This window comes from Notothenia rossii, assembly GCF_949606895.1.
Source record: "Notothenia rossii genome assembly, chromosome: 4".
NCBI lineage: Eukaryota > Metazoa > Chordata > Actinopteri > Perciformes > Nototheniidae > Notothenia > Notothenia rossii.
Genome location: NC_136902.1, coordinates 38,968,004 through 39,089,899, shown reverse-complemented (window position 1 = coordinate 39,089,899; position 121,896 = coordinate 38,968,004). Strand labels below are relative to the sequence as shown.

The 121,896-nt window shown below is 42.1% G+C and overlaps 6 protein-coding genes across 12 annotated transcripts; 3 read left to right on the top strand and 3 right to left on the bottom strand.

Moving 5' to 3' along the window:
- The first annotated feature begins 3,638 nt into the window (after positions 1–3,638).
- On the top strand, positions 3,639–15,501 carry rhoaa (ras homolog gene family, member Aa). Its single transcript, XM_079674151.1, has 5 exons — positions 3,639–3,739; positions 6,117–6,272; positions 10,202–10,322; positions 10,410–10,540; positions 13,140–15,501. Exons 1-5 carry the CDS (start codon positions 3,644–3,646, stop codon positions 13,311–13,313), a joined length of 678 nt encoding a protein of 225 aa, XP_079530277.1. The 5' UTR covers positions 3,639–3,643; the 3' UTR covers positions 13,314–15,501.
- Positions 15,502–16,507: 1,006 nt separating this feature from the next.
- tpk2 (thiamin pyrophosphokinase 2) lies at positions 16,508–31,529 on the bottom strand. 2 transcript variants are annotated; one of them, XM_079674149.1, is made up of 8 exons: positions 30,409–31,529; positions 30,083–30,324; positions 22,112–22,175; positions 21,904–22,034; positions 21,650–21,759; positions 20,868–21,000; positions 20,672–20,768; positions 16,508–18,028 (listed from the first exon to the last, which is right to left on the bottom strand). In XM_079674149.1, exons 1-8 carry the CDS (start codon positions 30,476–30,478, stop codon positions 17,979–17,981), a joined length of 897 nt encoding a protein of 298 aa, XP_079530275.1. In that variant the 5' UTR covers positions 30,479–31,529; the 3' UTR covers positions 16,508–17,978. The 2 variants fall into 2 exon arrangements, with proteins under 2 accessions (XP_079530275.1, XP_079530274.1); XM_079674148.1 differs by having other exon boundaries at positions 21,645–21,763; positions 30,409–31,211.
- An 8,200-nt stretch (positions 31,530–39,729) lies between these two features.
- On the top strand, positions 39,730–57,449 carry gmeb2 (glucocorticoid modulatory element binding protein 2). 3 transcript variants are annotated; one of them, XM_079674131.1, is made up of 10 exons: positions 39,730–40,297; positions 41,581–41,713; positions 41,805–41,890; positions 44,866–44,990; positions 45,115–45,218; positions 46,661–46,818; positions 50,716–50,784; positions 52,793–52,930; positions 53,328–53,450; positions 56,312–57,449. In XM_079674131.1, exons 2-10 carry the CDS (start codon positions 41,589–41,591, stop codon positions 56,872–56,874), a joined length of 1,491 nt encoding a protein of 496 aa, XP_079530257.1. In that variant the 5' UTR covers positions 39,730–40,297; positions 41,581–41,588; the 3' UTR covers positions 56,875–57,449. The 3 variants fall into 3 exon arrangements, with proteins under 3 accessions (XP_079530257.1, XP_079530256.1, XP_079530255.1); XM_079674130.1 differs by having other exon boundaries at positions 41,553–41,713; XM_079674129.1 differs by having other exon boundaries at positions 41,499–41,713.
- A 156-nt stretch (positions 57,450–57,605) lies between these two features.
- Positions 57,606–90,318, bottom strand: pdyn (prodynorphin). Its single transcript, XM_079674152.1, has 4 exons — positions 90,191–90,318; positions 61,092–61,241; positions 60,669–60,802; positions 57,606–59,960 (listed from the first exon to the last, which is right to left on the bottom strand). The coding sequence occupies exons 3-4, from the start codon at positions 60,786–60,788 to the stop codon at positions 59,418–59,420; spliced, it is 663 nt and encodes a 220-aa protein (XP_079530278.1). The 5' UTR covers positions 60,789–60,802; positions 61,092–61,241; positions 90,191–90,318; the 3' UTR covers positions 57,606–59,417.
- Positions 74,621–81,324, top strand: LOC307036082 (uncharacterized protein). Of its 4 annotated transcripts, none has more exons than XM_079676088.1 (6): positions 74,621–74,872; positions 75,173–75,268; positions 78,301–78,513; positions 78,653–79,729; positions 80,451–80,619; positions 80,821–81,324. In XM_079676088.1, the coding sequence occupies exons 3-6, from the start codon at positions 78,303–78,305 to the stop codon at positions 80,948–80,950; spliced, it is 1,587 nt and encodes a 528-aa protein (XP_079532214.1). In that variant the 5' UTR covers positions 74,621–74,872; positions 75,173–75,268; positions 78,301–78,302; the 3' UTR covers positions 80,951–81,324. The 4 variants fall into 4 exon arrangements, with proteins under 4 accessions (XP_079532214.1, XP_079532213.1, XP_079532215.1 ...); XM_079676087.1 differs by having other exon boundaries at positions 78,279–78,513; XM_079676089.1 differs by lacking the exon at positions 78,301–78,513 and having other exon boundaries at positions 74,625–74,872.
- A 19,480-nt stretch (positions 90,319–109,798) lies between the features above and the next one.
- LOC307034647 (uncharacterized protein) lies at positions 109,799–112,605 on the bottom strand. Its single transcript, XM_079673473.1, has 5 exons — positions 112,583–112,605; positions 112,001–112,240; positions 111,498–111,567; positions 110,577–110,739; positions 109,799–110,127 (listed from the first exon to the last, which is right to left on the bottom strand). Exons 2-5 carry the CDS (start codon positions 112,046–112,048, stop codon positions 110,013–110,015), a joined length of 396 nt encoding a protein of 131 aa, XP_079529599.1. The 5' UTR covers positions 112,049–112,240; positions 112,583–112,605; the 3' UTR covers positions 109,799–110,012.
- Between the last annotated feature and the right edge of the window lie 9,291 nt (positions 112,606–121,896).

The following is a 121,896-nucleotide window of genomic DNA, read 5'->3' as shown; positions in this document are numbered from 1 at the left end:
CACATTTAGCTGTAGCTTTTATAAACAACAAAAAAGACATATTGACGAGTCGTTGAACCAGGGACCCTACGGTCGTGAGTCAACTGCTTTCCAGCTGAGCCACAGCATACACACTGAATCTCCATGAAAACACTGTAACATATTTATTCCTGTATTTATTCATTCATTTTTTTATTCCTACATTTATTTATGCTTGTATCTATTTATACTTATGAAATGTTCCGACCTCTATATAAGTGAGGTTTTGAGCTCTTTTAATTCCATCGTGTCACCAGCGGGCCCGGGTACAGGAGGGGTAATATGGTTCTTATTATACATCCATGGGTATTATGAGCGTTGCAGTTCAACGGTTCAACTGATCTGAATCGCTTTCTGAAGCAGTCACGTGGTATCGACAGACAGCGAGGCTTCGTTTGTCATCAATGACGTCACTGGCCCAAAACTATACAAGCCTCGATACATGCTTCACAAAAAGCTTCGGTAATTACTCGACACACGCTCCGAAGCCTCGGTGCAATACGTAACATCACTAGTTGATCGCAACTGCGCAGGTCTCGCTTGTCTCAAACAAGCCTATGTATTGAAGTCAATGGAGAGAGAAAGATTATCTTTCGATCCCGTTCGAATTGTGCCACGAATTACACATATGATGTTTTTCAATTTAAAAGAGTCAAAAAAATAAAAATGTGTCGTAAAACTGTGAAGTAACACATTTGTTTGTGTGAAACGCTTAATGAACTACATCTCTGGTCTTGCACTCTCATAACAACACACCAAGATGGCCGTCACTAGTGTTTTGCCAAACAAGGGATTGACTATCCTCACTATCACCACAATGAAACACGTCCAGGAGAATGTCATGCAAAGCTGCCTGCCTGCCTTCCTTTGATTCTCTCTGAACTGCCTGATCTTTTTAATGTTTAATGTCAACCATTTGTGCAGATAGCATGAAGTAGAAAAGATCGCAGATGCTAATGTAGCGTTAGCGTTAGCATTTCTCCCCCGGGATTAAATTGTGTATTATAGAATGATCACACCCCGGTGTGACAGTACTCTTCAAAGGGTTCACGAAATATGACTACTCTTACTGTTTAACATTGTGGGTTACTTAATGTTACTTCATGTTAAGGCTAATAAAAATGACAAGGCTAAGACTATAATGCTAACAAAGTAACTCAAATAAGTGTAGTGGAGTAAAAATACCTGGCTAACCTCTGAATTGTAGTGGAGTAGAATTACAAGGTAACAATGAGCTGTCATGTGGGTATATATTAATGCTGCGCATTATGGACACAAGCGATTTTCACCCATTTATTAATTATATGTTTTACATTTGATAACACCAATGTGTTTAATACTGGCAACTTCTAATTGTGGGGAAAACGAAAACGTTCAGTAGAGACGTCCCATAGAACATTTTGCGAAACACAATAGCCAGCGTGTAGTTCTGGGGGGGCGTTCGATTCCAGTTTTGGATAGTCTGGCGTGGTTTCGTTCAATTTCAAAAAGCTGTTTGACGCTCGGCGTAATCTTGGCGCACTGCCACTCCAACATCCAATCCCATAGCTTGAAGATTAATCATGGGGACTGTAGTCCTAAACGATAGCTGGGGATTATGGGTAGTGTAGTGTCTTCGGCCATCCTAAACTCCTAGAGGCCTACGTCTGTTTCCGGTTATTTTATTTTGAAATTCAGTTCCTGACGGAGGGCAAAAAAGCCAGAGATTATGGAATCAAACCAATAAATAAAAGCAAGGATAATTGTGTGTTATTGCTGAGTAAATAACAGTGTGTTATTTGAAAAGAATAACAAATTAGAAGGAAAAAAAGATTTCAAAAAATACAGATTTCAGTATTCTGAGGCTCTGATCCCCATTTATTTTCCTCATAGACGGCAACAAAAGGCCGAAATTATATGATTTAAAATAACAGCAATAATTGTGGCTTGATATTGAGTAAGAACATGTTTTTATGAACCACACAGCTTCCGGTCTTCCACGACCCGACTGGAGAAAAAGACGTGCTGTAGGCACGAAACACATTACCAGTAGAAATACATTGCTTTTAAAATCGTGCTGTGCAACACGAAAAAAAGGGGGAAATCGTTTTGGTGAACACGAATCAATAGATTAAAAATCGTGTTGGTGAATGCAAAATGCCATGAGACTGGGTTGCGTATTGAGCCGTGGCTCACTCATAACGCGCATGGCACAAGGGATTTTTGCTATTGGGACTCGGGTTTGAGTCCAGCATGAACTTTTTTGTTGTTTTCCCGTCGATGGACACTGAATAATATTTTTGAATAGCGGATTCATAATATTGTTTGCCGAGAACAAAATTAACGATCAAGCAGCATTTTAAATTCTAAATATCCCTTTAAATGTAGCAATGACATTTCTGCTTCTATCTTTGCAAAACGAGTAAACAGTCAAATTTGATCTGGATAAGTGCGGCAAAGTGCAGAATACCGTTTTGATAAGGGATACATGTGTGTAGTCTTTAATATTAAACATGATCGCTGGTTGATAACCACAGAACTCGTATCACAGTTTAATCTGAGCAGATCACTGTTTACCACAGCTCTCTACGCTGCGTTGGAGATGGGTGTAAACAACTCAGACAGACTGTATGTTTCACCAACAGACGGTATGACAGTATAAACGGGTCTCAAATCAACTCAACCTCATATTAATAACGATATATGATACACATATAAAACTGACAACAAGAACAAGCCACAGAAGTCGTATCACAGTTTATCCTGGGCGGATCACAGCTCCACAGCTGAAGACTTCTCCACGCTGCTTTCAAACTGTGAGTAAACAACGTGTGCTTCACTTGTAGGCTGTCTGAAGGTACACAGGTCTCAGATGGACTTGGTATCACATTAAGAATGATATTCAGTAATAAGTCTGGCAAAAATAAATGGTTTAAATGATTTATTCAAGCTTGCAATGTTTTGAACACACATCCCCAGTCACCTCATGTGTCTTTTTGTAGTCCTCGCTGTACGCGTCCGCATATCGGCATCGCAACCACAACCTTACACACTGGGACTGAATGTGCATCAAAGTGTTCCTATGGAGCCAAATATACCAAAAGATGTATGTAAATGACAGAAGAAGCGGTCGAAATGTGTATTTCCTGGTTATTCGACAAAGGCCACGCCCCTGATACATCTGCCTATACCTTTATAGAATATCACCAGTTGTTCGGACCACATCTTATTCGGTAACACCTGCACTGTACAATCGCTGGAGGACTGTGCTGTAACTCAAAAACTGAATAGCCAATGAGGACGCACCCCTGAAAGTCCCGCCCACCTGGGATGTTTGTGTCAGAATCTCAAACAAAAAGTGAAGGAGCGCAAATGAGAGTGCTGCAGCGAGAGCAAAAGTCTGATCATTGAGAAAGAAGAAACAAGAACTGCAAACAAAAACTTATGTTAAAACAAAGAAAAAATACTTATAGTTTACATGATTACACAAATGATTTGTTTGCAACTTTTATTTTTGAAATTTATTTTATTTTGCTTGACTCAGTTTTTTTTTTCTTTTAAAGTCATAGTTTTTTATTCTGAGAAAGTGTTGCTTTATCTTTATGATACAAAACTAATCCCATAGAATGTCCCATTGGCAGAAAGTATGCAATGTGGGCGGACCCAATCTTCGTGGCACTGGGGGCGGGACTGTAAGGTCCGACAGGAAAACCGAAGAAAGGCGAGGATCTCCAATAAAACGGTACAATTACGTTAACCTGACTCACGTTACTTATAATATGTCTACTTTTACTTGCTTTATATGTCACGATGTGTGCTAAAACCAATAGTACGGTATCAAATCTCATGTATCCATCTCAACAAGCTACCAGCTGTCTCGAAAAACTAAGCAAAGTTAGCATGCTAGTAGTTAGCTTTATAGCTGCAATGGAAACTGCTGGTAGCTAGAAGTTAGCTGACACTGTAACGGATTCAGATAAACATAGGCCAAAAATGATATTATTGACGATTATGTGCCATTAGGATTGTAAATCATCTGTAATGCGACGAGATTAATCTGAGGTTAAATTGGCAGATACATGTTCTCCTTACATTTGAGGCAAACAGCAGTGAGGAAGTGAAGTGATAATGCAACGTAAACTTGCCAAATCCACTTCAAGTTAACGCCGTATTAGGATATTATAACTATAACATTTGCCGAAGGTGTGTTAACGTTATTCACTCGATGTCATTCTCTTAAGCTTGTAGTATTTAATTTATAGCAAAGGGTTATAAGGCAGGCTCTATATAATTTAATCTGAATGCGTTTAGTACTAGATCCATCCACTAAAATGTATATTAGGGTTGGCTGAATTTTAAATCAGGCACTATTCTCGTGGTGAGGACCATACCGATATGACATATAGCTGTTTTGGATCAACGGCCACAATAATAATTTAGACTGTTGATAAGGTCATTTTTGGAATAAGAATGATTATCTCTATTATAATGTTCTGTTACTATTTGTAATAACCCAAATTAAACAGAATAATGCCCCATATGTTTGCTCTCAAGCAAGATGGGAAGGAGATGGTTAGTATTTTGCTGGTTCTGTGTAGTTAATAGATTCAATATTTAAAGGCTTTATTGTCTTATGCACAGTAGCTACAGTGTTGTTATGGAAATGAACAACTTAAATCCCAGGCTCTTCCAACAATGCATATAAGACATAAAACACATTGATAGAAGAAACTGAGCAGAAATAAAATACTGCAAGATTATGTTGCAAGAACATAATTTATATGTAAATACTTTACGCTGGAATAAATGCTGATTATTATAGAAATATATACATTTGTGAGATGCAGATAGTGCCTATAGTTGTTGACTATTGACTTGTTGATGGGGCAGATAAAGGCCATTTTGAGATAATCAACCTGCCAATTTGTATTACTTCTTTTTTAATTGTACTTTTTCACTTAAACAACACCAGGGAATACCACTACACTATTGACATTATTTATTTATTCTTATTTAAACCAACAGACTCAGGAACAGTTTCATCCCACAGGCAATAAGACTGTTAAACACCTTAACTGTTGAAACAACATCCACAATATTCATCTGGCTGCTACTTAAAAATGATTAATCTATTTACCTAATAAATCATATTTCAATGACTTGTATATACTCTTATTGCACTATTTCAAACTATTTTCTTCTTGTATTTACTATTTATTTGCACTATATATTTCTGTTTATCAGTGTTTTGCGTTGCACTGTTGGAGAATCCTGTGACACATGATTTTCATAGACATAACTGCACTGTAGCTATGTTCGTTTGGCAAATAAAGAACCTTGAACCTTATATAGGTTTAAAAATGATAGTTGTCTATCAGCAAAAGGAGGTGCTGCTATATACTGATAACTTAAGATATTTGGTGACCTTGGATCCTTTATTTAGTTGGTACATTTCTGTTTATTTAGAAGAAGTGCACTGCAGACGGAGTGCAAATCGGCTCAAGCGAACAGAGTCAATGTGAGAATTACTAGAGGTTAATAGACTCAAATTCAGCAAGTTAGTGCCTCACTTGTTATTTAATTGCTGTATTTTCTCAGATGCAACAAACAGAACATCAACAATCTGTCAACATTATCATTAACGGCCGCCCACTCTCTAAATATGGGCATCGGCCATTTAATAAAACCACATTGCTTAACCACTAGTGCCGAGTCAGTAAGGCTTTCTGTTGCCACACTGAGAGGTGTTACTCTGGGAAAGGGAAGTCGATGCAGGAGGTGCAATATTGTAAAAGGATACAATGTGTCAAAATAACATTCTGCATGAAGTATTGGGGTGCTTTAGAAATGTACTAGCCTGCAAAAATGTGGGTTGACAGATTTATGAAAAAAATATTTGTTCCTTGCAAATAATTATACCTTTTTTTCCCTTCAATGTCATACTGCCGTTGCTATATCAGTCAAAAAAGTGCAGTGATATACGTATTTTCCAAATCATTCAGCCCGTGTTAAAAGCAAGTCATCACCGTCTCATTTAAATGACATGTCTCTACTTGCCTTTAGACTTCCCGATCTTGTATGCTGATAAAAATATCTTCTTTCTTTAATTTTCATTTCAGATGGCTGCAATCAGAAAGAAGCTGGTGATCGTGGGTGATGGAGCCTGTGGGAAGACCTGCCTCCTCATAGTGTTCAGCAAAGACCAGTTCCCTGAAGTGTATGTGCCCACAGTGTTTGAAAACTATGTGGCAGACATCGAGGTGGATGGGAAACAGGTAAGCTGTTTATTACAGACTTGTTATCTTTTTTTACATTTGAACCGTTATCTGTGTCTTCTGGGTCACCAAGTTGGTTACAATGATTGGGGCATTATAGGGAGAAGTGAGACAATTCAAACCAGGCTGAAGGGGTAAGGCAGTAGAGTGGTGCAGCAATAAGTCCTTTACATGGAAATGAGTTGGCATGTGGGCACTTTGGGGCTCCCTCATCATGAAGTCAATGTTTTTTTTTAAATTCATTTTTGGTTAGATTCTAAAATGTAAGCTTTTTGTTAATGCCATAAAAAGCCAGTAAATACCCGACTGGTGAATGCCATAAGCTTTTACGTCTCATAATTATAGCGGTTGCTATCAAGTAACCAAATGAGACTACTATACGTCAAATATTAGCTGCCGATAGCATAACGGTGTTAACGTGAAGTCATGTGACCAATATGTCATTTGTTTATATCCTAATGTTAGCTTGTCACTTCTTGCAATTGCATTTATGCTTTAAATATCATAACAGTGTTGTTAATATGGAGAGCAAAAGGTGTAAGTACCGTAATTTTCGGACTATAAGCCGTGCCTTTTTCCCCATTTTTCGACCCTGCGGCTTATATAACGGTGCGGCTAATCTATGGATTTTTACAGCTAACGGCCACTAGGGGACCTCCTAAATCTATGGATTTTACAGGTTACAGTCCAACACCTTTAACTCTATGGGCTCTATGGCCGGTCCGCGCCCCCCACCTTTAAGCGGCGGGCTCCAGCAGGAAAAGCTGGAGGCCGGAAAAGAGTGAGACAGGTAGCGCGCAAAAGTAAAAGTGGAACCGAGAGTGGTACGAGAGACAGAACGAGAGCAAGACAGACAGACATTACGAGAGCGAGACAGTTTGTGCAAAAGTGTTAAACGTGCGCTGGGAGCGCACCGTTTAAGTTTGAAAGTTGAAAAGTTTGTGTGTCTGAAACGCTATGTGATACAGTACAGTTTACACAGCACAGTACCTGGTCTGTAGCTACTATTGCACTAAATGGTAACACTTGAATACGTTATGCAAATATGCAACTTGTTTGTTGAAAGGTTAATAAATGGGAGCTTCCTCAAACAGCCATCTCTTTCCCGACAATCCCCTCTGTGCACGAACCCTTACATATGGTAATTAAACATTAAAACACCTGCGGCTTATAGTCCAGTGCGGCTTATATATGTACACATCATTCAATTTAGCTTCTGCGGCTTATATTCAGGTGCGCCTTATAGTCCGAAAATTACGGTATCATAAATTGCTAAAAAAAACTTCTCAGTGCTGTCTGGGGGGCAAAGTGTACTTCAGTTTATAGTAATCAAATGTATCGGGGACATGTATATGAAGAGCAATTCATCTACACTAAGGTTATATTTGGCGATATATCGTCATGTCCTTAACTCAAAAGAGGTTTCTCAATACTCTAATTTCCCCTCCTCGACTCCTATCCTCAATACTTAGTCCCGCCCACAGGAGATGCGAGCGGAGGACTGAGGAGGGGAGCCGAGGAGAGAGGAGGGGAAGCAGCAGTTGGTTAGAGAAATGAGAACTCCTCTCCTCTGAGCGGTCATATTAAAGCAACGTCCATTAATGATGACAGGAGGCACAGCAGCCTTCTGTCTGATGAACAGATGTGTTCATGACGACTTATATATTTACTTTGATTCATTCACAGTGCGTTATAATGAGACAATAACAGGCTACAGATGCGGACACACACACACACACACACACACACACACACACACACACACACACACACACACACACATATATTTATATAAATATATAACATTTCAGAATCAAACAAGTATGAGAGCACTCTCATAATAACGTAACACAATCAGAGACTGGAAATATTCCCCCCCCCCCCCCCCCCCTCTCTGATCGCTGAAATGGGGAATTGAAATTACGGGCTAAAAGTTGTATTTACAAGTATTAAAAGTAAGCAGAGGACACCAAACCAACTGAGACCCGTCTGTCCCCCGCATCTACGCACTGTACAACACACACACATCTACACACTGTACCACACACACCTACACACTGTACCACACACACATATACACACTGTACCACACAGACCTACACACTGTACCACACACACACATCTACACACTGTACAACACACACACATCTACACACTGTACCACACACACCTACACACTGTACCACACACACATATACACACTGTACCACACACACCTACACACTGTACCACCCACACACACCTACACACTGTACCACACACACTTACAGCTCCTAAAGTATAATCAGGCTACAGCCGTTGTGTATTTTATTATGTGAAGCACTAAATGGTCTTAGAAAAATATCAACTCTTTGTTTGTAGATATCTACTAAACTACAGCAAATAAAGAGAGTAGGTCTGTTATACTGAGTGATATATATTATACACACTGCTCTGCTTTCTGCACGGACCTCACATCTGTTCTCACTGGAAACATCGCGTCGCGATGAAAGCAGTTACTAAAATAATATCCAGGGGATGCATGCAGAGCTGTCATTGGCTGAGATAAGTCCGGTCGTGCGTCACGCCTCCACCATTCCCGGAAATGCATCCGTGGAGGACCCATCAGTGTATCCACGGTTAGAGCTTCTCCAGAGAGCCTCCTCGACGCTCGATGCTCGGTCCTCGATGTGCATTTAGAGAAATGAGATGTCCTTCAACATGGCGCGCCGAAAACCATTTCCGGGTCACTACCGGAGGACCGAGGAGTCGAGGAGTCGAGGAGGGGAAATTAGAGTATTGAGAAACCTCTAAAGTTTCTCCCTCACCCCATCGCCATCTGATTGGTCATCTGGATAATGACAGCTGAATGCAGGCCTTTTCATGTCACATGGTTGCCTGGAAACCAGCGAATCTCAAGACTTTGAGAAGTCAGAAATCTGGCCTCAGTCAAGTTCCAGCATGTCTTTTAAATCACAAATTGGAGATTTTGAATATAATACTATGGACAGAGTCAGGCTAACTGTCTTCCCCTGTTGCCAGTCTTTATGCTAAGCTAGGCTACTTAGGAAAACACACACCACTTTTATCATATGAACCCAACATTTAAAGAGTAATCGCTCTGTGAAAGACATTCCATTTGTCATTCTAAATGGGTCAATATTTTCTAATCATTCATAAAATGGCCAATGTAGAGTTAATAAAAGTTTTACAAACATATAACATTCACATAGAACCCATTTTTGAATTTGTTTTCCTTACATGATGCATATATAATAGAGAGATCTCTTAATGTAAATCACAGTAAAGATCTGGGGAATAAATTGTAAATCATATTCTCTGCATGCCTCTGAGCTCATGTCATATTCGATTTAAATTAAGATATAAAGAATATTAAGTTTGGGATTATGTTGTCTTGTGAGAATGGTAAGGTTTAAAGCCTCTTACACACCAAACTGATAACAAAGAACACATCCCGACGGAACATCGCCTCACGTCACCTCACGCAGTTCGTACGTGCAACTTGGCCGTCGGCTGAAGTCTTTGCGGTGTGTTCCAGTGCATGGCCAAAACATGGCCAAGACGCAGGAGACGTGAGGCGACGTGAGCCGACATTCCGTCGGGACTTGTCTTTGGTGTGTAAGGAGCTTAAGGAGTTTAAGGATAAAGTCAATGCACTGTTTTTACAGATTATCACAAGCAGGAGTTCCTGATCAATCTTTTATCTTTTATTTTTAGAGGTAAAACATAACAAATCTAATGAGTTTACACATAATAGTTTGAATTCAGATATACCAGCAAAGGCATTCATCTTAAACATCATAACTATAAGCATAAGAATGTAGAAAAAGTAAGTATATAAACTACTAAAGCTGCTTTTATAGATTGATATATTCCTTGGCCCCGCCCCTCGCAGTGATTTCCCTGGCAGTAATGCAGTGGTGTTGCAGGTGGAGCTGGCCCTCTGGGACACGGCGGGTCAGGAGGACTACGACCGGCTGAGGCCCCTCTCCTACCCCGACACTGATGTCATCCTCATGTGTTTCTCCGTGGACAGCCCCGACAGCTTGGGTGAGACTTCCTCCTCTCCTCCTTAGTTTCACACACATTCTGTGCATCTGCTCCATGTTCAACTTGTACCTCTTGTGCTTGTTGCAGAGAACATCCCGGAGAAGTGGACTCCTGAGGTGAAGCACTTCTGTCCCAATGTGCCCATCATTCTGGTGGGGAACAAGAAAGACCTGCGTAATGACGATCACACACGCCGAGAGCTGGCTAAGATGAAACAGGTCAGTCCTGTATGGAGCTCAATCCCATGCCTCTGGAGTTTTCTGTATACATCAATAATATCTACCTAAGTATGTACTACAAGCTATCCCGCATGTACAGTAACGTTACTGTCAGATCAAACTTCTTTATAAATGTGCCCAATATCAGATTTCTGTGTGAACCGGTCGTAGTCCTGAACTGAAAAAACACAGCACAGGGCTGTAAAAAATAAAACAATAAGAGTTTAGTTTCATGAATAAATAGGTGCTCAGTTGGCAGTGGTGACTGGTCATTGGGGGCACAGCCCCACCTAGTGTCAGCAGAAAGTATTAAAATAATAATTACAAAAAAATGCAAAAAATATTCTTCTTAAAATATATTTTACGATCATGTTTAATCATCTGATTCCTCTGTACATTACTGTTTTAGTCTTTGTTCTTCTAATTAGTGTCTATAGTGTGTGCCTATTGAGCCGTTTTGAGCGACGTGGGTCAAGCCACGATCATGCCCCTCCCTCTCACTGTCTAAGTGAACGGTGACTGTAAAAACTACACTGCGCATGCTCAGTCTTTTTCTATTCAATGTGTGTGGCAAAAAAATAATGACCATAGGGGCACTGAGCTGCCATCCCCACCATACGTCATCTCACATAATTCAGAGCTGATTGGCTGTAAGTACGTGTGCCGCGAAAAGTGTAGTGTGTGTGAAGAGGAGACGAGAGAGGTGCAGTGACGCATCCTAAAACCCAGAAGTAAGCTGCGCATGGCTTCCCTCGACAAAAAAGCAATGAGATTTCTCCATAGGATTTTAGAAAATAGCTCGAAATAAGATCTGTGGGAAACGTAACTGTTAGATAAATGCACGTTTTGTTCAGCCGGATAATATCCACATGTCTACCCTACTTTTATAATTTTCGAATCATAAATCTATCGATTAGATTTAAGATTCAACTTTTGAAACTACAAGAAGATAAGGAGGACTTTTACAAAAAAGTAATAGAGATTTTTGTCCAGAAGGATAGGCAAATGGACTTCATCTTCAAGTCAAGGTAAGAACACCATTTTATTGAAAATGGGATCTTACTAAGAGAGAACAATTAAATATTTAAATGATAACATTTAAAATGTTGGCATCCTTTTGTTGAACTGTCTGTTTAAAATTAATCGAAGCATCAGACTAAAAAAGCTTTTGAAAATAATATTATATTTTGATTTAGGTCAAAATATAATATTTGTAAACCTGAAGAGTCAGTGCCATGAACCTCACTGCCCGTCAGACGCTTATATATAAACATTAAAAAAACGGCACTGTCAGTTGGAAGCCAGTGGGTTTGTAAGCAGATGATAATGGAGAGAAGCAGCTTTTTTTTGGAGCAATCGCTGCTACTCCTGGACAGATTGAGAGAAAAGTCCAATTAACTCTGTTCGTTTGATCATTTATTAAATTCAAATAGAAAAAGGCAAAAATACAATACATCCCAATAGAAGTAAGTAAGAGTGTGATACGGTGGAAAATGTAGATGAAAGATGCGGTCAACAGAAATCTTCGACTCCAAACTAACCCCCAAAACCACAAGTGAGCAGGTGAATGCAGCAGGTTAACCCTCCCCCCCAAAAAAAGCTACACTCAGGTGCCGTTTACACGAGAACAAAACGGGCTCGATCCGCATAGTTTCTCTTGCGTATAGCCCTTTCATTTACACGAGGCCGTAACAAAACGATAGAAACGGACCCCACAAACGATAACGGGTCCCAAGTTGGATAGATTTGCAAACGAAATGCTCTGGGGGGTTCAACGGCTCTGTGTAATCGCCTCTATACGATCATTTCCCGATAGATGAAGCCATAGCCCCGCCTCTCCCCACCTCTGCTGCTCACTGCTGTAGCATGGTCAGTAGCTACTGCTAGTGCTACTGCTACTGACCATGCTACAGATGTAGTACAACATCTACAGCTCGACCATGCTACAGATGTTAGTGCAAAATCTACAGCTCCTCTACCACAACCATCAGCAACAAGTGGACATGGAGAATTACATGAACTACTACATGTTGCTAAATCCACTGCGGGGCATAAACAGAAGGGCAACCATGGCAACCATGCTCCGGGGTCTTCTTCGCTGCTTTTGGTGTATTTTGTGGCGGAAGTTACAGCGCCAGTTACTGGCCCGGCATATGTACTACAGCGTGTCCAGCGCTTTCGAGCGGTCTCGTGTGGAAGTACAGCGCCACTTACAGTCCCGGCATATGTACTACAGCGTTTCCAGCGTTCTCGTGTGAACAGACACGTCAAATGAAACAAATACGTGTGAACGGAATACTTTTTTGAAAACGCATACTGTGCATAAATGCAAACGTTCCCGTGTGAGCGGCACCCCAGATATAGGTGGCATTGCAAAAAATCAGACCTGGATCTATATTATGAACATAATAGAAAGTGGACTAAATGATATTGGCCCAAATCCGACATTTGGATTTGTGCTGTTTAGTTATGGGAAAACCAAATATCTCATTCACACATGCACAAAAAATCTGATTTGAGTCACTAAGTATTTAAAATAGTTTTTCATAATTTCTATGACTTCATGATTTTTCTTAATGACTATGGTTCATCCCAACAGGAGCCGGTGAAGTCAGAAGAGGCAAGGGACATGGCGAACCGCATCAACGCCTTCGGGTACCTGGAGTGCTCGGCCAAGACCAAGGACGGAGTGAGGGAGGTGTTTGAGATGGCCACCAGGGCGGCGCTGCAGGCCAAGAGGCGAGGCAAGAAGGGCGGCTGCACTGTGCTATAGAGCGTCAGGGCACACAGGGCTGGGTGGGGGAGGGGGGGGGGGGGACAGACCAGGCCAAATAACACACCCTCTCTGTGTCCTCTGGGGCACCAAGCTGGGCACAATTGATTGGGGCATTATAGGGAGAAGCTAAGAAAGTCCAACATGGCTAAAGGGGTAACAAAGAAAGATCGAATGCAGTAGAGTGGTGCAGGAATGAGTCCTTAACCCGGAAATGAGTTAGAATTTAGACACTTCCTGGTTCCATCATCTCTAATGTTTTTTTTTCTTCCAGAAATAAAGTATTTGGGTAATGCAAGCTTTTGAGATTTTCACGTTTTAGTTGTACGAAAGGAAATATGTAAGTAAATACCCCACTAACAGCGGTTGCTTAAAAGTTACACATTTGACTACATAACGCCAACACGCAAAATATTAGCCACCTTTAGATTAGCGATGTTGACATGTTTTTTTTTTAGATCATTATGTTGGCTTTTTACTTCTGACAGTTGCATTTAAGTATCATAAAAGTGGTGTTAATATGTGGAGATTATCCTGCTGAGCAAAACGTGCACGTATCATAAACGTCTGTTCCAAAATCCAATACAAATAATCCCATTGCTTTTAGCCGAGGGAACCCTTGTGCTAACTTCCGGGTCTGCCTACAAGATCACATCATCACTGCACCGCTCTGTAGACAAAGTCAGTGTATAGATTATAGTACATAGTTAAAGCTTTCAAATCAAACTGCTATGATCTTCTTTTTTATTTTATTTTGATATACTTTATTAATCCCCGTGGGGAAATTGTTTCTCTGCATTTGACCCATCCTAGTGTTTATGATTAGGATACATGAAATCATGGAGAGAGCATGAATCACTCATGCCTTTTTAGTGTGGAGGGTTTGTAGTTTTTTCTGGTCTCCTCTGTCCTGAATTCACTGCTTCAGTGCCCCCCCGATGTATGCCTGCCTTTCTAAGTGTTGGGAGAGTTCCATGGCCTGCTGTGTGACTGTTCTCTTCTTTCTTTCTCCTATATTACCCATGGGCAATATAAACTGTATATGGCCTTTCTGTTCCATTACGCTGATTATTGGCATTCGAGTCATATGTGATGGTATGAGACCAACTTGTTTGAGTGTTTTATACAAGCCTGTTAATGAATGCAACATTAACAAAGATTTAGCCAAGCTTAACTTGGCTTTCAAGTCAGAATACTGTTTGTGATTCAATGGATCAGGACTGTCAAACACTGTCAACAGTTGAGTATTAAAAGGTTAACAAAATTAAAGAAGCTGTAATTTTTCAAAGAGTATTGGGGCCTTAATGTTCCTCCTCTACAGAGAGGGCCACACATTGATGTAAAACAGGTTTATATTAGAGGAACGCCTTTATTTTAATTTCCCATGAGTATATTTTATATCCTATTTTAGTAATGCGCCTCCATGTTTTCTTATCTTTTTTCATTTGTTAATGCAAGCTCAACTCGTCCTCCACGTTACGGGTCTCTCTAGAAACATTCTGTATAATGTGCATTTCCACAGCATTATTTAGGTCGCTTCAAAGCCATGTCCATTTCTTTTTAACAGCTTTTTTAAAAGTCTGTTTTTTATTGTATTGCTGTTAAGCTACCATCAAGGACATGCACACACTACTGAGTTTATATTTAAAACTTACCGCAGGTCATTAGATTTTCCCAGTTTCAGTGAGGCTGCTGTGGAAATGTACATTATACTGACATTAAGGAGAAATGATCTCAAGTAATAGCAGCCTGTTTTTAACTCAGCCATCATTTGTTGTTCAGTTGTTCGACACTCCCTTTTTGAAAGCATTGGTTTTTATTTGGAAGTGTTTGGTGTACCTGTCTTCCAGGGCCTTATTGGAAGTGTTTGGTGCACCTGTCTTCCAGGGGCCTTTTTGGAAGTGTGTTTGCAACTCTTCTTTGTTCTGCTTCTTATTCTTTTGTATGTTATTTTAACTACATGATATTCCACTGGCTTATGTTGTATTATTTGCACACCGCTTAAAAAAAACCCTCAGTGTGTGGTATACACGCTTTGAAAAAAAAGTCAAATTATGAAATGCTAAACGCAAGCAACCTCTGGTTATTTGTTAGAGGAATGTTGTTTTGTAACGTATCCTCACATTTCTCCAGTTGTCTTTTTGTAATGTATTCTAAAGGAAATAAATTGTAACTGAGAATGACCAAATTCTGAGTCAAGCTTTGTCAGTTAATGAGTCATGCTTTTTCTACCATTCACCATTGTGTCAGTATTTACTAGGTTATGCAGTGTTGCCAAATTAAATAATAGTTTTTAATTGTTCTAACATTTGAATGCATACTAGTTTATAAACAATCCCAAAAACCGAAGAACCTACAAAGACTTCAGGTTGGCAAACCAGACACATTTTATAATAATTTGGGCTTTTTCCACAATTTCCTGAATTACAAACGAAGGCATTACCTCATTCTCTGTTCCCCCTGTTTTTTGCCACATTTATTTGCTGACTTGTTTGTGATTTGAGTGCATTGGAATGGTCCACATTGTAGGAACATGTGTACTTTATCCTCATTCTTTGCTAAGTAATTGTCTTCCTTACTACCTAGGGTAGAGTCTATACCCATGAGGTAACTCAATGTAACCAGCCTCTCATCTTGTTCTTTGAATACTGTTAATATATCTCTCATTATATCAAGTCTGACCATTTTACTCCTCATATTGAAGGTAATGCTGATACTGGTTAGCTGAACTTCTTCACTCAGAGACCATCCCAGAGCAAGGCGAGCCAACAGGCTTGAGGTTGACATGCTAGGAGTTTGCAGCATTAGAAAAAGTGCTCCCTACATCTGAGGTAACAGCAACCAACGCCTGGTTTTATGAGATTTAAAGGGTGCATAGTACCTTAGTAGCCACAGTTTAGATGAAAAACGTAAGTCCCGAGCTCCTTCAACAATGCAACATAGTTATATAGGAAATAAAACAATTATAAAATAAAAATAGTGCAATAAGAAACAGAGTAGAATAGATTAGAATAAAATAGTGCAGATGTTGTTGCAAGACCAATGTGTAAGTGATGCAGATGAAGTAAACTATACATTTCAGAAAAATAAACAAGATAAATAATGCAGAGAATGTTGTAAGTGACCAAGTAGATGCGGGAGTCTATATACATGTAAATACAATCAGATATACAAGAACAGAATGTCAAATTAAATATTGTACAGTGAAATAAAATACTGTTTATTGTAGTGATTAACATTAAGATACAGTATATCAATTGTAAGATGCAACCAGATGAATGCTGATGGAGGCACTTAACAGAGCTCAGGTGTTTAACAGTCTTATTGCCTGTGGGATGAAACTGTCCCTAGTCTGGTGGTTTTAGTCCGGATGCTGTGGTAACGCCTGCCAGACGTCAGCAGACAGAACAGTTTGTGGCTGGGGTGATGGGGGTCTTTTATAATCCTGAGGGATTTCTTCCTGAGGCGCTGGGAGTAAAGGTCCTCCATGGATGGCAGCTTTGTCCTGGTGATGTTCTGTGCAGTTTTCACCACCCTCTGTAAAGCCTTACGATTGAGGGCGGTGCAGCTGCCGTACCAGGCCGTGATGCAGTATAAGCTACTTACAGGACACAGAGGTTTCCCCTGCTAGCAGCAATTGGGAGGAAAACACACAAACAGAACCCCAGGGGCCTCATCTATAAAGCTTTGCGTGGGATTCACATGAAAAGATGGCGTAGGTGTGCCAGATGCACAGGATAACTCAGATGTAATGTAATGTTTTTACAAAGTGCAATCAAGCTGGGTTTGCACATGTATGTACAAACAGTCGAGCATTGTTTACAAAAAAAATATTTATTTTGTGGTTTGTGTTCCGGCTGTCAATCAGCGGTGAGAAGTGTCTCCACTGCAGCCTGTGCGTCTCAACCCTCCAGCAGCAAATATATCCAACAGTGAAAGGAAATAAAACAAATGTGTTGTGTGTGTCAGCTGTACAAATGACCAAATACATGGTGTTCTTTGTTTCTATACCTCCTGTGTTTTTACGAGCAACCCATCAAGTCTGTATTTGTAAAAGACCGTTTAGAAACAAAGCTCTAAAATGCTTAACAATTTAAACACATTAAAAAAATTGTCTATACAGCCAATAGAAAACCGTCAGTTTAAGCGTAACTCTGTCCTGTTTAGCATATAAGTTAACAGAATACATTGTATGCCATGCAAGTATTATAACATATCAGCATTCATTTATTTCTCCAAATTATATTTTTGTGTGCACTTGTCTCTTATCCATTTTTGCTAATTAACTCTTCAAACATGGGAGGTAATATTTAGATTTATGGTATTATTATACATGTTTCTCTCCATTCTTCCTTCTGCCAATGGTGTCGCAGTTTCTCATCTCTCCCGTTTTTGTGCGTAGACATGGGTCAAAGTGTATGTGGAGGACCGCACATTTTCCCGTCAAGTTTACTTTTCATAAATCGCAAACATTGCTTGGAACATTTTCGTAGGCCATGTTTTGAGCGTACGCAACGTTTATGAACGAGGCCCCTGGCCCTCCTACTGGAAGAGTTAATGGAGTACCCTCAGACGGCTGAAGAGAGGGTGTATGGTCCGTACAAACCACAGAGGAGACGTTGTTGTTATCACCATGGTAATGTATCTCTGCCTCAGTCCTCAGCTTCACTCCAGTGTCTGATGGAGTCCTGCCCCAAATTCCTGATAGCATGTCTCTGAAATAAAAGACATTTATACGGTTTTATTCGGACTACTTTAGATTTGCATTTATCGTGTTGTAGTGAATTTCCAGAAATGTTTGTGTACTCGACATGGGAGGGACCTTATCTGTTTGCAAGATCACATTATAGAGGAACATCTTCTAGATAATTATTCAATAATAAATGAAATATTTGAGGTAGGATGGAAACCGTTGTTATTTGTATCAAAACATAACTTTTTTATTTTCTTAGTTCCATATATTTGGTCAAAATGGACAGACAAGGCGAAGGCCATGACCTCAACAGAAATCGTAAGTACATGGTTCATTATTTTACACAGCCTTTCTGATGTGCAGTCTTTCCCAAAGCTATTTAAAGGAGATGATTTAGGCTGGAGCCACACGAGAACGGTAACGGTCGTATCCGCTATAGTTCTCTATCAGATACGGTTCGGCCAAACGAGGCCGACATGGAAACGCAGATAACGATAACGGGTCCAAAGGTGGGTAGATCGGACGAAACGCTTTGGGGGGCCAAACGGCTCCATGTCTACGCCCTATACGATCATTTTCTGATAACGATGACACAATAGCCCCGCCTCTCCCTACCTCTCCTGCTCACCCCCGTGTCACCCGCTTCATTGCTGATGTGTTTCGCCAACAACAACAGTTTTCAGAGTGTTTCGAGCCAGGTCCCGGGCCCTTTCTCATTTCATCAAATCCCCCTCCTCGACTCCTCGGTCCTCCGGTAGTGACCCGGAAATGAATTTTAGCGTGCCATGTTGAAGGACATCTCATTTCTCTAAATGCACTTCGAGGACCGAGGATCGAGCGTCGAGGAGGCTCTCTGGAGGAGCTATAACCGAGGAGACACTGATGGGTCCTTCGCGGATGCATTTCCGGGAACAGAGATGTTTCAAAGAGTCGTGACGCACGGCCGGACTTATCTCAGCCAATGACAGCTCTGCATGCATCCCCTGGATATTATTTTATTAACTGCCTTCATCGCGACGCGATGTTTACAGAGAGAACAGCTGTGAGGTCCGTGCAGAAAGCAGAGCAGTGTGTAAAATATATATCACTCAGTATAACAGGCCTACTCTCTGTATTTGCTGTAGTTTAGTAGATATCTACAAACAAAGAGTCGATAATTTTCTAAAACCATTTAGTGCTTCACATAATAAAATACACAACGGCTGTAGCCTGATTATATGCTTTAGGAGCTGGAGGTGTGTGTGTTGTACAGTGCGTAGATGCGGCAGACAGACGGGTCTCAGTTGGTTTGGTGTCCTCTGCTTACTTTTAATACTTGTAAATACAATTTTTGGCCCGTAATTTCAATTCCCCATTTCAGCGACCAGAGAGGGGGGGGGGGATATATCCAGTCACTGATAGTGTTGCGTTATTATGAGAGTGCTCTTTTTGATTCTGAAATTGTATATATTTATATAAATATAGACATATATATGTGTGTCCGCATCTGTAGCCTGTTATTGAGTCGTCATGAACACATCTGTCCATCAGACAGAGGGCTGCTGTGCCTCCAGTCATCATTAATGGGCGTCTCTTTAAAATGACGGCTCAGAGGAGTGGAGTTCTCATTTCTCTAACCGCCTGCTGCTTCCCCTCCTCTCTCCTCGGCTCTCCTCCTCGGCTCCTCCGCTCGCATCTCCTGTGGGCGGGACTAAGTCTCGAGGATAGGAGTCGAGGATAGGAGTTGAGGAGGGGAGTCGAGGAGGGGAGTTAAAGAAATGAGAAAGGGCCCCGGTATCTCACAGGACAGTGCACCCAGCAGGTGCCTCCAGCAGACCCCCCCCCCCCCCCCCCCAGCACGGCAGAGTTTCCGTTAGCCGAAATCTAAAATCCTCCGGTCAAAATGTCGCATATTGTTCTGGTGTCAGGCAGTCCTATCATTAGCTAGAACTAGCTAGATCTGATCGATATGGAAATAAACGCGAGTGAAGTCTAATCGGACAGAGAGAGATCAGAGATCAGCTGCTGCTGACGGAGAGTCCTGCCTCTCCCTACCTCTGCTGCTAAATCCACCGCGGAGAATAAACACAAGGGCAACCATGGAAACCATGCTCGGATGTCTTCTTCGCTGCTTTTGGTCTATTTTGTGGCGGAAGTACAGCGCCACTTACAGGCTCGGCATATGTACTACAGCGTCTCCAGCAGGTCGAGCGGTCTCGTGTGGAAGGACACGTTTTTGGTGCCTATTGCGTGTGGATGGAAGACTTTTTTGATAACGATTTCGGTTAGTTTGCGTTACCGTTCTCGTGTTGCTCCAGCCTTACAGTTTAATGGTAGTTGTAGCATGCGTCTTTACAGGCCCCTATCAACAGAAGCATTTCCTTCGACACCTGCATTTTCTCCTGAATCTCCGAAGGGACAGGACTGGCTTAGTGCCTGCCTGAAACCACAGTCTGCTCTGAGTGGTTAGCTGGCCGTGATTTGTCAACAGCTTAGCGATGTCCCGCCCCTTATTCTATTAAAACAACGTGTGGGAGGGCTAGGCAGAACATGTGTTACAGTGATGTAGTGATGATTTGCAACCTACTGTATCTAAGACTACAAGAAGGGAAACACCCCAAAATGCACAACAGGCCCCCTTTAAATCAATTATTCAAATGTATAGTGGTCTATGCGTGTCACAAACCTGTGTCTGGATCAATGAACGAGTGTCTAATGAGGAAGTCCAAGACCACCATGGCACAGTTGGGTTTGAAGTCATCAGTGGCCATGAGCTCCTTCACCTGAAACCAAGACAATAACCAAACACCCCTGTGGTATTTCTGTCTCCCCTCAGATTGTTGTTATCTCACAGGATTCATATTCAGAACAGCAGTACTAACCTTCTCCATGGGCAGGAGGTAGAACTCTTGCACCTCTCCATCCCCTACTTTAGGCTTGAACCCCACAGGAAGTTCTAAATCAAAGACAAACTGATTCTCTGGATATACCCCGTCTTCATCCTCATAGGTATAGCTAGAAATGCACAGGAGTAGTGAGTTATGAAATAGTTTTTTGTTATATTAAAGTATTTCCTTTTGTTAATGACTAAATTGTGTCCTCACAAAATCTTGTGTTACCCATTTTATCAACTAATTCCATGTGCAGACCCAACATTTAGCTTGGTCACAAATGTTTTGTTTTACTTTTTGTCTGTGGTTCCTACTGAAGACATAAATATTACATAAACACCTCATAAATGTCGATTACTCTTTATTTCAGTTGGGAACTATTTTCGGCAGCAGATTAATTTATGCCGGTGTGTGTTTGTTCATGTTAATGAAGGATCATTTCACCCACTGCAACAGTGTGGCTCATTAATACGTATTTAACCAACAACACACACACACACACACACACACACACACACACACACACACACACACACACACACACACACACACACACACACACACACACACACACACACACACACACACACACACACACACACACACACACACACACACACACACACACACACACACACACACACACACACACACACACACACACACACACACACACACAACTGACTGGTCGGTTTGACTGATAATAAATCATAAGATTGTTTATCATTAAACAACTATTCAAGTTAATGGAAGAAATATCAAGCTTACCTTACTGTACTAACAGGACGAGCCTTCTCTGCAATGGCTGCTGGGATACATGCTTCCTCCTCACATTCTTTGACCACAGTTTGTTTGATGTCAAGCCCAGCAGCCAGACCACCTGCTGCCTTCGGAGACATAAAATCGACTCATTCATTCATTTGTGGAAATCTGAATTGGAAGAACTCTGTATTTAAGACTTATCCTTTGTGTACATCAAGTATCTACTATGGCAGTATGTAGACACTGTCAGACAGTCTTCACTCACCACATGGTCCAGTAGTCCAGGGTACGTCTGCTTAGTAGGGGAGCGACGTGCCAGCCACATGCTGACTTCCCCCCCGTCACTGACAGTGTAGCCATTGATGTGGACTCCACTCCTCTTCACACCAAACAGGCCTGCGTGTGAAGCATCACAATAAGCTCATACAACACGAACACTGGTGTAACATGGCGCTGTGTGTGCCAAAACTGACTTGTAGCTGATCTCTCCATCAACATCAGAGGAGCCTCAGAAAATTGTGACATCACACTGTATTTCTGAAAGACAGGAATGTTTCAGAATTACAGTGATGCATAGGAAGTTATTGATAACTTCTAGGCTAACTGTAGGTATTCACATGCTTTTACAGTTTTCGAACTTATACAGTCCGTGGTCAAGTCCAGTGTATAAGATGGAAGAAACTGCCATCCCTTTTATCCATGAATGTCCACATTATATCTCATGGAAGTCATTAAAGAGGCCGTATTCTGCTTTTTGGGGTTTTTCCCTTTCGTATAGTATGTAATATATGTTTGTGTGCATGTAAATGGTCTGCAAAGGCTAACATCCCTGTGTTAACACCAGCGGGGCTCCTTTGTTTGCTTCCGTAACATGATAGTGGCGTCGTATATGACGACGCTGAAGTTGGCTTCCGATTCAGAGCATCCGATTCGGCAGTTAAGGGGAAAGTTAAGGGACATTTAATTTACAGCGCTGAGCGAACAATCCTCCGTGTCTGTACCTCTTAAATCGCTGCATAGCTGATTTATTTGGACTGGATTATCCCAGAGAGTCTAAAGATTATTTATAACCCAGTTTGAGATTTGTGAAACCTTTATTCTATTTGTGAAAATACAAAAAAGGGAGATTTCAGTGCTTTTTTTACATGTAGACCATATTAGACCAGGTCCTGATCTAAAACCACTAGACCTAGACTCATAAAATCTGGACTGGATTATCCCAGAAAGTATAAGATTCTTTATAACACCGTTTCAGATTTGCGAAACCTTTATTCTATTTTGTGAAAATACAAACAAGGGAGATTTTGCAGCTTTTTAAAAATCTAGACCACATTGGACCAGGTCCTGATCTAAAACCACTAGACCTAGACTCATCAAATCTGGACTGTATTATCCCAGAGGGTCTAAACATTCTTTATAACACCGTTTCAGATTTGTGAAACCTTTATTCTATTTGTGAAAATACAAACAAGGGAGATTTCAGTGCTTTTTTTGCATCCTGGCCACATTAGACCAGGTCCTGATCTGAAAACACTAGACCTAGTCTCATCAAATCTGGACTGGATTATCCCAGAGAGGCTAAAGATTCTTTATAACACAGTTTCAGATTTGTGAAACCTTTATTATATAAAACCTTATACCTTATACCTTATTATACCTTATCTTAATTCCAAGGGCAGCGGTCAGTGCAGCTGACAGTAATACACCTCTGTGCTGCTCACATGCTGAAGTTGATCAGTATGAAGTTGTCCATGGTTCAGTGCAGAAAGGAGACAAAACTATTTTTTGTACTGTTTTGCCCTCTTTTAAAATGCTACTGTATTTGGCCAGGTATTATCAATTTCAAGGTGTATGGTACATGTTTTTTCATCAAAGACTGAAACTAATGGGTGCAAGAAACATCTCTCTGCACTGCAGGAGGCCATACGGACACAGAAGTCAGAAAATATAAATTCCAAAAATGAAGATGAAGACCACACACCTTCTGTTTTTGGAGACATGCACAGATCTCTCACAAAATCATCCCCTTTCTTTGCTCCTATCAAAGAGGTGGTCACACAAGCACAGGAGGAAGCAGGGAAGGAGGATGACGCAAACGGAGCATGCCAGCCAAATCCTCATTATTGTGAGACACTTGTGGAAATAATTCTCCATTACGCTGGTACTGTGCCTCTTTGGACAGGTCTGATGCTAAAAGATCTTGGCAAAACCTGTGACAGTAATGCTGTTGTAGAGAACTGGTTCCGCACAACAACAAAAAGTGATCCTTTCATCAAAATTGCACAGAAGAGCAGGAGACTTTCTCCAGCTACAGCAAGAGTTTGTGGTTGGAAGACTCAAGGGCGTTGCAATAATGAAAAAACAGGTGCATCCTTCAAAAACATACGCTGAAGACAAAAGACAATCTGAGGGACCAGAGACACTTCCTCTGTCACAAGAGAAGACATGGAAGAAGCGAAGTAAAACGCAGAAAAGAAAGTCGAAGTACTTCAGCCACCCTACTCCAACTGCTCAGAGAAAAAAGTATAAACTGTCTGAAACAGATGCAAGGGAAAAGCAAAAGGGATGCTGTCCACATTGGGGAGGAGAGGGAACAATTGGACAGCAAACTGTGTCAATGACAAACACTTGCACAGTGGACAACCTCCTGTACACCCTGCATCTCGCAATAAAAAGGAGACATTACATTTAGCTGACACTTTTATCCAAAGCGGCTTACAATAAGTACATTCGACCCGGAAGATACAACCTTGAAGAAAACAGAATCATATAAGTACATCAGGTTTCATAGAGCTAAAACATTTCAAGTGCTACTCAACTGGCTTTAGATAAGCCAGTCCTTTGTTAGTATATAAGTGATTTATTAGTAATTCTATCGCTCGAAGTGGAGTCAAAAGAGATGAGTTTTCAGTCTGCGCCGGAAGATGTGCAAGCTATCTGCTGTCCTGATTTCAATGGGGAGCTCATTCCACCATTTTGGAGCCAGGATAGCAAACCCATGTGTTTTTGCTGATGGGAACTTGGGTCCCCCTCGCAGTGCGGGTGCAGCGAGCTGTTTGGCTGATGCAGAGCGGAGTGCACGTGCTGGGGTGTACGGTTTAACCATGTCCTGGATGTAGGAAGGGCCAGATCCATTCGCAGCATGGTACGCAAGTACCAGTGTTTTGAAGTGGATTCTAGCAGTTACCGGAAGCCAGTGAAGGGAGCGGAGGAGCGGCGTGGTGTGGGAAAACTTTGGAAGGTTGAAGACCAGACGAGCCGCTGCATTCTGGATGAGCTGCAGAGGTCGGATGGCACATGCAGGCAGACCAGCCAGGAGGGAGTTGCAGTAGTCTAGGCGTGAGATGACGAGAGCCTGGACCAGAACCTGCGCTGTTTTCTGGGTCAGCTGGGGACGTATCCTCCTGATGTTGTAAAGAGTGTATCTGCAGCAGCGGGTTGTTGCAGCAATGTTTGCAGTGAAGGACAGTTTGTTATCTAGGGTCACACCTAGATTCCTTGCAGTCTGAGTCGGTGAAACAACAGAGGTGCCGATGTTGATTGTTAGGTCAAGAGTGGGACAATCTTTTCCCGGAAGGAAAAGCAATTCAGTCTTGTCAAGGTTGAGCTTGAGGTGATGAGCAGACATCCACTGAGAGATGTCTGCTAGACAAGCAGAGATGCGTGCGACGACCTGGGTCTCTGAGCGGGGAAAGGACAGAATTAGTTGGGTGTCGTCAGCGTAGCAGTGGTATGAAAAACCATGCGGGCTAATGACAGATCCGAGCGAGTTTGTGTACAAGGAGAAGAGGAGGGGACCAAGAACAGAGCCCTGAGGGACCCCTGTAGTTAATTGACAAGGGTCGGACTCGGACCCTGTCCAAGTTACCCTGTAGGTGCGGTCTTTGAGGTATGAGGTGAGGAGGGAAAGTGCAGAGCCTGAAACTCAAGTTCTTGGAGGGTGCGAAGGAGGATCTGATGGTTCACCGTGTCGAATGCAGCAGACAGGTCCAGAAGGATGATGACAGAGGAGAGGGAGGCTGCTTTAGCCGTGTGCTTTTCCTCAGTGACAGCAAGGAGAGCAGTTTCTGTTGAGTGACCTGCCTTGAAACCAGACTGGTGCGGATCCAGAAGGTTGTTCTGATGGAGATAACAGGAGAGTTGTTTAAAGACAGCGCGTTCAAGTGTTTTAGACAGGAACGGGAGGAGAGAGACAGGCCTGTAGTTTATAACATCAGATGGGTTGAGAGTGGGTTACTTTAGGAGAGGGTTTACTCTTGCCTCCTTGAGACTGTTTGGAAAGTGACCAGAAGTTAGAGAAGTGTTGATGAAATGGGTGAGAAACGGTAGAATATAAGGAGCGATAGTCTGAAGGAGGTTAGATGGGATAGGGTCCAGAGGGCAGGTCGTAGGACGGGAAGAGGTAATGAGGGTAAGAACCTCACTTGGAGAGAGAGGGGAGAAGGAGGTTAGTGTGTGGGTGAAAGGAGGTTCTGGTGACCCAGCGGTGAGTAAAGGTGAGTCAGAAAAAGAAGAGCGAATATCATCAACCTTTTTTTCAAAGTAGTTAACAAAGTCGCTTGACAGAAGGGAGGAGGGGGAAGGGGCTTTGGGGGGTTCCAAGAGGGTGGAAAAGATTGAAAATAGTTTTTGGGGATTGGAATAGGAAGATTAGATCTTATCTTGAAATAAAGTGCTTTTTGCCTGAGAGATCGAAGCAGAGAAAGAGGAGAGGAGAACCTGATAGGTTAGGAGGTCGTCATGGTGTTTGGATTTCCACCATTTCCGCTCTGCTGCCCGAAGGATGGTTCTTTTAGCACGCAGTGCTTCATTTAGCCAGGGAGCCGGAGGGGACTGACGAGCCTGCCGAGATGTGAGAGGACAGAGAGAGTCCAGAGAGGATGAGAGAGTAGAGAGGAGAGTTTCTGCAGCAGAGTTTGGAGGCAGGAGTTGGAACGAGTGAGAGGAAGGGAGGGCTGAGAGCACCGATGAGGCAAAGGTAGAGGGGGAGAGGGAACAGAGGTTACGGTGGACAGGTGCAGGATGAGAAGAGATTAGTTTGTTATGTTTGGAAAGGGGTAGAGAGAATGAAATGAAGAAGTGATCGGATGTGTGAAGCGGGTTTACAGAGAGGTTAGAAGTAGTGCAGTTCCTTGAGAATATGAGATCAAGGACATTGCCAGCGTTATGAGTTGGTGGGGATGGAGACAGTGAAAAAGCAAAGGTGGTTAACAGAGATGTTAGTTTGTCTATCTTCCCTGTCTGGAGGTTGAAGGTATCGCGGTTTTAGATCAGGACCTGGTCTAATGTGGTCTAGATCAGCGGTTTTCAAAGTGTGAGGCGCGCCTCCCCTGGGGGGCGCCAGAGAGCTTCAGGGGAGGCGCAGCATGAGACACAAAAGAACGAGAAAAAGACGAGTAAAGTGACACTTGCCCACTTGTGGCTGTCTGTGGAGACCGAGTTCCCCCACCTCGCCAAAAAGGCTTTAAAAGTGCTCATTCCCTTCACCTCCACCTACCTGTTTGAGTGCAGGTTTTCCGCATTGACTTTGATCAAAAGCGAGTACCGGTAAAGGCTGCAGCCAGAGTATGATCTGCGTTTATTCCTGTGTGCATCAAAGACGCAGACTCATTGTTCCCACTAAAGTAGGGGTGAGTGTAATAAGGAGGCAAAGTTGACGTTCAGTGTGTTGCCGGGAGCATATAAGGATTTATCCACCATGTTGAAAATGTTAAAAAAAATATGTCTTGAGAACACGGCGTGCGGAAATATACGGGTCGTGCTGCAGCTAGATGTGCCTGTCCTCTGTAAGAAGGTGTCGGCGACTGACATGCAAGGAAGAACGGCTGTCCACAGGCTGTTCCAACTTTAACAACTGTATTAACTTCCAGGGTAGTGAATTGAACATGCAATTGTAATTGGGTGTGTGGTATATTTTCATGCACGGACACGCATGTTCCACAACACACAAACTGAACAACACTCAATTTTTCGATCGCTACCAGTGTCCTTGCGATCTTGTTATAATAACAAGTGCACGTTACTGATGCAATATGGTTGAGACCATTCGGGCTTATTCTAGAGGGGTGCAAGGAATAGTCCAAGTAGTGGGGGACTTTTATACAATATGTTTAAAACATAAAAATAAAAAGGTTTAAAAAAGTTATTGTTTAATGTTTTAAGGAGGTGACGCTACTCAGCCAATCAAATCGGTGCAGTCAGCACGATAGATTCAAACACACACACAGAGACGAGACAAGAGGAGAGAAACAGTCGGAGTAATTTCAAATGGCGGAAGGTAGACAGCGAAAACAGAGCATTTAATTACATTTTCTCTTATTGGACCTCTTTGAAATGCAATTGAATACCCCTGCATTATAGCAACAACAACAATAATAATAATAATAATAACAGCAATAATAATTGGGAGTGGGGGCGCGGCTGTTCTTATGTTCTCTGAGGGGAGGCTCACCTACCCACACTTTGAAAACCCCTGGTCTAGATTTTAAAAAAGCTGCAAAATCTCCCTTGTTTGTATTTTCACAAATAGAATAAAGGTTTCACAAATCTGAAACGGTGTTATAAATAATCTTTAGACTCTCTGGGATAATCCAGTCCAGATTTTTATGAGTCTAGGTCTAGTGGTTTTAGATCAGGAGCTGGTCTAATGTGGTCTAGATTTAATAAAAGCATCAAAATCTCCCTTTTTGTATTTTCACAAATACAATAAAGGTTTCACAAATCTGAAACTGTGTTATAAAGAATGTTTAGACCAGGGGTGGGGAACCTTTTTCCTCTCAAGGGCCATTTCAATTTTTTCAACATCCTCCGAGGGCCGTACAAATTATTGACCTCTGCTTAAAAATACTAAAATCACAGCCCATTCATTTCGCCTTTCTTTCATGCAGTGCAAAGAAACAGCAACCTCTGAATCCAGATATCTCACCATGACTCGTGCATGCATGCACGTGCACAGTTGTGGCATGACCACCAAAACAGAAAGATATGGACACAAGATGTGTGCAAATGTATTTAGTATCCTATCCATGTGAACATGATTTAAGTGGGGGGGGGAAAGATTTTTATTTTTTAATGTTGAAGTTAAAAGCATCAATCTGGTGCACTTTGAGAGCAACATGAAGAGATCCATGGATACATCTCTCAACACCCATATGAAACAGAACTGTAAGCAGATTTCTTTTTCTTTATGGATATTTTACAAATCACTCCCCTTTCAAACTGTATTCTTGTTTATTAATAACAACTTTTTTTTACTGTCATATAGTATTTTATACCTGTTTACTTTATTCTCTTATTTTGTTATAACTATAATGACCATATAAAGATGTGCTTTTATCTCACTGGTTGGAGAAAAAGCTTTTTATATTCGTTAGCATAGCTAACCAGATGCTAATAACAAGAAAGTTATTGACTGTATGATCAGTGTGACAGATGAACAGATCGCCTCTGGGCTTTCAACTAAAGACACAGCCACCGAGCTACGCAAAAACTGCGGCATGTGTACGGCTCCTTATGGGTAAGCCTACTGCAATTTGTGAAGTGTTGGAGCCGTCTCCTGGTGCTCTCCGTCAGAACTGCACCCCTGTCAGACGAGACATATACCACGTGATGACACGTTAGGCTCGTGTTGTGTTCAAGGACCCTGACCTTGGCCAGGAAAAACAGGTACTTGCTTGTTTAATTTTTTTTGCGGTCTAGATTTCTTTAATTTTTTTCTTTTTTGCATGTGTTTATAAATTACCTCGAGGGCCGTACCAAATGGTCTCGCGGGCCGTATACGGCCCGGAGGCCGGAGGTTCCCCATCCCTGGTTTAGACCCTCTGGGATAATCCAGTCCAGATTTGATGAGTCTAGGTATAGTGGTTTTAGATCAGGACCTGGTCTAATGTGGTCTACATGTGAAAAAAGCACTGAAATCTCCCTTTTTTGTATTTTCACAAATAAAATAAAGGTTTCACAAATCTGAAACGGTGTTATAAAGAACCTTTAGACTCTCTGGGATAATCCAGTCCAGATTTGATGAGTCTAGGTCTAGTGGTTTTAGATCAGGACCTGGTCTAATGTGGTCTACATGTGAAAAAAGCACTGAAATCTCCCTTTTTTGTATTTTCACAAATAAAATAAAGGTTTCACAAATCTGAAACGGTGTTATAAAGAACCTTTAGACTCTCTGGGATAATCCAGTCCAAATAAATCGGCTATGCAGCGATTTAAGAGGTACAGACACGGAGGATTGTTCGCTCAGCGCTGTAAATTAAATGTCCCTTAACTTTCCCCTTAACTGCCGAATCGGATGCTCTGAATCGGAAGCCAACTTCAGCGTCGTATCAAAATGTAACACTCGCGCTTCTATTGGCTAGCGAGAGGCAACACATACATGTACACGAGACATCTCTAAGCGGTGGACCTATCATAACAATGTGTGTCTCACAGTATGGTCTCACCTCGTCTCTCCATCCCTTGAGGCAGCTGAAGGTGCCCTCTTGTCTCAGGGTCCGCAGGACAGCGTCCACAGCCTCAGTCCTCCTCCCGGAGGAGTCCAGGCTGGGTCGCAGGGACACAGCGCCCCCTTGCGGCGGACTGAACACATCCGGAAACCGGCTCAACAGCGGGGTGAGCTGAGGAGGAATCCAGCCAACCTGAGCTCCATTTATCTCAAACCGAAAGCAGCTAGCACGACAGGAGCCTGCGGGGAGGTGGAAGGGGCGACTTTAAAACCCGTTCATACCGTCCACTGCATGTTTAACTCGGTGTCTCTGGTGTAACTTACCTGGTGAATAAAAGTTATTCATTCGGCGGAGCAGCTGGACTATCTTTTGCGACCACTGAGAGTGAGACATTTTTCAAGAATGTCAGGAAAACGCCACTCAAATGTAGCCCTGAGGTAGCGCGGGAGGAAATGTGCGAGGTTACTAATATTGTGATTACATAGAACTGGATACAACTAGCATCTCTGGCCGAACCAAATTACCGCCGTGTTTTCATAACAGTGGCCAACACGCATGTCTGTCTGTCAGTTTCTTTCTTCTTCGCTGGATTTGGCAGATTGGACACTGCAAATGCATTTTAGTTCCCTCTATCGTTACTGTTCGTCAAATTGCAACATGCAATCCTTTACTGTCCAATATTGGTTACCGTTAAAATGACTAGTTACATGTTGGAAATTGTAATTAGTTACCTAATCTAGGTATCACAATCAAAAGTAATGTAACCTGATGATTATTTCCGTTACTTCTGGATTACAATATCAAATGCAATGTAAATACAAGAACAAATGTATATCAATAAGATGTTTTTAACTGAAGTGTATTATGTAAGACAACAGAACCATGTGACCTTAGAAAAGAAGAAACCAAGACATTTAGGATAACAAATGTGTCCTCTTAAATCATAATGCGAAGTATATTTTTTAAATGCAGTTTCAGTTTAACATTTTTTTAAGCAAACCCGGTATTTCTGTTTCATAAATCTGCATCACTGCATTAAATACAATGCACTATATATATTTAAAGTAAAGAATACCAAAAGTAGCCGTAATAAAAAACAAAATGTGGGCAGTACGTATATATCTAATAATACTGATCTTTGTTTTAATAGATTTTATATGGATTGACCATAACAAATGTATTGTAACACTTTAATCGTGCTTGTAATCCAAATATTTAAAAAACATGAAATCTGATTCAAAAAAATGTTATGTTAGTGTAAGACTAAAGTCATAAAATGAATTCATATCAACACATGTGCACATATGCCTACTGTATATGTAAGAACATACATCTTTAAACCTGCATGAACAGCAATGTGATTGTCTTTGTAACACTCAAACACACTGTTCATTCAATTTTCCACTTCAAGTTCCCCAGAACCTGCCTCTTCTTTATATGTGCTTGATTCAACTGTTTTTTTTGCTACTCACAGTGATTTCTCCCTGAAGCGGTTGCCTGGCAACGTACCTTTTTCTCCATTTGTCTGACGGCTTTAGTTATTTTCCATAGCTTGATTCTTTTCACACACTTCTAAGAAAAATCCTGTAGTACCATATTTTGTATTTAAGAATACATCCAAATGTACGTTTAGAAATATCTAAAAGAAACAGCTTATAAATGTACGACGGAGTATTAGGGCCACACTTAGAAAAAACCCCCAGAGATTTCGAGAATAAAGTCGTAATAATAAGAGAATAAAGTCATAGTTACGAGAAAAAAGTCGTAACATTACGAGAATAAAGTCGTAATATTACGAGAATAAAGTCATAGTTACGAGAATAAAGTCGTAACATTACGAGAATAAAGTCGTAATGTTACGAGAATAAAGTCATAATTACGAGATTAAAGTCGTAGTTTCATAAGTGGCTTGAGAAGCGGACTTGGAGGAGATTGTCTCCTTTCTGCAGGAGGAAATGGCTGGTTCTGGCCGACTACATTATTACATTGCATTTAGCTGACGCTTTTATCCAAAGCGACTTACAATAAGTGCATTCAACCAACAAGATACAAACTTGAAGAAAACAGAATCATATAAGTACATCAGGTTTCATAGAGCTAAAACATTTCAAGTGCTATTCAACTGGTTTTAGATAAACCAGTCCTTTAATAGTATATAAGTGCTTTGTTAGCAATTCTTTTTGAGTAATTCTATCGCTCGAAGTGGAGTCGAAAGAGATGAGTTTTCAATCTGCGCTAAGCTTTCTGCTGTCCTGATTTCAATGGGGAGCTCATACCGATTCCACTACAAGGCTATCGTTTGACTCCTTCTGGATCCAAAGCCTTGATTACAAGTCTCATCATTTCTTGTGAAACAACAAATCCCCTTTGAACAGCTCGTAGATGTAACCAAAGATAGCCTTGTAGTCTGCCAGAACCAGCCATTTCCTCCTGCAGAAAGGAGACAATCTCCTCCAAGTCCGTTTGGTTCTTTCTTCAAAATAATAGACATAGTTTCTTGCACAACTTTTTCAAAGTTCTAATACTTATGATAATCTGATGCTGATGTGCCAAAAGATTAAGTATTTTATTATTTGAGAAACCTAAACTAAAGTACTGCTTCACAAGATGCTCCTGTGGTGGCTGTCCATTTCCAGCCGCCTCCTTGGGGATGTTTTCCCTTTGCCTGTTGTGTGGGCGTGGTGGCTGTCACTCTGGCTCCCGGCTCACCTGCTGCAATCAGCTGTTCACCCTCACACCTGATTCTCATCAGCCATCTACAACGGCATATCAGCAGAGGCTCCACAACCTGTCGGCGCCAGATCGTTGTTAAACCACAGTGGATCATTCTCTGACCGCCGTGTTGTCATCACCAGCCTCCACTTCCTCGCCACTCCTGCCGGATTATCCTTCCCGCACCTTTTGTTCACTAATAAACCCTTTTTGAACACTCTGCCGTGTCCTGCGTTTGGGTCCTCTCAGATACCGTAACAGAACGATCTGGCCAGCATGGACCCAGCGGACACAGGCCACCAGTCCAAGACTGCGGACGAACTCAGCCAAGCCCTGGCCAGTCAAGGCGCTCTCGTGGGGCATCACGCTGTGGTTCTCCGTGAGGTAGTGGAGACTCTCCGGAACCTCTCCGCTAACGTGCAAAGGATCGGCACGCAAGTAGAACTGCTCACCACACAGTATTCTCCTCCGCAGCCCGCTGCACAGCCGGCAGCCCCTCCTCCCGCTCCTGCCGCACCTCTCTATCAGCTACGAGAGACCGTCATTCCCACACCGGAGCGATACGCTGGAAATTTGGGGATTTGTAGAGCCTTTTTGTTCCAGTGTACGTTAGTTTTTGAGCAGCAGCCCAGTACTTATCATACAGATGGGGCTAGGGTAGCATACGTAATGAGTCTGTTGAAGGGGAGTGCTTTAGATTGGGCTACAGCTGTTAGGGAGAGCCAGCCACACATTTGCTTATCATTTGATACTTTCATTTCCGAAATGAAAAAAGTTTTTGATCACCCGGTACGAGGGAGGGACGCTTCCAGGCGCCTTCTTTCTCTCCGGCAGGGCTCCCGTAGTGTAGCCGAATTTTCAGTTGAGTTTAGAACAGTTGCTGCAGACTCAGGCTGGAATAACGAGTCATTGCAGGATATTTTTCTTCAGGGGCTGAACGAAGCAATTAAAGACGAGCTAGCTGCTAGGGATGATCCAGTTAGCTTGGATAATTTAATTGCCACAGCTATCAAGATTGATAATCGCCTCAGAGAGAGACGTAGGGATAGGAATAGCCGTCACCCCAATCCCAGCTACTCCTCACCTGATCCCCAAATTGGGACTGCCACTGCCCCAATCTCCAGATCCTTCCCGATTCCTTACACGGCCTCACCCCCAGAAGACGAGCCCATGCAAGTGGGAAGGGCCCGCCTCTCACCATCTGAGCGTGCTAGAAGGATCCAGGCTGGGGAATGTGTTTATTGCAGCCAAACCAGCCATCTCGTTTCCTCCTGTCCTAATCTGCCAAAAGGGTCAGGCTCGTCAGTAGGTGTGGGGATTCTGGCGAGCCCTTCCTCCTCTCTCAACCCCCGACCCAGAACGCAGCTAGAAGCCGTGCTTTGCTGCAACCAACAGTTCCTACCTCTGCTCGCTTTAGTGGACTCGGGGGCGGACGAGAATTTTTTGGACATTAATATTGCAGTTCAGGCAGGAATTCCCTCCGAAGTGTTAGATTCACCTCTTAATGCTAATGCTCTTAATGGTAAATTCCTGGCCCAAGTCACTCACCGCACCATGCCAGTAAACCTCATTCTGTCTGGAAACCATCGTGAGGTTATTCAGTTTCACCTAATTTCCTCACCTCATGCCCCCATAGTGTTGGGCCATCCCTGGTTAAGAACACACAACCCCCAGATTAATTGGGTAACTGGCAAAATCCTTAGTTGGAGTTGTTTTTGTCTATCCTCATGCCTGCAGTCTGCCCTACCGCCTGCAGAGACCGCCACTCCACCACCCAAGATCGAGCCGCCTGACATGTCATCTGTCCCCACTGAATATCATGACCTGGGAGAAGTGTTCAGTAAACAGCGAGCTCTTTCTCTTCCCCCTCATCGACCCTACGACTGTCCCATTGACCTTCTTCCCGGGGCCCCTCTGCCTTCCTCCCGTCTGTTCAACCTGTCTCGCCCTGAGAGGAAATCCATGGAGAGTTACATCCATGACTCCCTGGCTGCCGGTGTCATCCGCCCATCCTCCTCCCCGGTCGGAGCTGGTTTTTTCTTCGTGTCCAAGAAGGACCGCTCACTGCGGCCCTGCATTGATTACAGGGGTCTTAATACCATCACTGTAAAAAACAGATATCCATTACCCCTCATCAACTCTGCCTTTGAACCCCTCCAGGAAGCCACAATTTTTTCCAAACTGGATCTCCGCAATGCCTACCACCTCGTCAGAATCCGAGAAGGGGACGAGTGGAAGACGGCCTTTAACACACCACTCGGTCACTTCGAGTATCTGGTAATGCCTTTTGGACTGATGAATGCCCCAGCAGTTTTCCAGTCGATGGTTAACGATGTGCTCCGTGACCTCCTCAACCGATCAGTTTTCGTCTACTTGGATGACATCCTTATATTCTCTCGTAACCAGGAGGAACACATTATCCATGTCAGGCAGGTGCTGCAGAGACTCCTGGAAAACAGACTCTTTGTGAAGGCGGAGAAATGCGCATTCCATGTCAACACAGTCTCATTCCTGGGCTACATCGTTGAGGGAGGAAAGATTAGGGCCGACCCTGAGAAGATCCAAGCAGTGGCAGAGTGGCCAAAACCAACCTCAGTGAAACAGCTTCAACAGTTTCTTGGTTTCGCCAATTTCTATCGGCGCTTCATCAGAGACTACAGCAGAGTGGCGGGCCCTTTAACCAGACTCACTTGCCCTACAACTGGCTTTTCCTGGACCCCAGAGTGCGATGCAGCCTTCTCGGAGCTAAAGAGACTCTTCACCACTGCCCCTGTGCTCATCCACCCTGATTCCTCTCGCCAGTTCGTTGTGGAGGTTGATGCCTCCAACACCGGGGTAGGCGCAGTTCTTTCCCAGCGCTCGGAAAGAGACCAAAAATTACACCCTTGTGCATTTTTCTCCCGCCGCCTCACTCCAGCTGAGAAAAACTATGACGTGGGTAACAGAGAGCTGCTGGCTGTCAAACTTGCCCTAGAGGAGTGGAGACACTGGCTGGAGGGAGCTGAGCTCCCTTTTATTGTATGGACAGACCACAAAAACTTGGCTTACATCCAAACTGCCAAGCGCCTTAACTCCCGTCAGGCTCGATGGGCTCTGTATTTCGGTCGCTTCTCATTCACCCTTACCTACCGCCCAGGGTCACGGAACCTCAAGCCGGACGCTCTCTCTCGGCAGTTTGCTTCCGAAGAACCAGCTGCCGGTCCAGACACCATCCTGCCTGCCTCCTGCGTGGTAGCGGCTGTTACTTGGGAGATTGAGTCACTTGTTAAGGAGGCTCAGCGGGCGCAGCCTAACCCAGGTAACTGCCCAGCTAATAATCTCTTTGTGCCTATCTCTGTCCGCTCCAAGGTCCTGCAGTGGGCACACGCCTCCCGTCTCTCGTGTCATCCTGGTGTCCATCGCACACTGTTTATCCTCAGACAGCGGTTCTGGTGGCCTTCCATGGCTCAAGACACCAGGGTCTTTGTTGCTGCCTGTACAGTATGTGCCCGCGCCAAGTCCTCCCACCAACCTCCCTCTGGTCTGCTTCGCCCGCTGCCAGTACCTAGTCGCCCTTGGTCGCATGTGGCCTTGGATTTTGTTACTGGACTTCCACTCTCACAAGGTAATACCATCATCCTAACTATTGTGGACAGATTTTCCAAGATGGTACACTTTGTTGCTCTCCCCAAGCTTCCCACAGCCCGAGAGACTGCAGATCTTCTGGTCAACCACGTTGTTCGACTACATGGAATCCCCACCGACATCGTTTCTGACCGGGGTCCCCAGTTCATTTCCCACGTTTGGAAAGTCTTCTGTCGGGCTCTGGGAGCATTGGTGAGCCTGTCGTCGGGTTATCATCCTCAAACAAACGGGCAAACGGAACGGGCCAACCAGGACCTGGGAGCGGCTCTCCGCTGTGTGGCTTTCAGGAACCCCTCTTCATGGTGCCCACATCTGCCATGGATCGAATATGCCCACAACTCCCTGTCAAATGCAGCCACAGGTATTTCACCTTTTCATTGTGCCATGGGTTTTCAACCACCCCTGTTTCCAGCACAGGAAGAGGAAGTTGCTGTTCCTTCCATTCAGACCCACCTTCGACGCTGTCGTAAGGTGTGGAAGGACACCCGAGCCGCCCTGCTCCGTTCCGCTGCCCGCAACCGCCTCATCGCAGACCGTCACAGGACCCCGGCCCCCAACTACTTACCAGGTCAGAGTGTTTGGCTTTCCTCCAAAGACCTCCCACTCAAGACAGAGTCTAAAAAACTCATGCCACGTTATGTCGGCCCCTTCATCATCGACTCTGTTGTTAACCCATCTGCAGTCAAGCTCAAGCTTCCCCCACACATGAAGGTTCACCCTACTTTTCATGTTTCTCTGCTAAAACCTGTTGCCAGCAGCCCCTTGTCTCCTCCAGTGACTCTTCCCCCACCCCCCCGCATCATCGATGGTCACCCAACCTACACCGTCAGGCGATTGTTGGACGTTCGTCGCCGTGGAAGGGGATTCCAATATCTCGTGGATTGGGAGGGCTATGGCCTGGAGGAGAGGTCTTGGGTTCCCCGGCGAAACATCGACGACGCGTCCCTGGTACGGGACTTCCACCGGGATAACCCTGGTAGACCTGGTAGACCAGGTAGGCCGCCTGGAGGCGTCCCTTAAGGGGGGGGTACTGTGGTGGCTGTCCATTTCCAGCCGCCTCCTTGGGGATGTTTTCCCTTTGCCTGTTGTGTGGGCGTGGTGGCTGTCACTCTGGCTCCCGGCTCACCTGCTGCAATCAGCTGTTCACCCTCACACCTGATTCTCATCAGCCATCTACAACGGCATATCAGCAGAGGCTCCACAACCTGTCGGCGCCAGATCGTTGTTAAACCACAGTGGATCATTCTCTGACCGCCGTGTTGTCGTCACCAGCCTCCACTTCCTCGCCACTCCTGCCGGATTATCCTTCCCGCACCTTTTGTTCACTAATAAATCCTTTTTGAACACTCTGCCGTGTCCTGCGTTTGGGTCCTCTCAGATACCGTAACAGCTCCACATTCCTCATTTTATTGCAGGACGCTGCATGCTGTTTTCTCCTTCTCAAGTCACTTATGAAACTACGACTTTAATCTCGTAATTATGAATTTATTCTCGTAACATTACGACTTTATTCTCGTAATATTACAACTTTATTCTCGTAACTATGACTTTATTCTCGTATTATTACGACTTTATTCTCGAAATCTCTGTTTTTTTCCTTCTAAGTGTGGCCCTAATACTCCGTCGTAGTACCCCACACAAAAATTGTAATCAGTAACTTAATACAAAAGTAATTTATTACTTTCCATTACTTTTTGGATGACCTCAATATCAAATGCAATGCAAATAAATACAAGATAAAATAAATCATAATAAAATGTATTAACTTAACTGTTACTAACCCTCCTATTGTCTTTGTTGAAAGTGGTGATCAGCAATGTTATATGTTCAAATGTCTACTGTGAAGGGATATATCATAAAGCCTTAATGCAATCGAATGTAAAACAAAAAAGTTATGATGATGAAAGTAGTAAATCGGTCAGATTTGACCCGAAGACAACAGGAGGGTTAAGACCAGTGTTTGGACTAACGCAAAGTTACTTTTTGCGGTAACTAATAGCGTTACTAGTTAGGCTACCTATTCCCATTCAGTAACGCCGTTATAGTTACTGTGATTTTAATGAGTGCGTGACTGCGTTACATTATGTGATGGAACTGAACCGAATCTTCCTGCGGATGTAACTTACAGGCGAATACAGCGATATCCTCTCACACCACCATGGAAAAGTGAAAGTAACCAGAGAGGAGTGGTGATTGGTTAACGCGGGGTAACATTTCAGGGTAAACCAATTAGAGACAGAGTTGGGCGGGTCTTGCCTTATGGGGAAAATACACACACACAAACACGTGCTAATGCTAACACACACACACGCGCCCTCACCACCAGCACACACACATACAATGGCAGATGCAAGTATCAGCGAGAGCAGCAGCGCATTTACAACTTGGAGATATAACCACTATTTTCAATTTGTGGGGATAAAGGACGCAACAAATATTACGGTCAAATGTAAACTGTGCGCAGGACAGAAAGTATTGCCTTACTGTGCAACAGACAGAGCCGGCCCGACCCATTAAGCGACATAAGCGGCCGCTTAGGGCCCCGCAGCCACTAAGGGGCCCCATAGCAAAAAACATTTTTATTTATTTATTTAATTTAAAAAATAATAATAATCTCAGTGCACCGTCGCCGTTATAAGTATGTTTAATTAATTGTGTTAATATGCCTAGATTGCCTACTCTCAAAGGCATGTATTATATTATTGAGTCAATAATATAATAGCCTACATTAACCGTGCTTTAACTGAACCTCATCACAAGAGAGGACGAAAGGATTGTAATTTCCCGTGTTCAGTGAATGCAACAGAGGCAAGACACCAGACCAACCAGAAAGTTGAATGAAAATAAACATCTGTCTTATTGGCTGACATTGTTAGGCGGAGTGCGTTGCGGTGGAGATTTAATAGAACTCAGTAGTAGACAGCTTTCTTTAACCTTCATTAGGCATATTTATTTATCGTGGTAGGAGAGATGCGGTTGTGCTACCGCTCTGCTCTCGATCCAAACAACATCTGAACGGATAAGGTAGAAGCCACAGGTAGTGCAAGGACGCACTGCAGACAACATTGCCCTCTGCAGGACACAATGAGCAAGGGCGCACATAATGGTACAACATTTAACAGACATGTCAGCCAGGGACAGAGGTTTATTTCCATTCATTTGTATTCAAAAAAGGCCTTCAAATATTAAGGGTTATCGTTGGCAGCAGATAACTGATGCATATTTATGTTTCTCTGATCTGGTCAAGGCTCTAATATGGAAGCATGCGGGGTCAGCAACCAAATCAGTGCTGTCTGAGTCAGAAATAAGACTGAGAATCATCATTCACATCAGCATCGATAATAGGACATTTCAGAGTTTAGTTGTAGCCTTTATTCTGAACAAAGCATTAGTTTAACAGAAGAGTATGGAAAGACAAGGAAATTACTAAACAGATTGTTTGAGTTTTTGACCGACACTGTCCTGGGAAAAACATCTACATCGAGATGTCACTGTATTAACTACTCCCACTAGGTGGCGGAATTGCAACTCAGCGGATGCTGGCTGCCGTAAAACGTCAAAGAAGAAGAATGCAAGCTACCGTTAATTCTCAAGAGAAGAAGAATCCGCAACAAAAAATATATCCGTGAATTACACTAATTTAGTCCTGTAGATATTAGTTTAAATGTACTTCTCAAGAAGTCCCTTCAAAATATTAAAGAAGTAGTTCTGCGTTTTGTTTGAAATAGGAGACCCCTTGCAGCTCAATGGAAATATGAACTGCAGTGTTTAGCTAGCTTGCATCCAAAGCTAACATTAGCTAGCATCCATCCATTCTGGTGTTACAGACTGTCTCTGTTTCACCCAAAGACAACATTACTCTACTGACGACTAAAGGTAAGATGATCTATTATCCTGAAGGCATTATGCTGTCTCTTTAAGTCTTAGCTTAATAAAAGGGAATACCAAACTGCATTGAAAACTACAAGTTAATATTTAAATGCACCAGCATTTAAAATATATCAAATAGGGTATACTCTAAACAAGCCTTACGGATGAGGTGGGAAAAGTGCTAATTTACTCGAGTAAAAGTAGCAATACCACAGAGTAAACATACTCTGTTACAAGTTAAAGTCCTGCATTAGAAATTGAACTTCAGTAAAAGTATAAGCATTACAAATACTTTAAGTACTCGTTATGCAAAATGACAATTTTAACCAAAATATATTTTTTTATAATATTATATGGTGCATTTATGTGTTCATAACTTAAATGTAGCAATTGGTAAAGGTGGGGTTTATTTTAACTATTTTATACACTAGTTGGTAGCTTGACCTATAACAATTATATATAATAATGTCTGTGTGTCGGTTTATATTAATAACGTATTAAAGTGTATTAATAACCTATATCTGAAAAGTAACTAAAGTAGTGAGTAAAAAGTAAAACATTTGCCGCCAGAATGTAGTGGAGTAAAAGCATAAAGTCGCATGATGTGAAACTAGTCAACTAAAGTACAAGTAGGCCTACCTACATTTTATACTTTAGTAATGAACTAAATGCACTTTGTACCATTACACCACTTCCGTACGTTACACATGAAAAACACAGAATGCATCTTCACTTTATAATAAAACTCACTAGCACACAAAGTACATAAAAAAAAAACATGTCATTATTATTACCGAAAGGTATTATTACTTGTTATTAAATAGTGCACCCATTTCTGAGGGTATTCTAACTGCGGCAAAAAATGTGAGACCTGACCGAAGGGGATTTGTTTCGGTAGTTCTGAGATAAAAGACATAATTCTGAGAGAAAAGTGAGAATTGAGAAATAAATCTGTATTTTGAGAAATTCCTTTTTGGTCAGATCTATAAGGCCCTAATTTTCTTTTTTAGTATTCTATTTTTCTCTTGTCTTTTTTTTACAGTGTTACAGCAAAAGTGGCATAGCAGGTAAAAAAAGGGAAGCAATAACAAAGAGTCAGCCATCTTAAATAGAGACAAAAAGAACACATTAGTAATAGAAAAAATAAAGACAAATAAGTGCGATTACTTACGATCACTCAACTTTTTATTTTCTATATTATTTAAAGGGATATAATCAACATCAGTGTTTCATCTCTGCTGTCATCCGGTCTGTTGTGAAGCTCCATCTATCCTCCATGGCTTCTTCAGAGGTCAGCATGCAGGACATGAGGGAGATAGTGATCGTCACCATACCAGACAATGTGGGTGAGGAGCTCTCGTCTGTGGGAGAGGAGGAGGAGAAGGCCGTGCTGGTGAGCGCAGAGCTCAGCGCTCGGACGGGGTAATGTACACACTCTGCTCAGGAACACAGTGTGAGCTTTCATGGTCCTGTTGTTCAGTTTGATGGATGAAACACTGTGTTGTTTTTTCAGGGAGGAAATCCTCACAGAAGCATCAGTGGACGCAGAAGCTGAGGCCAACAGAACAGATTCAATTTCCAGGGAAGAGGCAGTCATAGGTAATGTGACCCGCGCAAATACACTGGATCATGTGACTCAGCATTCAGAATCAACATTGCTAATTCTTAAATCTAGAGATCTGAAGCGTACCAGTTTACTCCATGTGATTCAAATACACTATTAGAATTTTTCAAGACAATTGATTAACTTTGAATATGTGTATATGCCTCAAAAACAGAAGAGTCTGTGTTGTGATTAGAAGCTTTTCTAATAGGAATTGTCCCAAAGCTTGTATTTCATTCTAGAAACAGCTCTCAGGTACCTCTGTAACTGAGCAACAAATCCTGCTGGGGCTATCCAAATGTGTTTCAAATACACTTAATGATATTTATAATGTTATAAAAGATGTTGCATGATCATATGTAAGAATTGATCGTGTTCTGGGGCCTCATGTATAACGCCGTGCGTAGGATTGACGTGGGAAGGTTGCTTACGTAGTAGAAATCCAAAAAATAGGTCCATACATTTTCCGCCACTTTCCGGTTCACCAAACATTGCGTACCGGCGAGGAAGTGCGTATGGCACTTCCTTCGCCTGTTTCCCTTTATAAATCACAACCGACTCGAAATGCGGTGCAGCTTTTGCAGGCTTCACGTAACGCCCATGTTTGCCTATAAATAGTCAAAGAAACGCCCTTTCATTCATTCATTTTGACTGACTTTATGAAGAAGATAGCAGGAAATGACGACAGAACAGCTAAAAAAGACATCTCACACCATGTCAGATTTTGGTTATTTTGGGGAGGTCGAGATAAATCATATTGTTTGGTGGATGCAGTTTGAACCAGAGTAGCAGCATGGAGGTCGGATCGTCACCAAACTAAATAAATAAGTGGTCCGAAAAAGGTTAATGACAAAAAAAATACACATAGCCTTCCTCAGGCAGTGTGTTTGTACCGGGGACACGAGACCCCCCCACGAGAAACTGTAAGAAATGATCATTACATTACATTACATTACATTGCATTTAGCTGACGCTTTTATCCAAAGCGACTTACAATAAGTGCATTCGACCAGGAAGATACAACCTTTAAGAAAACAGAATCATATAAGTACATCAGGTTTCATAGAGCCAAACATTTCAAGTGCTACTCAACTGGCTTTAGATAAGCCAGCCCTTTATTAGTATATAAGTGCTTTGTTAGTAATTCTATCGCTCGAAGTGGAGTCTAAAGAGATGAGTTTTCAGTTTGCGTCGGAAGATGTGTAAGCTATCTGCTGTCCTGATTTCAATGGGGAGCTCATTCCACCATTTTGGAGCCAGGATAGCAAACCCACGTGTTTTTGCTGACGGGAACTTGGGTGCCCCTCGCAGTGCGGGTGCAGCGAGCTGTTTGGCTGATGCAGAGCGGAGTGCACGTGCTGGGGTGTACGGTTTAACCATGTCCTGGATGTAGGAAGGGCCAGATCCATTCACAGCATGGTACGCAAGTACCAGTGTCTTGAAGTGGATTCTAGCAGTTACTGGAAGCCAGTGAAGGGAGCGGAGGAGTGGTGTGGTGTGGGAGAATTTGGGAAGGTTGAAGACCAGACGAGCCGCTGCATTCTGGATGAGCTGCAGAGGTCGGATGGCACATGCAGGTAGACCAGCCAGGAGGGAGTTGCAGTAGTCTAGGCGTGAGATGACGAGAGCCTGGACCAGAATCTGCGCTGATGTCTGGGTCAGCTGGGGACGTATCCTCCTGATGTTGTAAAGCGTGTATCTGCAGCAGCGGGTTGTAGCAGCGATGTTTGCAGTGAAGGACAATTTGTTATCTAGGACCACACCCAGATTCCTTGCAGTCTGAGTCGGGGAAACAACAGAGGTGCCGATGTTGATTGTTAGGTCAAGAGTGGGACAATCTTTTCCCGGAAGGAAGAGCAGTTCAGTCTTGTCAAGGTTGAGCTTGAGGTGATGAGCAGACATCCACCGAGAGATGTCTGCTAGGCAAGCAGAGATGCGTGCGACGACCTGGGTCTCTGAGCGGGGAAAGGACAGAATTAGTTGGGTGTCGTCAGCGTAGCAGTGGTATGAAAAACCATGCGGGCTAATGACAGACCCGAGCGAGTTTGTGTACAGGGAGAAGAGGAGGGGACCAAGAACCGAGCCCTGAGGGACCCCTGTAGTTAATTGACAAGGGTCGGACTCGGACCGTCTCCAAGTAACCCTGTAGGTGCGGTCGTTGAGGTATGAGGTGAGGAGGGAAAGTGCAGTGCCTGAAACTCCAAGTTCTTGGAGAGTGCGAAGGAGGATCCGATGGTTCACTGTGTCGAATGCAGCAGACAGGTCCAGAAGGATGATGACAGAGGAGAGGGAGGCTGCTTTAGCAGTGTGCATCGGGGAATCCCTCCGGAGTGGAGTCATGACGAATGGATCTGAATTATGTTTTCATATTTGGTGGTTTGTGTCCCAGCTGTCGATCAACTGTGCGCAGCGTCTCATGATTAAACATGTATTAAACATATATAAAACCATGCTCTTATCTACAACCTATAGAAATGCGAAACAGCGTCAGTTTAGACGTAATCCTGTCCTCCTGCTTACCGCATCATTTATGAGAAAACATTTCATAACATTAACACAACATATTCGAGGTGGTTTTAAATAACATATCCGTATTTATTTATTTCTCCAAGTTATGTTTTTGTGTGCACTGAGGAGTCTCAAACAGGCGTTTGTTAAATCATTTTAAGATTGGCTTTTATCAATGTTTCAAAAATGAATTCTTCATATATGATAAATGAGAGGTAACATTTTATTTATGGTATTATTTCCACATATTTCTCTCCATTCTTCCTTCTGCCAACGGTGTCGCAGTTTCTCGTCTCTCCCGTTTTTGTGCTTAGTGCGTACGCATGGGTTAGAGTTTGCGTGGAGGACCGCACATTTTCCCGTCAAGTTAGTATTTTATAAATCGCAAACATTGCGTAGAAACTGCCGTACGCCATTTTTTTAGCGTATATCCCTTTATAAATGAGGCCCCTGGTCCCTGCAGTGAAGTTATCTGAGGAGGTGGATGTGGAAGCTGATGAATTCTACAACATCACCTGTGGAGACACCAAAGCCACGCTGGTTTGGAAGAAGTTTGTCTGCCCGGGTATCAACGTGAAATGTGTCCAGGTACGCACTGTCGTCTACAAACAGCTCTGCTAAATCTCATTTCAAACGCATTTTAGGAAATTTTTACTGAGTTTATGATGAATTGGATCATCTCATCTGGTTCTTTTCCTGTCCCTCCCATCAGTTCAATGGGCAGCTCATCAGCCCCAAGGAGTTTGTGTGTTTAGCAGGGAAATCCACTCTGAAGGACTGGAAGAGAGCCATCCGCCTCAATGGCACCATGCTCAGGTTTGTACTCATGGAATGCATTCCATAGAGGCCCAATTCTGCTTCTGTGGTTTTCCCTTTCCTGTAGTGTGTTATATACGTTTTTGTGCATGCAGGAGTTTCTCTCCCACACACTCCCCCCCCCCCCCCCACCTGAGACAACTCCATTGGACTCCTTTGTTTACTTCCGTAACGTAGTGACATAGCGGTGGACCAATCAAAACAGAGCCGGCCAGCTAACCAATCAGAGCAGACTGGACTCTGGTTTCAGACAGAGGGTGAAAAGAGGTGCTGCAGCACAGGCAGTATGAGAACAATAAAGAGCTTTTTGAACATTAAAGCATGGAGACATGTCCCACTAGAGACACTGCATACTGATATACACCTGAACATCAGCAGGAGAGGACTCTTTAAAGTAGAGACACTATATACTGATATACACCTGAACATCAACAGGAGAGGACTCTTTAAAATAGAGACACTACATACTGATATACACCTGAACATCAGCAGGAGAGGATTCTTTAAAGTAGAGACACTACATACTGATATACACCTGAACATCAGCAGGAGAGGACTCTTTAAAGTAGAGACACTACAAACTGATATACACCTGAACATCAGCAGGAGAGGACTCTTTAAAGTAGAGACACTACAAACTGATATACACCTGAACATCAGCAGGAGAGGACTCTTTAAAATAGAGACACTACATACTGATATACACCTGAACATCAGCAGGAGAAGATTCTTTAAAGTAGAGACACTACGTACTGATATACACCTGGACATCAGCAGGAGAGGACTCTTTAAAGTAGAGACACTACATACTGATATACACCTGAACATTAGCAGGAGAGGACTCTTTAAAGTAGAGACACTACATACTGATATACACCTGAACATCAGCAGGAGAGGACTCTTTAAAGTAGAGACACTACATACTGATATACACCTGAACATCAGCAGGAGAGGACTCTTTAAAGTAGAGACACTACATACTGATATACACCTGAACATCAGCAGGAGAGGACTCTTTAAAGTAGAGACACTACACACTGATATGCACCTCAACATCAGCAGAATATGTTACATGGTTTGATATTATTGGATACAAACCCCCCAACCTGGTAATTGAAAAATTACCAATTTAATTATACAGCATTTCCATGACGCCATGACTCTTAAGTTTATAGACCCACTAATGTTTTTTTTGACGAATCTGATATTGTCCCTCAACACTAAGTACAACATAAAAGTAAAGTTAATAGTGTTAGGGGGTGGCGGTTGTGCTGGATGTGTTGGGGGGCATGTCTCTTCTGCCTGGGGCCCCCAGGTGTCTTGCAGTGCCATTAGGGGTTGCAGGGTGGTTTGGGAGTAAAAACAAAAATGTTAGATTGTATACATTCTTTTTCCCCCTGCTGTGTTTTGCTCTAAGCCTTTGATCTTATTTCACTCCACAGGAAGATCATGGACTCCGGTGAGCTGGACTTCTACCAACACTCCAAGGTCTGCTCCAACACATGCCGCAGCACTAAGATAGACCTGGTGGGAGCCAAAGTGTCCGTCAGCACTGATCAGTCTGCTGACCTGGTCCCTGCCCCCCCCTCATCAGCTGACTGTAAGTTTCAAAGCGTCAGACATTGTGCTGGTTCATCTCAGAGCTGGATCCTCTACAGCATGGGTCGGCAACAGGCAGCCCGCGGGCCATTGGTGGCCCGCCAGCAATAATATTTGGCCCGGGAAATTATTTTGAGAAAAAAAAAAAAAAGTTTATTTTTTAATTTTTTACAATATCGGACTGATAGTCGCACATATAGGCTATAATGTCCGAATAGAGAATCTACCTACACCTGAAGAATGCTTATTGTACTTTTATCCATGTTGAGAGTGAATGACACACAGCACAGGCACAATCTGGCAGCGGGGTGCACGACGCTGATAGTGGATCAATAAGTAGGTGGACAGCGCGTGGTGCTGTAATAGCCAACATGCGGTGTGTGGTTTGAAAAAAATAACACCAGCTCACTAAATCATTCAAACGTAATATCTATTTACATGTGAACAGTCACAAAGTTCAGTCAAAACATTGACAACAAAATCGGAGAAGCCGCTTGATCATGGATGGCGAGGGTTGGCGGTGCATATGCTGCCACCCCAGTTGGCAGCTTTGTTTTTAAAGAAAGGATTTGGCTCATCGGACATTTATGAGAGATAATCCCTAATGTCCGAGTGCAAGTGAATGCAGCACAAGACGCGAGCCTTGTAACCCCTCCCCCGGACCTGGCGCGAGCATGGAAATGTGATTGTCATTTGAACGGGATGGCGCAAAACGAGAAGCATTCGGTCTACAATGACAGAGAAGGGACTGTCTAGTTTTGCTGTACTCAGCATTGATTCAAAACGCACTAAAGCTTTGGATCTTAATAAGTTGGTGAGCAGTGGAGGACTGGCCATCTGTAGAATCTGGAGAATCACAGAACGGCACCCCCCCCCCGTTGACAGTTCACTAGCGCACCCCCCCCCTCCCCCCCCCCAATTGGCCCAAGGCCATACTTACTTGCCGACCCCTGCACAACATACATGTCAAACTCAAGGCCCGTGGTGGATTTTATTGCGGCCCGCAGGATAATTTCTAATCACTATTAGATCTGGCCCGCCGGTATATTGCACGCACACCTTCACTCAACCCTGAGGATTTCCTCAGCTCAGAGCCTGAGTCCAAACATCGATGAACTTGTACCCAAGATGAGATGCCAAGTATCTGCTTGAGCTAGCATCACAGAGCAGTACACTGAGTTTAAAGGTGGGGTATGTAAGTTTCAGAAACCGGCTCGAGATACACTTTTTGTTATATTCCATGGAATGCTCTTAACATCCCGATAGCAATGAATATCTGAAGTGCTTTGACAAAAAATCCATTAAAAAATGTCATCTGTGGAAGCCGTAGTACTGTAAAAAGCACGACCAATCATTTTAGCTGGCCCGGCTAAAGTAACTGGATGGCCTACCTGCCTGTCAGCCTTCCATCTGTGCACAAACTTATCTCGTGCCCTCATTGGTCATGTGCGCGTTCGTGTGTGTTGGAGGAGGGGCTCTGTTAGGAAGTAGCAGATTTTTTCCGGCTGTGTATTTTCAAATTCTAGCGCACTCGAGCTGGTTTCTCCAAAATGACCTACCCCACCTTTAAATTGATGTTTCCTTCCACTTTTTCTCTCACGACAACAGGGCATGTTTGGTTTTTCTTTGAGGGAAATCGTTTTTTTGAAGCTGTTGTTGGCCTGTGGAAAAATGTAATCATAAGAAATGACTCTGGAAAAGCTGCAGATAGAGCCATAAGAAATGAATGCAACTGATTATTTAATTTTTAATGTTGTTTTTAAAGGCAATCATTTAAGCTTTGTTAGTTCCAGGTTTAATATGTGCAATAATTTCATTTCAATAAGTTTTGCAATAACCATTGAACCAGTCCGGCCCTCGACTAGTACAGATTTTTTTATTTTGGCCCACTGTGTATTTGAGTTTGACACCCCTGCTCTCTACAGGATGCAACATTTATATTTACGCTTGAGTGGTGGTTTGGTTCCACTGCTGCAGTATGTAAAGGTGTCCACAAAGAAAGGCAAAAATACTCAGAAAGAAGACGCTGGCTGCACTCTGTTCTCATTTGAAAAAAGATGCTGGCGATGTTGGGATGCAGTCCAGGTATATCAATTATATTACAGGGGGGTGTAGATTTGAGAATACAAGGAATTTGTTTTGAGTATTTTTATGTGCACAAGAAACATGAATATAGGATAGGAAAACACTAAACAATACATATATTAATAATAATGTTAATAATAACTGAAATGATAGGGGGAAAAAGCTTGTAAGCCATATTCCCAGGGGCGGACTGGGGGGAAAAAGTGGCCCGGGGATTCATTGACAGACAGGCCCACTTAATGCGCGGCATGTATCGGCTGGCCCGGCGACGAAAGTATGTTACTTAACAAAAAAGCCTATGCATTTTATGTTATTTTGGACCATTATTCATATAGTAATCACATTACCTGAGCCCTTGAGTTGCCTAGAGAAAAAATAGTTACAGCATATATTTAGTGATTTTAATGTTAACAGATCATTGATGCAATAACATTTTGACCCAATTTGCCTGACTTGACACATGGAATAAAACATGGGCGTAGGAAGCATCCTCAATGTGGGTGAGACCATTAAACAGGGGGTGTGGGCAGGTGGTGGACGTCACCTTCTCTAGGGGGGTCCGGGGGCAAGTTCCCCTGGGAAGATTTTTTTTTAAATGTTGAAGTTAAATGCAGCAATCTGGTGCACTTTTAGAGCAAAATTAGGGACTAAATCTATGGCAGTCAGTAGGGGCTTGGACTGTGAGCCGTAGGGTCGCCGGTTCAAGTCCCCGACCAGACCTACATTTGGAGTGTGGACTTCTACTTGGAGAGTTCCCAGTTCACCTCCTGCCCTGCCGTGGTGCCCTTGAGCAAGGCAATGGACATCCCCTTTCCCCCCTCACTCCCATTGCTCCCCGGGCGTGGTACAATAGCTGCGCACTGCTCCTAGTACTATACTCCTGGTACTAGGATGGATTAAAAGCAGAGAACACATTTCACTGTGTGTGCTGTGTGCTCTGCATGTGTGACCATTAAAGAGGGTTTCATCCCTCCCAATTCTTCTTCTTCAACACCCATATAAAACAGAACTGTAAACAGATTTACTTTTTCTTTCAACATTTATTTGTACAGCAAGAGGAGGCAAAAGTGACTGCACCCAAAACAATAAACCCGCTAGCTAACTAGCCTAAACTCAGTAACAGAATGTGGGCAACACGTTCTTCTCCACAGCCGCGCGACCTCTAAGTCAGACGTCACTTCCCCCTTTTCTATCCTACGGGTACAGCCGTACAGCCACTCCCCCTCAACCCCGTTTCCCTGCCAACCCCCTCCCCTATGCAAGCCCCTCCCTCTGAACCCAGGGCTCGCTACAATACTGTATATACAAACTATACAAAAGCGCCTTTACGCTTTGGAGCTTGCTTATCCATCTGTAAGCAACTGCCAGCTAGGTCTCTCAGTCACTCACTCCTGATCGTTCACTGCGCAGTGACAGCTGCTACGGGCCCGATGTGTGAAATTGAAACTGATAGATAGAACAAAGGTAGCCTATCAAAACGGCCCAGCCCAGCCCAGTGGGGTGTGCTGGGCTGTGCTGGGCTGGGCCGGAACACTTACTAATGTGGGCCGGTAGGATTTAGGTAAGCAAAAAAAAAAAAAGGGAGTGGCCGGAACACTTACAAATGTGGGCCGGTAGGATTTAAGCAAAAAAGAAAAAGATTTTTTTTTTTTTTTTTTTTTGGCCCTCCGGTCCACACACAGCACCGGCCCACCGGGGAAACTCCCGGTATTCCCAATGGCCAGTCCACCCCTGCATATTCCTATGTGCGGTATCACCCAGAATGAATGGAGTTGTGTGGTTTGATGAGTGTTGTGTACTGTTTGTGTTGCAGTGAATGGAGCAGCAGTCTCTTTCCCTGAGGCGATGGAGGAGACGTCCGAGTGGGTCACCGCCATCGGAGGTGATCAAACCTGCGCACACACTCACCTTAATGTGGAGGGAACCGGTGGAGTGTATACTTTACAGTGCATGACATTAAGGATTTTGGGAGGTGGCCCTGTGGGCCATCTAAGCTAATTTACAGATGGCCCTGAGCCCAATAGAGATTGCCCTGAAAAATGCGCGCGGACGAATTTGCACGAAGGTTTTGAGGGGCCTTCCCCTAGAACATTTAGATTTTTGCAGGTCTTACTGTAGATGCTGTCTGGTGCATTCTCTAGACTGAATCATAAGATGAACCACCACAATATTATATTGTACAATTTCAATTTTATTCTTAATTTCAATTGTTTGTTCGTTCTTATTTGTGTTTGCTCTCTTGCATGCCCTGCATAGCTATAAGAAATACTAAGTTGTTGGTCAAGAAGACACTTTCCATCTGATGAAGGCAAATGCCTTTCCAGATTTAAAAAAGTAGAAAACATTACATTCAGTTATAACTGCCAAAACAAACATTATTTACACTATTATGGCCCCTGTTAAAAATGTTGTAATGTTATCTACTGTCAGTTGGCCGAACGAATGCCTCCTCATCCGGAAGCTGACCGAGCAGACCCGAGCAGCAGTCGAGAGGAGCTGAGAGGAGCCGAGCGCATCCGCGAAGCACACAAAATGGCGACGTCAGAGTTCCCTTTAGCCGGCAAATCTAAATCTCTTCGGTCAAAATAAATTCCCTTTAGCGCCACTTATGTGACAGACAAGAAGAGTATGTGACAGACAAGAATAGTCAATTCTAATGTCTAACACTTAATGTGGAGAAAGAGATGTCCTGTATGGGTTGATTGTGCGTTGATCTGTTGCTAATGACTCGGGGTTCCGGTGGGCATGTAAACAAATGCATAATGCTGCGCTATACTTTGTGGCCTCACCCAGTTGCATAGCGACGCTTATTGTTTAGGTGTCTTTTAATAAGCAGGTAGTCCTATCATTAGCTAGAACTAGCTAGATCTGATCAATATGGACATAAACGCGAGTGAAGTCTAAACTGGCGGGAGAGAGAGATCAGCTGCTGCTGACGAGTCGACACGCAGCTCCGCATGATCACATGCAGCAGTGAGCGGACAAAACACACACTTCAGGTTAGAATATCACACTTAGCTGTTTTAATTACCTCTCAAACTACCTAAACTAGTTAAAGATATGTTTAGTTTTGGTGTCGGGTAACTCATTACTGGATCCGCGAGCTGCATGATACTAGCATAATAGATTGCCCGATCGGGCAACCAGCAGGTGAGGCTTCATTGCCCGAGCTAAATACTAGCTGGCCATCGGGCAGTCGTTAATGTCGAGCCCTGCTTTATTGTGTGTGTGTGTGTGTGTGTGTGTGTGTGTGTGTGTGTGTGTGTGTGTGTGTGTGTGTGTGTGTGTGTGTGTGTGTGTGTGTGTGTGTGTGTGTGTGTGTGTGTGTGTGTGTGTGTGTGTGTGTGTGTGTGTGTGTGTGTGTGTGTGTGTGTGTGTGTGTGTAGTGTGTGTGGTACAGTGTGTAGATGTGTGTGTGTTGTACAGTGCGTAGATGCGGGGGACAGACGGGTCTCAGTTGGTTTGGTGTCCTCTGCTTACTTTTAATACTTGTAAATACAACTTTTGGCCCGTAATTTCAATTCCCCATTTCAGCGATCAGAGAGGGGGGGGGGGGGGGGGGGGGAATATTTCCAGTCTCTGATTGTGTTACGTTATTATGAGAGTGCTCTCATACTTGTTTGATTCTGAAATGTTATATATTTATATAAATATATGTGTGTGTGTGTGTGTGTGTGTGTGTGTGTGTGTGTGTGTGTGTGTGTGTGTGTGTGTGTGTGTGTGTGTGTGTGTGTGTGTGTGTGTGTGTGTGTGTGTGTGTGTGTGTGTGTGTGTGTGTGTGTGTGTGTGTGTGTGTGTGTGTGTGTGTGTGTGTGTGTGTGTGTGTGTGTGTGTGTGTGTGTGTGTGTGTGTGTGTGTGTGTGTGTGTGTGTGTGTGTGTGTGTGTCCAGAGGACTCGGTGACGTTCTGGCGTTCAGTGAAGGATGCTGGTCTGATGGAGGAGGTGGTGGAGGACTTCCAGAAGGAGTTGCAGGAGGTGCTGAAGGGGCTGCAGGAGAGAGTGTGTGACCCCCCGCTGCAGGTCAAAGGTCAGATGGAGGGTCCAAACATCCAACTACACCCACCACTGTAATGACTGTCTGGGGGAAAGTGTGTTTTGTTCCTCTATCTTAGAATAAAAGGAATAAATAAATGATAATTAATGCATTTAAACAGAAGAATATAAACATACAAATAAAATGTACTAGAAAAATAAAATAATAAAAATATTTATATAAACGTTATAAGTCATAGCATCAGAAATAAACACTTCATATAAATGCATGTGTCTTTGAACATGTTCATACATTACTCATGTCTTAAACATGACTAGAAAGTGAAAATGATTATTCTACCAAACGTGAGTCGGCTACAAAAAGTCTTAGTCCAGCAATTTTTGAATAAAGGTTGCAGTAGAACTCTGAACATCCTGTCTTTGCTTTCCAGATGCTGTTTTGCTGAACAACATAGTGCAGAACTTTGGGATGTTGGACCTAGTGAAGAAGGTTCTGGCCAGTCATAAGAGCCAGATGGACCGCTACAGAGAGCAGTACACCCGCAGCCTGGCCGGTCAGTGGAGGGGGGGTTAATACACATCTTCCAGTTTGTTGTTACTAGGGGTTAGCTACACTTAGCTAAAGCATTCCTACTGCCTAAAGGACGTGACAAGCCTTGGTTTTCTGCTGAACTGTCTAATCTCCTGCATGAGAGAAACAAGGCCTGGGCAAAGGCTAGGCAATCAGGCTCAGAGGTAGAATGGCTGCGTTTTAGGCAGCTAAGGAATAGCTTCACTTCAAATGTCAAAAGTGCTAAGTCGAAGTACTATTTGTCAGTTACCACAGAAAACCTAAATAATCCTAGGAAATGTTGGAAAGCCATAAAATCAATATCCACCAGTGATATCCGAAATGAGCTACCTCCGTGCATTACCACAGCATCTGGCACTATATCGGACAAGGCCACTATGCTAAATTGCTTTAATGAGCATTTTGTGTCCTGCGGTTATGTTTGATTCTGTCACTAACTCTGCTTCTGTGAACACCCCAATCCGTGACTCTGAACAATGTGGTCCGGAAAACCCTTTCAGTTTTACTCCTTTTACTGTTGATGTTGTTCATGAAGCATTAACCAAGTTAGATCCTAAGAAACCGGCTGGCCCGGACAACGTAGAACCTTTCTTTTTAAAGATAGCTGCAGATTTTATTGCTCTTCCTCTCACTACTCTTTTTAACCTCTCCCTCAACACAAATGTAATTCCAAAAGTATGGAAGTCAGCGTATGTCTTGCCTTTACTAAAAGGAGGGTAGGCAACTATTTTAAATAACTATAGGCCAATCTCTAAATTGTCAGTTCTGGCGAAGTTGCTCGAACGCCTAGTGAGTAAACAAGTAAAGGAGTTTTTATGTAAAAATGATATCCTGTCTAAACATCAGTCAGGCTTCAGAAAGCAACATAGCACCATCACTGCCACAATGAAAGTGGTGAATGACATTACGAGTATTTTAGATAATAAGCAGAGTTGTGCAGCTCTGTTTATTTACCTTTCCAAAGCGTTTGACACCGTTGATCATCGCATCTTAAAGCAGAGGCTACTCAGTATTGGCATATCCAGCCATGCAGTGGGGTGGTTTGGGAACAACCTCTCTGAAAGGTCCCAATGTGTTCACTTTGATGGGCTTTCTTCTGAGTGGTTAAACATTGCTAATGGTGTTCCTCAAGGTTCTGTTTTAGGTCCACTTTTATTCTCTATATATATCAACAGTTTAGGTGAAAATGTGGATGAAGCTACTTTACATTTTTATGCGGACGATACCGTGATGTACTGTGCAGGTCCCTCCATTAAGGAGGCTGGTGTTACATTACAGGCTGTTTTTAACATTATTCAGACTCAGCTCGCTGAGCTTAAGCTTCTTTTAAATGTTGATAAAACCAAGGTAATGCTCTTTTCTAAAGCTAAACGGACTACAGACACTGCTTTGGATATTGTTACTATGCAAGAACAAGTACTCAAAGTGGTTACCTGTTATAAATACCTAGGTATCTGGCTTGATGATTGTCTTACTTTTAAACTTCAGGTCATTAACCTGCTTAAAAAGCTGAGGGTTAGACTAGGTTTCTTTTTTAGAAACAAGTCCTGTTTCTCATTTGAAGCCAGGAAAAGACTAGTCACTGTGACCTTTTTACCTGTGCTGGACTATGGTGATTTGATCTATATGAATGCACCTGCCCATTGCCTGGAAAAGTTATATGCCGCCTATCACAGTGCCCTGAGATTTGTTACTAACTGTAAAGCACTTACTCATCACTGTACCCCTGTATGCCAGGGAAGGTCTGCCTTCACTAACTTTACGGAGGCTCAGTCATTGGTACATATTCATCTATAAAGCCATGTTGGGTAAACTACCTTTTTATATCAGCTCTCTGATCTCTCGACGAATTGAAAGTACTTATTGCCTGAGATCTCATGATGTTGTTTTATTAAATGTGCCAAGTGCTAGGACTGTCTTAGGGAAGAAAGCTTTTAGTTGTGCAGCTCCACTAAATTGGAACAGTCTGCAAACATGTTTAAAACTGAGCCCTTTGGTTCCCCTGCATCATTTTAAAACTCGGCTGGGTGACATGCTGTTTGATACTCATGGTACCTGTCACTGTAAATACAGTTTGTAAACTGTACCCTGTACATTATGTTGTATGTCATCCTTATTGTTGTTCTGTTGTTTTTATGTTACATGTGTAACTAATGTCCTGCAGGTCACCCTTGAAAAAGAGATCCTGTGATCTCAAGGGGCTTTCACCTGGTTAAATAAAGGCTACAAACAAACAAACAAAAGGACTGGCGCAGAATATTAGTCATGGATCAGGTGTGCCGTTGGTCAGTGCAAACATTCCGTAGCTTCTGCCAATTCTTTCACTGCCATGCAATTCATTCGTTGGGGTCGACTTGGTAATGTAATCAAATGTGCGTACATTTTATTTTTTACCTTTCTTAATTTTCCTAACTTAATTTGTGTTTTATGTTTGCACCATCATACGCCAAAGCAAATTCCTTTTATGTGTAAACCATAGACTGTATATTTAAAGTTTAAATGTACCTGGAAATACACTTTATTCTTATTAACATTGCAAGCATTTACGCATTAACAAAAGTCAAAGTCAACTTTAATGTCGATCTTTCAGTTTGACAGAGAGATCGACATAACATTTCCAACCATCTCGAATACAAAATTCAAATATGTATATCCTATATATACACAATCAACAGACACATTTGCACACATTAAGATACACATGTTTTTTGTGTGTGTGTGTGTGTGAAACAAGTAAACAGTAAATGGATATTTATTCTTTGTGCTGCGTTACAGTCCTCCCAAGTAGAACCCGTGTGTATTGACAGTGTGTGTTTGTGTGTATTGACGGTGTGTGTTCCTCAGCCCTGGAGCAGCAGTGTGACGAGCACAGGAAGCGTGCCAAGGAGCTGAAGAGTAAATCCCAGCACCTGAACAACGTGCTGATGACCCTCGCCCCGGTGCCCGCCCCCCCCACGCCCAAGCGTCCCCGGCTGACCCGAGCCGTCTCCGGGCCCGCCTCCGTCAACGCCGCCCCCACCCAGATCACTCTGAACCAGATGGGGGGACTTCTGACCATGGCAGGAGGAACCGGCGCCAACCTGGGGGGGTACACCCTCCTGACCTCCTCGCTCTCGGGGTCCGAGCTGACGGGCGACGCCTCTAACCTCACCGTGCTCTCTGCAGCGGCGGGGGGCCAGGAGGGGGCCGGGGGGTCCCTGCTGAAGCTGATGGGGCCTCAGTTCCAGCTGGTGACGATGCAGAGCCTGTCCTCAGTCCAGCAGCAGGCCGGCACCATCAGTGTGCTGGAAACCACGGCAACCGCTGCCGACGACTCACAAGAGGAATGCCAGGTGGAAGGCGACGGAGGGGGTCAGCCAGAGCAGGTTAAAGAGGAAGGGGGGGGGCAGTCAGAGGAGCAACAGTGAGACAAAGACAGATGTCCCCCCCCATCCCACCCCTTGTTATTCTCATTATTCTGGATGAAAGGACGGCTGAGGACTCGTCCACATGTTCACTTTGACAGATAATTTAATACAACACTCGAGTTGTAGATGTCCTTCAATTTGACCATGTAGGTATTAGTATTGGAGGTATGTCTGATGTGTGTCAGCAATGATTTGACTGTAAATATGTAACTAATATATTTGATACAGCCGTGTGTTTCTGCAGGGACGTATGTCAATGAGGCCGAAAGAAACAGGGTTGTTGAGTTTAGTAATAAATGCTCAGTCTTCAAATGGAAAATGTGTATTGTTACATAGTGTAAATATGAATGTGTTGTTTTTCACTCTTATTTTTATTGTTGATCGCTTCCAGATGTCTTTATCAAATGAAATCAGTTAAAATGACAATGTACTAGATTTTAAATGTGTTGAGGTGATAAAAACGAGTAAATTAGCTGTTTTCCACTAACATATACATGGATGGTATTTTCTATTGAGACAAATGATAGTTACCTTAAAGCAAATAGTAATAAAGACATTTTCCATGTAGATCCATTCACCAGAGTAGCGTTATAGTGTATTCACCCTGTTGTATTGAAGCAGCCCTAATCTAAACTAATATCTTCTGGTGAGAATATTAAAAAATATATAAAAGTATTATAGAAATATATAATGGGTGATCATCAATGGTGGAAAGGGTACTCAGCTACTCTGCTTAAGTAAAATTACTAAACCTACTCCATTACAAGTCAAAGTCCTGATTTAAAAATGTTACATAAGGAAAAGTACAGAAGTGTTATGAGCTAGATGTACTCAGGTATCGAAAGGAAACATCCTCATTGTGAAGACTGGCTATTTTAAAAGTGCTGTGTTATTATAGGATATTATATTATTGTGTTTTCATTATTAGAAAAATACATGTTAATGTTTAATAATTTAATTTAAGATAGTAATGACAAAATAAGTAGTAAATATATACCATTCAAACAACATGTTACTCATGTATAAACTAAGTATAAGTGTCAAATAAATGTAGTGGAGTAGATTTACAAAGTAGCAATTTAAATACTCCTGTTAGTTCTGCAAAATGATACTTGAGTAAATGTACTTAGTTACATCCCCCCACTGGTATTGTAATCAATAAGGATATATGATAAGTCCTCTATCAGTTCCCTTTATGTCGTGTGTTTGTTGTAAAGATCCTCTGCCAGTCCAGGCTGAGTGAGTAGCAGCTGCAGCCGTGAGTCTCACAGCTGGAAGGTTATTGTGCTAAACGTTTACACACTGAGTTTCTATTCTTTACTGAGTTTGTTTTATCCTGTAGAAGCATTAGGACTTTACCTGACACTTCACACATTTAATTTATTATTATTATTAATATTATTGTAATTATTGTTATTATTCTTCTCTGAATGAGTTTCATGGGACTTGACACTTTTCAAATGTATTTATTTGTGTGTTTCTGAGTATTATCCTGTTTGTTTTATATTTACGATTACTGAGTGATATTTAGAATCATTGGGACTTATCTTGACATTTTAAACTTTGTTATCCTTTTTTTTTAACACGTTTTTATTGAGTGAGTTTTTATCTTGTAGAAACTGTGGGACTTCGCTTGACACTTCTTCCCTTCGCCCACAAGATGGCGCCACAGCCTCACTGTCAGCACTGTGACGCGCTTCTGTTCAGTGGATTCAGATCATGGATGTAATAACAACTGGATACAGCGTCGGAGGCGGTGTCTCGTTCTTTCCTATGAGAGCTGCTCATTGGCGCATGATGACAACATAACAAACTCGAGAAAAAAGGCACATGATCATTTTGGAAGAATTTTGAGAATTTATTCTATACAGAAAAGGCAAAACCATATTAGTTTAAATCAGTCGGATAGTACAATATGAATCATTTTGTACTCTATATGTATTTGCTTTGCCAGCTAATGGCTCACTCTAAGAAAGTGATCGATCAACTTGAAAATCCCAAATTTCTATCTATTTTTATTCGTTTTATCTTCAAACTCGCATCAGGAAATAAGTGTTCTTCAGTTATGAGGATGGACGAATGGATTTGTATGGCAACAAAGTAACCCATCAAGCACATTATATTTAATTAAATGTCACCAATTCTTGAATTAAAGTTGCATTAAAAGTGTCAATCAGTGAATGGTGCATGCCGCATTTAACAGCGACATTTTATTTATATATTATAGGCGTGTCATGTCGATAAATAAAAACATATCAAATCACTAAATTCTGAATGGAGTTTGGCAGGATGGGGCTTTTCGCCCTGAGGCTGAACTCGGTCAATCAGGATTCCCTTCTAAATTTTTGGTCAAACAGGAACATGGTTGTATTCATAGTTTATTAAACAAGCATCCTTTATTGAATGATAGACGATGATGGTAATAACAAGGAGATGAGTTACACAGAAGGCAACAGAGAAAAGCAACATGGGCAGGCATGATCATTCTGGATACATGGTGGCGTTTCAAGTGAACCTGCACGAGTTCTCATAGTTTGCAGCATCTATAGGCTCAAGTCATCATAGGAGTAGTACGGCTCCTCCACTGAGCGCGCAGATATTTTGAAGTGGCGGCGCAGAAAGCCTCCGTAACGCTTGTCCCACTTCAGGTTGTTCAACTTTGGCCGGATCCTCCTCATGAAGCCCCCGTAGCGCTTCTGCACCTCCTCGGGCTCCTGGCTCTCCTGCTCCGTGGAGCTACTCCTCTTTGACTTTGGGCCGAATTTGCGTAAAAAGCCGCCGTAACGTTTATGGAGCATCTGGTGCTCCGGCTCTGGCCCGTCCGCATCCCTCTCCCCCAGCCTCTTCAACAAGTCCTCGTATTTCTTGGGCAGTGCTTCGGCTTCCAGGATGTAATTGTCGCGCCACGGGGAGCCCAACATCTTCTTCTTGTTCTTGTCGATCCTCTTGATGAAGCCTCCGTAGCGCTTGACCAGGTCCGCCTGCTGTCTCTCCTCCTCCTCCGCGCCTTCATCCTGCCTGAAGTCCGCCAGCGCGGGAGCCGGCTGGCAGCTCTGCAGCCCCCCCACACACTCCGCACCGCACGACTGCAGGACGCACAGAGAGACAGAGTAAACCCACAATCTGTGCACATGTCCGTGAACCCAGTGAGGCATGGTATACCCCTCGGTGTCACACCTTTTTGGTTTGATTAATACATTTAATAGGTTTTTCCGTTTGCCCGAAACACACCTTTCCTGATTCCCATGAAGGACCTTTAAAACCCCTTAAGTGTTCTTTTCATTTGTGCATCATGAGTAGAAGATTAAAAAATAAGATGTAATCGATAATATTTACTGACCCTGACAAATGTGACATTTGTAATTTAAGGATTAAGGAAATGAAAAACATATACAAAATAATATGTAAAAAAACACTTATATCCTTATTTGCCAGAGTCTGTAATGAGTAAATGTAAACGTTTTGATGGCTATAATACGGGTTGCGTAAAGTTAATCAATTAGGTTTTTATTTTGTTATTATTAAGTGCCAATAAAGGAAGTGGTGATATCACTTAACGTTATTTAACGGTCCTTCAAGTTAAACATAATCAGGAAAGGTGTTGCCATGTGCTGAACTAACGATAAAACATTGGGAAGAGACACATTAAATATATGGAGACATTATAACTCGACTATCGTCTCCAAATAATGAGAATTCGTCCCAAATGAAGTTTACGCTTTTGCTGCCAAACAGAGAATATTTTTTTCAAGCTACATTCTCTTGGATGTGAGCTCCGTGTGAAGGTGTCTCACCATGCTGCTGAAGGCGCCGGGGCTGATGATCTGCTGCACACATTTCTGACACTGGGAAGAGCAATCTGCGTGGATGAAGGGCGGCAGGCTCAGCATCAGCACCAGGACATACCACTCCATTCTTCACCAGATCCCTGACACACACACACACACACACACACACACACACACACACACACACACACACACACACACACACACACACACACACACACACACACACACACACACACACACACACACACACACACACACACACACACAAAGGGAAAAACACCATACGTCGTTCAGTTTTCACAGTTTTAAGTACTACAATTCATGAGATAACTTATCGTGGAAATCATTTTTAACACCAATCAGAGAAAAAAGTTGTAAGTCTTAATTTAAAGCAAAGAGAAAATAAATAATAAATGAAGTCAGTACCTCAGGAGTTGGACAGATACTTCCAGTCGTAAGTCGCAGAGGAGCATCCACCATCAGAAGTCCACCCTCCAACTCTGCGTTTCTCCTGCGCGGCGCGTCGCCTTTTCTTTTTATCGCCGGAGACTAGGCTGTGTCACAGCAGTGCAGCTTCTATTAAGGGACCAATGGGAGGGAAATATACTGCGTGAATAGTCCTAGTGCCTCACCGCTTCAGGAGTTCTTAACGCCCACACAGGGAAGGTTTAGGGGCAGCAGCTCATCCCATCCGCACACTACCACCACCACCATCATCATCATCATCATCATCATCATCATCATCATCATCATCATCATCATCATCATCATCATCATCATCATCATCATCATCACTCCGTTTCTGGGGCCGCGATCAAACCTGGGGCTCTAAATCACACCGAGGTCCATAAACAAACTTTTTCCTCTTTTTCAGTCAACTATAGTAAGTATGACATGAGACATGAACACTGATCCAAATATGGACATGATGCGTAATGAGGGATTTAGATCTGGTCAATGGTGGAATGTAGTGAAGTACATTTACTCAGGTATAGGCTTACTCAAATACAATTTTGATATACTTTCCTTGAGTATTTTAATGCTGATTTATAATACAAAATATAAATCAATTTAAAAAATAAACTGGCATGTAACTTTTTAACCCATAACTATATATAATCATGGGGTAAAATATCATGCAGCCAGCGGTATTTAAAGTAATTACACATGAGCTCTACCTTTACCAGCTGTAATGAAATCATTACTAGGCTATATTAATAATCTTAATATCATTAATATGATTATTGATGGGCCATTTTCAGAAAGTCATTTTGTTACTAATATTATTTTGATGCTTATACTTTTACTTAAGTAAGATTTTGTATGCGGGACTTTTAATTGTAGCAGAGTATTTAAAACATTTTCTATAGGTAGTTTTACTTGAGTAAAAGAACAGAGTGGATATGGCTTTGATATCTGCAGTAATATTGTTTTTGTATGCCCACATGAGTGTAGTGGAACCAGATGTAAACAGCCAGATAGACCTCAAAGGGGACTTGAGCACCTGCCCTTTTTCTCTCCTGTTTTTCAAATGTACTTTTTTTTTTTCTTAAATCAATATATTCCCTGTACAAAGTCATTTTGGTAACAAACCCTCCCTTTCTCTCTTTGTGTGTTTTGCCACAACAGCGAACAGTGAAGCCCTGGTGAAAAAACGTATGCAAACCAAATTGCAAGCACAACACGCATGCCCTCGCTATTTTCATTATATATTGCAGCCCCGGAGTATTTTTGTTGGGTAATCTATGGTAGAAGGGTGGGGCTCAAGTCAGTATTTGCAATGTAATTACATACACACTATATCACCCTCCTTGACATTGAAACGCCACGCGTGAGGTTTAGATTATTTCCCTGTCTCAATCAAAATGGAACTGTATGAAATAAAACGGCACATTTGTCTTGTCGTAAATAAAAAGGATCACTGTCAACGTGACGTACGATAGTACACGTTGAAGATCCAATGGGGATACTCAATGTCGGTTCCGACTGATCTCAATCAGTAATGCATGACGCAGACCCAACGTTTCGTTGCTCTGATTGGCTTTAGGTCTATTCAAATTGCATTCGGAGGCATTTTTATCTGACCGCGGCCGCGCTGATATTATAACGCCAGATAATTTCCACATCTTCAGTGTATACAACTCCCCCACTAGCCTACTTAGACTATTCCTTGCACCCCTCTTCTAGCATTTGCCGAATGGTCTCAACCATCTGCAACGTGCACTTGTTGTTACAGCAGGATCAGTTTGTGGTGGACACAACCCGTATATTTTCGCAAGCCCAGTTCTCAACATTTAGCATTTTGCTTATTATTTAATTTAATTTGCTTGCTTTTACATAATTGTTCATGGTGGGGCTAAGGTGGGGCTAAGCCATTTATTGGTATGGCTGTAGCCTACCCCAGCCATATGGCGCTGCACCCAGGGCCGGCTCTAGACAATTTGCTGGCCTACGCAAGATTTTAGCTGGCGCCACCCCCCCCAGCCAGAGAATAAAACACAACTCTAAAACACCCATATGAAAAAGATTGGTTTACATTTTAATAATCAAATAAGTATGTGAACATAACCAATAACCTATAGCCAATAACATATACATGTAACTTATTTTATTTTTGTTATATCTTATTTTGCCTATAGTTACAAGGCCGGATTAGTACCTCCAGGGGCCCCTGGGCACTGAGCACTCATGCCCCCCCCCCCCCCCAACCCACGTACCAACAAGTAGCACCACGCCTACCCAATCCTACCAACATGACCAATATTTAGAATTTTCAGTCAATCTGGCATGTCAAATCGCACACCTATTTGTCAAAAGCAGGGACGGAGCCACATAGTTCAACCAAAGTAGGTCTAGCCTTTTGCCCTTTCAGTCAAAAATCACCAGACAAAGATACAACGGATACGACCTCAATACAGTGTATGGCTCAAGAACAGGGGCGGACTGGCCATCTGTAGAATCTGGAGAACCACAGAACGGCCGGTCGTCAAGGGCCGTTGACGGCCGGCCGGCCGGCCCTTTAAACATTTTTTGTTTAACGTCATCATTTAAGTTGCGCTGACGGCTTACAGAGGGCGACAGCAGACGCTAATGCAGTTGTGTGGTTCTTATCTGTCAAATAATCACACACGAAGAAGAAAAAAGACTGGCCACACGAAGGGAAGGGATTAGATGCCTCGGCAGACAGGGAGAATGAAAAAACATGGATAAAAATCAAAGAAAACGAAAAGAAAAAGGTGGGGCCGAGAAGGCAAGAGAAAAAAAGGTGAAGTCACTCGCAGGTGAAGCATATAAATGTCGCAAATTGACAGACCTTTTTGGCAGCAGCGCTGCTACAAGCACTATCAGCAGCAGCTTAGAACAAGTGCAAGATGATGAAGAGAATGATGAGGGTGCAAGTTCAGAGAGCCAGCCTCCTGTGTTCATGATGACGGACAGATTTACATACAAATGCAGGGCAAGAACAAGTGGTGGGTGAGAATTATCCCTTGAACTCAGTGGCGTTTTCTCCTGGAGGCCAAGGGAAGCTAGGCTTCCCCTGTTTTTTTGGATTGTAGTTATAATTTTAATAAATAAATAAAAACACTTTGTTTAGTTTCGGTAATTATTCTGCCGGCCCATCTCTCTCCCATTCTCATTATATTTTACAAAGAGTTAAACAGCGCCCCTCTAGATGTTATGATGAAACAGTAGATTGCACTCTCTGTTGCGAGAGGAGGCTAGCCGGAATTGTCTTTCCTTGGTGAAAAAAATCGAGGGATTGACCAATCAGATGAGGCTCACGTCATGCCTCACAATCCAATCAAATCGCATCAACTTCAGTTCGTACTGTAACTGTCATCACCGCCCTTAAAAAGTAGCAAGCAACTGAAGCAAGTGCAATTATGGAGGGTGGAGGTTTGGAGTATTTCATCAAAAATATTTTTACTAAACTTCCGCTACAGCAGCAACTAAAAATGAAATCTGATGACAGGCCAATGCCCAAACTGGAGCTGTGTACAGTAGGGATGTGCATCTCCATCTCTGAGGCCGATGCGATGCGCATCTCGATACGTTACCACGATACGATACATTAACGATACCTTTGAAACACCAGGCGATGCGATACGATACGATTCACCCCTGTTGCGATACAGTTCGATACGATTTGATTCAACATTATGCGATTCGGGGCGATACGATGCGATTCAACACGATGCAAAAATAATGGTACTTCAATATGGTACGACAGAGGATTTTTGTTTTATTCCTTATATGCAGCAAATCATACATTAACAAAAATGTGCTTTACATATTTGGTACTGCACATCCCATCATGCCGTTTATTTTTTTACCTTTAAAAGCTCTCCAGAGTACAATTGTATAACACCTCACAGTTAAACAATGTAAGGATGCATTGCTCATGATTAACAATGTGCAAATAACAGCTACCATAGAGCAATGCCCATACAGCTGCCAGCCTGATGTGCTTAACACTCAGAGGCTAACACACCAGTGAGCAGAAAGCATTGGTTTCTATCTGAACAATAAAGAAAACAAATAACCTTTCACAAACAGGTATTTCATAACTGCTTACAGTAAGGAAGACATTTAAATTATTATTGGCCGTCACAGGCTGCTGTAAGCTAAACACCTCTCTCTGACAGAACACCTCACTGAGTGATTTAACTCATATGTCTCACTTTCAGGTTTCTCTTTTCAGCCGCAGACCCCATGTCGCCTCTTTATGTGCGTCGCTAAGTTCCTCGTACTACTTGTGTACTTTAAAGCGGCTCGGCATCGTTAACAATTTGCGAGTGATTTTTCAAGTTGACCGTCTGTAGTAATAGTGCCGCGCACATATACCATCAGGACGTTACTGATGGGGTGCGGCTGCGGAGTGATACTGTGTGTATGCAAGTCCGCATCTAGGACGGATCTATGTATCATGGCTGTAGACCTGTTAAGTAATAAAGATACCTCATACAAAGGTCTACGGATACCTTATTACTCTCCATGACCTGCGGTCAACTATATAGCATAAATGACTATTACACCGTCTTTCTTGAACAATCCGAAGTGTTGCCAAACGTTTGATTTGTAGGTATTTTTCGCTGCGCTGTGTTTCTCTTTCTCCTCAACTTCCGTGTGTGTTGATAACTGAGACTCTCGTTCTCCGTAGTGGCGAAGAAAATATCAAAGATCGTCTCTGCTGAACGTTGACAAGATAAGGGGATTTTATATGAATGAATCGTTTTTTTACCGATGCAAAGACGCTATGCAATCGATGCATCGCGAGTTCAACCCAAACTGTAGCCGATGTGCACTCTTTCAACCGGTGCACTCGCATCTTGAACGTTTATGCCGGTGCACCGATGCGAATCGGTGAATCTTAACATCTCTAGTGTACAGAGAGGAAAAAAGGAGCGAATCGGACGTAAAACTTTAAATAATAAACAGCGGATTTCTAACATTTGACATTTCATGTGGCCGGACTGGGTCAGTTTCCAGGGCTGAATTTTAGTCCCAGTCCGCCCCTGCTCAAGAAGACCTAGGTAATATCAATCAAAACCTCAGAACAGCGCCCAACTTAATGCCAAAATATGACTGGCTGGCTGTACACAAGGAGTTCTATTTGTCACAAACATCGAGAGTTACAAAGGTAAAATATGTAGTGAAATTGTGTGGTTGCTCAAGGGTGGGGCTCTGATTCGCCTATACACCGCCGCCGCGTAGTAATAAAGTTGAGCACATACATAGTGAGACCTAGTACAGTGGCTTACAGTAATTTGACCAGTTATTTATGGCGAAGAGTGAGTGTCATGTAAAACAATGTATGATGAGTGAGGTTGTGCCCAAAAAAAAAAAAGGGCCCTCTTTGCTCAAGGGCCCCTGGGCACTTGCCCAGGTTGCCCATATGGTTAATCCGGCCTTGTATAGTTAACATTTATTTATCTATGCATATTTTTTTATCTCTCCAGTTTTAAACGATATCTTTGGTTTACTGTCCTATAGTATACATTGAAATGATTTCAAACCTGTTTATCCCAATAATTATAAAGGAGTGCCTTGGAAATATGTGTTTACTTAAATTGTGATCAAACCGTTTGAGACTCACTGAGAAAACTTTAGACTAAAGTGAACTATCTAAATACTCAGAGTCTTTTACCTCACTGAGCTGTAGTTATCAGCCTCTCAGTCTGACTGGAGAGGACTCTCCCTCCACATTATTGTAGAAACATCTTCTTCTTCCGTTAGAGCAGCTAGCACCAGAGTCTAATAACAACAGTGCCGGTACCGGTGCGCCCTCCCTCCCTCTCTCTCTCTCCCTCGCTCGCTCGCTCGCTCCCACGCTCACTCGCACTTTGGCTGTGAGCTGCGGGGGGTGCCTGATAAGCCAAAATCCTCCATTCTCATCACTTACAGCGCCCATCGTACAGGGCAAATGAAAAGTGGAACCGGGATGAAAAGGATGTTACATTTACTTAATTATGAATATTGATACGTCAAGGCTGAAAATTAGGATGAGTACCAATGGTCAAAAATGTTTTTTTCCCAGAGCTACCAGCGCAGCGCCTCCCCAGATCTGGCGCCCAGGCGAACATCTATAACGCCAGTGCTATGGGCCGGCCCTGGCGCCGCCACTGTATTGATATACTTTTATTGATATATTTGCTCACAAATATTTAGCAAGTAAGGTCTATGCTATGTAGGAGCTTAAAATGTGCCAACTAGCTTTTGTTAGCATTGATACCGTTAGCTAGTAATGTGGGGAACATGTTGTGCTCTTGTGTCTCATCCACTGAACTTAAAATAATTGTTTTGACTTTGTCTATGGAGAAGCTTCCCCTAATACTGTGAAGTGCTCAGAAAGGTGCTTTATCAAATGTAATCAATTAATATTATAATTGTCACAAGCTAGCTAGCTACGTAAGTTAGCTGGCGCTAGCTGTCATTCTCTCTTTCTCTCTTTCAATCTCTCAGTTGCATGTAGCTATCAGTAATGAACTGTCATGTAGCAATGTTAAAACCACCCTCAGTCTTTTGTTTTTGATACATTTTAAATCCCTTTATCACAAAAGTATACTCATTCCAGGCACATTTGTATCCTGGCCCTAACGCTGTCAGATTGAGTGTTGAAGCTCATACAAGGTGTGAGTAAGCATCCTCCGGTTAGTGTGTGAGAGGAAAGAACAAAAATAGATATAAGCAAAAATAGATAATTCTGAGTAGGGAATGAGTCCAACCCCCCCAAGGGAAGAAGTTAAAGTTTCCAGAAGTAGAACCAAAGAATACAAAATACAGTAATCAGGTTACATTACTTTTATATTTTGATACTCAGATGAGGTTACTGATTACAACTAGTATTTGTAATGGATTACATATTTAAAGTAACCTTCCCAACCCTGCTAATGACCATGGCTGGATTAATATGCGCAGGGTTCCAATATGAGCTGCGGGCTCTGACCCCATAATTAATGTCATTTACATTATTTGGAAGAAGGGTTAACAGCAAACAAATGTAATAGGCTTCTTATTTAAACTTTCCCAGTCGCTAAAGCTTGCTCAAATGCCATGTAACAAAGGACCCCAGTCAGACCCTAACCTTGAACGCTTGAGCTGTCCTTTAGAGAATCCGTGTATCACTCCTTCGAATCACCATTAAATAACATAAACATTGAATATTCAAGTCAATGACACAACACGTAAGGAGAGAGTTGTGTCGGCAGAAGCAGCTGCAGCACAAAATGATGTTGGCAGAGCTCGGCTGACTTTAGAGCGTATTGTATACACAGTGACAAGAAGTGCTCCGTATTATGAAGAAGCTCACATTTTTCTATGGTCTCTCCCAGGCTCCACTGGTAAGTGTTTGAGCATCACGTTGTCTCCTTTTCTAATGAGGCTTCGTCACTTCGCCATATGTTCCGAAGCAACCTGGAGTGGGATTTCTTTTTGTGGTCCTCCTCTTTTCTTCCATCTATGTTTTGATATGATGCTTAGTGTAAGAGGGTGGTGGCTCCTGTATTGATGTATTGGCTCTTTCTGTCTTTGATCATGCATGGATCCAGTCAGTATCAATTACTGTAATGTGATAGAGCAGATTTTATTAATTACAAGGACTTACTTTTTGGCTCATATTTACCCCGCACCCCCTACACTGTAAAAAAAAGTCCGTGAAATTAACAGGGAAAAGCTGTAAAATCACGACATCAAAAAACTGTAAATAGAGAAACAATGAAGCAGTGTTTAATTGACAGTAATATTTCGTAAAGTACTGAACCAAACAAAACTGTTAAATTCACATTAAGAATATGTTAAAAATTATTATATTTCATTGTATAATTTACAGATTACTGTGGTTTGAACACAGAAAAACTGTAATACATAAAACAATACAATACAGTTAAAATGACAACATGACAGTGTTAAAATCATGTTTTTTTATATTTTTTCATTCTTGAATATACTATAATATACTTACTTCTTATTTCTATTTTTTTAATACATATGTTTATTTTGAAATTGGAAATAACCCAGTACTGAGACATTTTTGGAAATTAAATGAGAATCCATAAAACCGCTGGCGTTTGGATTCTCGGGCCGCCCGGCTATTTGGAGTGGAATGCAGCCCACGGCAGACAGCCCAAACAGTAATCGAACGCGCCACTAACGGCCCGTCCACACAGCGGTAAATCTACTTTTTGAGTCTTGTATTTTTTTAAAATTGGGACAGCCTCTCGGCGGAAGTGACGCAAGCGGTCAAAGAACGCAGCCTCCGAAGGAAACGGCCGCTGAACTGAGACACGCCTACTGAGCAGTAGAGTTTGTTTCTGTTATTTCATTGGACTATTTAATCATCGCGGGAGCAGCCACTTTTTGTAGGTTAACGGCTCAGTGCGCGGCCAAGTCTGTCTGCCACGGACCACGGAGCTATGTGCAGGTGCTCATGAGCGGAGGATCACATCTGTAGCACTGGTCAGCTAACCGTTTATTTTCTTCAAACTTCAATTATAACACGGTGTGTTGTCAGGACAATTCTGTTTGTGATTTATTGCATTTTGCAGTCATAGTAGTTATAACTGTTTGTAGATGTAGGTGCATTAATAAACAAGGCAAATCAGGCTGTGTCTCAACGCCGTGTATTCACATTAAGCAGGTAATCATACAACTGGGGTAGAGTCACGTGAGGCAGATATATATATAACACAGGCACAATACGTCCACAGGGTGGAGCTGCAACTTAGCCTAAACCATTCTGTAACATCTCCCTTCCTTTTGTTAAGTAACAACACAGGATCAATACTGCCATTAAACTGTTGACCTTTAAACAGAACATTAATCAAATGATTTCAACAACAAATAGTGCACCTAGCAAAGACACTTCAATAATAGCTGGATCAGAACACATCAGCAATAAACTCAGAACAATCAATCACATTTGTTTTACAATCTCTCCACTTCCTTCCTTTTTTTTTTTCTTTTTTTTAAATCTTTATCGTCCATGTGTGTTTGAGTGCGCACAGTCCAAGTGTGTGTGTGTGAGTGCGTGTGTGTGTCCTAGAGATCAAGTCTGTCAGGAGGTCTAATCAGCCGTCCGCTCCGGGAGAAGGCCCGGCCCTGTAACTCACGGCATGGTGTACCCCCAGTCTGCGGGGAAGACCGCGACGACCTCGGGGGTGATGGCCTTGGAGACTCCTCGGGGACGCAGACGACCTCTCTGGCGCTCCCCCCACTCGCAGGCTGCTCCGGGGCCGATTCTGGGAGAACTGACGGCTGGAGAAGGGCCGCCTCTGCTGGTCGAAGATCAACCCTGTTGCGCCGATACGTGGTCCCCTCCACACCGACCAGATAGGACCGGAGTCCCAACTGCTGAAGGCACACACCTCTCCTCCATCGGCCTGTCCTGTCTCCTGGGAGCGGCTTCATCCGTATGGGCTGGCCGACGTTCAGCTCCGGCAGATCCTTGGCAGATCTGTCATATGTCAGCTTTGCTGCTTGATGTTTCACTTTCAGCTTGTCAGGAACACCCGTGACGACCTGAGGCACCAGTAGCTGGTCGGCCACAGGGAGAAGGGTTCTCAGTCTCCGCGACATAAGCCGCTGTGCTGGGCTGCAATGCATACCCTCAGTGGGCGTATTTCTCCAATGCAATATAGCCCTCCAGGGGTCCTCTTTGGCACGGTCTGCCCTTCTGCACAGGCTCTTTACAATTTTCACTGCTGACTCCGCTTTGCCATTAGCCTTTGGGTGCCTCGGTGAGGACATGACATGCTCAAAACCCCACTCTCTCGCAAACGACCGGAACTCTCCACCGGCAAACTGGCCTCCACCATCAGAAATGGCCCTGTCTGGGACACCGTAGCATGCAAACTGTGCCTTGCATCTACGGATCGTGGTGTCCGCTGATAGGTCAGGGAGCAGGTCGATCTCCCAAAAGTCAGAATAATGGTCCACCACGAGCAAGAAGTTCTGTGCTGCGTAGCTGTACAGATCCATGCTTACTAGCTGCCAGGGACGTGTGGGGAGCGGGTGTGACATCATAGTCTCTTTCTGTTGTTCGTGTGCATACTCATTGCACACAGAGCACTTTTGCACATAATCCTTGACTTCCCCTTGCATACCGGGCCAGTAAAGTGTATCACGGGCCTGCCTGTAGCACGCCTCGCCCCCCACGTGGTTGTAGTGGATCCGTCTCAGCATTTCCGGGCGCATAGCTTTTGGAATGATGACGCGCTGACTCCTGAAGAGCACGCCATCCTGTGCACTTATCTCATCTCTGACGGCCCAGTAGTCCCTGACGGCTACAGGGGTCTCCTCTTTGTGTCCTGGCCATCCCTCCAGCACGACAGACTTAAGTTTTTGAAGACACACATCCTCCTCAGTGTGTGTCCGAATCTGTGCCAGGCGTTGGCTGCTGACATTTAAATAGTCTGCCTGCTGAATGGCCGCCGTGTCACACTGCTCCTGCTGCATGCTGCAGACCATTTCACGTTGGTACAGTGTGTCTGTTCTCTGTGGCGGGGTGGTGGCTCTGCTGAGCGTGTCACTTATGTACATCTCAGGGCCTGGCTTGTATACCACCGCAAGGCAGTAATTCTGAAGTGTGAGGAGCATGCTCTGAAGGCGCTTTGGCGCACTGAGGATGGGCTTGGTGAAGATGGACACCAGCGGGCGGTGGTCGGTCTCTGCAGTCACATCACCCCTCCCATATAGATAGTAGTGGAAGCGTTGGCAGGCGAATACGATGCTCAGGCACTCCTTTTCAATCTGTTCATAATTTTGCTCTGTTTGGGTCAATGCCCGGGAGGCGAATGCGACAGGCTGTCCCCCTTGAAGCAAGCAGCAGCCCAGACCCGCCTGACTGGAGTCGCTCTGTACGGTGACTGGCTTGCGGACGTCATAGTACCTTAGGACTGGCACCGCCGTGACCAGTGCCTTGATTTCCTTCATGGCGGCATCATGTTTGGGCAGCCAGTGCCACATCACATCCTTGTCCAGCAGTCTCCTCAGCGGCTCACATACCGCTGACAAGCGTGGCATGAATCTGGACAGATAGTTCACAAATCCGACACACCGCTGGACCCCTTTTGCGTCTGTGGGGTTTGGCATGTCCAGCACCGCCCTGACTTTGTCAGGGTCAGCCTTGAGGCCCTCCGCGGACAGTATGTGGCCGTGGAAGCGGACCTCTTTCACTCGGAACTGCAGCTTTTTCAGGCCCAGTCTCAGCTTTACTTCCCTGCATCTGTCCATCAGAGCGATGAGGTTTGTGTCATGGTCGCGATTGGCCTCATCCTCTGTGTCCCCACAGCCGACTACAAGGATGTCATCAGCTATGGGCTCAATCCCTGTCAAGCCAGCCAGCAGCTCATGCTGCTTCCTTTGATACAGCTCCGGGGCAACTGACACACCGAAAGGAAGTTTCAGCCAGCGTTTCCTACCCCACGGTGTCCAGAATGTTGTCATCAGGCTGCTTTCTTCATCCAAGCGGCACTGCAGGAATGCATCACGTGCATCCACCAGGGTGAATATACGTGCCTTTGGCAGCTTATACAACACGTCATCTAAAGTGGGCATAAGGTAGTGGGACCGTTTCAGAGCACGGTTGAGATGCTTCGGGTCAATGCATAGTCTCAATTTGTCTGGCTTTTTTACTATGACTAGATTGCTAATCCAGTCCGTGGGTTGAGTGACTGTGGTCAAGTGTCCCTCCTCTTCATATCGATCAAGCTGAGCCTTAACAGCTGCCTTGAGGGCCACTGGAACGTTCCTGGGAGCACACTGCACCGGTGTCACAGTGCTGTCCAGCTCAAAGTGAATATCACCAGGCAGAGACTCAACAGGGCTGGTGAACACGTCGTGGTAGGTGCTGCACCTTATTCAGCTCCTCAGGAATGGTGAAGCGTATCAGACCAAGTCTCTCACATGTCTCACCCGAAAGCAAGGGCCTCTGGCCAGTATGCACGATCTCAAAGTCCAGTCTGTGCGTCTTACCCCTAATGACGCATTGTGTGCTGTACACACCTAATGAGCTCATCCACTCACTGTTGTATAGTTTTAATCTGGTGAGACTCTTCAGAAGAGGCGTTCTAGACGCCAGTCTCGTCTTGTCCTTGATGCTCATCACATTGCAAGTGGCTCCAGAGTCGAGCTGGCACCTCTGAACCCCACTTTGCAGTGGCAGGTTGACAAACCACTTTTTACCTTGAGTGTTCACAGCCCCCACGCTCTCCGCTGTGTACACGTCTCTCTCATCGCTGTCCTCCAGTTCCCCTGGCAACGGGTCATCCACAGCATTCAACTGGCGTGCCTGCTGGCCTCTTTTCATGCATACTTTTGCAAAATGGTTAGCAGTGCCACACGAGCGGCACGATTTACCAAAAGCAGGGCACAGGTCCCGCCCACGCTTGTGCCGTGTGCCACAGTACTTGCATTCGCCAGCGTCTCTCATGCTCTGTGGTTGTGCAGATGTGTTGGTGGACTCGGATGGCCTGCTGGCAGACCTCCGTCCATATCGCTGTCCTTGTGTGGCATTAACGCTGTCTCCAGGTCCAGAGCTGCCCAGTGACATGGTTTTTAACTTGCTGTCCATGACCTCGGCTGCACGGCAAATTTTAATGGCCTCGTCCAATTTAAGGTCCTTTTCCCTTAGTAAACGACGTCTAGCACCCTCGTCAGTTATCCCGAGAACAAGCCTGTCCCTTATGAGTTCATCTTTTAAAGCTCCGTATTCACAAGAGGCAGCCTTTTCCCTCAGCCTGGTAGCAAACGCATCCAAGAGCTCTCCATCCTCTTGTTTAAGGTTGCCAAAAACGTACCTCTCAAAGATTACGTTCTTTGCGGGCGTGAAGTATTGCTCCAGTGCCACCAGTATATCACCCGCATCCTTTTGTTGGTCCGCGGTGAGTCCCAGGTTGTGTTTGTAAACATGGCGGCAGTCGTTCCCCATTAGCCTCCTTAGCGCAGCTGCTTGTACCGGCTTTTCTTTCTCGCTGAGCCCGGTCGCAAGCAGATAATCCTCAAATTCTGCTCGAAAGCTCACCCAGTTGCCGTGGATGTCCCCCGCCATCTTCATAGGCTCCGGAGGTGGGATGCTGGATGCCATTGTTCCAACGTGACGCTAATGCTAACAGGCTAACTGAAACTGCTAAACCTCACCAAAACAAATAAATGCACGCCGTCTCAGCGACGGACAGTAGCATGCAATCCACAGCTGGGTCCTATTTGAGCTTCTGACACCATGTTTGTAGATGTAGGTGCATTAATAAACAAGGCAAATCAGGCTGTGTCTCAACGCCGTGTATTCACATTAAGCAGGTAATCATACAACTGGGGTAGAGTCACGTGAGGCAGATATATATATAACACAGGCACAATACGTCCACAGGGTGGAGCTGCAACCTAGCCTAAACCATTCTGTAACAATAACGTCTACTGACTGGGAGTTAATTTAAATAGTCTGGTAACGTTATTGAAGTATCATGCTAAAAGCTGAACTCTTTATTTTCGTTCAATTCATACTGTTGTGAAGCGGGGGGTTCGAAGCTACATCTGAGCGGGTTCAAATTTAACGGGCAGTTATATTATTATTATATTGCTAAATATGATTACCTACCATTTTTGCAGGTTAACGGTTACGGCTCAGTGCGCGGCCAAGTCTGTCTCAAGTCTGCCTGCCACGGACCACGGAGCTGTGTGCACATGAGCGGAGGATCACATCTGTAGCACTGGTAAGCTAACCGTTTATTTTCTTCAAACTTCAATTATAACACGGTGTGTTGTCAGGACAATACTAACTTCTGTTTGTGATTGAGTGCATTTTGCAGTCAAAGTTATAACGTCTACTGACCGGGAGTTAATTTAAATAGTCTGGTAACGTTATTGAAGTATCATGCTAAAAGCTGAACTCTTTATTTTCATTTAATTCATGCTGTTATGAAGCGGGGGGTTTGAAGCTACATCTGAGCGGGTTCAAAGTTAACGGGCAGTCGTGTTAGCGTGCTAAAAATGATTACCTGCCGTATTTGCAGGTTAACGGTTACGCGGCCAAGTCGGCCTCAAGTCTGCCTGCCACGGACCACGTGGAGCTGTGTGCACATGAGCGGAGGATCACATCTGTAGCACTGGTAAGCTAACCGTTGAGGGGTTATGTTCTGCATTGCATAGGAACCCCTAAAAATGATTACTTGCCGTTTTTGCAGCAAAACGCTACAGACTTTGAAGGGTTATGTGCTGCATTCTAGATTGCATAGGAACGAACCCCAGTGTTTTTTCAAATGTGTTGGCACGAACTGCAAGCGAACATTTTGTAATTACGCATCTTTTAAAGCTCACTTTTATCGGATTCACAATGTGCCTGCAGCCACTGCTAGAGCCATTGTTACAGATTTAAATTGTGCAATTTCGTTATGTGCTCGCCAATTTCAAACAGTGAACCATTGTTACAGATTTAAATTGTGCAATTTCGTTATGTGCGCGCCAATTTCAAACAGTGAAATAACTTATATCCCACTTAAAAGATCATATAGTGGAGGGACGACCTGTGTTATGTCCAGTAACTGGTTGTACAAATACTTTCACTGTGAAATCGTCATTTACTGCTCATATGTCCAGAAAACACAGAGCATGTTCTGTTGATAGCATAAGTGACATGTACAGGGAAGCCATTTCTCCGTGTTCTGCACATGAAGATGCTTCCCAGAGCCCAAATGATGCAACAACAAATGAAAGCACTGATTTGACACAGCATTTCAATGAGACCTATCTTAGGAATGTATGCTTATTCTACTTAAAATTGCAAGGGCAGCTCCTTCTTCCAGCTTCAACAATACAGACCATTGTCGAAGAGATGCAAAATGTGCATGAGTTGGGACAGGATTACATTTTAAGTAAACTACGTTCACTTTTAAAAGATGACATGTCTCTAACTGATGATGCTATTGCTAAAATCTGTGATTGTGTGAAGGATTCCGATCTGTTCTCAGTCTGTCACCAGGGACCACTGAGAACAACATATTCAAGAGCTCAGACATTCAAAAAGATGTTCAAATACATAGAGCCTAAAAAAGTAACATTAGGAAATGATGAAAATATGACACAAAGGTTTGCTTACTACATACCTCTGAAACAAACAGTAAGTGGCTTATTAGAATCAGAATTTTGGAAGAATTCAATGTCACAGCAGTCATGTGAAACAGACTCAGATGTTTTTGGTGACATAAGTGATGGACACAACTTTAAGTCCAACCAGTTCTTCATTGAAAATCAAGGATGCCTGAAGCTAATTCTGTACCAGGATGCTTTTGAAATTGTCAACCCCCTTGGCTCTGCTAGGAAAAAACACAAAGTTGTTGCAGTCTATCTTTCTGTGGCAAATCTACCTGCTCATGTGCGCTCTAATACTGATCACATGTCCCTGGTTTTATTGTGTGGAGAGAATGACCTAAAACAATTTGGATTTGCTAAGGTGTTCTCAGAGATGTTAGTGGATTTAAAAGATTTGGAGGAAAATGGAATAGTTACAACAGTTGGAGACATGGTCAAAGGGGCTCTGTACTGCATTGCGGGTGATAACTTGGGTTCACACGGTATTGGTGGGTTCACTGAAAACTTTAGTCGTTCAAAGTACTTTTGCAGGTACTGTGAAATCACACAAAGTGAGTTTAAGAGATGATCCAAATGTATGTGGGCCAAAGCGCACACCCGAAGGTTACGATTCTGCTGTTGCTGATCTACAAGTTGAAGACAGTCCACACATCAAAGGCATAAAGGCAAACTCTGTCTTCAATGCTCTGACATCTTTTCATGTTTGCAAGCCAGGTCTCCCACCTTGTTTAGGCCATGACATATTTGAGGGTGTCTTATCCTACGATGTTGCACTGTACTTAAAGTATTTTATTAAGAAAAAGAAATGGTTTACATATTCACTTTTGAACCGGCGCATAAAACAGTTCAAGTACAAAGGATCTGATGCTCTCACTAAGCCCTGTGCTGTCAACTCTGACGTATTCAAGCTCTCAGGTCAAGCCATTCAGAACTGGAATTTGTTAAGATTGCTGCCTGTATTAATTGGAGACAAAGTGCAAAATCCAGAAGATGATGTGTGGCAGTTGACTCTCCAGCTTAAAGATATTGTTGATCTGATTTGTGCACAAAAGATTTCGTTGTCACAGGTAGCCTATCTTGACATTACAATCCAAGAATATTTGGAAACAAGGAAGTGTTTCTTTCCTGAGAGTCCACTAAAACCAAAGCACCATTTCATGAGACACTATCCGGCACTCATCTTGAAATTTGGCCCCTTGATTAGAGTATGGACAATGCGTTTTGAAAGTAAACACAGCTACTTCAAGAGATGTGCCAGGCATTTGAAAAACTTTAAAAACATCTGCCTAACTTTATCCGAAAGACATCAGATGTTTCAAGCATATCTTTCAGCTGGGCCAGGATGCAGTCAACTTCTGCAAGTCAAAGACAGTTGTAATTTTTACTCCAGTCTTTACAGTGATTCAATCAAACATGCAGTGAGAGAGTTTGGCTTTTCAGAAAACAATACTAGTGTTTCCACAGACATACAGTATAAAGGTACATCATATAAAAAAGGGCTTTTCCTTGTGTCCAAAAATGACGAGTCCATGGAGTTCGGAGAACTGCTCATTATTTTAATTCAAAATGATTCAGCTGTGTATTTTGTGATGGATATACATACAACTGACTATCATTCTGAATACCACCTGTACTCTGTGACAAAACAGAATGCAAGGTTGCAATGTGTTAACATTAACGACTTGGTAGATTTTTATCCGTTACCATCATACATTGTTAACGGGCACCAAGTCATCCCGCTGAAACACAGTGTGTTGTCAAAATAAACACGATATTGGCTACTGTGGTGTTGAAACCATTCTTACAATGCACATGTATGCTTAGGGAAAATGATAAAATACTATTTGAAAAATATTAAAGTGACAGCAGTTTTTGTTCTGCAATGTACAGAAATAAAAAGTATACATCCTCAATCACACCCTATACTCAAATTAGAGGTTCCTCTTATCTGTATATAATGTATGTACAGTATTACTTGACTAAATGTCTAATTATCTTTGTCTTTCATTTGTAATTTTGAAAACCGAAAAGTGTCGTTCTTCCATGATTCCAGAGATGACAGACATGGAGCAAACATTTATATGCAGTGCCATCACTGAGGTCTTGCCTGACCTTCCAGAGATGAAAAAAGATATTCTGGAAGAGACTTTACAATCCCTTGGGGTGGAGACCTATGAGGATTTCCAGTTTGTTAAGGAAGCAGATTTGCTGTCAGCTTTGAGGCCAATTCAAGCCAGAAAAGTCCTTGCTGCTTGGAAGCTGAGATGTATGTATACTTGTGACTATTTTAGTACAGGATGCAACCAGTGCCCAAAGTGGCCTGCATAAAAGATACATCAGAAATATAGAAACATTAAAACTGTGTTCCTCATAACTCTTTTTGTTAATATGTGTGTGTTTTGCAGGCCAGACTCCTGAATCCAGCAGCTCATCTGTTGGTGGCTCGCCAGGACCTTCTGCATCCTTGATGTCCTCTTCACCCAGAAGTTCATCCTCAACCTCTTCCGACAGCTGCAAAAGGCCTGATATAGACTGGATGGATAGCTTTGTGATACCGTGGGATAAGTTCCCAGAGGAACTGATGCAGACACTGGACAGAGGAAAACGACCTAGTCCACAAATGAGAAGAGAGATGGTACAGATTCTGGTGTGTGAAATGAAGCGAAAAAGTACTTGCTTAAGTAAAAGACACACTATTGAAGTTGCAAAAAAGATAGTGGCAAAGTATCCTACGTCTCTTCAAGACATAATAGAGGGAGACGTGATCGGGCCAGGGTATCACTCTCTGGTCAAGCAATTGCAAAATAGGATAGAGAATGTGAAGCGATCCACGACCCCAAAAATAAGAAAAAGAAAGAATGGCACCGACGAGTCAGACACAGATGAAGTCCCTCCAGAACAGAGAGCAGCAATCCAGGACACTTATGGGTGCATTAAATGGGATTTAAAATTCCTGCCCCTTGGAGAGACCGAAGAGAGCCAGCAGGAGAAAAAGGAAAAACTGAGGGTGATGTCTAAGCAAACTGATGTAAATCCAGAGGAGGTCAAACTTCTAATGAAGTCAACGTTCTACACGCAGCGTAAACAAGTCAACCAAGGGACAAATATAAAATCCCTCCTGCAAGAGTGGCCGTTTTGGTTCGACGACCTTGGCATGGCAGTCCACTTCAAGGAACTCACAGGAAGTGAGCTTCAAGAAACTTTCACACGGAATTTGGATCTGAAGGGGAAACGACTCCTGAACTACATGAATACGGTTGCTGTGCACAAGAGCAAAAGGTTGCTACAGGCTTTAACCAAGTTCAAAGTGATGAGAGGAGAGCTAAGTGGTTGTTCTGAAGACGTCAAAGACATGGTGCTGCTTCTACTGTCCTACTTTGATGAGAAGGAAGACACGATGTTCTGTTATGTGGAGGACACATGCCTGGCAGGGGAAGTACAGATGGACCAAGTTCAGTTGACTCCCACCATTGTTGTGTGTGGTAAGTAAAAACGTTCACTACTTTTTTTCTGTTCTTTCTGCCACTTCTTTCTCTCTTTTCTGTCTAATTTGAGACGTTTATGTTGCACAATGTTTTTTGTTACTGTAAGCTCGTAAAGGGCTAGTTTGGATGCTTATGGATACTTATCCATAGTCAGTGTATTACTTGCATGTCTTTGGAGGAACAGGCAGGAGTACGGGTACGTATGTAAAGCTGTGGATGGGTGCAGCAGCGAAAAGTATTTTAGCCACCTAAAAATTCAGTTTACATGTACGCTATATTTAGAATATTGTCACAAATGTACCCTGCTGCTTCAGTCCCTATCAGAAACAGACTGTATAGCTGTCTGACAGCAAGGTAGAGCTTTGAAAATATTCTTTAATATAGCATACACTAAGAGTAATATTGTTTTAGTTTTTTTGGTGGCTTAACTATGTCCACAGCAGTGCATTGCTTAGCTGTCTGCTGGTTCTCCTCTCTGTTTCTCCAAACTGTAGCTCCTACAACCCCCCTTCAAACAATATGAACTATCCCCTAAACTATCCCCTTTATCTCCCCTTAACCTGCAAATACACATACATACATTTTTGTATTGATGGTGAGAGCAATTTAACAGACCTTAAAATGTAATAACATATGTGCTAAAATTGTTTTGTGAAATGTTTCAGGAAGACAAGTCTTGTTTTAATTTAGTTTGAATTGTGTTTTTCTTCTTTTTTAGGACGATCATGCTATTCTTCAAAGCGATACATGCTGAGTGTGGATCGAAACATAGTACAGGACAACATCCCCTCCTTGGTTTCTGCCCTGTCCATGATGTTTGGGAGCTATTATTGCTTCAACATCGCCTACCCGTCAGAGCTGGCATCCACCCTGGAGTTTGTCCAGAGGTATGTGTTTTTTGGGATGGGTTTTATCCAACAATTTATTTTATTAAACTGCAACAAATCTAAAGCAGCTGCTTCAGTGAATTGGGGGTTAAGATAATTGTCATTTTGGCTTCAACATAATAAGATTGATGTGAATTTTTTTGTTGTTAGGCAAGCTATTTCATTATTAATTCTGTTGTTTGTTTGTTTTTCTATTTTAAGGTGTTTTTTCTCCATCAACCCAGAGAAGGGCACCAAAGTGGAGAAGACACGCGCATCCCGTCTTCAGGTGAACCCGAGAGTCCTCACCTTGATACAGGAACTTTCGGACCATGAGTGGCGTGATGTCTGAATATGGACAGTAAGATCGATGGCATGTGGCGATGTGCCCAAGTTACAGTTTGTTTGATTGTTTAAATCGTAGTTAAAATTTGAAGTGCCTTTTTTCTAATTAAATTGTTCTTTTAACTAATTTTAAAAAATGCAATATGTAACTCTCAAAATGTCAAACTATTATTTTAAGGTCATTGTAGCCACTCTTGGGGTTTGCTGTTACAAAGTGAAGTTGCTTAAACAATCTTCGGTTGGTTTATGTGGATGTAAAAGCTCAGGACATCACTGTTGAGTGTAAAAATGTTGACGTGTTACACTCCACTGGGTGGTTTTGTTTTGTTTTTTGTTTTATAAACATTATTTCCCATAAATCATTTGTAAGTAACCTCTCAACTTTGTTCAGCTTGAAGTTGTTTATTGTGCAGCCTTAGTTTGTATGTTTTACCAATATGTATGTTGAGAAATGACAGATGTTTTTGATAACTGCTATTATATATATATATGTATATATATATATATATATATTATATATATATATATATATATATATATATATATATATATATATATATATATATATATATAATAAATTCTTGGAAAGGCAAGTTCTTGTTGGAATTTTTTCAATTTTTAATACAGTGGCTCTTGAGGTTTATCTAGCTTTGCATTTTTAATTTTAAATGCTTAATCTGTGTACCCTGGATTACATTCTTCACATTTCTGGTAATAGTCAAACATATATATACGAAGGCAGTGTAGTTTAAATGAAATCTTTCAATCTGACTAATGTATAGGAAAAACATTTTTTTTCCACTGAGCAATAATCCTTACAGGCGCTTTTATACTATGTATTTGAGATTGTTATTCATAAAACAGTTTTTGCTGCATTTTAATTGTAATAAATACATTTTACAGAAAATTTAAATTGCAGTAGTTAGAGGTTGCTTTCACCGTAAAACTCGTCATTACTACGGCAAAATACACTAAATTATACACAACTTTTGATTACAATTTGCGGGAAAATTCAGTTAAATTACAGCATTACACTGATGCTTTTACAGTTAAACAGTGTTATTTGTTTGGTATTTTTCTGTTAAATTGAATGGGATTCAATGTACAATAGACAACAGCTGCATGTAAATCTTACTGAAATAATCAGTTTAATAGCAACGTGATCATGCTAATTCAGCAGAAAAGGGCTGTTGAAATTACAGATTTAAAATGTAAATTACAACTGTTTTAAACTGTAAAATATACACGTTGTTCTGTAAAGTTGTTTACAGTTTACCATATTTTTTACATCATTATTCTGGCAACAAAGCTGCCAGGTTTTTACCGTAAAAACAACGTTTTTTTTTTTACAGTGTACGAACAGGTACAAACCAACATGTACAAGTATTCACAGTGTACACATAGGATGGCTTACTTTTTTACCCAGGGACACAGAGTGTGTAATGTTTAATGCAGGTACACTCTGAGAGTTTAGCAGAATTGCTGCTGTCCTGATATCAATGTGGAGCTTATTTCACAATTTTCGGTAGATCAGTAGGGTCTTGAAGTGGATTTGTGAAGGGAGCGGAGGAGCTGTGTAGTGTGGGAGAACTAAGAGAGGTTGAAAACTGGTCAGTCTGCTGCATGCTGGGGGATCCGCAGAGGTTGTATGGCAACACACTCTCACTCCATAATCGTCCAGGAGCGAAGTTTGGTCAGGGTCCTGTGGCGTGCAGTTGTTACGCTCCTAGGCTCCTTCCGCTTCATAAAGGGACGCAAATAGCTTTCAACTGATTGCAATGTATTCCCATCTGCGGCGGGATTTGACGCTCATGGAAGCACGGCATTCGTTTGTATCAGCTGCCCTTAAAGGCAATGTGAGCGTCCATTCCCATTGGATAACGGAGAATTGTACACCCGGAAGTAAGTATTCCCATTACTGTCGATTGATTTTACAGTGATATCTGCACTACTCATCGACTAAAAAACACCAGATTATCCTTGTTAATTACACAACATTGATTGGTTTAAATTGTGAGCAGTGCTTTTGTATTTTTCCCCTTCGATTCGGAGAAACAAATATTTTTTCGGAGTAAAGGATGGCAGAAGACACTACACTACCCAGAATCCCCAGCTATCGTTTAGGACTACACCTTGTGCTCTGTTTGACAAACCCCGTTTTTTTTTTTCACCATTCATTCCAATGGCTGTCATTTATGTCACGTGATCTTCAAATTTCTCCCTGCAGAAAAAAAAACATGGCTTCGTTTTATTCTCGGTGGAAAATGCCTATTTTAAAGTTAGTTTGGCCATTAAAATGCGTTTCGATGTCATTTGATGCGAGAAATATGAGTTGTTATTTCAGATTATGTGTGCAGTGGATGTACATGATCTTTAGTTTGCTAGTTATTACGAAGATTACTTCAGGAAATTGCGTCCATAGAACGTTTTCATTGTTACCAAGGTGGTTGCTAGGGACGCTGCTATCGATATTATTTCTGTTATGTTGTGTAACTGTTTAATGGTGTTATCTTTATTGCTACCCCCTTCCCCGTCAATCTATAGTGTTGGTCCACAGCGCAAACGTATTAGTTTAACAAAATCCGCATCTAAAGATACGTTATTTTCCCCTGTGCAATTCCAGTCTCACATCTCACATCACATCGTCATTAACAAATAGAAAGAAAATATAAAAAAAAATAATTATAATACTTTATTCTGAGTGTGCTTGCTTTTCTCTTTGAAAGTCATCACATAACGGCATTGTAATACACGGTTCGGCTGCATTAAATATTACATATCTGCCGTAGTTCTCTATTTATAGAGCCCTGATGAGAAGACTTCTAGACAAACATGACGAACTGCCACCAACACTGAAAACGTGACGTGGATCATAAATATATCAGCAATTAAACAACATCTTACATTTCTTTTCACACAATACGTCTCTTTGCAGGATCAACACTAATTCGGCTGACTTTTAAATTTGATCCAATAGAGAACCGCAGTGACGCGTCGTAAAACCTGGAAGTAAGTTAGCATTTTGAGCACTTCCGGTTCCTTCCTCAAAAAGCAATGCATTTTTTCCATAGGGTTTTGGAAAATAGCTCGAAATAAGGTCTGTGGTTGACACAAATTTAAGAGGTAATTGACGTTTTGTTCTACGACATTAAATACATCAGCAGTGACCCCACTGGGGATTTTTGAAGAGTTTACGTGTCTGAAAAACGATGGTTGTTACCGAATGGCTGAATAGGACTACAGAAATTGTCGAGGCCGTTGTACGTCATTACGCCGAACACGTAAACATTCCCGCTAAGTTTGTTTTCCCCTGTTTTCTGCTTGAAAGCAAGTACCTGCCTATCTTTAGTATCTGTATATCTATATCTGACCATTAGAATCTGTATTTTTGAAATTGTCGTTTTTAACACCGTAGTTTTACAAATTATAGAATAATTAATTACCAGTGTTTTCCAATTTTACTTGGCAGTTCGTTTCGTTGGCTAACGTTAGCTAAAGCTAGCGCTACTAGTTAGCTACGCAATGGTTTGTTGCTTTGCTCCGGGTTGCAGCCACAGGTCTTCGCATGAAACGTGCTTGTTCTATCGTTTCCCGGCCAATGTTTTCCAAAGGAGAGTCTGGATTCGTGCCATGAGGTAAGCTGACGTTACATTTTTGTCCATGTTGGCGTGAAATGTAAATAATGGGTAGTGACTGTATCGCCGTTATAGAGATGGCGCTGCTGAAAAGACCGCAACATAAGTAAAGATAATGAATACATCCTATTAAAACCTGTGTGGCTTATATGATAAGTCTTATTAGTACAAGCAGCATAACGTTTCACCATGTAACTAAAGATTGTAGTCAGGGAAATCAGTTTGACATATTGAACTAATAACAAATCACCTCTGGCTGGCAGAGAACTCTCTGCTCCATAGCTTCTCTTGGACGTAAAATCACATGTACATTTTACATTTATATTCAATTTAATATTCCATCCCTCACATACTTTTGTATATATAATAACTTATATTTTGTTTTTCTTGTTATGCTGCTGCAACACAAACATTTCCCAAATTGGGATCAATACAGTAATATCTTATCTTAATTAATTAAGAAATATAACTATTATAATTAGTTTAGCAGCTGACACCTATTTTCAATATGGATTAATCTACCATTTATTTCTTTAGTTCAATTTTCATCTATAAAAATGTCAAAATAGAGAATGTTCACGAGACTTATCAAAGTGCAAAGTTATATCTTTAGATGTTTTGTTTTAGCCTATGTACTGTATGTCTTAATGCTCTTACAGTATATGTGACGGTGTGACTTCCATGAAACTATATTTTATATCTTCCCAACAGACGAGCTGACAGGAAACCTAACACTCTAACAACCACAACATTGCAAAGGCGAGTAAATGTAAATTAAAAACAATTCACAATTTTTGTATTTCTTCTTCCTTGCAGTGAGGTGAAGCTGTGCCAGTAAGGATGTTCCTCACGCAGGCTGAATGTTTCTCCTTCCTTACTGACAAAGAAGCCCTTGATTTGCAATGCTTCACTAATTGTCATTTCCCTGGCTCTGTAGGGACACTTTACCTCCAGCAAAGCGGTAGACCCTACCGGACCATCCGGAGATGCTCCCAACAATCCTGATAGGGAGAGCCACAAATCTGACTCTTGGACCTTCATCTGAGTTGCAGTGGTGAATGCCCTGACGCCCTCACATTCATTCATAGTCCCCCACTGTACAGACAAAACACCATCAAGGGCCTGTTGTTGCCTTAGCACCCTGGCAATAAAGGAAGCAGTCACACGCTTTGACCTCAGGACAGCTCCAAAGTTTCTGGCAGTCAACCTTCCTTTCCTGAACAAATGCCAGTTTGGGTTGGTTCGCTGACCAGTGGTAGCCACCTGAATTGCCCTCTGTTGCTCTTCAGACAATGCCATGCTTGCCACAATTGCCTCAGGTCCCTGATGCCCAACAGATTTGATAATTTCAGGAACAGTAAGTGTTTCCAAGCTGTAGTGTTCCTCTTCTGGCTCGGGGGAGAGAAGCCAAGAATTTCCTGAGAACCTGCCCCCCAGTCACGATCTTCGGAGGTGGGCTCTCTTGTCAGCGGGTTAAATTAGTTATTGGTTTCAACAGTCACATTAAAACAGTTACTAAATCAGCTTACTATCACCTAAAGAACATATCTAGGATTAAAAGACTAATGTCACAGCAGGATTTGGAAAAACGTGTCCATGTTTTTATCTTCAGTAGACTGGACTACTGCAATGGTGTCTTCACAGGTCTCACTAAAAAATCTATTAGAAAGCTGCAGCTGATTCAGAACACCGCTGCTCGAGTCCTTACCAACACTAAGAAATTGTATCACATCGCTCCAGTTCTGAAGTCTTTACACTGGCTTCCTGTGTGTCAAAGAATAGATTTCAAAATACTGCTGCTGTTTATGAAGCACTGAATGGTTTAGGACCAAAATGCATTTCTGACCTCCTGCTAAATGATGAACCATCCAGATCTCTCAGGTCTTCAGGGACTGGTCAGCTTTCTGTCCCCAGAGTCAGAACTAAACATGGTAAAGCAGCGTACAGTTATTATGCTCCAAATATCTGGAGCAAACTCCCAGAAACCTGCAGGTCCGCTGCAACTCTTACTACTTTTAAATCCAGGCTGAAGACTTTTCTTTTTGTCGCTACTTTTAATTGAACTATTCATATCTTAGACTGCACTGTAACTTTTATCCATGTATTTTTTCTTTTAATGTTTCTTTTATTAGCTTTTCTTTTTAATGACTGATTTTAAATGCCATTTTCTTAATGTCTTTCATTTTTGTAAAGCACTTTGAATTGCCTTGTGTTGAAAAGTGCTATATAAATAAACTTGCCTTGCCTAATAAAGATTTCATGTGACACATACAATTGATTTGTTGATGGGAATTAATGTGAATAAATTAACTCGGTCTTAAAAGGTTAACGGTACTCTTGCTATCACTACTCACCGACACTATAAACCTTGTCCCTCATGCTAGCCCTGACAACACCGGTAAGCACACCTTCATCTAGGCTGCACTGTAACGTGTCCTGACTGTAGTGGTTCTCTCCTCTATCTACACTGTTCTTGTCATCTTTGTAAAACAATATCAGACTGGTAATTGACACAGCCATGACTTCTAGTTAAATTCAGTGTGGCTAAAATGAAAAGCTTTGTTAAAATATGCAAGCACGCGAAAGTCAAATTCAGCTTTATTGTCAAAAATTCTACATGTGTTATACATCCAGAAATATCGAAATATCGTTTCCCACAGTGTGACATGTATACATAAAACAAAAAGGGCCTAGATAAACGTGGTATACATTAAACAAAACGGGCCTAGATAACCGGGGTATACAGTTTAAAATGTTAATATATTTAAAGTGTTCAAAGTGCAGTTTCAGTGCAAGTCAGTTGAAACGATCTTAAGTTGGCGTGACGTTGAAGTCGTGCGACCCTGCTGCTGTACTGGCTTGTAGTTCGTTTATAGCATAACGTTAGCATTTCGCTTTTGGCGACTAGATTTATGATTCACAAATTATAAAAGTAGGGTTGACATGTGGAGATTATCCGGCTGAACAAAACGTGATCCCTCTCTTAAATATGTGTCAACCACAGACCTTATTTCGAGCTATTTTCGAAAATCCTATGGAGAAATTGCATTGCGTTTTAGACGAAGGAACCGGAAGAAGTTTACTTCCGGGTTTAAGGACGCGTCACTGCGGCTCTCTATTGGTAGATAGGCTGTATTTACACCATAAAGGTGCACAGCTGATAGAAAGGGACACCTGGTGGTTAAAGCATGTTATCGAATTTCATTATTTTTATTATTAGATATTAATAGGATCATTATAAAGTATATTTATTACTCGTTATTCTCAACTAATAGTTAATTAAAGACTGTATATAATGACTATTTTGCACATCCCTTTCAAGATTTCAAGATTTTCTACGGTTTATTGACATATCATATACACAAACGGTGTAGTTATGCAATGAATGAAAAACTTGGGTCGCAGGTTCCTCAATAGTGCATTACAAGACATCTATCAATATTTGTGCATAACTCCAGCAATGTTAACTTTGTTTAAGCACTTATTTTAACTGATATTATACCTATGTATTATACTCTTATAGGATGTATATAGATATTTAATCTCCGGCCTTGTCAGGTATTGAACAATCAATACACAGAACACAGAATTATTAAATATAAAACACAGAATTTGTGTGATTATACTAAATGATTTACAAATAAACACCACTGCATACTTACAACTGTTACACATGCTGATGTAACGCAAATGTTTCCAACTTGGGATCACTAAAGTATATCTTATCTTAAGATGATCGATGGCTACTGCCATAATTGCAAAATGTGCCTCTGAACCTTAACAAGTGCATGTTTTAGGCTTATCAATTCATGTAATGTAATGTAATGTAATGTTATCAATTAACAACAGGAGGGGTCACAAACATAAGACCAGCTATTAAATAAAGCTCTTCTGACCTTAGCTGGCATGTGGGTATATATATTAATGCTGCCCATTATGGGCACAAGCAATTTTCACCCATTTATTCATTATATGTTTTAAATTTGAGTGTTTCCTATCCCCTAAACCTCCAGGGATGTACACAGTATACTGGCAACTTCTTATTATGGGAAATACGAAAACGTCTTTTAAAACTACAACTCCCAGTAGAGACGTGCCATAGATGGAGAACATATTGCGAAACACAATATCGATAGCAGCTTCCCTAGCAACAAGTAACAAGTAGTTAATAATAATAATAATAAAATACATTAACAAAAAGGCATTTTAAACAGTCATTAAAAAGCAACACAATCTACCTGCATTGCACTACTCTAAACGTGTAATAACGTGCTTTAACCAGTAGGTGGTTTGGGTTAAAAAGCTGTCAAGTTTACAGTGTTAACAAAATAAAATATACTGCTGTTTCTGGTTTAGTTTACGACGGATATATTTAGTTATTGTTTTGATATTTGTAACACAAAAGCGATGGAAAAAACCCACAGCAACACAGAAAAGATGGTCTTAACATGACCCAGCGGTCTAGTAGTTAATAAAAAACAATAATATCAAAACTAAATATTACTACTAACTTTATTGTGAAATTCAAACTGAATGGTAAAAGAATAGTTTCCGGTCTATTCTGAGCCCGATCTCTGTCGATACATTAAAATAAAGAACTACGACAGATGTGTAATATATTTAATGCAGTCGAACCATTTATTACAATGCATTCATGTGATGACTTTCAAAGAGTAAAGCAAGCACTACTGAATAAAGTATGATTTGATCTTTTACGAAACGTTTTTTTTTTTCATGTGGAATGCAGTTGGAGCTCAACCAATCACAGAGCTTGAGAACTAATCACGGGGTTTGTCAAACAGAGCACATGGTGTAGTCCTAAACGATAGCTGGGGATTCTGGGTAGTGTAGTGTCTTCTGCCATCCTTTACTCCGAAAAAATATTTGTTTCTCCGAATCGAAGGGGAAAAATACAAAAGCATTGCAAACAATTTAAACCAATCAATGTTGTGTAATTAACAAGGATAATCTGGTGTTTTTTAGTCGATGAGTAGTGCAGATATCACCAGAGGCGCGGGAAGGTATTTTGAGTGGGGGTGCTGAGGTGCTGGACTCCAGTGAACACTATTACGGGCACGGAGCACGCACAAAAAAACTCCCCACACGCAAACACACAGTAAACCTGCGACTGTTACAATGAAGGCTCGATAATCAGCTCACGGCATATAGGCAGGGGTAAAGTGCTATTTTTTTACGAGTGGGGAGCGGACCTCACCTCCTCTAGGGGGGTCCGGGGGGATGCTCCCCCGGGAAGATTTTTTTTAAATATTGAAGTTAAAAGCATCAATCTGGTGCACTTTGAGAGCAACATTAAGAGATCTATGGAAACATCTCTCAACACCCAGATGAAACACAACTGTAAGCAGATGTTCTTTTTCTTTATGGATATTTTACAAATCACTCCCCTTTCAAACTGTATTATTGTTTTACTGCCATATAGTATTTCATAACTGTTTTTCCTTTATTCTCTTATTTTTTTTTACAACTATAATGATCATATGAAGGTGTGCCGCGGAAATAATCTTTTGAATAATTTTTGACCAAACCGTTTGAGATCCACTGAGATAACTTAGACTAAAGTTACTAAACACTCAGAGAGTCCTTTAGCTCACCTGAGCCTCTCAGTCTGAGAGGAGAGCTCTCCTCCAGCTTGTTGTGGAACAAATAGCTCCGTATGTCCGTTAGTGCAGCTAGCTAACCAGATGCTAACAACACGGTCCCTGCTGCTGGCACCGGTCCCTCTCTCTCTCCCCCTCTCTCACACACACTAAATGCACTATTTCCGCACAAACACACAGAGCCGCGAGCTTGAATGACACAAGCACACTTTTATTTCCATGCAACTCTCTGATTGGTCTGGTGTCTTGCCTCTGTTGCATTCACTGAACACGGAAAATTACAGTCCTGCCGTCCTTTCTAGTGTCTTGATGAGGTTCACGTAAAGCACGGTTAATGTATTATATTATTGAGGTAGAATTGTCCGGGGCTACAGAAAAAACATTCGGGGCAGGCCAAAATATTATTTTACCAACAATGTGGAATTTATTGGCTACATATTACACAGATTATGCACAGCGGTTATTATTTGACGGTTATTGCTGCTCCAGCAATAACCGTCAAATAATAATTCAGACAGGGGAGCTCCGCACCCCCTGCCTGCCGCTAGGGGGTGCTGCAGCGCCCTCAGCACCCCCCTTCCCGCGCCCATGGATATCACTGTAAAACATACTTGCCAACCTTTAGTCCTCATTTCAAAATGCAAAATTGGGGGGGGGGGGGGGGGGGGGGGGGGGGGGGGTGTGCTAGTGGATTGCCGGAGCTGTTAGATTAACATTAACATGCTTATTGTAGTTGTAAGTGCACTGCCTTGCGGCCTGTAGCACCGTCCTTGATGGAGCATATGTGTGGGCTGGACCTGTATTTTACAGGAAAGGAGTGAGCAGAGAGTAGAGTAGTTGGCAGATGGTAGGAAGGGGGGAGACAGTCTCCCCCACCTTTACAGACACTGTGTTTTCGAGAGAACAAATACAAGTGTAAGGTAAATGTTTTTAAATTACATCCCCCCTCTGTCTAGTGATAAGATGGCAGGAAGGGGGAGGAGGGGGCAGGGCCAGGCTCACACAGTCAGCCCACTGTCTGATGAAGAAGGAAAGTGGTAACATACATCAATACTATTTTTAATTATTATGTTTATGGTGGGCTTTTCTTTAGGGGCTAAAATAAGATTTGATGTAGCCCCGGTCCACAGCAGGGGTTAGGGGAGACCGTCACACACACACACACACGCACACGCACACGCACACGCAGACACACACACACACACACACACACACACACACACACACACACACACACACACACACACACACACACACACACACACACACACACACACACACACACACACACACACACTTGGGGGCGGGCCCACCTGTCAATTTTTATGCATACTAATGTGATTGAAACAGCATTTATTTTTATTTAATTTTTTTTAATTTTTATTATTCACCATAAGGCGCAACAGTGGGGGATTTTCACACCTGTGAATACACATCACCCCCCTCCTATCGACGGATCTCACACCTACTTGGGATATCACACCTACTTGAGATCTCACACCTCGATCAAAGGGGAGGCGGGACTTAGCTCATTTGCATAATGGGGGGAGGTGTGAACTGTCACTTTTTATGCATACTAATGAGACGAAAGCGGGATGAATATTACTACTAATGCTTATATAAAGAGGTACAGTACAGTGCTGCACCATCAGTGTCTGATTTATTAAAACAACAACCTTGTGACTGAGAAACACTTAAATGCTACATTTCAAATGTTTACAATCCATCACTAAATTCATGGCAAACCAATTTTAACATCATGCAAGAACACTGAGACGACATTAGTTGCATTGAACTGATCTTTTAATAAGTTGTATGTAGTGAGAAACATGGGCTTGTGCTTCACTGAGGATCTTTGTCATTCCGACATATTTCCGAAAACAGTATATATATATATATATATATATATATATATATATATATACTGTTTTCTAGTGTGGAAATCTATCTAAAAAGTTTTTTTATTAAATTAAAATGTGATTCTGTACAATATGTGCAAATTGTTCCAGAACTGTACAGTCTCCTCACATCACACAACCTATTATTATTATTATTATTATTATTATTATTATTATTATTATTATTATTATTATTATTATTATTATTTTTATTATAACCCTAATATTAACGACTGACCAAAGGGCGATCTTTTTGACAAAAAATATAAGGCCTATAGAATAAAGTTGTGATTCAATGAGAATAAAGTGATAATATTTCAGAAAATACTCTACTTATCATATAGTCTGCTTATTATTAATTAATTTGCTGATTTTTTTCTCAATTTGATTGTTTGGTCTATGAATAAATAGCAGAAAATCTCCACAGTATTTTCAATTTTTTTTTACAATTACAAAAAAGGCCATACAAATCATCCCTATGACACTTTATGATTATACTGTCTGTACATGATTAATTCACGTTTATATACTTTGACTTAGTAATTTACAAACCGCTTATATATCCATACAGACTTCACTTTTCAATGGGGACAGCCAGGAATGAAGCTATTTAGACAGAGTTGTGTGACATCACTTCCTGTTGCTGGATATATGATGGATTCAGTGTTCTGAAAAGAGAAGCTCTTCTTTTCTCCAGTCAGTGACCCTTCTCAGTGAGAGGCCGACCCTGAAAACACTGAATGCAGTGCTCAACTCTCATCTCACAGTAATGCTCATGGATCTGTACCAGAACTGTGTGGAACATGGTTACTATGGTTACCATGATATATATTTGTTTGGCTTAATTTGTCCTACATTAACAGAAAGAAAATCCTGGTTCTACTTCAGGATTTTCATTCTATGCTTTAAAAAAAAAAAATCGAACAAAGCTGTGTCAGAGCTGGAATATATACAGGTATTTTACCCAGCATGTCATCTTGACACAGATGATTCCGCTCAACAGTCTGGAGAAGTATGCTGGGATGTATTATCTGCAAAGGAAAAATGATCACATGTACAGCCAAAGAACTATGCCAAATTTCAAATATTATTTGTTCCACCAATGTCCAGGTTTGGGATTACGTCATCAGGATACAAGAAAAGGTAACTGTATTCCCTTACAGTTATATTCAAAAATACATTATCAAAATTAAGTGTACATTCCTTTTTAAATAAACAACAATGTATTGTGTTTGTTGTAAAAAGATCGGATTTTTATTTTGCTTTTTAAACTGTAGTTTCAGTTTGTAACATTGTAATCCTGCTAGTAATCCTTACTTTTTTAGAAATGTAACCGTAATCTGATTAAGTCTTTTTTTTTACATAACTGTAAGGGAATACAGTTACCTTTTTTTGCATCCTGATCATGTAGTGTGTTCAAATAGCCTTCATTGACTTTGAATCGGTTACACGACATTTGATTTATTTAATTCTTCATTGTTAGACACAGTTTTGAAAATCCAGATTCCTTAGATTTAAGAGTTAAAGAGGACACATTCTGTTGTTCAAAAAGCTTTTTATTATTTGTCTCATATTGCCTGTGCTGCAGCACCTCTTTTCACCCTCTGTCTTAAACCAGAGCCCAGTCTGCTGTGATTGGTTAGCTGGCCGGCTCTGTCGTGATTGGTCAACCGCTTAGAGATGTCCCGCCCCTTAGTCTATCATGTAGTGCATAGTTCAGTAACAGGCAGACCGCGGTCCGGACCTGGACCCAGAGCTATACGGACCCGGACCTATAATCAATACATTAATAGGGGATTTCTATTTTGACGGGGCGATTCTATTTTAACCGCTGCCGACAGGGGGCGAAAGAGACGAGTGAGCGATACAGGGAGAGAAACACAGAAGAAGAGACGAGAGAGCGGCAGAGAGAAGCGGGGTATTTCTCAATGTCGAGTAAAGCTGCTCCAGAGCCACTATTTCAAGCATACTACGTCATCGAGTGCCGCTGAAGGACTGTTCCAATGTCCAGCATACTTGGAATTCTACAGAGCCCGGCGTACTTCGTAGCGAGAAATTTCGAGGCTGCATATGTGTAGACTCCGCGGTCTTAAAATCCCCACAATTCTTTGCGCACGGACCAACTTCCCCAATTCTGTGGCGGAAAATGTGTGACGCACACCTGAACACTTGCTCGCCTGTTCCACTCTTCGTTTTCCGAATGCGAGGAAGTATTCTTGCCTCGTTTCTGAAGCAAGTGACTCGGAAGACATGTGCTACCAAGCAAGCGTACTCGACATTGAGAAACACCCGCAGAGAGGAAAGTGAGTGAAGAGAAGAGTTGGCGATAAAGTGAGAGAAGACAGAGAGGAGAGTGAACAGGCGAGTTAATAATAATAATAATTATTTGAATTTATATAGCGCCTTTCATAACCTCAAAGTCGCTTTACAGAGAAACATACAAGGACAAGACATAAAACATAAAAAAACATAAACATAAAACAGGGGGCAGAAATGGAAGTGTAAGTGGGGGAGAGATTAAGTTATTGTTGGAAGGCGATGTTGAACAGATGAGTTTTAAGGGTTGATGTGAAGATGTTGAGAGAAGGGGCGTTGCGGATTTCTGCAGGGAGGGAGTTCCAGAGGGTGGGGGCAGCGACACTGAAGGCACGGTCCCCGAAGGTGCAGAGGCGTGAAGGTGGAATGGAGAGCAGGCCGGAGTCTGAGGATGGAAGGGTGCGGGACGGGATGTATGGGGGGAGGAGATCTGTGAGGTACCGAGGGAAGAGGGCATGGAAGGATTTGTAGGTGAGGAGGAGGAGTTTGTAAGTGATGCGGGACTTGACCGGGAGCCAGTGGAGGTTGAAGAGAGTGGGGGTGATGTGCTTCCAGGGCTTGGTGCGTGTGAGAACCCTGGCAGCTGAGTTTTGGATGTACTGGAGCCTGTTCAGGGTTTTGCTGGGAACCCCGGACAGGAGTCCGTTAAAATAGTCAAGGCATGAGGTAATGAAACAATGTATCAGCTTCTCAGTAACAGAGTCGGACAGTGATGGCCGGAGTCTTGAAATATTTCTGAGGTGGAAGAAGGCTGATTTTGAAACGGACTTGATGTGGTTTTGAAATGAGACAACTCCAAGGTTGCGGACCTGAGGGGATGGGAGATGATGGAATCGTAGATTTTGAGGAGCAGATCTCCAACCTTCCCGAGCAGTGCCTTGGGGGCCACAACCATGAGCTCAGTGTTATCACTGTTAAGTTTGAGTAGGTTGGTATTCATTCAGGTTTTAATTTCGTGTAGGCAGTTGATTAGTGACTGAGGGGGAAGATGGGCAGAGGGTTTTGTGCTGATGTACAGTTGGGTGTCGTCGGCGTAGGAGTGGAAACAGAGACCATGGCTGCGGATGTTATCACCAATCGGAAGGATGTATATTGTGAATAGAGGGGGACCGAGCACCGAGCCTTGGGGGATTCCATGGTTGACAGAAGCACAGGGGGAGCTGCAGCCAGCGTGTGTGACAAACTGTGTCCGGTCCGAGAGGTATGAGTGGAAGAAAGAGAGGGCGGAGTCATTGGCAGACAGGGAGAGACAAATAATTAGACATGGCGCTCTCCAAGAAGAGGAAAGTGGCTTTTAACCCTGAGCGGACTCATTCATGCTCATCCTGCCCATTGGGAGCACAGAGCCAGTGTGTCTCATTTGTTCAGAGACTGTGGCGCTCATTAAAAGTGCCAAAATGCCACTATGAGACAAAACACAAAGTGTTTGACCAAACATTCCCTCTCAAGTCAGAACTGAGGTCACAAAAAATAAGCAGTCTCAGAGCCCAATATGATCAGTCGACCAGGATCAAAATCAAAACTAAATATCGTTCCAGGGCAGGCTAACCGAGGCTAACCAACCTCGCATGTGTGTATGAGAATGGCCCTGACACCATTTCAGCCCAGATTTAAACTCCTGGCAGGACAAGCTCCAGTTCAATTCTCGCACTGAACAAAACAAAGTGAGTGAGGGACTGCAATATTAGAGGGAAAGAAAGAGAAACTTTAAAACTGCTCAATTGTTATGATGTGTAAAGACTGATATTGTTCTATAATCGTCTGAAACTGTTAAGTCATGATGTGAAACGGTTAACAAAGAAAAAGGGAAACTCGAGCTGCTGCTACACTTTATTTTATTTATCTAAAATTAAGCACTTTTAAGAAGCACATATTTTGAAAAGCTATTTTATTTATTTTCTCTATTTTATTTATAAATGCAGCCCGAGAGGAACATTACACATGTCCACAGTATTTACTGTATATCTGTATAGTTCAATGTTAATTGACAATAAATATTGTTTATGAATTGTACTTTCTTTATTTGATTGGCAGTCAGTTATTGATTACATGCAGACGTTGATAAAGCTACAGGCTACTTCAATATATATCACATTAATTCATAAAGCAAGTTAGACATTTTGAAGCTCCGGACGTTTGCATGGGGGAGATTTTCTCTAACTGGACCTCGTTGAATTTTAGTTGAATACCCCTGCTGTAGTGCATGCAGGAGTGTTACTTAGTGATGTCACTATGTTCAGGAAGTAAAAAAAGGAGTCAAATGGAGGCGTTTCAGGCAAGGGGGGAGTGTGTGGGAGAGAAACTCCCTCTGGAGGTAACACAGGGATTTCAGCCTTTGCAGAACATTTACTTGCACGAAAACCTTTAGAACACACTACAGGAGAGGGAAAGCCAAAAAGCATAATGAAAGAAGAAAGAAAGAAGGCTACCTCAGATCGGTGCTGCTGACTTTAGAGCATGCTCCGTATGATGAAGGAGCTCTGATTTAATTAATTATTTTACTCGCCTCTCCAAGGCTCCAATGGTAAGTGTTTGAGCATCACGTTATCTCCTTTTCTAATGAGGCTTCGTCACTTCGCCATATGTTCCTAAGCAACCTGGAGTGGGATTTCTTTTTGTGGTCCTCCTCTTTTCTTCCATCTATGTTTTGATATGATGCTTAGTGTAAGAGGGTGGTGGCTCCTGTATTGATTTATTGGCTCTTTCTGTCAGACAATACTGTCTTTGATCATGCATGGATCCAGTCAGTATCAATTATTGTAATGTGATAGAGAAGACTTAACAATTGTCCTATTCTGGTTTTGGGGGGTTTCCCTCTCCTGTAGTGTGTTCTAGGTTTCTGTGCATGTACGGTCTGCAAAGGATAACATCCCTGTGTTCCCTGCAGAGGGAGTTTCTCTCCCACAAACATCCTGAAACACGTCCATTGGACTCCTTTGTTTACTTCTGTAATATAGTGACATCACTATGTAACACGTTAATTTGGCCAGTGCTCCAACACATTGTACATGATTGGCTAATGGGCAGGACATCTCTAATGGGCTGACCAATCATTACAGAGCCACTCAACTAACTAATCAGAGACAGAGAGTCATAGAGCATTGAGTGGCAGACCAGCACACTGCCGGTTTTGGTCTTTATATGGGATGTTGGGATAATACTGAAAACATATAGAATAACAACAGGCACATTTTCAAAATATGTTGTTTAGTGTTGTTGCCTTCTGAGTAAATATATGTATTCATCCCACTGCTACTAATAATAGGATGGGTTAAATGCAGAGACTAAATGTGACTGTGTGCGGTCCTGTGTACGTGTGTGACGATTGAACATGGATTTGATTTGGTTTTTGGTTCGCCTGATTTTGGATCAAACAGAGGACCTAATCTCTCTCTTACTCAGTGGTGATAGAGGTACTTAGAGTTTATATACAGTATATATATACAACCGTAGCATTCCAAATTGAAAACACGCTTTGTTTCACGAAAAAGTCTGGCATTAAAAATGTTACTGAAGTGCAAAATTATTGCCATCAAAAATGTTACTGAAGTGCAAAATTATTGCCATCAAAATATACTTAAATAACCAAAACTAACAGTTCTTGTTCAGCATAATGGCCCATTACAGAATCATTGATACTGTATGAATATGCATTAATGTGCATTCAAATCACAGCCGGTAAAGATTGAGCTTATTTTAATTAATGTGCATACTGCTTCTGGATACTTTAACCTGACTTTAACCCATAATTATATGACAAGTTTATTTATTAGTTGATTTACATGTATTATTTTATATATATTTGCCATTGGCTTATAATCAAAATCTGTAAAGTAAGTAAAGCTGCCAGATGAATGTACAATAAAAAGTATAATATTAGCTTCCAAGATGTATTGGAGTAGAAATATAAAGTAGCATTAAATTAAAATGGTAAAGTGCAAGTAACCCAATATTTTATTTAAATATGATAATTGGGTAAACGTACATCATTTTATTTCACCACTGCTCTCACTACACAACATTTCAGTGAAGAAGACCACCTGAAATCACATGAAGACTAAGAGTCATCCACCACACTCACACCTGTGAGGTTCACAGGAAGTAGCAAGACATCAAATATGAATCAAACCGTGGAGACACAGTTAACTCTGACCTCTGAAGTCCACGTCAAAAAAATGACATCAAAGTCCTTAAAGATGGTATAGGAATAACAGATTACATGTAATGGTTTCATGTAATCAGGATACAATTACATCAGTAATCCCTTACAGTTAGTCTAAAGAAAATTATGAAATCAGATTACTGGTACATTTAAAAAAGGATTACAGTGTTAGTAACAAACTAAAAAGATCATATAGTGTCTGTTGTAAAGGATCAGATGTTCTCTCTTCTCTGTGAACTGTTCTGTTCTGTAGGCTAATACTTTAAGAGTGAATCTATACTTCTACTGCCTGAATCTGCTTTATGGTTTTCACTTTCTTTGGTTCATTTGTTCTGTTTTTAATTCAGCAGGTGAATTTATATGTTCATAAAATAGTATGTGAGCTTAACTGTGTCTACTAAACTAAAACGGAGCATTTTCGGTCACCTCAGATTTTATTTCTGCTTTTTCAAACTGTAATATGTGCTCATGTGTTTCAGTGTTGGTGTATAGGCTACTGCCTGAATATGCTTCATGACAGGCAGCTTTTCCTATAGATAAAATCATTTTTAATCCTAAATATTTTGGTTTCTTCTTTTGTAATTTTACATTTTGATACTCAGATCAGGTTACTGATTACTTTTTTTTGTAGAGGTCACTAGTAAATATAACAGCATACATTTTTAAAGTCACCCTCCCAACCCTGTATATTAGGCTTGTTTTTAGACATTCACCTTTCATACTGTTTTAGACTCAGATTCTCTGTTGTTAAACTTTAGTCTTACAGTCAGATGAGTCAGTGAAGAGGAGGATCTCTGAGCAGCTTACGGCCGTGCAAACCAAAGAAGACTGTGATGTTCCCGCTCTCCTCCTGAAGGACACGGCTCGGTTTGTTTCTGCTCTTTCTCAGATAAATGATTAATCCACTCCTTAGGCTTTTGACACACACTCACCCCCACACACCCCCCCCCCCAACACACACACACACACACACACACACACACACACACACACACACACACACACACACACACACACACACACACACACACACACACACACACACACACACACACACACACACACACACACACACACACACACACACACACACACACACACACACACACACACACACACACTCAGTGGAGCTGCTGTTGTTTGGTCTGCAAAAGATCCAAAGGAACCGAAGCACATAAGCAGCAGAGTTAGAACGGACCACAGAGGTCAGGTTTGATTCTTACTCAACAACAACTACAACAACAACAACAACCCTATAACTCGATGAGGAAGAACAAAAAACATTCCAACAGGTATCATCCACACACGCACGCACGCGTGCGCACGCACGCACGCACGCACGCACGCACGCACGCACGCACGCACACACACACACACACACACACACACACACACACACACACACACACACACACACACACACACACACACACACACACACACCACACCACACACACGCTCTCCAACAATACTCAATGAAGTGTGTCGCCCTGGGTTTCATAAATGCCCCCCCTTCCTGTTTGAGTAGCCATGTTTGCATTTACATTCCCCAGTAACCTGGATACACCTGCATCTCCCACAGAACACGAGCGTACTACTCCCAGATGTTGTTGGACACACACACACACACACACACACACACACACACACACACACACACACACACACACACACACACACACACACACACACACACACACACACACACACACACACACACACACACACACGCACACAGTTAAACCTTTTGAGATGATTTACAGCACAATTACTTCGAAACACAGATAATAACCTCATATTGTTTGTCTTGTGTTCAATGGCCATGATATAATAAATGTCCTCATAGTTTTTCCATTTCCCTGCTCTCAATCAGCACATGCTCCTGTATGTCTTGAAACACACGTCACACCTTGACAGAGATGCTGACAAAGTGCATGATTGGTAAACCTCCATAGGCTTTTCCATGCATCATCACCATCATCATCCTCACCACACACGCCTCTATCAGAGTGAGGTGAGCGAACAAGTGACAACAACACCGCCAACCTGAGCTCTACACTATCTGGTGTGAAGGTAACCATAGCAGCCGTTGAGAAAAACTGCCATCACCACCATAAATAAACCTTCTTGGTGGAGGAAGACTTTATTGTCACCTCGTTGAGTAGATATACAAAGTGACTCACAATGCTGCGGCGATGCTGATAGGCTGGGGAAATCTTTAAACGTTTAATATAAGATCATTGACGTCATTCTCCACTTGTACGCAGTTATTGATTAAATGAAAGAGAGTTTTTAGAGTTGGAGTCAGTACTGCGGATGCTGAGATTGTGAAAGAGGCCAAATAGTAAAGACAAGTAGTGGGAGCAGAAAAGAAGTCCTCCAGACCCCTGCATAACAGGAAACTCAAAGCTATTGTGCTTCAAACCAAGGCAGCCTTGAATAGGATATGATTTCAACCAAACTCAAGTGTGGAAAGGCATTCTTGACCCTGAGTTAAGTGACGCTGGTGATGGTGATGGTGAACGGTGACAGACTTCTTCTGCAAAAGTGCAGCTTGTAGATATCAAACTTTATGAACAGGATACTGGACACTTGTGGGTTATCTGTTGGCACTTTTTTTTTATTGTTTCGGAAACTCTAAATAGCCCTAACCCCTAGGATTAATGTTTGTTATTTTCAGAAATGAAGAAGTTAATGTGGAGGAGCCAGCTACTCGCTATTAAAAAGTGGCGACAGATAACCCACAAATACCGGATACTGTACTAAACAAATTATGTATTAATATATACCTCACATAAGGTATACTATATGTGTAGAAGTGCTGTCAATTGATTAAAATATCAAAAATAATAATCTATTCAAAACACTATTAATTACTTCTTGGGAAATAAAAACAATAATGTGTTAATTATAACATGATTTCTTAATTACTAAAGCATTTCATTTATATTCATCAAATACACACGGTGGACAGACTAACATAGGCGGTCCTTTTAACTGTGCATGACATTATTATACTCAGTAAGGGAAAATTAGGGAGATGTTATTGATGTGAAATTGATTGTATTGCTCTCACTCAGATACACATGGTCTGTTTCACGGGGTGCCAAGGGCTTGAACAGCGGCAACAGCACCGTAACTTAAAGTTACGGCAGCACTGGAGGTTTTCTGTAACTGTCTGTTCACATTTTCTTTTCCATTAACCAGTCTTTAAACACTGCAGAGCGCATATGATCCTGTTAGTGTTTACTTCCTGTCTGTCTCCTTCTGCTGTTCCCTTTAGTGTTTACTTCCTGTCTGTCTTCTTCTGCTGTTCCCTTTAGTGTTTACTTCCTGTCTGTCTTCTTCTGCTGTTCCCTTAATTGTTTACTTCCTGTCTGTCTCCTTCTGCTGTTCCCTTTAGTGTCTTCTTCTGCTGTTCCCTTTAGTGTTTACTTCCTGTCTGTCTTCTTCTGCTGTTCCCTTTATTGTTTACTTCCTGTCTGTCTCCTTCTGCTGTTCCCTTAATTATTTAATTCCTGTCTGTCTCCTTCTGCTGTTCCCTTTAGTGTTTACTTCCGGTCTGTCTTCGTCTGCTGTTCCCTTTAGTGCTTACTTCCTGTCTGTCTTCTTCTGCTGTTCCCTTAATTTTTTACTTCCTGTCTGTCTCCTTCTGCTATTCCCTTAATTGTTTACTTCCTGTCTGTCTCCTTCTGCTGTTCCCTTTAATGTTTACTCCCTGTCCGTCTCCTTCTGCTGTTCCCTTAATTGTTTAGTTCCTGTCTGTCTCCTTCTGCTGTTCCCTTAATTGTTTAGTTCCTGTCTGTCTCCTTCTGCTGTTCCCTTTAGTGCTTACTTCCTGTCTGTCTTCTTCTGCTGTTCCCTTTAGTGTTTACTTCCTGTCTGTCTTCTTCTGCTGTTCCCTTAATTGTTTACTTCCTGTCTGTCTTCTTCTGCTGTTCCCTTTAGTGTTTACTTCCTGTCTGTCTCCTTCTGCTTTTCCCTTTAGTGTTTACTTCCTGTCTGTGTTCTTCTGCTGTTCCCTTTAGTGTTTACTTCCTGTCTGTCTTCTTCTGCTGTTCCCTTTAGTGTTTACTTCCTGTCTCTCTCCTTCTGCTGTTCCCTTAATTTTTTACTTCCTGTCTGTCTCCTTCTGCTGTTCCCTTAATTGTTTACTTCCTGTCTGTCTTCTTCTGCTGTTCCCTTTCGTGTTTACTTCCTGTCTGTCTTCTTCTGCTGTTCCCTTTAGTGTTTACTTCCTGTCTGTCTCCATCTGCTGTTCCCTTTATTGTTTACTTCCTGTCTGTCTCCTTCTGCTGTTACGTTAATTGTTTACTTGCTGTCTGTCTTCTTCTGTTGTTCCCTTAATTGTTTACTTCCTGTCTGTCTCCTTCTGCTGTTCCCTTAATTGTTTACTTCCTGTCTGTCTTCTTCTGGTGTTCCCTTTAGTGTTTACTTCCTGTCTGTCTCCTTCTGCTGTTCCCTTAATTGTTTACTTCCTGTCTGTCTCCATCTGCTGTTCCCTTTAGTGTTTACTTCCTGTCAGTCTCCTTCTGCTGTTCCCTTAATTGTTTACTTCCTGTCTGTCTTCTTTTGTTGATTTCTTTGGAAGTTCCTTCTCTTGCGCTCTAATGTTTGTTGACCACAGATTACTAGAAGTCTGCTAGCAAAAAATAGCACACTTCTGGGATGTCCAAATAGACCAATCAGAATGAAGTATTCAGCTAAGCGGTGTAATAAGCTCCGATAACAGCTACTTAGGAATACATTTGCTTTATACAGAATGCAAAACTAATGTTTGCTCAGACCCCGGCACTGGAGCATCAGCAGAGAGAGTTTTGTGCCTCTCATTCAGGAAATTTGTTTTTTGTACTCTTGTTTTATACAAAACTATTTTAGACCATGGTTCCAGTTCAAGAAAAAGTTGTGTAATGGAACTCTGAGCCAACCAAGCCTTAACACGCACGCACGCACACACACACACACACACACACACACACACACACACACACACACACACACACACACACACACACACACACACACACACACACACACACACACACACACACACACACACACACACACACACACACACACACACACACACACACACACACACACACACACACACACACACACACACATTAATGACAAATTATAAGTTTGAATGTCTTTATATCACGTTATATTATATGAATATTAAATCATATAATACAGCCCCAATACAAATGACTGAGAAGTAAGGCACATATACTGATGAATATTTAAAAAGGTGCAATGTTTAATGTCTAGCCACCTGCTCAAAAGGAATAGTGGGCGGCATTTCACCCCTTCTATTGTGACCATACAATATAAATGTGCAGTCATCAGTTATAAAAAAGCCAGATGCTCACCAACTGCGACGCAAGAATAACAAAACTGTACCAAACTGCTGAAACTCTGAGAATTGGTTATTATAATTAATTAATTATCTTAACATGTGTTGACCTAAAGTTTGAGTTAGCCGTCTCCTGTAGCAATAATCAAGGGCTGTTCTCTCAATGTGTACATTTTGAAGGTGGAGAGGAGGACAGAGTTGTAATTTTGTTTCATCTCAGAACGAGGGTGACCAGGTGCCAACAGGCCACATGTGGGACAAAGAGCACGTTTGTGCGGGACAATGGGGGACATGTTACTGTTTTGCTAAGAGGTAGATAGATTTAAATATAATGTCTATCCAACCCTTAAACATAATAATTTATATTGAAACTATTAGCTTATAAATATTCATTCAAATGCTTTACTATGGTTTAATTGTTTGCGCAAACTATGCAAAGTGAAGGAATTCAATATATTTGTTTTGAATGCTGTTCCATCAACTGTGTGGTAATGCTCTTTTGGTTTCAGGAAGAATATAACCATAGATCGATATTTTCATCATGGGCCAGGCGTTTCTTGTGTCGGGGAAGTGTCGCTTCAAAACGTATACACCTCCATCACAATTGAACAATTCTGGCAAATCTCACAAAAACGGACAATAGGCAAATTATACAATGGTACAATGGCCTATAGTTGGGAGTGTTGCTGCATTCACTGTTCTTTATCTGATTGCCTGCCTTCTTTGACTGCATGTGAAGAAACCTCTCATCTTTCTAATATAAATCTGACGCCACTCAGAACTATACAAATAATCACTTAATCTCTCATTTTCTTATAGTAAAATGGCTAACATATCCGCCTCCCATGTTTATCCTGTTGTATTGTGGAGTAAGATAACGTTGAATTTCCATTATCACTCACTAATAAATGATGCATCAGACAGTCACCTGCTTGACTTCCCACATTTCCTTTGTGTGGCTCTGACACAGCGTGTCGTTCAGACTTCCTGCAAGGCGCCTAAAAGCATTTTGTCATTTACTCGCCTGCAACATGAACTTTCCATGCAAACTCAATCCCATCAAGGTCACAGAGAAATCCCTGCTGGATGCTTAAAATGATTAAACAAACGCCTGTTTGCGACTCCTCAGTGCACAAAAAAAACAAACTTGGAGGAATAAATAAATACGGATTTGTTATTTAAAACCACCTCAAATATGTTGTGTTAATGTTATGAAATGTTGTCTCATAAATGATGCGGTAAGCAGGAGGACAGAATTACGTCTAAATGGACGCCGTTTTGCATTTCTATAGGTTGTAGATACGAGCATGGTTTTATATACTATCACTTTTAATCGTGTTTTATGCCGTTTGCCAAGACTTTATAAGTCGCTCGTAAAACACAGGAGGTATGGAAACTAAGAACACTATATGTGGTAAATTGTACAGCTAATATATAACTAGGGCCGGGACTTTAACGCGTTAATTAAGATTAATTAATTACACAAACATTAACGCGTTAAAAAAATTAACGCATTTTAATCGCACTTATTTTTGCCCTGCGGAACGTTTCTCACTGGATGAGTTTCAGGCATACCGATTATACTGGAGCACCAACTAACGTTCATGACTTCAGACAACAACAAACCACAGTGAACAATAGTCAAACATGAACGAAGAAGCTGATGAGACCGCTTTGGTTGGCCCCGTGGATTGGACATTTTGTTTTAAAAACGGACGGATGGAAGCGTCGATAAGAGCACGGTTGTATGCAAATTATGCAAAAAGGAATTTGCATATCACCGCAGCACATCAAGCCTCAAGTATCACCTCAATGCAAAACATATAGCAGCTAGCGTGGAAGCTAGCGTGGACGTTAGCCCGACTCCGAGTACAAGGACCCACACCACAGTTGCCCTCAGAAATCGGGAGCATTTCAAAATGCAAAATTGGGGGGGGGGGGGGGGGGGGGGGGTGTGCTAGTGGATTGCCGGAGCTGTTAGATTAACATTAACATGCTTATTGTAGTTGTAAGTGCACTGCCTTGCGGCCTGTAGCACCGTCCTTGATGGAGCATATGTGTGGGCTGGACCTGCATTTTACAGGAAAGGAGTGAGCAGAGAGTAGAGTAGTTGTCGATTCTTGTTCTGTTTTCTGTGAATATCTGCCTCACCCTCTCAGACTTTGAGTTGCGCGCGCTACTAAAGAGACGTGTTACCATGGAAACCAAACAATGGTGTAGCTGTATTAAAGTCAGAGTGGAAGCAGTCGTGTGTAAATCTGATTTTGTCAGAAATCGGGAGAAATGCGGGAGAAATATGACCCCGGGAGGAAACCGGCAGAGGGCAATGAAATTGGGAGTCTCCCGCGAAAATCGGGAGGGTTGACAAGCATGACCCACACCCAACCAGATGACTGGTTTCAGGGCCAGGATAACTAAGTCCACGTCTGAAAAAATAACCAGCTCACTGGATTGCACTCGACTGTAGACCACTTGGAGTGGTAGAAGATAAGGGGCTGCAAAAGGTACTACAGATTGCATCGTCTGACACAACATATGAGCTGCCATGCAGAAAGACAGTGACAAAAAGAATCCAGCAGCTTTATGACAATGAAAAGGAAGATAAAGAGAATTTATTGGAGGAAGCCGAATGTGTTGCCCTGACTGGGGATCATTGGACCTCGGCAAGCAATTCAAATTACCTCTGTGTGACGGCACACTTTATTGACATCTTCTCACTGTTCTCAGGTCAAATATTTATATGTGATTAAAAATGCGATTAATTTCGATTAATTAATTACAAAACCTCTAATTAATTAGATAATTTAGATTTTAATCAAGTCCCGGCCCTATATATAACACAACACATTAGTTCTATTTCCTTTAACTGGTGGATTAGGATATATAGTTGCTGATCGGCAGCTAGAACAGAAACCACCAAATACAAAAACATAATTCAGATCCTGTCATCATGAGTCCACTCCGGAGGGATTCCCCGATCATTTCTTAAGAGTTTCTCATCAAGGGGGGTCTCCTGTCCCCGGTACAAACACACTGCCTGAGGAAGGCTATGTGTATTTATTTTGTCATTAACCTTTTTCGGACCACTTATTTATTTATTTTGGTGACGATCCGACCTCCATGCTGCTACTCTGGTTCGAACTGCATCCACCAAACAATATGATTTATCTCGACCTCCCCAAAATAACCAAAATCTGACACGGTGTGAGACGTCTTTTTTAGCTGTTCTGTCGTCATTTCCTGCGATCTTCTTCATGCAGTCAGTCTGAATGAATGAATGAATGGGCGTTTCTTTGACTATTTATAGGCAAATATGGGCGTCACGTGAAGCCAACAAAAGCTGCGCCGCATTTTGAGTCGATTGTGATTTATAAAGGGTAGGAAGTGCCGTACGCACTTTCCTCGCCGGTACACAATGTTTGGTGAATCGGAAAATGTCGGAAAATGTCTGTACCTATTTTTTTGCCAGAATCGGGCTATGAACTAAATGCTAACGGCTGTTTCGCTTGTTATGGTTTGTTCACACTGCATGCAAACAAAATGTATGCGCAGTTGGATTTCTTATTAAGTCAATGTGAAGAATGATGCAGATACATCTAGAGTTAGGCTTGGGGATGTTGAATCAGAAAACCAATCAGATCATCTTACATTTGAAGGACATAATATCATTTTTAAGGGGTTTTCCCTTTTCTGTATTGTTTTGAATCCTTTTCTGTGTATGTAAAACGTCTTTTGCTCCACCTTTCTTGATGTCCCTCTTTCTATTCTGTAGCTTGAGGACATCATCATGAAGACACATGCCGAATTTTAACCTTGTGCTTATTTTTTCATGCCCTCGAACACTAGATAGAGCAAAGCTGGAGGTTGAGTTGTTTGTTCAGTGGAAACAGCATGTAGAGGAAAGGCTGTCTCCTTTGTATGGACTACCAAAGGAGCATACACAATACAGCTACTGCTACAGGTTTAATTGAATAAACATAATTCCTACTGGGGAGTTTTGCTGATCCACAACAGCAAGCAGACAGGGGTGAAGGTCAACAAAGATTTTATTTATTATAAGATAAAACAAGTGATAAACACACGTTAAAAATCTCTTAAAAGAAATAAAAATTCCCAGAATACAAAATAATCCACTGTCCCATCCAGCTATGAGCAGTGCTGCTTCAGCTTTGGCTGAAACACACGGATGGCTTCTCGACCCTCTTCACCTCGTTGTGTTTCCAACTGGCGAATACAGCAGTCCAAAGCTAATTAAAATATCTAATTGTTTTATTCTGCTGTGTCAGTGGTGACGTTTGGAAGGGTGGAATACCTATTTTAACTAATAAGGAAATTATTTCCCAAATAATCCGCACTGCAAGCAAAACAGCTATGCAAACTTAAAGGTCACCTATTACGCAAAATCCACTTTTTCACGTCTTTTATACATAAATATGTGTCCCATATGTGATAAGAGATTCAGAAAGTTTCAGGAAAAAAGATTCTCTCTTTTTTTCCTGATACATCTATATAAAAACCTGTCTTAAATTAGCTGATCAGATTTTGGCTACTTTATGATGTCACAATTTATTTAAAGGATTTACACAGACAGAGAATCAGCACTTTTGAAACAGGGCTGAAACAGAGGGGTTTATGGGATGCTACAATGATCTGTTTGGTGTTTCAGCCCAACACTTCAGAGACATGTTTTGTATATATCTGAGACTTGTATATAGTTGAAAAAGAGTATAATAGGGGACCTTTTACATTCAATCTGAAGTACGCCACTACGGTTTACAGATTTTTGTTGGCATTGTCATCCCACTGTCTCCTCCCTTTGAACGCTGCATCTATATAAAAATATCTCCTGCATTGTCTGGTATTGGTATTGTACCTCACCAACTCTTACACTCTTCACATTCCACCATGAAAAAAACATCCGGCAAAAGATGACCAACTAAGATACCTTTTAGTTTGAGGCCTTCACTATTATGTTACCCAACTTTGTATGGTTATTGTTTCTTCCAATGCTGTTTGTATGTAATAAAAGTTGATTATATGCATATACTGTATGTACGTGTGTTTTCATGGTATGAGTGGTCTGTGTATAGGGGACAAGAGATTTTACTGTTAGCAATTCCTTTTCAAAAGTGACCCGGCCAAGAGTGCAACAGCATGAATATGTTATGATGTCAGAGCAATGATAATCTATTATTTATTTCCTTAAATTCATACAGGCGACAGTGTCTTGTCTCGCTGTTGGCCATGGAACCACTTCCAGCTATGCATATTTACAAATGCTTCAACACAGTTTAAAGGTTAAAAGTTTAAAAACTAAGACATACACTGTGAATTCACAATAATTACCTGGCAACTTGTTGCATGACTTTCACAGTAAGGTTCACAGCAATTTACTGTGAATGTCTTCACAGCAATGTATTGTAATTTCACATCCATGATATTACAATGCATTGTTGTAAAGGTACAACTGTATACTGTAACTTCACAGCTTCAATTACTGTGATATTACAGTATGTTACTGGGGAATTACATCATTTTGTTGTACATGCATTACAACAAGGGCCTGTACTTTTACATTTCTATTGTGAAAGTAATGCAGGAGTAGCCAGTAATTTACTGTGAATTTACAATGTGTACTGTGAAAGTAATGCAGGAGTAGCCAGTAATTTACTGTGAATTTACAATGATACATGTGCATAACTGTAAGCCCCAACTCCAGTACTTCCTGGAGGAAGCTCATACAATGGTTTCCTGTCCAAGTTTAACAGGAAACCAAAGTGTGAGCTTCCTCCTGGAAGTGCTGGAGCTGCACTACAAAAATGCACGTAATCTTATTGTACAATTAAAAACAACACCAAACGCAAAAATGAGGTAAAATCAATGGAAGCCCACTGGAATATTTATTGACAAAATAAACAACAGTGTAAACAACAGAGTAAACAAACAGGAACATGAACTAGTTCACCTCAACTATCCATAAAAAACAGATTAACCCTTAACGGATCCTTTAAACAAATAATCCCTCGCAGGTGAACTGACCGTAATGCTTCCCACTGGACTTGTCCCCGCACACCATGCAGTCTATGCAGACCATTCTAAGTCTATCAGCTTCCGGTGAAGGGTGCTCACGTGAGGGTTAATGGAGCTTCGCTTCTTTGCCTTGGAGCCTTTCTCCGGGTTGATGCCCAAGAAGCACCTGTTAATAAGCAAAGATAAGTTTCAGTTTTAATTAGACTCATGTATTGCAGGCAGCATTTATCAAGGTGTTCACCTGTGTCTTTTCCCACACCGACTGTTACTAGTCCAAACCTGTTGGATCATCCTCTCACAATAACATTATTTGTAGCCTAGCAGAGTGCCTCAGGTACCTCTAACATAAGGTTTACTTACTTATCCGAATTTTGAAGCCATACTATAAATGTGAATCAAACCATTTTTTCAATTTTTTAACAAGATAGCCCAGCAACATCAAGTGATGGTGTGGTCCCAATTCGCATAATAGGTTCCAGGCTTCATACTCAAAGCATTTAATCTACTTTGTGGCCTCTGTAGAAAGGCATGGACTTAATAGCCAGATAGTGAAACACAACTTTGCATGATAAGTCTTACTGATGACATTGATCATGTGTTTGAGTGTTACAATACCTTTGGATGAACTCCAGTGTGCATGATCCAACGGGATATTCGAGGTTGAAGACATAGTAGCTGCTGAATAAAGCAGCTACCCCATGCAAAAGAAATAGGTGTGGGCCCATTACCACTTGTCCCTCGATGGATAGCATCCACCCAGAAGGCTTCATTGTGTCACCTGAAATGAACAGATACCCCGTCATGCGTTATTGTGGATAGGTACATTCCTAGAATCAATCAAAACAAAAATAATACTTGAGCTAGAGATGTCAATACCAGATCCGAGTAACATTCATGATTGGCCAAGGACCAAAAAGCAGGAAAATATACAGTACAGAGCATGCAAGGACATTACACAGAACCCTCCACTTCAGATGGACAGCACTTTTCTACTCCACCATCAGTGAGGTAGGCTACTTAACAGTCACTGTAAAAGCATCAAAGGTCCCTGTGCAGATAGGAGAATCTGGCTGAACGACAAAGCAACTCCCTAGCCCTCCTCCCTCTGCCTTTATGGCTAGACGGTTTAACCTCATTCCTCTATGGGTAGATGGTTACGAGCCCAGCTGGAACGGGAACATGTCAACTCGTCAGACCCCTGAATCATTGAAACAGGCTAGAGATTTTAACGCGAATCGCTGAAACATGTGGCGTCAAGAGTATCGTAAGTGTCGTTTCACAGACTGGACTTGAATGGAGTGCAGGAGAGATGGAAGGCCTTCAGTCAGATTCTCCCCTCGATGCAAAGGAACACTTAAGCTCTTTAGAGTAACCATTCAGTATCCTATCCCTCATCGATGGTGGAGCAGAACAGGGATGTCCTAAGTGAAATTATATAATAAGAATAAAAGCAGCAGTGAAGTCTAGCCATTCAGGTCAGAAAAGCAGGAAATCTTGTATAAACAGGAAAAATCCCATCCCTGAACATTACATTACCTTGAATGATCAAGCAGGGGGTGCTTGGGAGTGCTGCAGTATTCACTACATCAGCAGCAGTGGAACAGGTCTGTAACAAAGTAACACACAATAGCATAGATTTAACATTATGCAAGGATGAAGATCGTTCATTGGTCAGAGGTAAATCAGAACATAATAAATGGTCTAATAATAATAATTACTTGCATTTATATCGCGCTTTTCAAGACACCCAAAGCGCTTACAAATGGACGTCCGCAAACCAATGTGTATCCCCCGCTGGGTGATGCTAAGGCAACAGCTAATCCGCGCACTACAGCTCAACACAGATCAGCTCGGCCCATTTGGAGCAACTTGGGGGTTAAGTGTCTTGCTCAAGGATACTTCCGACATGCGGACAGTCAGAGCCAGGATTCGAACCACCAACCCTACGGTCGATGAAAGACTAGCTCTACCAACTGAGCTTCAGTCGCCCCTAATGTAATCACTCGTTTAGCATTTTAAATAAATTAAAAATAACGTACATCAACTTCGAGCATCAGTTTCTCCGTAGGCTCCTTAAAGTAGACCATAAGGAGCTGGAGGATGCAGGCAGCCTTCTCCGAACCCTCTGGATCATAGCTGGCCAGAAGTTCCCTGATCTTCGGGTTGTCCAGTTTCTGGCAGAAATGCAGGATGGTCTGTCCTCTCTGACCCAGGGCCTCTTGGAGCTTCTGAAGTATGTTGACGTCCGTCAGGAGGCCAAAGTGGGAGAAAAGCCCTCTCTGAGAAAAGAGAAAAGGCCATTCCTCTTTGACCGCCAACATCGCTGGAGCAGGCATTCTGTTGAGGTACCTCCGCAGAATGACGTAGGTCCTCACCATCAGAGGTTCTGCTCTCTCTGCCCCACCCATCCCTTCCTCCATGTACAGACATACAAATACATGTTTGAGAGTACCCAAGTAACAACAATTAAATTCAATGTCCCCACCTCTGGGAAATGTTGAGTGTCAAACCTTTAATTTCATGCTCATCATTACTCATTCTGAATATTAAGGTGGCCTTTTTGCTTAATGTGGGATGTTTATTTAGGTATCAATTCACCAAAAATAAAGTAGATTGCATACCTGAGTAGATGTTCCGCAGATCCCTTTTTCGAATCCTCCAACGTTGCCTCGGTCTCCCCCTCTGGTAAGTCTGCTGGGCACCACCTCACACACCTAGGGATAGGAATCATAGGTTAAATCAATACTATTGGGGCCGATCATTTGGACTGGTTTTGGAGTGGGAACATTTCAATTATCATGGACACAGTTACACTGACGGCGATTATACAAAATCTACACACATAATTTAAACATTCAATTCAAATAACCTAAGTTAGTCTAGCATGGCAGTGCCCCTTTAACCCCTAATTGCTCCCAACGGGTCGTGTCAGTGCCTTGCATGGTTGCTGATCGCCATTAGTGTGTGAGTGTGAATGGAGAGGACACTGGCGCTGTATGTTCGCCGCTTCTCAGTGTGTGAATGAGAAGACCATCGTAAAGCACTGGGTGTCCTTAAAAGAGCTATGTAAATGCAAGGAATTATTATTACTGTAACCTTCAAAACCTTCAACGTACAATAATTGCAATATCTATATTTTGTTCACCCCTACACATACCCGTATTGGTCGACAGGACCTCTCGTCAGTCTGGACTCTCCTGCCACTCCAGTGTTCCTTCTTCCCTCTCGGCTTCGTCGGCGTCGAGCCAGAGTGTTGTTCCTAGTTTTATATTCCACTCTAGTTTTAACTTGTTGGAGAAGAGAGGGGCATCCATCTCCAACAACTTCACCTCGCCTGCTAATGTCAGCAAAGCTTTTTGGGTGGCTCCTCATCATGTTCATCATCATGTTCACCAGCAGCTTCTGAAGATGACTGAATGGGTTCTGGCAATGACTCTGTAGTAATAGACTTGTCTAGTACCAAGTCACCTAAAACTGAATCCTCTGCACGCCTATGTTTCCTGTTAGTATGTGAAGCAAAAGTCATCACGTTTGTGAACCTGCAATCACAACCTCTAAATAGGCATCTAGTTTCCATTCCTCCCCTTACGTGTGTCTTCAAATGCTTAATAAGAGAGGCTAAAGTGTCACACTTAAATGCAAAAGCCTCAAGCACACATTTCAAGGATGTGTCAGGTGGCAGAGCTGATATGTCAGACGGTATAGGCCGAGCAGCTTGCAGGTAGTACTTATGCAGCCTATATATATGCGATTTCAGTGCTGTGTGTTTTCTGTACCTCCGTGAGCAGTCAGGCACCCCACACTGATAGTGAAAATTGGGGGCATTACTGTACAGCTTTGTGTGCTGAACAAAGTTATGCACCTTCTCAGACACATGCTGACATCCAATATATTTACAGTGGAACATTGTTGTGCGTGGTAACTAGTTACCTACCCAAACATAATTCAATCTGCCTGACAATGAACAGGATAGCCTGGCTGCCTGACACTGAAGAGGATGGTTAGCCTGGCTGCCTGACACTGAAGAGGATGGTTAGCCTGGCTGCTTGACACTGAAGAGGATGGTTAGCCTGGCTGCTTGACACTGAAGAGGATGGTCGGCCTCTCTGATGACCTAGAAAAAAGGAGACCAGAGAAAGGAGAAATTACAAAGGCAACCAACAAAAGGAATTTTTCAGTTTGTATGCAGATTATGAACATGAGCATGTTGTAAAGGTGTAGCCATTCAGTCAGGTAGTTGAGCATCCCATTTAGACGAGACCGCAGTCACACAATCATATCGAAATGTTAACTACCTTAGCTGCAACAACACTCAAACAGCCACTAGCAATTTCCTCGAGGCGCACGCACACCAGGATCACGAGGATGTCAACTCTGGAATAGAGGCAGTAAAAAACCACCACAGGGAAGCAAGAGAGGTAAGCTCACATAAATGTACTGTCAAACAGTATTGGATGAAGTGATTAATCTCAGGTGTGCTGCACAGGTAACAAATGTCTGAGCTTCAGTACTTCATGAGGGAAGCACTGGAGCTGGGGACTGCAGTTATGCACAGTCTATAAACTACGGTCTGTGTTGCATACTAGGCCTACCTCCAACTAGGAAGCAATCCGTGGATTGGATTTAGGATTTAGGCAATACACCTCGTCACGTCGGTCAACACCAGGCAGGCAATCAGTAGGCCTAGAGGAAGATACAAGATACAATATCTGTTTATTCGCCATGTAGTTTTACAACATACTAGAAATGTGTTGCTGGGTGCAGGGACAAGACAGGAAAAGTGCAAAACAGGACAGTGTACAAAATGCAGGTAAAAGTAGAAGCTAATTTAGGCTAGAATAGTATAGAAATAAAAGATAAAAAATGTTTGTGTTTTCAGAGAAATAACATTACGCATTGCAATAACCTATAAACATTTCAAACCTATAAACATTGCGAACCTGTAAATATTGTGAAGAGGGAGAGAGAGTTTGGTAATCCTTTATCATCCAGAGTAGTGTTGATGAAAGTATTGAGTGATTGAAACTTTGCTTGCTAGGCGAGGTTTAAACTCTAAGTAAGCCACAGGCTAGAATGAGGCTAAAAAAGAGTTCAACTTTTTATGTCTGAGCATGTTTTGAGAGCAGCATGCTCCGTCATAAAATGTTGAACTCTGTGTCTCAGAGCAACATTAAGAGATCTATGGATACATCTCTCAACACCCATATGAAACAGAACTGTAAACAGATTTTCTTTTTCCTTATGGATATCTTACAAATCACTCCCCTTTTAAACTGTATTCTTGTTATTTTTAACAACTGTTGTGTTAATGCCATATAGTATTTTATACCTGTTTTTCACTTAGTCTCTTATTTTTTTAAAACTATAATGATGATATAAAAGGTGTGCCTTTACGTCACTGAGCTGAGGTTATCAGCCTCTCAGTCTGTCAGGAGAGAGCACAAGTGTAATATTCTGAAAGCCAAGACACTAGGGGTGTGACAACTAATCGACTTAATCGATTAAAATCGATGACCAAATTAGTTGGCAACTAATTCAGTCGTCGATTCGTTGGTGACGTCATCACATGTGTTCTACACCCCGTTAAGCTCCAACGTTATCGCTCTTTTTTATCGGTAGAGGAGACATTTAAAACATATGTCATATGTATTATTGCTACATAAACATTATATCGCAGTCTTAGTGTCGCCAACTCAGTTTCTAATATGCAATATGACTACAAAATGCGTCTATAATGTATTTTCGATCTTCCCAATTCAGACGAGATCTCTCCCCCGCCTGCTTGCGAGGGGGGGGGGGGGCAGTTTACACACACACGCAGGAGATGGCGGAGAGAACGCGCTCCGAGGTGTGGTTAAACTTTAGCCGTCTCGATGTGGACAATGCTCGTTACCAAAAGTGCAATAACAGTTTATCATATAAAGGTGGTAAAACGAGCAATTTGTCTAAACATTTAGCAAAAGTGCACCACATTCAGACTGAGGAATGCACCGGGTTCGACTGTCTTTCTAGTAGCTCTGTAGTAGGCTTGGGCGGTATGACGGTATTACGGTATACCAGGGTATTTCGAAATACCGTCGGTATGATTTTCAATACCGTGACGTCACAGACTGTGCGCCAAATCACAGATGCGTTTCATTCTATTACACTGACACAGAGTTTTGACAGGGACGACATTGGTTGTAATGCACAGCACGCGCCAGCAGAGGGCAGGGGAGGGCAGTCCGTCTTTCCCGCTCTCAGAGCTCAGCACAGAGCTGAGCTGAGCAAGATGGCGGCAGCATTTGCCGGCCCCGAACTCGGACAACTAGTAAAAAAGAAAAATACCTCTGCGCCTGTTTGGGACTATTTTAGGTTTACTCGTCGCCAGTGACTTCATCCAGCACAACGAGAGACAGAGGCACTTCTTTGGGAATGTTTAAGACGGGGTGAGTGAGTGTTGACATTTTTTAATCCTATGCAACTGGTTGATGGTTTTGTAGTCGAGGTCGGACGGTTTTAAAAACGAAAGCATTTACGTGCTAAACATTCACGCGAGTAATCCAATGAATCAAATGGAAATAAGGTTTTTAACACATGCACGGAATAATATTGCCAAACTAGTTAGTGAATATAGCAAACTTTATTCAATAAGTCAAGTATTTACTCCCGGAAAATGTTTATGTATGATGATATATTGTTAACTTAGCTCACTATGGAAACAACGTCGGACATCTACAAACGCGTCCTGTATCCGATCTCAAAATGTGCCATTTGCACAATGTGTCATGTATGCAGCCCTTGTTTTGCACTTGCGCGCACGTCGCGGCACTTTGCAAGCGTCTACCGCTCGGGCTGCATTTTACACCGAACATATAATATACCTTTCGAAACATCTATTTGCCGCCGAACGCCACCTCACTCAAGTCGACCCAAGTCATACCGTCAGTGGCGGCTAGTGGAAAATATTTTTGGTGGGGCTGTTGATATAGTGAGTAAAACATATTTTTTGGGGAGAAATTACCCCTTAAATTGGGACTGATACCGTCATATACCGTATACCACGGTATGATGTCAGCAAGGTATGACGGTATGAAAAAAATGATACCGCCCATGCCTACTCTGTAGCCCCGTCCGCAAGTAACGTTTCCACGTCAGGTGTTATGTATGCTAGCAGCAACACACAGAGTTAACTCAGTTATAAAAACATAGGTTAATGATTAGAGGTAACCGAGTTATTTTGTTAAAGTTTCAGCTATTCTGTTTACAGTTCTGTCATCACATTATTTAATATGATTTGTTAAAACATTGTTGTTTCTTTTGATGCGAAATATTATGCATTTAATTAAAATAAAAAGCAATGTTAGTTTTGTTCACAATTTGTTTAGTTAGTTTACCTTATTTCTTGTCAAAAGAACCGTTAATACTATCGTTAAAAGGACCGGATCGATAAGCAGTATTGATATAAGTAGTAGTACAGTTAAAACCTTAACGATCCGAATAACCGATTAATCGTTTCATTAATCGATAGATTAATCGATTATCAAATTAGTCGTTTGTTGCAGCCCTATGACACGTGGTGACACGAATGTGCAATAGGGTCCGTGACGAATTCATTAAGAACATTATAACAGCAACTAACGTTACCAACTTTGACACCGATTTAGATTAGGCCTAATTTGATTAGACAATGTCATGAAACCACCAACCACCTAGCACAAGAAACATTCATTATCTAGCTAACATCAGCTAACCTACTAGTAAGTTAGTTAGACACTGGCTTCAGAATACAAACTTAGCAGCAATGCTAAGCTAACTAGCTTATACCAATGGCAATTAGGCCAGTCTTATCTGTTAAAGTATTCATTGTTCGCTCTTTCATTCGAATATAGCATAAGCCTTGTTGGAGATTTGGAGGATGTTGAAAACCAACCTCGTCTCCGCGTGTCGTTTGATAAGCTGGGTGAATTCGGGAGAAGGAAGGGATTAAGAAACACCAGAATACAAGTTAAACAATAATCTTGCTTTAATGATATACAGTAACAACCCAAAATACACATACAAACACAAAGACAAAGGAAGTACTTCCTGCTCTTCCTCCAATCTCACGGATCTGGTCAGTTTGAAGAAAAGAAGAGGCTGGTCTAAAGAAAACATCGGCTTATATCCAAAACCCCAGGAGGAGCTATGCGGCTGCCCCCCCCCCCCCCCGAGGGGTCCTCCACTTAGAAAAGACAGCCAATCAGCGCGAGCCAGAGGCGACCCTTACATTCGAGATAACAAACCCCTCCTTGCAAGTTTCACATACTTTTGGCATTTTATAAAGATAGTTTTAAGATATAGTTTTTTATAATTGGATTATACAAATAACACATGTGAGTTACCTTAACCTCAAACAATAATAACAAGAGGAAAACATCAGCTCTGATCTCAAGCAGTAAAAAGTACCGCAAAATCATTTAGCCTGCAGCTCTTCCAGACACTAGAGCTATTGTTCTTTAAGAATATTCCCTGCAGAATCTTTATTTCAAATAAAAGGTTTCACATTGCATATTTCCAGCTTCCTTTACACATACTGTTATTATTAATACAAAGTAATCAACCACACACATCTATTTAAAACAAGTAGATTTCCCTGATCATTTGACATGCTGCTTCCATTTCCCATAGAGTAATAAAACATGTTTAAGCTAATTTCTCCACACTGTTTGTAGCCCTCCAGTACCCACATATGAAAGAATAAAAGCAGAGGAATCAAATAAAACACTAATACAGGAATAGTTGATAAATGATTATACAGGACATCTGATCACAGTAAGAAATACACACACATATTCTCTAGGAAGTGACCCTTGTTATAGGTCCGAATGTCCTGTCCCCTGAAAGTCATGAGTTTTGGTTGATTAACAGAAGTTTAATTGTTCTTGTGGCTTAATGGCTTCCCTGAACTTCCCTTCACCCCAAAGTCAGCTTGCTAGGAATGAATACATTTTATTGATAAGCTCAAAAGGACGTTTATCTTGGTTACTGCTGGGTGACCCAAGTCTCCAGGCCTGCAGGATGTGTAGGAGATAAACATTAATTCTACAAGACTTTAACTACATTATCTGAAAATGTATCTGGGACTTCCCCTGTTAATTGCAAGCACTATTGATAATTAACAGAGAGACCCTAGGGGCCTCTTCTTGGTATCTGCTAGGCAGAAGTCACTCAATGCAGAAATCACAAGTTTAACACATATTCTATATAAGGTGACATTAAAATGAATATACCAGATTGAACTTTCCTGCCATAACACGTTACTTTAATACTTCAAATAACTCAAATAATACTTCAATTCCCCCTTTTGGTCTCCCTTCACGAGACCAACACACATAAGACATTTGAAACAAAAGTACTGTCATTCTTTGATACTGTGTCTGTCCCCCTTCATTAAACCTTTGGGAACAGAAAACAACCTCCAATGACAGTTAAGAAAGACCAAACTATGTTAAAAAATTGTGTCCTTGTTTGCCGAATCATCATACTCGTCCTCTCCCTCCGCATATGCCAACAAGGGCATTTGGTACAGTGGGGGAGGAGCAGCTTTTCCTTCAATGGTGGAAATGATAAGTTTGACACACAAGGAGCGGATGCAAGGCACACAACAACAACCACATGTTATTAAAATGGCCATAAAAGTAGCTACAGAAATACAAAGAGACATTATTAAACCTTTCCATTGACCAAACATGTTAGCAAACCACTCCTCTAAGAAATTGTGTACCCCCGATTGTTCATGCATAGTTTTAGATAGGGTGCGAAGGCCTTCTAAAGCCCTTGTGACGGAACCGTCCGGAGCCGTGTTATTGGGAATAAATGTGCAGCACATCTCCCCAAACATTGCACAAACTCCACCCTTCTCTGCAAGAAGCATATCCAACGCCATCCTATTTTGCACAGCCATAAGGGACGTTGGACCCAATTGTTCAGCCAGGCCCTCTACCGCGTCCCTAGTGAGATTGGCCAATCGGAGTATGTTGTAATGTACATAGTTGATCCTTTCTACATTTTTGATAGGGGTCACAGGGAAGAAGGCAGAGATAATTGGCAAACTTTCAAACCCTGCAGCTATTTGATCAGCTAGTTTGTAGTCGTTAGGGACCCCTCGTGGGATTCCGATGGAATCGATGTAGGTGGGAGAGTCGACAGACAAATCGAAGGAGCCCGGGGCGTGGCGTTTGGACAGCGCGTGTCTCCTACGTCGAGTGATTACGTTGGTATTAAGTGTGTCTTTAGGGTCTGTGAGCCCCAGTTTTTTGCCTAATAACATTAGGGGTGCCTGGAGGCGCACCATAGCACACAATCCTACAGATAGTTCGGGAATACGGGTGAACAGGCGGTGACCCCCACAATAATAGTAGAGCCCAGCTCTGGCCCAATGTCCTATATTAGTGCTAGACATGGTGAGGTTACACCAATCCGTAGAGACATTTCCTAGGTCAAAACGTGGGGACTTTTCAACCATGGAAAAACATGTGTACCCACCGGCGCCTATGTCAGGCGTAAATGGGCCTGTCCTAGTGTCATTATCAATTGGAGGGAAAAGTTTGGCTAGGGTGGTACAGTTAGGAGGGCTGGCCATCCTAGTCAGTTGTAACATACAGTTGTACCCCCAGGTATCTGTGGGAAACAGGGGCGCAGGGTCAGTGACTAATTGCGGGCGGGCCGTAGCACAGGCTAGGCAATCCCCTGCCATTTGTTCTTGGGCTGTTTGGGCAACCCATTTTAACCATAGGTTGTCATCGGTGTATCCTGTGGCCATTTGGATGACGTCTAGAGGTTGAAGTTGGCTATAATCCCCCGTGCATTTATCCGTACATGTTATTTTAGACAGGTATTTAATATTAGATGCTGCACGAGGAAGGTTTCGTTCCACCTTTGGTTTAACTTTAATTTCGAAGAGGCCTTGTGGCGAACCCCCCCCTGCATGTACCGCGAGGACATAAAGTCCAGCGTCGGAGAGCACTACATTTTTTAGCGTTATGCGTACTGGATTACAAAACCTGACAACGCATGGGACGTTTGGGTTTCTCCTAATCACTTTCATTCTATGTTTGAGGGATCTAACAATTTCCGCCGATCGGTAAGGTGGCATGTATCCCCAGTCATCAGGACCCGAATTTGCTAGGACACCGGACCAGGACTCGCAGGTGCACCCGTATGTGTATGTGACGGACACAGCAGGGTCGCCTTTGGTCCTGTATGTACTGCCTCTGTAAATGTAAGGAGCACCTTTAACCGTATCTGTGACGGTTTTGTTACATACCGCAGGGGCTAAGCAGACATATTTGGCTAGGTAGGAATAAGTACGGTCGAGGCTTCTGCAGGGGGCAATTTTGCACAGGTCGAGTTGTATTATTCCATCACTACCTGCATGGAGAGTGAAGGTTTGTCTAGGAGACATTGGGGTAACTACTGTCTCATAATGGCCCCGTTTGACTCTAGTTACGGATTCATTTGGCGGAGGAGTGGAGTCTGGGTGGTCAATGGAATCACATAAGATTAAAATAATGGTAACAATCACAGTAGAAACCAGGGCTAATCCTGCCAACCATTTCCAGTTACCATACATAGTTATATTGTGAGCTCCAACCCTTCTAGTGTCAGTATACGTCTATTCTAACCCCCAAGTTATTAAAAAATGCTGTGAACCACTGGGTCACTCAACCATGATTTTAAAGGTTACAATGTACATACAGCAGGGCGAACAAGTAGATTATTACTCCTAACACTAGTAGTGACCAACAAGTTATCAGGAAATTCAGGGCTCCTTCAGACATTTTCTATTCTTCTCTGAGAGGTTTTGGTCCCTGTGTCAGTATTACATGAGGTAAAAAGAAAGACAAATCCCTTAAATATAGATTTTTTAGAAAACAACTCCCTAAATTTGGGTTTATAAATGGGGTCTTCTTAT

Coding starts and splice junctions, on each gene's coding strand:
- LOC307034647 (XM_079673473.1), bottom strand. CDS start 112,048: ATGGTCTACTTTAAGGAGCCTACGGAGAAACTGATGCTCGAAGTTGAT. Junction 110,740..111,497: donor CCCCTGCTTGATCATTCAAG/GTAATGTAATGT, acceptor TGTTCATTTCAG/GTGACACAATGAAGCCTTCT. Junction 110,128..110,576: donor ACACTGGAGTTCATCCAAAG/GTATTGTAACAC, acceptor GCTTATTAACAG/GTGCTTCTTGGGCATCAACC.
- tpk2 (XM_079674148.1), bottom strand. CDS start 30,478: ATGTCTCACTCTCAGTGGTCGCAAAAGATAGTCCAGCTGCTCCGCCGA. Junction 22,176..30,082: donor TCAAGGGATGGAGAGACGAG/GTGAGACCATAC, acceptor CCTGTCTTTCAG/AAATACAGTGTGATGTCACA. Junction 21,001..21,644: donor CGTCCTGTTAGTACAGTAAG/GTAAGCTTGATA, acceptor GTGCATTTCTAG/CTATACCTATGAGGATGAAG.
- rhoaa (XM_079674151.1), top strand. CDS start 3,644: ATGCAATGTGGGCGGACCCAATCTTCGTGGCACTGGGGGCGGGACTGT. Junction 6,273..10,201: donor TCGAGGTGGATGGGAAACAG/GTAAGCTGTTTA, acceptor GTGGTGTTGCAG/GTGGAGCTGGCCCTCTGGGA. Junction 10,541..13,139: donor AGCTGGCTAAGATGAAACAG/GTCAGTCCTGTA, acceptor TCATCCCAACAG/GAGCCGGTGAAGTCAGAAGA.
- pdyn (XM_079674152.1), bottom strand. CDS start 60,788: ATGGAGTGGTATGTCCTGGTGCTGATGCTGAGCCTGCCGCCCTTCATC. Junction 59,961..60,668: donor CCGGCGCCTTCAGCAGCATG/GTGAGACACCTT, acceptor TGCGTCCTGCAG/TCGTGCGGTGCGGAGTGTGT.
- gmeb2 (XM_079674130.1), top strand. CDS start 41,568: ATGGCTTCTTCAGAGGTCAGCATGCAGGACATGAGGGAGATAGTGATC. Junction 44,991..45,114: donor TCAACGTGAAATGTGTCCAG/GTACGCACTGTC, acceptor CCCTCCCATCAG/TTCAATGGGCAGCTCATCAG. Junction 50,785..52,792: donor GTGGGTCACCGCCATCGGAG/GTGATCAAACCT, acceptor GTGTGTGTCCAG/AGGACTCGGTGACGTTCTGG.
- LOC307036082 (XM_079676086.1), top strand. CDS start 78,231: ATGTCTAATTATCTTTGTCTTTCATTTGTAATTTTGAAAACCGAAAAG. Junction 79,730..80,450: donor TCCCACCATTGTTGTGTGTG/GTAAGTAAAAAC, acceptor CTTCTTTTTTAG/GACGATCATGCTATTCTTCA. Junction 80,620..80,820: donor ACCCTGGAGTTTGTCCAGAG/GTATGTGTTTTT, acceptor TTCTATTTTAAG/GTGTTTTTTCTCCATCAACC.